We start from the raw sequence: 139,598 nt of genomic DNA, 5'->3' as shown, positions 1-139,598 counted from the left end.
TGAAAATTTTAAAGCCTCCTGTTAGTGCTTCATCTACACGTTATAGCCCTGCATTTTCCAATGCCTATCTCTTTGCAAAAGAGAGATATCGGCAAGGAAAAGCTGTATTGTACCTTTGCATTTTTCTCCCAAACGAAAGACACTAGAATGAAAATTGTAAAGCCTCCTGTTAGTGCTTCATCTACACGTTATAGCCCTGAATTTTCCAATGCCTATCTCTTTGCAAAAGAGAGATATCGGCAAGGAAAAACTGTATTGTACCTTTGCATTTTTCTCCCAAACGAAAGACACTAGAATGAAAATTTTAAAGCCTCCTGTTAGTGCTTCATCTACACGTTATAGCCCTGCATTTTCCAATGCCTATCTCTTTGCAAAAGAGAGATATCGGCAAGGAAAAGCAGCATTGTACCTTTGCATTTTTCTCCCAAACGAAAGACACTAGAATGAAAATTGTAAAGCTTCCTGTTAGTGCTTCATCTACACGTTATAGCCCTGAATTTTCCAATGCCTAGCTCTTTGCAAAAGAGAGATATCGGCAAGGAAAAGCTGTATTGTACCTTTGCATTTTTCTCCCAAACGAAGGACACTAGATTGAAAATTTTAAAGCCTCCTATTAGTGCTTCATCTACACGTTATAGCCCTGAATTTTCCAATGCCTAGCTCTTTGCAAAAGAGAGATATCGGCAAGGAAGAGCGGTATTGTACCTTTGCATTTTTCTCCCAAACGAAAGACACTAGAATGAAAATTTTAAAGCCTCCTGTTAGTGCTTCATCTACACGTTATAGCCCTGAATTTTCCAATGCCTATCTCTTTGCAAAAGAGAGATATCGGCAAGGAAAAGCTGTATTGTACCTTTGCATTTTTCTCCCAAACGAAGGACACTAGAATGAAAATTTTAAAGCCTCCTATTAGTGCTTCATCTACACGTTATAGCCCTTAATTTTCCAATGCCTATCTCTTTGCAAAAGAGAGATATCGGCAAGGAAAAGCTGTATTGTACCTTTGCAGTTTTCTCCCAAACGAAGGACACTAGAATGAAAATTTTAAAGCCTCCTGTTAGTGCTTCATCTACACGTTATAGCCCTGAATTTTCCAATGCCTATCTCTTTGCAAAAGAGAGATATCGGCAAGGAAAAGCTGTATTGTACCTTTGCGTTTTTCTCCCAAACGAAAGACACTAGAATGAAAATTTTAAAGCCTCCTGTTAGTGCTTCATCTACACGTTATAGCCCTGAATTTTCCAATGCCTATCTCTTTGCAAAAGAGAGATATCGGCATGGAAAAGCTGTATTGTACCTTTGCATTTTTCTCCCAAACGAAGGACACTAGAATGAAAATTTAAAAGCCTCCTGTTAGTGCTTCATCTACACGGTATAGCCCTGAATTTTCCAATGCCTAGCTCTTTGCAAAAGAGAGATATTGGCAAGGAAAAGCTGTATTGTACCTTTGCATTTTTCTCCCAAACGAAAGACACTAGAATGAAAATTTTAAAGCCTCCTGTTAGTGCTTCATCTACACGTTATAGCCCTGCATTTTCCAATGCCTATCTCTTTGCAAAAGAGAGATATCGGCAAGGAAAAGCTGTATTGTACCTTTGCATTTTTCTCCCAAACGAAGGACACTAGATTGAAAATTTTAAAGCCTCCTATTAGTGCTTCATCTACACGTTATAGCCCTGAATTTTACAATGCCTATCTCTTTGCAAAAGAGAGATATCGGCAAGGAAAAGCTGTATTGTACCTTTGCATTTTTCTCCCAAACGAAGGACACTAGAATGAAAATTTTAAAGCCTCCTGTTAGTGCTTCATCTACACGTTATAGCCCTGAATTTTCCAATGCCTATCTCTTTGCAAAAGAGAGATATCGGCAAGGAAAAGCTGTATTGTACCTTTGCATTTTTCTCCCAAACGAAAGACACTAGAATGAAAATTTTAAAGCCTCCTGTTAGTGCTTCATCTACACGTTATAGCCCTGAATTTTCCAATGCCTATCTCTGTGCAAAAGAGAGATATCGGCAAGGAAATGCTGTATTGTACCTTTGCATTTTTCTCCCAAACGAAAGACACTAGAATGAAAATTTTAAAGCCTCCTGTTAGTGCTTCATCTACACGTTATAGCCCTGCATTTTCCAATGCCTATCTCTTTGCAAAAGAGAGATATCGGCAAGGAAAAGCTGTATTGTACCTTTGCATTTTTCTCCCAAACGAAAGACACTAGAATGAAAATTTTAAAGCCTCCTGTTAGTGCTTCATCTACACGTTATAGCCCTGCATTTTCCAATGCCTAGCTCTTTGCAAAAGAGAGATATCGGCAAGGAAAAGCAGCATTGTACCTTTGCATTTTTCTCCCAAACGAAAGACACTAGAATGAAAATTGTAAAGCTTCCTGTTAGTGCTTCATCTACACGTTATAGCCCTGAATTTTCCAATGCCTAGCTCTTTGCAAAAGAGAGATATCGGCAAGGAAAAGCTGTATTGTACCTTTGCATTTTTCTCCCAAACGAAGGACACTAGATTGAAAATTTTAAAGCCTCCTATTAGTGCTTCATCTACACGTTATAGCCCTGAATTTTCCAATGCCTAGCTCTTTGCAAAAGAAAGATATCGGCAAGAAAAAGCGGTATTGTACCTTTGCATTTTTCTCCCAAACGAAAGACACTAGAATGAAAATTTTAAAGCCTCCTGTTAGTGCTTCATCTACACGTTATAGCCCTGAATTTTCCAATGCCTATCTCTTTGCAAAAGAGAGATATCGGCAAGGAAAAGCTGTATTGTACCTTTGCATTTTTCTCCCAAACGAAGGACACTAGAATGAAAATTTTAAAGCCTCCTATTAGTGCTTCATCTACACGTTATAGCCCTTAATTTTCCAATGCCTATCTCTTTGCAAAAGAGAGATATCGTCAAGGAAAAGCTGTATTGTACCTTTGCAGTTTTCTCCCAAACGAAGGACACTAGAATGAAAATTTTAAAGCCTCCTGTTAGTGCTTCATCTACACGTTATAGCCCTGAATTTTCCAATGCCTATCTCTTTGCAAAAGAGAGATATCGGCAAGGAAAAGCTGTATTGTACCTTTGCGTTTTTCTCCCAAACGAAAGACACTAGAATGAAAATTTTAAAGCCTCCTGTTAGTGCTTCATCTACACGTTATAGCCCTGAATTTTCCAATGCCTATCTCTTTGCAAAAGAGAGATATCGGCATGGAAAAGCTGTATTGTACCTTTGCATTTTTCTCCCAAACGAAGGACACTAGAATGAAAATTTAAAAGCCTCCTGTTAGTGCTTCATCTACACGGTATAGCCCTGAATTTTCCAATGCCTAGCTCTTTGCAAAAGAGAGATATTGGCAAGGAAAAGCTGTATTGTACCTTTGCATTTTTCTCCCAAACGAAAGACACTAGAATGAAAATTTTAAAGCCTCCTGTTAGTTCTTCATCTACACGTTATAGCCCTGCATTTTCCAATGCCTATCTCTTTGCAAAAGAGAGATATCGGCAAGGAAAAGCAGCATTGTACTTTTGCATTTTTCTCCCAAACGAAAGACACTAGAATGAAAATTTTAAAGCCTCCTGTTAGTGCTTCATCTACACGTTATAGCCCTGAATTTTCCAATGCCTAGCTCTTTGCAAAAGAGAGATATTGGCAAGGAAAAGCTGTATTGTACCTTTGCATTTTTCTCCCAAACGAAGGACACTAGATTGAAAATTTTAAAGCCACCCATTAGTGCTTCATCTACACGTTATAGCCCTGAATTTTCCAATGCCTATCTCTTTGCAAAAGAGAGATATCGGCAAGGAAAAGCTGTATTGTACCTTTGCATTTTTCTCCCAAACGAAGGACACTAGAATGAAAATTTTAAAGCCTCCTGTTATTGCTTCATCTACACATTATAGCCCTGAATTTTCCAATGCCTATCTCTTTGCAAAAGAGAGATATCGGCAAGGAAAAGCTGTATTGTACCTTTGCATTTTTCTCCCAAACGAAAGACACTAGAATGAAAATTTTAAAGCCTCCTGTTAGTGCTTCATCTACACGTTATAGCCCTGAATTTTACAATGCCTATCTCTTTGCAAAAGAGAGATATCGGCAAGGAAAAGCTGTATTGTACCTTTGCATTTTTCTCCCAAACGAAGGACACTAGAATGAAAATTTTAAAGCCTCCTGTTAGTGCTTCATCTACACGTTATAGCCCTGAATTTTCCAATGCCTATCTCTTTGCAAAAGAGAGATATCGGCAAGGAAAAGCTGTATTGTACCTTTGCATTTTTCTCCCAAACGAAAGACACTAGAATGAAAATTTGAAAGCCTCCTGTTAGTGCTTCATCTACACGTTATAGCCCTGAATTTTCCAATGCCTATCTCTTTGCAAAAGAGAGATATCGGCAAGGAAAAGCTGTATTGTACCTTTGCATTTTTCTCCCAAACGAAGGACACTAGAATGAAAATTTAAAAGCCTCCTGTTAGTGCTTCATCTACACGGTATAGCCCTGAATTTTCCAATGCCTAGCTCTTTGCAAAAGAGAGATATTGGCAAGGAAAAGCTGTATTGTACCTTTGCATTTTTCTCTCAAACGAAAGACACTAGAATGAAAATTTTAAAGCCTCCTGTTAGTGCTTCATCTACACGTTATAGCCCTGCATTTTCCAATGCCTATCTCTTTGCAAAAGAGAGATATCGGCAAGGAAAAGCAGCATTGTACTTTTGCATTTTTCTCCCAAACGAAAGACACTAGAATGAAAATTTTAAAGCCTCCTGTTAGTGCTTCATCTACACGTTATAGCCCTGAATTTTCCAATGCCTATCTCTTTGCAAAAGAGAGATATCGGCAAGGAAAAGCTGTATTGTACCTTTGCATTTTTCTCCCAAACGAAGGACACTAGATTGAAAATTTTAAAGCCTCCTATTAGTGCTTCATCTACACGTTATAGCCCTGAATTTTCCAATGCCTATCTCTTTGCAAAAGAGAGATATCGGCAAGGAAAAGCTGTATTGTACCTTTGCATTTTTCTCCCAAACGAAGGACACTAGATTGAAAATTTTAAAGCCTCCTATTAGTGCTTCATCTACACGTTATAGCCCTGAATTTTACAATGCCTATCTCTTTGCAAAAGAGAGATATCGGCAAGGAAAAGCTGTATTGTACCTTTGCATTTTTCTCCCAAACGAAGGACACTAGAATGAAAATTTTAAAGCCTCCTGTTAGTGCTTCATCTACACGTTATAGCCCTGAATTTTCCAATGCCTATCTCTTTGCAAAAGAGAGATATCGGCAAGGAAAAGCTGTATTGTACCTTTGCATTTTTCTCCCAAACGAAAGACACTAGAATGAAAATTTGAAAGCCTCCTGTTAGTGCTTCATCTACACGTTATAGCCCTGAATTTTCCAATGCCTATCTCTTTGCAAAAGAGAGATATCGGCAAGGAAAAGCTGTATTGTACCTTTGCATTTTTCTCCCAAACGAAGGACACTAGAATGAAAATTTAAAAGCCTCCTGTTAGTGCTTCATCTACACGGTATAGCCCTGAATTTTCCAATGCCTAGCTCTTTGCAAAAGAGAGATATTGGCAAGGAAAAGCTGTATTGTACCTTTGCATTTTTCTCTCAAACGAAAGACACTAGAATGAAAGTTTTAAAGCCTCCTGTTAGTGCTTCATCTACACGTTATAGCCCTGCATTTTCCAATGCCTATCTCTTTGCAAAAGAGAGATATCGGCAAGGAAAAGCAGCATTGTACTTTTGCATTTTTCTCCCAAACGAAAGACACTAGAATGAAAATTTTAAAGCCTCCTGTTAGTGCTTCATCTACACGTTATAGCCCTGAATTTTCCAATGCCTATCTCTTTGCAAAAGAGAGATATCGGCAAGGAAAAGCTGTATTGTACCTTTGCATTTTTCTCCCAAACGAAGGACACTAGATTGAAAATTTTAAAGCCTCCTATTAGTGCTTCATCTACACGTTATAGCCCTGAATTTTCCAATGCCTATCTCTTTGCAAAAGAGAGATATCGGCAAGGAAAAGCTGTATTGTACCTTTGCATTTTTCTCCCAAACGAAGGACACTAGAATGAAAATTTTAAAGCCTCCTGTTAGTGCTTCATCTACACGTTATAGCCCTGAATTTTCCAATGCCTATCTCTTTGCAAAAGAGAGATATCGGCAAGGAAAAGCTGTATTGTACCTTTGCATTTTTCTCCCAAACGAAAGACACTAGAATGAAAATTTTAAAGCCTCCTGTTAGTGCTTCATCTACACGTTATAGCCCTGAATTTTCCAATGCCTATCTCTTTGCAAAAGAGAGATATCGGCAAGGAAAAGCTGTATTGTACCTTTGCATTTTTCTCCCAAACGAAGGACACTAGAATGAAAATTTAAAAGCCTCCTGTTAGTGCTTCATCTACACGTTATAGCCCTGAATTTTCCAATGCCTATCTCTTTGCAAAAGAGAGATATCGGCAAGGAAAAGCTGTATTGTACCTTTGCATTTTTCTCCCAAACGAAGGACACTAGAATGAAAATTTTAAAGCCTCCTGTTATTGCTTCATCTACACGTTATAGCCCTGAATTTTCAAAATGCCTATCTCTTTGCAAAAGAGAGATATCGGCAAGGAAAAGCTGTATTGTACCTTTGCATTTTTCTCCCAAACGAAAGACACTAGAATGAAAATTTTAAAGCCTCCTGTTAGTGCTTCATCTACACGTTATAGCCCTGAATTTTACAATGCCTATCTCTTTGCAAAAGAGAGATATCGGCAAGGAAAAGCTGTATTGTACCTTTGCATTTTTCTCCCAAACGAAGGACACTAGAATGAAAATTTTAAAGCCTCCTGTTAGTGCTTCATCTACACGTTATAGCCCTGAATTTTCCAATGCCTATCTCTTTGCAAAAGAGAGATGTCGGCAAGGAAAAGCTGTATTGTACCTTTGCATTTTTCTCCCAAACGAAAGACACTAGAATGAAAATTTTAAAGCCTCCTGTTAGTGCTTCATCTACACGTTATAGCCCTGAATTTTCCAATGCCTATCTCTTTGCAAAAGAGAGATATCGGCAAGGAAAAGCTGTATTGTACCTTTGCATTTTTCTCCCAAACGAAGGACACTAGAATGTAAATTTAAAAGCCTCCTGTTAGTGCTTCATCTACACGTTATAGCCCTGAATTTTCCAATGCCTAGCTCTTTGCAAAAGAGAGATATTGGCAAGGAAAAGCTGTATTGTACCTTTGCATTTTTCTCTCAAACGAAAGACACTAGAATGAAAATTTTAAAGCCTCCTGTTAGTGCTTCATCTACACGTTATAGCCCTGCATTTTCCAATGCCTATCTCTTTGCAAAAGAGAGATATCGGCAAGGAAAAGCAGCATTGTACTTTTGCATTTTTCTCCCAAACGAAAGACACTAGAATGAAAATTTTAAAGCCTCCTGTTAGTGCTTCATCTACACGTTATAGCCCTGAATTTTACAATGCCTATCTCTTTGCAAAAGAGAGATATCGGCAAGGAAAAGCTGTATTGTACCTTTGCATTTTTCTCCCAAACGAAGGACACTAGAATGAAAATTTTAAAGCCTCCTGTTAGTGCTTCATCTACACGTTATAGCCCTGAATTTTCCAATGCCTATCTCTTTGCAAAAGAGAGATATCGGCAAGGAAAAGCTGTATTGTACCTTTGCATTTTTCTCCCAAACGAAAGACACTAGAATGAAAATTTTAAAGCCTCCTGTTAGTGCTTCATCTACACGTTATAGCCCTGAATTTTCCAATGCCTATCTCTTTGCAAAAGAGAGATATCGGCAAGGAAAAGCTGTATTGTACCTTTGCATTTTTCTCCCAAACGAAGGACACTAGAATGTAAATTTAAAAGCCTCCTGTTAGTGCTTCATCTACACGTTATAGCCCTGAATTTTCCAATGCCTAGCTCTTTGCAAAAGAGAGATATTGGCAAGGAAAAGCTGTATTGTACCTTTGCATTTTTCTCTCAAACGAAAGACACTAGAATGAAAATTTTAAAGCCTCCTGTTAGTGCTTCATCTACACGTTATAGCCCTGCATTTTCCAATGCCTATCTCTTTGCAAAAGAGAGATATCGGCAAGGAAAAGCAGCATTGTACTTTTGCATTTTTCTCCCAAACGAAGGACACTAGATTGAAAATTTTAAAGCCTCCTATTAGTGCTTCATCTACACGTTATAGCCCTGAATTTTCCAATGCCTATCTCTTTGCAAAAGAGAGATATCGGCAAGGAAAAGCTGTATTGTACCTTTGCATTTTTCTCCCAAACGAAGGACACTAGAATGAAAATTTTAAAGCCTCCTGTTAGTGCTTCATCTACACGTTATAGCCCTGAATTTTCCAATGCCTATCTCTTTGCAAAAGAGAGATATCGGCAAGGAAAAGCTGTATTGTACCTTTGCATTTTTCTCCCAAACGAAGGACACTAGAATGAAAATTTTAAAGCCTCCTGTTAGTGCTTCATCTACACGTTATAGCCCTGAATTTTCCAATGCCTATCTCTTTGCAAAAGAGAGATATCGGCAAGGAAAAGCTGTATTGTACCTTTGCATTTTTCTCCCAAACGAAAGACACTAGAATGAAAATTTTAAAGCCTCCTGTTAGGGCTTCATCTACACGTTATAGCCCTGAATTTTCCAATGCCTATCTCTTTGCAAAAGAGAGATATCGGCAAGGAAAAGCTGTATTGTACCTTTGCATTTTTCTCCCAAACGAAAGACACTAGAATGAAAATTTTAAAGCCTCCTGTTAGTGCTTCATCTACACGTTATAGCCCTGAATTTTCCAATGCCTATCTCTTTGCAAAAGAGAGATATCGGCAAGGAAAAGCTGTATTGTACCTTTGCATTTTTCTCCCAAACGAAGGACACTAGAATGAAAATTTAAGAGCCTCCTGTTAGTGCTTCATCTGCACGTTATAGCCCTGAATTTTCCAATGCCTATCTCTTTGCAAAAGAGATATATTGGCATGGAAAAACTGTATTGTACCTTTGCATTTTTCTCCCAAACGAAAGACACTAGAATGAAAATTTTAAAGCCTCCTGTTAGTGCTTCATCTACACGTTATAGCCCTGAATTTTCCAATGCCTATCTCTTTGCAAAAGAGAGATATCGGCAAGGAAAAGCTGTATTGTACCTTTGCATTTTTCTCCCAAACGAAGGACACTAGAATGAAAATTTTAAAGCCTCCTGTTAGTGCTTCATCTACACGTTATAGCCCTGAATTTTCCAATGCCTATCTCTTTGCAAAAGAGAGATATCGGCAAGGAAAAGCTGTATTGTACCTTTGCATTTTTCTCCCAAACGAAAGACACTAGAATGAAAATTTTAAAGCCTCCTGTTAGGGCTTCATCTACACGTTATAGCCCTGAATTTTCCAATGCCTATCTCTTTGCAAAAGAGAGATATCGGCAAGGAAAAGCTGTATTGTACCTTTGCATTTTTCTCCCAAACGAAGGACACTAGAATGAAAAATTAAAAGACTCCTGTTAGTGCTTCATCTACACGGTATAGCCCTGAATTTTCCAATGCCTAGCTCTTTGCAAAAGAGAGATATTGGCAAGGAAAAGCTGTATTGTACCTTTGCATTTTTCTCCCAAACGAAGGACACTAGAATGAAAATTTTAAAGCCTCCTGTTAGTGCTTCATCTGCACGTAATAGCCCTGAATTTTCCAATGCCTATCTCTTTGCAAAAGAGATATATTGGCAAGGAAAAACTGTATTGTACCTTTGCATTTTTCTCCTAAACGAAAGACACTAGAATGAAAATTTTAAAGCCTCCTGTTAGTGCTTCATCTACACGTTATAGCCCTGAATTTTCCAATGCCTAGCTCTTTGCAAAAGAGAGATATTGGCAAGGAAAAGCTGTATTGTACCTTTGCATTTTTCTCCCAAACGAAAGACACTAGAATGAAAATTTTAAAGCCTACTGTTAATGCTTCATCTACACGTTATAGCCCTGAATTTTCCAATGCCTAGCTCTTTGCAAAAGAGAGATATCGGCAAGGAAAAGCTGTATTGTACCTTTGCATTTTTCTCCCAAACGAAAGACACTAGAATGAAAATTTTAAAGCCTCCTGTTAGTGCTTCATCTACACGTTATAGCCCTGAATTTTCCAATGCCTATCTCTTTGCAAAAGAGAGATATCGGCAAGGAAAAGCTGTATTGTACCTTTGCATTTTTCTCCCAAACGAAGGACACTAGAATGAAAATTTTAAAGCCTCCTATTAGTGCTTCATCTACACGTTATAGCCCTGAATTTTCCAATGCCTATCTCTTTGCAAAAGAGAGATATCGGCAAGGAAAAGCTGTATTGTACCTTTGCATTTTTCTCCCAAACGAAGGACTCTAGAATGAAAATTAAAAGCCTCCTGTTAGTGCTTCATCTACACGGTATAGCCCTGAATTTTCCAATGCCTAGCTCTTTGCAAAAGAGAGATATTGGCAAGGAAAAGCTGTATGTACCTTTGCATTTTTCTCCCAAACGAAGGACACTAGAATGAAAATTTTAAAGCCTCCTGTTAGTGCTTCACCTGCACGTTATAGCCCTGAATTTTCCAATGCCTATCTCTTTGCAAAAGAGATATATTGGCAAGGAAAAACTGTATTGTACCTTTGCATTTTTCTCCTAAACGAAAGACACTAGAATGAAAATTTTAAAGCCTCCTGTTAGTGCTTCATCTACACGTTATAGCCCTTAATTTTCCAATGCCTAGCTCTTTGCAAAAGAGAGATATTGGCAAGGAAAAGATGTATTGTACCTTTGCATTTTTCTCCCAAACGAAAGACACTAGAATGAAAATTTTAAAGCCTACTGTTAATGCTTCATCTACACGTTATAGCCCTGAATTTTCCAATGCCTAGCTCTTTGCAAAAGAGAGATATCGGCAAGGAAAAGCTGTATTGTACCTTTGCATTTTTCTCCCAAACGAAAGACACTAGAATGAAAATTTTAAAGCCTCCTGTTAGTGCTTCATCTACACGTTATAGCCCTGAATTTTCCAATGCCTATCTCTTTGCAAAAGAGAGATATCGGCAAGGAAAAGCTGTATTGTACCTTTGCATTTTTCTCCCAAACGAAGGACACTAGAATGAAAATTTTAAAGCCTCCTATTAGTGCTTCATCTACACGTTATAGCCCTGAATTTTCCAATGCCTATCTCTTTGCAAAAGAGAGATATCGGCAAGGAAAAGCTGTATTGTACCTTTGCATTTTTCTCCCAAACGAAGGACTCTAGAATTAAAATTTTAAAGCCTCCTGTTAGTGCTTCATCTACACGTTATAGCCCTGAATTTTCCAATGCCTATCTCTTTGCAAAAGAGAGATATCGGCAAGGAAAAGCTGTATTGTACCTTTGCATTTTTCTCCCAAACGAAGGACACTAGAATGAAAATTTTAAAGCCTCCTATTAGTGCTTCATCTACACGTTATAGCCCTTAATTTTCCAATGCCTATCTCTTTGCAAAAGAGAGATATCGGCAAGGAAAAGCTGTATTGTACCTTTGCAGTTTTCTCCCAAACGAAGGACACTAGAATGAAAATTTTAAAGCCTCCTGCTAGTGCTTCATCTACACGTTATAGCCCTGAATTTTCCAATGCCTATCTCTTTGCAAAAGAGAGATATCGGCAAGGAAAAGCTGTATTGTACCTTTGCGTTTTTCTCCCAAACGAAAGACACTAGAATGAAAATTTTAAAGCCTCCTGTTAGTGCTTCATCTACACGTTATAGCCCTGAATTTTCCAATGCCTATCTCTTTGCAAAAGAGAGATATCGGCATGGAAAAGCTGTATTGTACCTTTGCATTTTTCTCCCAAACGAAGGACACTAGAATGAAAATTTAAAAGCCTCCTGCTGGTGCTTCATCTACACGGTATAGCCCTGAATTTTCCAATGCCTAGCTCTTTGCAAAAGAGAGATATTGGCAAGGAAAAGCTGTATTGTACCTTTGCATTTTTCTCCCAAACGAAGGACACTAGATTGAAAATTTTAAAGCCTCCTATTAGTGCTTCATCTACACGTTATAGCCCTGAATTTTCCAATGCCTATCTCTTTGCAAAAGAGAGATATCGGCAAGGAAAAGCTGTATTGTACCTTTGCATTTTTCTCCCAAACGAAGGAAACTAGAATGAAAATTTTAAAGCCTCCTGTTATTGCTTCATCTACACGTTATAGCCCTGAATTTTCCAATGCCTATCTCTTTGCAAAAGAGAGATATCGGCAAGGAAAAGCTGTATTGTACCTTTGCATTTTTCTCCCAAACGAAAGACACTAGAATGAAAATTTTAAAGCCTCCTGTTAGGGCTTCATCTACACGTTATAGCCCTGAATTTTCCAATGCCTATCTCTTTGCAAAAGAGAGATATCGGCAAGGAAAAGCTGTATTGTACCTTTGCATTTTTCTCCCAAACGAAGGACACTAGAATGAAAAATTAAAAGACTCCTGTTAGTGCTTCATCTACACGGTATAGCCCTGAATTTTCCAATGCCTAGCTCTTTGCAAAAGAGAGATATTGGCAAGGAAAAGCTGTATTGTACCTTTGCATTTTTCTCCCAAACGAAGGACACTAGAATGAAAATTTTAAAGCCTCCTGTTAGTGCTTCATCTGCACGTAATAGCCCTGAATTTTCCAATGCCTATCTCTTTGCAAAAGAGATATATTGGCAAGGAAAAACTGTATTGTACCTTTGCATTTTTCTCCTAAACGAAAGACACTAGAATGAAAATTTTAAAGCCTCCTGTTAGTGCTTCATCTACACGTTATAGCCCTGAATTTTCCAATGCCTAGCTCTTTGCAAAAGAGAGATATTGGCAAGGAAAAGCTGTATTGTACCTTTGCATTTTTCTCCCAAACGAAAGACACTAGAATGAAAATTTTAAAGCCTACTGTTAATGCTTCATCTACACGTTATAGCCCTGAATTTTCCAATGCCTAGCTCTTTGCAAAAGAGAGATATCGGCAAGGAAAAGCTGTATTGTACCTTTGCATTTTTCTCCCAAACGAAAGACACTAGAATGAAAATTTTAAAGCCTCCTGTTAGTGCTTCATCTACACGTTATAGCCCTGAATTTTCCAATGCCTATCTCTTTGCAAAAGAGAGATATCGGCAAGGAAAAGCTGTATTGTACCTTTGCATTTTTCTCCCAAACGAAGGACACTAGAATGAAAATTTTAAAGCCTCCTATTAGTGCTTCATCTACACGTTATAGCCCTGAATTTTCCAATGCCTATCTCTTTGCAAAAGAGAGATATCGGCAAGGAAAAGCTGTATTGTACCTTTGCATTTTTCTCCCAAACGAAGGACTCTAGAATGAAAATTAAAAGCCTCCTGTTAGTGCTTCATCTACACGGTATAGCCCTGAATTTTCCAATGCCTAGCTCTTTGCAAAAGAGAGATATTGGCAAGGAAAAGCTGTATGTACCTTTGCATTTTTCTCCCAAACGAAGGACACTAGAATGAAAATTTTAAAGCCTCCTGTTAGTGCTTCACCTGCACGTTATAGCCCTGAATTTTCCAATGCCTATCTCTTTGCAAAAGAGATATATTGGCAAGGAAAAACTGTATTGTACCTTTGCATTTTTCTCCTAAACGAAAGACACTAGAATGAAAATTTTAAAGCCTCCTGTTAGTGCTTCATCTACACGTTATAGCCCTTAATTTTCCAATGCCTAGCTCTTTGCAAAAGAGAGATATTGGCAAGGAAAAGATGTATTGTACCTTTGCATTTTTCTCCCAAACGAAAGACACTAGAATGAAAATTTTAAAGCCTACTGTTAATGCTTCATCTACACGTTATAGCCCTGAATTTTCCAATGCCTAGCTCTTTGCAAAAGAGAGATATCGGCAAGGAAAAGCTGTATTGTACCTTTGCATTTTTCTCCCAAACGAAAGACACTAGAATGAAAATTTTAAAGCCTCCTGTTAGTGCTTCATCTACACGTTATAGCCCTGAATTTTCCAATGCCTATCTCTTTGCAAAAGAGAGATATCGGCAAGGAAAAGCTGTATTGTACCTTTGCATTTTTCTCCCAAACGAAGGACACTAGAATGAAAATTTTAAAGCCTCCTATTAGTGCTTCATCTACACGTTATAGCCCTGAATTTTCCAATGCCTATCTCTTTGCAAAAGAGAGATATCGGCAAGGAAAAGCTGTATTGTACCTTTGCATTTTTCTCCCAAACGAAGGACTCTAGAATTAAAATTTTAAAGCCTCCTGTTAGTGCTTCATCTACACGTTATAGCCCTGAATTTTCCAATGCCTATCTCTTTGCAAAAGAGAGATATCGGCAAGGAAAAGCTGTATTGTACCTTTGCATTTTTCTCCCAAACGAAGGACACTAGAATGAAAATTTTAAAGCCTCCTATTAGTGCTTCATCTACACGTTATAGCCCTTAATTTTCCAATGCCTATCTCTTTGCAAAAGAGAGATATCGGCAAGGAAAAGCTGTATTGTACCTTTGCAGTTTTCTCCCAAACGAAGGACACTAGAATGAAAATTTTAAAGCCTCCTGCTAGTGCTTCATCTACACGTTATAGCCCTGAATTTTCCAATGCCTATCTCTTTGCAAAAGAGAGATATCGGCAAGGAAAAGCTGTATTGTACCTTTGCGTTTTTCTCCCAAACGAAAGACACTAGAATGAAAATTTTAAAGCCTCCTGTTAGTGCTTCATCTACACGTTATAGCCCTGAATTTTCCAATGCCTATCTCTTTGCAAAAGAGAGATATCGGCATGGAAAAGCTGTATTGTACCTTTGCATTTTTCTCCCAAACGAAGGACACTAGAATGAAAATTTAAAAGCCTCCTGCTGGTGCTTCATCTACACGGTATAGCCCTGAATTTTCCAATGCCTAGCTCTTTGCAAAAGAGAGATATTGGCAAGGAAAAGCTGTATTGTACCTTTGCATTTTTCTCCCAAACGAAGGACACTAGATTGAAAATTTTAAAGCCTCCTATTAGTGCTTCATCTACACGTTATAGCCCTGAATTTTCCAATGCCTATCTCTTTGCAAAAGAGAGATATCGGCAAGGAAAAGCTGTATTGTACCTTTGCATTTTTCTCCCAAACGAAGGAAACTAGAATGAAAATTTTAAAGCCTCCTGTTATTGCTTCATCTACACGTTATAGCCCTGAATTTTCCAATGCCTATCTCTTTGCAAAAGAGAGATATCGGCAAGGAAAAGCTGTATTGTACCTTTGCATTTTTCTCCCAAACGAAAGACACTAGAATGAAAATTTTAAAGCCTCCTGTTAGTGCTTCATCTACACGTTATAGCCCTGAATTTTACAATGCCTATCTCTTTGCAAAAGAGAGATATCGGCAAGGAAAAGCTGTATTGTACCTTTGCATTTTTCTCCCAAACGAAGGACACTAGAATGAAAATTTTAAAGCCTCCTGTTAGTGCTTCATCTACACGTTATAGCCCTGAATTTTCCAATGCCTATCTCTTTGCAAAAGAGAGATATCGGCAAGGAAAAGCTGTATTGTACCTTTGCATTTTTCTCCCAAACGAAAGACACTAGAATGAAAATTTTAAAGCCTCCTGTTAGTGCTTCATCTACACGTTATAGCCCTGAATTTTCCAATGCCTATCTCTTTGCAAAAGAGAGATATCGGCAAGGAAAAGCTGTATTGTACCTTTGCATTTTTCTCCCAAACGAAGGACACTAGAATGAAAATTTTAAAGCCTCCTGTTAGTGCTTCATCTACACGGTATAGCCCTGAATTTTCCAATGCCTAGCTCTTTGCAAAACAGAGATATTGGCAAGGAAAAGCTGTATTGTACCTTTGCATTTTTCTCTCAAACGAAAGACACTAGAATGAAAATTTTAAAGCCTCCTGTTAGTGCTTCATCTACACGTTATAGCCCTGCATTTTCCAATGCCTATCTCTTTGCAAAAGAGAGATATCGGCAAGGAAAAGATGTATTGTACCTTTGCATTTTTCTCCCAAACGAAGGACACTAGATTGAAAATTTTAAAGCCTCCTATTAGTGCTTCATCTACACGTTATAGCCCTGAATTTTCCAATGCCTATCTCTTTGCAAAAGAGAGATATCGGCAAGGAAAAGCTGTATTGTACCTTTGCATTTTTCTCCCAAACGAAGGACACTAGAATGAAAATTTTAAAGCCTCCTGTTAGTGCTTCATCTACACGTTATAGCCCTGAATTTTCCAATGCCTATCTCTTTGCAAAAGAGAGATATCGGCAAGGAAAAGCTGTATTGTACCTTTGCATTTTTCTCCCAAACGAAGGACACTAGAATGAAAATTTAAAAGCCTCCTGTTAGTGCTTCATCTACACGTTATAGCCCTGAATTTTCCAATGCCTATCTCTTTGCAAAAGAGAGATATCGGCAAGGAAAAGCTGTATTGTACCTTTGCATTTTTCTCCCAAACGAAGGACACTAGAATGAAAATTTTAAAGCCTCCTGTTATTGCTTCATCTACACGTTATAGCCCTGAATTTTCCAATGCCTATCTCTTTGCAAAAGAGAGATATCGGCAAGGAAAAGCTGTATTGTACCTTTGCATTTTTCTCCCAAACGAAAGACACTAGAATGAAAATTTTAAAGCCTCCTGTTAGTGCTTCATCTACACGTTATAGCCCTGAATTTTACAATGCCTATCTCTTTGCAAAAGAGAGATATCGGCAAGGAAAAGCTGTATTGTACCTTTGCATTTTTCTCCCAAACGAAGGACACTAGAATGAAAATTTTAAAGCCTCCTGTTAGTGCTTCATCTACACGTTATAGCCCTGAATTTTCCAATGCCTATCTCTTTGCAAAAGAGAGATATCGGCAAGGAAAAGCTGTATTGTACCTTTGCATTTTTCTCCCAAACGAAAGACACTAGAATGAAAATTTTAAAGCCTCCTGTTAGTGCTTCATCTACACGTTATAGCCCTGAATTTTCCAATGCCTATCTCTTTGCAAAAGAGAGATATCGGCAAGGAAAAGCTGTATTGTACCTTTGCATTTTTCTCCCAAACGAAGGACACTAGAATGAAAATTTAAAAGCCTCCTGTTAGTGCTTCATCTACACGTTATAGCCCTGAATTTTCCAATGCCTAGCTCTTTGCAAAAGAGAGATATTGGCAAGGAAAAGCTGTATTGTACCTTTGCATTTTTCTCTCAAACGAAAGACACTAGAATGAAAATTTTAAAGCCTCCTGTTAGTGCTTCATCTACACGTTATAGCCCTGCATTTTCCAATGCCTATCTCTTTGCAAAAGAGAGATATCGGCAAGGAAAAGCAGCATTGTACTTTTGCATTTTTCTCCCAAACGAAAGACACTAGAATGAAAATTTTAAAGCCTCCTGTTAGTGCTTCATCTACACGTTATAACCCTGAATTTTCCAATGCCTATCTCTTTGCAAAAGAGAGATATCGGCAAGGAAAAGCTGTATTGTACCTTTGCATTTTTCTCCCAAACGAAGGACACTAGATTGAAAATTTTAAAGCCTCCTATTAGTGCTTCATCTACACGTTATAGCCCTGAATTTTCCAATGCCTATCTCTTTGCAAAAGAGAGATATTGGCAAGGAAAAGCTGTATTGTACCTTTGCATTTTTCTCCCAAACGAAGGACACTAGAATGAAAATTTTAAAGCCTCCTGTTAGTGCTTCATCTACACGTTATAGCCCTGAATTTTCCAATGCCTATCTCTTTGCAAAAGAGAGATATCGGCAAGGAAAAGCTGTATTGTACCTTTGCATTTTTCTCCCAAACGAAAGACACTAGAATGAAAATTTTAAAGCCTCCTGTTAGTGCTTCATCTACACGTTATAGCCCTGAATTTTCCAATGCCTATCTCTTTGCAAAAGAGAGATATCGGCAAGGAAAAGCTGTATTGTACCTTTGCATTTTTCTCCCAAACGAAGGACACTAGAATGAAAATTTAAAAGCCTCCTGTTAGTGCTTCATCTTCACGGTATAGCCCTGAATTTTCCAATGCCTAGCTCTTTGCAAAAGAGAGATATTGGCAAGGAAAAGCTGTATTGTACCTTTGCATTTTTCTCCCAAACGAAGGACACTAGAATGAAAATTTTAAAGCCTCCTGTTAGTGCTTCATCTGCACGTTATAGCCCTGAATTTTCCAATGCCTATCTCTTTGCAAAAGAGATATATTGGCAAGGAAAAACTGTATTGTACCTTTGCATTTTTCTCCCAAACGAAAGACACTAGAATGAAAATTTTAAAGCCTCCTGTTAGTGCTTCATCTACACGTTATAGCCCTGAATTTTCCAATGCCTATCTCTTTGCAAAAGAGAGATATCGGCAAGGAAAAGCTGTATTGTACCTTTGCATTTTTCTCCCAAACGAAGGACACTAGAATGAAAATTTTAAAGCCTCCTGTTAGTGCTTCATCTACACGTTATAGCCCTGAATTTTCCAATGCCTATCTCTTTGCAAAAGAGAGATATCGGCAAGGAAAAGCTGTATTGTACCTTTGCATTTTTCTCCCAAACGAAAGACACTAGAATGAAAATTTTAAAGCCTCCTGTTAGGGCTTCATCTACACGTTATAGCCCTGAATTTTCCAATGCCTATCTCTTTGCAAAAGAGAGATATCGGCAAGGAAAAGCTGTATTGTACCTTTGCATTTTTCTCCCAAACGAAGGACACTAGAATGAAAAATTAAAAGCCTCCTGTTAGTGCTTCATCTACACGGTATAGCCCTGAATTTTCCAATGCCTAGCTCTTTGCAAAAGAGAGATATTGGCAAGGAAAAGCTGTATTGTACCTTTGCATTTTTCTCCCAAACGAAGGACACTAGAATGAAAATTTGAAAGCCTCCTGTTAGTGCTTCATCTGCACGTTATAGCCCTGAATTTTCCAATGCCTATCTCTTTGCAAAAGAGATATATTGGCAAGGAAAAACTGTATTGTACCTTTGCATTTTTCTCCTAAACGAAAGACACTAGAATGAAAATTTTAAAGCCTCCTGTTAGTGCTTCATCTACACGTTATAGCCCTGAATTTTCCAATGCCTAGCTCTTTGCAAAAGAGAGATATTGGCAAGGAAAAGCTGTATTGTACCTTTGCATTTTTCTCCCAAACGAAAGACACTAGAATGAAAATTTTAAAGCCTACTGTTAATGCTTCATCTACACGTTATAGCCCTGAATTTTCCAATGCCTAGCTCTTTGCAAAAGAGAGATATCGGCAAGGAAAAGCTGTATTGTACCTTTGCATTTTTCTCCCAAACGAAAGACACTAGAATGAAAATTTTAAAGCCTCCTGTTAGTGCTTCATCTACACGTTATAGCCCTGAATTTTCCCATGCCTATCTCTTTGCAAAAGAGAGATATCGGCAAGGAAAAGCTGTATTGTACCTTTGCATTTTTCTCCCAAACGAAGGACACTAGAATGAAAATTTTAAAGCCTCCTATTAGTGCTTCATCTACACGTTATAGCCCTGAATTTTCCAATGCCTATCTCTTTGCAAAAGAGAGATATCGGCAAGGAAAAGCTGTATTGTACCTTTGCATTTTTCTCCCAAACGAAGGACTCTAGAATGAAAATTAAAAGCCTCCTGTTAGTGCTTCATCTACACGGTATAGTCCTGAATTTTCCAATGCCTAGCTCTTTGCAAAAGAGAGATATTGGCAAGGAAAAGCTGTATTGTACCTTTGCATTTTTCTCCCAAACGAAGGACACTAGAATGAAAATTTTAAAGCCTCCTGTTAGTGCTTCATCTGCACGTTATAGCCCTGAATTTTCCAATGCCTATCTCTTTGCAAAAGAGATATATTGGCAAGGAAAAACTGTATTGTACCTTTGCATTTTTCTCCTAAACGAAAGACACTAGAATGAAAATTTTAAAGCCTCCTGTTAGTGCTTCATCTACACGTTATAGCCCTGAATTTTCCAATGCCTAGCTCTTTGCAAAAGAGAGATATTGGCAAGGAAAAGCTGTATTGTACCTTTGCATTTTTCTCCCAAACGAAAGACACTAGAATGAAAATTTTAAAGCCTACTGTTAATGCTTCATCTACACGTTATAGCCCTGAATTTTCCAATGCCTAGCTCTTTGCAAAAGAGAGATATCGGCAAGGAAAAGCTGTATTGTACCTTTGCATTTTTCTCCCAAACGAAAGACACTAGAATGAAAATTTTAAAGCCTCCTGTTAGTGCTTCATCTACACGTTATAGCCCTGAATTTTCCAATGCCTATCTCTTTGCAAAAGAGAGATATCGGCAAGGAAAAGCTGTATTGTACCTTTGCATTTTTCTCCCAAACGAAGGACACTAGAATGAAAATTTTAAAGCCTCCTATTAGTGCTTCATCTACACGTTATAGCCCTGAATTTTCCAATGCCTATCTCTTTGCAAAAGAGAGATATCGGCAAGGAAAAGCTGTATTGTACCTTTGCATTTTTCTCCCAAACGAAGGACTCTAGAATTAAAATTTTAAAGCCTCCTGTTAGTGCTTCATCTACACGTTATAGCCCTGAATTTTCCAATGCCTATCTCTTTGCAAAAGAGAGATATCGGCAAGGAAAAGCTGTATTGTACCTTTGCATTTTTCTCCCAAACGAAAGACACTAGAATGAAAATTTTAAAGCCTCCTGTTAGTGCTTCATCTACACGTTATAGCCCTGAATTTTCCAATGCCTATCTCTTTGCAAAAGAGAGATATCGGCAAGGAAATGCTGTATTGTACCTTTGCATTTTTCTCCCAAACGAAAGACACTAGAATGAAAATTTTAAAGCCTCCTGTTAGTGCTTCATCTACACGTTATAGCCCTGCATTTTCCAATGCCTATCTCTTTGCAAAAGAGAGATATCGGCAAGGAAAAGCTGCATTGTACTTTTGCATTTTTCTCCCAAACGAAAGACACTAGAATGAAAATTTTAAAGCCTCCTGTTAGTGCTTCATCTACACGTAATAGCCCTGAATTTTCCAATGCCTATCTCTTTACAAAAGAGAGATATCGGCAAGGAAATGCTGTATTGTACCTTTGCATTTTTCTCCCAAACGAAAGACACTAGAATGAAAATTTTAAAGCCTCCTGTTAGTGCTTCATCTACACGTTATAGCCCTGCATTTTCCAATGCCTATCTCTTTGCAAAAGAGAGATATCGGCAAGGAAAAGCTGTATTGTACCTTTGCATTTTTCTCCCAAACGAAGGACACTAGAATTAAAATTTAAAAGCCTCCTGTTAGTGCTTCATCTACACGGTATAGCCCTGAATTTTCCAATGCCTAGCTCTTTGCAAAAGAGAGATATTGGCAAGGAAAAGCTGTATTGTACCTTTGCATTTTTCTCCCAAACGAAGGAAACTAGAATGAAAATTTTAAAGCCTCCTGTTAGTGCTTCATCTACACGTTATAGCCCTGAATTTTCCAATGCCTATCTCTTTGCAAAAGAGAGATATCGGCAAGGAAAAACTGTATTGTACCTTTGCATTTTTCTCCCAAACGAAAGACACTAGAATGAAAATTTTAAAGCCTACTGTTAGTGCTTCATCTACACGTTATAGCCCTGAATTTTCCAATGCCTAGCTCTTTGCAAAAGAGAGATATTGGCAAGGAAAAGCTGTATTGTACCTTTGCATTTTTCTCCCAAACGAAAGACACTAGAATGAAAATTTTAAAGCCTCCTGTTAGTGCTTCATCTACACGTTATAGCCCTGAATTTTCCAATGCCTATCTCTTTGCAAAAGAGAGATATCGGCAAGGAAAAGCTGTATTGTACCTTTGCATTTTTCTCCCAAACGAAGGACACTAGAATGAAAATTTAAAAGCCTCCTGTTAGTGCTTCATCTACACGGTATAGCCCTGAATTTTCCAATGCCTAGCTCTTTGCAAAAGAGAGATATTGGCAAGGAAAAGCTGTATTGTACCTTTGCATTTTTCTCCCAAACGAAGGACACTAGAATGAAAATTTTAAAGCCTCCTGTTAGTGCTTCATCTACACGTTATAGCCCTGAATTTTCCAATGCCTAGCTCTTTGCAAAAGAGAGATATCGGCAAGGAAAAGCTGTATTGTACCTTTGCAATTTTCTCCCAAACGAAAGACACTAGAATGAAAATTTTAAAGCCTCCTGTTAGTGCTTCATCTACACGTTATAGCCCTGCATTTTCCAATGCCTATCTCTTTGCAAAAGAGAGATATTGGCAAGGAAAAGCTGTATTGTACCTTTGCATTTTTCTCCCAAACGAAAGACACTAGAATGAAAATTTTAAAGCCTACTGTTAGTGCTTCATCTACACGTTATAGCTCTGAATTTTCCAATGCCTAGCTCTTTGCAAAAGAGAGATATCGGCAAGGAAAAGCTGTATTGTACCTTTGCATTTTTCTCCCAAACGAAAGACACTAGAATGAAAATTTTAAAGCCTCCTGTTAGTGCTTCATCTACACGTTATAGCCCTGAATTTTCCAATGCCTATCTCTTTGCAAAAGAGAGATATCGGCAAGGAAAAGCTGTATTGTACCTTTGCATTTTTCTCCCAAACGAAGGACACTAGAATGAAAATTTTAAAGCCTCCTATTAGTGCTTCATCTACACGTTATAGCCCTGAATTTTCCAATGCCTATCTCTTTGCAAAAGAGAGATATCGGCAAGGAAAAGCTGTATTGTACCTTTGCATTTTTCTCCCAAACGAAAGACACTAGAATGAAAATTTTAAAGCCTCCTGTTAGTGCTTCATCTACACGTTATAGCGCTGCATTTTCCAATGCCTATCTCTTTGCAAAAGAGAGATATCGGCAAGGAAATGCTGCATTGTACTTTTGCATTTTTCTCCCAAACGAAAGACACTAGAATGAAAATTTTAAAGCCTCCTGTTAGTGCTTCATCTACACGTAATAGCCCTGAATTTTCCAATGCCTATCTCTTTGCAAAAGAGAGATATCGGCAAGGAAATGCTGTATTGTACCTTTGCATTTTTCTCCCAAACGAAAGACACTAGAATGAAAATTTTAAAGCCTCCTGTTAGTGCTTCATCTACACGTTATAGCCCTGCATTTTCCAATGCCTATCTCTTTGCAAAAGAGAGATATCGGCAAGGAAAAGCTGCATTGTACTTTTGCATTTTTCTCCCAAACGAAAGACACTAGAATGAAAATTTTAAAGCCTCCTGTTAGTGCTTCATCTACACGTTATAGCCCTGAATTTTCCAATGCCTATCTCTTTGCAAAAGAGAGATATCGGCAAGGAAAAGCTGTATTGTACCTTTGCCTTTTTCTCCCAAACGAAGGACACTAGAATGAAAATTTTAAAGCCTCCTATTAGTGCTTCATCTACACGTTATAGCCCTGAATTTTCCAATGCCTATCTCTTTGCAAAAGAGAGATATCGGCAAGGAAAAGCTGTATTGTACCTTTGCATTTTTCTCCCAAACGAAGGACACTAGAATGAAAATTTTAAAGCCTCCTGTTAGTGCTTCATCTACACGTTATAGCGCTGCATTTTCCAATGCCTATCTCTTTGCAAAAGAGAGATATCGGCAAGGAAATGCTGTATTGTACCTTTGCATTTTTCTCCCAAACGAAAGACACTAGAATGAAAATTTTAAAGCCTCCTGTTAGTGCTTCATCTACACGTTATAGCCCTGAATTTTCCAATGCCTATCTCTTTGCAAAAGAGAGATATCGGCAAGGAAAAGCTGTATTGTACCTTTGCCTTTTTCTCCCAAACGAAGGACACTAGAATGAAAATTTTAAAGCCTCCTATTAGTGCTTCATCTACACGTTATAGCCCTGAATTTTCCAATGCCTAGCTCTTTGCAAAAGAGAGATATTGGCAAGGAAAAGCTGTATTGTACCTTTGCATTTTTCTCCCAAACGAAAGACACTAGAATGAAAATTTTAAAGCCTCCTGTTAGTGCTTCATCTACACGTTATAGCCCTGAATTTTCCAATGCCTATCTCTTTGCCAAAGAGAGATATCGGCAAGGAAAAACTGTATTGTACCTTTGCATTTTTCTCCCAAACGAAAGACACTAGAATGAAAATTTTAAAGCCTCCTGTTAGTGCTTCATCTACACGTTATAGCCCTGAATTTTCCAATGCCTATCTCTTTGCAAAAGAGAGATATCGGCAAGGAAAAGCTGTATTGTACCTTTGCATTTTTCTCCCAAACGAAGGACACTAGAATGAAAATTTAAAAGCCTCCTGTTAGTGCTTCATCTACACGGTATAGCCCTGAATTTTCCAATGCCTTGCTCTTTGCAAAAGAGAGATATTGGCAAGGAAAAGCTGTATTGTACCTTTGCATTTTTCTCCCAAACGAAGGAAACTAGAATGAAAATTTTAAAGCCTCCTGTTAGTGCTTCATCTACACGTTATAGCCCTGAATTTTCCAATGCCTATCTCTTTGCAAAAGAGAGATATCGGCAAGGAAAAACTGTATTGTACCTTTGCATTTTTCTCCCAAACGAAAGACACTAGAATGAAAATTTTAAAGCCTACTGTTAGTGCTTCATCTACACGTTATAGCCCTGAATTTTCCAATGCCTAGCTCTTTGCAAAAGAGAGATATCGGCAAGGAAAAGCTGTATTGTACCTTTGCATTTTTCTCCCAAACGAAAGACACTAGAATGAAAATTTTAAAGCCTCCTGTTAGTGCTTCATCTACACGTTATAGCCCTGAATTTTCCAATGCCTATCTCTTTGCAAAAGAGAGATATCGGCAAGGAAAAGCTGTATTGTACCTTTGCATTTTTCTCCCAAACGAAGGACACTAGAATGAAAATTTAAAAGCCTCCTGTTAGTGCTTCATCTACACGGTATAGCCCTGAATTTTCCAATGCCTAGCTCTTTGCAAAAGAGAGATATTGGCAAGGAAAAGCTGTATTGTACCTTTGCATTTTTCTCCCAAACGAAGGACACTAGAATGAAAATTTTAAAGCCTCCTGTTAGTGCTTCATCTACACGTTATAGCCCTGCATTTTCCAATGCCTATCTCTTTGCAAAAGAGAGATATTGGCAAGGAAAAGCTGTATTGTACCTTTGCATTTTTCTCCCAAACGAAAGACACTAGAATGAAAATTTTAAAGCCTACTGTTAGTGCTTCATCTACACGTTATAGCTCTGAATTTTCCAATGCCTAGCTCTTTGCAAAAGAGAGATATCGGCAAGGAAAAGCTGTATTGTACCTTTGCATTTTTCTCCCAAACGAAAGACACTAGAATGAAAATTTTAAAGCCTCCTGTTAGTGCTTCATCTACACGTTATAGCCCTGAATTTTCCAATGCCTATCTCTTTGCAAAAGAGAGATATCGGCAAGGAAAAGCTGTATTGTACCTTTGCATTTTTCTCCCAAACGAAGGACACTAGAATGAAAATTTTAAAGCCTCCTATTAGTGCTTCATCTACACGTTATAGCCCTGAATTTTCCAATGCCTAGCTCTTTGCAAAAGAGAGATATCGGCAAGGAAAAGCTGTATTGTACCTTTGCATTTTTCTCCCAAACGAAAGACACTAGAATGAAAATTTTAAAGCCTCCTGTTAGTGCTTCATCTACACGTTATAGCGCTGCATTTTCCAATGCCTATCTCTTTGCAAAAGAGAGATATCGGCAAGGAAAAGCTGCATTGTACTTTTGCATTTTTCTCCCAAACGAAAGACACTAGAATGAAAATTTTAAAGCCTCCTGTTAGTGCTTCATCTACACGTAATAGCCCTGAATTTTTCAATGCCTATCTCTTTGCAAAAGAGAGATATCGGCAAGGAAATGCTGTATTGTACCTTTGCATTTTTCTCCCAAACGAAAGACACTAGAATGAAAATTTTAAAGCCTCCTGTTAGTGCTTCATCTACACGTTATAGCCCTGCATTTTCCAATGCCTATCTCTTTGCAAAAGAGAGATATCGGCAAGGAAAAGCTGCATTGTACTTTTGCATTTTTCTCCCAAACGAAAGACACTAGAATGAAAATTTTAAAGCCTCCTGTTAGTGCTTCATCTACACGTTATAGCCCTGAATTTTCCAATGCCTATCTCTTTGCAAAAGAGAGATATCGGCAAGGAAAAGCTGTATTGTACCTTTGCCTTTTTCTCCCAAACGAAAGACACTAGAATGAAAATTTTAAAGCCTCCTATTAGTGCTTCATCTACACGTTATAGCCCTGAATTTTCCAATGCCTATCTCTTTGCAAAAGAGAGATATCGGCAAGGAAAAGCTGTATTGTACCTTTGCATTTTTCTCCCAAACGAAGGACACTAGAATGAAAATTTTAAAGCCTCCTGTTAGTGCTTAATCTACACGTTATAGCCCTGAATTTTCCAATGCCTATCTCTTTGCAAAAGAGAGATATCGGCAAGGAAATGCTGTATTGTACCTTTGCATTTTTCTCCCAAACGAAAGACACTAGAATGAAAATTTTAAAGCCTCCTGTTAGTGCTTCATCTACACGTTATAGCCCTGCATTTTCCAATGCCTATCTCTTTGCAAAAGAGAGATATCGGCAAGGAAAAGCTGCATTGTACTTTTGCATTTTTCTCCCAAACGAAAGACACTAGAATGAAAATTTTAAAGCCTCCTGTTAGTGCTTCATCTACATGTTATAGCCCTGCATTTTCCAATGCCTATCTCTTTGCAAAAGAGAGATATCGGCAAGGAAAAGCTGCATTGTACTTTTGCATTTTTCTCCCAAACGAAAGACACTAGAATGAAAATTTTAAAGCCTCCTGTTAGTGCTTAATCTACACGTTATAGCCCTGAATTTTCCAATGCCTATCTCTTTGCAAAAGAGAGATATCGGCAAGGAAATGCTGTATTGTACCTTTGCATTTTTCTCCCAAACGAAAGACACTAGAATGAAAATTTTAAAGCCTCCTGTTAGTGCTTCATCTACACGTTATAGCCCTGCATTTTCCAATGCCTATCTCTTTGCAAAAGAGAGATATCGGCAAGGAAAAGCTGCATTGTACTTTTGCATTTTTCTCCCAAACGAAAGACACTAGAATGAAAATTTTAAAGCCTCCTGTTAGTGCTTCATCTACATGTTATAGCCCTGCATTTTCCAATGCCTATCTCTTTGCAAAAGAGAGATATCGGCAAGGAAAAGCTGCATTGTACTTTTGCATTTTTCTCCCAAACGAAAGACACTAGAATGAAAATTTTAAAGCCTCCTGTTAGTGCTTCATCTACACGTTATAGCCCTGAATTTTCCAATGCCTATCTCTTTGCAAAAGAGAGATATCGGCAAGGAAATGCTGTATTGTACCTTTGCATTTTTCTCCCAAACGAAAGACACTAGAATGAAAATTTTAAAGCCTCCTGTTAGTGCTTCATCTACAAGTTATAACCCTGCATTTTCCAATGCCTATCTCTTTGCAAAAGAGAGATATCGGCAAGGAAAAGCTGCATTGTACTTTTGCATTTTTCTCCCAAACGAAAGACACTAGAATGAAAATTTTAAAGCCTCCTGTTAGTGCTTCATCTACACGTTATAGCCCTGAATTTCCAATGCCTATCTCTTTGCAAAAGAGAGATATCGGCAAGGAAAAGCTGTATTGTACCTTTGCCTTTTTCTCCCAAACGAAGGACACTAGAATGAAAATTTTAAAGCCTCCTATTAGTGCTTCAGCTACACGTTATAGCCCTGAATTTCCAATGCCTAGCTCTTTGCAAAAGAGAGATATCGGCAAGGAAAAGCTGTATTGTACCTTTGCATTTTTCTCCCAAACGAAAGACACTAGAATGAAAATTTTAAAGCCTCCTGTTAGTGCTTCATCTACACGTTATAGCCCTGAATTTTCCCATGCCTATCTCTTTGCAAAAGAGAGATATCGGCAAGGAAAAGCTGTATTGTACCTTTGCATTTTTCTCCCAAACGAAGGACACTAGAATGAAAATTTTAAAGCCTCCTATTAGTGCTTCATCTACACGTTATAGCCCTGAATTTTCCAATGCCTATCTCTTTGCAAAAGAGAGATATCGGCAAGGAAAAGCTGTATTGTACCTTTGCATTTTTCTCCCAAACGAAGGACTCTAGAATGAAAATTAAAAGCCTCCTGTTAGCGCTTCATCTACACGGTATAGTCCTGAATTTTCCAATGCCTAGCTCTTTGCAAAAGAGAGATATTGGCAAGGAAAAGCTGTATTGTACCTTTGCATTTTTCTCCCAAACGAAGGACACTAGAATGAAAATTTTAAAGCCTCCTGTTAGTGCTTCATCTGCACGTTATAGCCCTGAATTTTCCAATGCCTATCTCTTTGCAAAAGAGATATATTGGCAAGGAAAAACTGTATTGTACCTTTGCATTTTTCTCCTAAACGAAAGACACTAGAATGAAAATTTTAAAGCCTCCTGTTAGTGCTTCATCTACACGTTATAGCCCTGAATTTTCCAATGCCTAGCTCTTTGCAAAAGAGAGATATTGGCAAGGAAAAGCTGTATTGTACCTTTGCATTTTTCTCCCAAACGAAAGACACTAGAATGAAAATTTTAAAGCCTACTGTTAATGCTTCATCTACACGTTATAGCCCTGAATTTTCCAATGCCTAGCTCTTTGCAAAAGAGAGATATCGGCAAGGAAAAGCTGTATTGTACCTTTGCATTTTTCTCCCAAACGAAAGACACTAGAATGAAAATTTTAAAGCCTCCTGTTAGTGCTTCATCTACACGTTATAGCCCTGAATTTTCCAATGCCTATCTCTTTGCAAAAGAGAGATATCGGCAAGGAAAAGCTGTATTGTACCTTTGCATTTTTCTCCCAAACGAAGGACACTAGAATGAAAATTTTAAAGCCTCCTATTAGTGCTTCATCTACACGTTATAGCCCTGAATTTTCCAATGCCTATCTCTTTGCAAAAGAGAGATATCGGCAAGGAAAAGCTGTATTGTACCTTTGCATTTTTCTCCCAAACGAAGGACTCTAGAATGAAAATTAAAAGCCTCCTGTTAGTGCTTCATCTACACGGTATAGTCCTGAATTTTCCAATGCCTAGCTCTTTGCAAAAGAGAGATATTGGCAAGGAAAAGCTGTATTGTACCTTTGCATTTTTCTCCCAAACGAAGGACACTAGAATGAAAATTTTAAAGCCTCCTGTTAGTGCTTCATCTGCACGTTATAGCCCTGAATTTTCCAATGCCTATCTCTTTGCAAAAGAGATATATTGGCAAGGAAAAACTGTATTGTACCTTTGCATTTTTCTCCTAAACGAAAGACACTAGAATGAAAATTTTAAAGCCTCCTGTTAGTGCTTCATCTACACGTTATAGCCCTGAATTTTCCAATGCCTAGCTCTTTGCAAAAGAGAGATATTGGCAAGGAAAAGCTGTATTGTACCTTTGCATTTTTCTCCCAAACGAAAGACACTAGAATGAAAATTTTAAAGCCTACTGTTAATGCTTCATCTACACGTTATAGCCCTGAATTTTCCAATGCCTAGCTCTTTGCAAAAGAGAGATATCGGCAAGGAAAAGCTGTATTGTACCTTTGCATTTTTCTCCCAAACGAAAGACACTAGAATGAAAATTTTAAAGCCTCCTGTTAGTGCTTCATCTACACGTTATAGCCCTGAATTTTCCAATGCCTATCTCTTTGCAAAAGAGAGATATCGGCAAGGAAAAGCTGTATTGTACCTTTGCATTTTTCTCCCAAACGAAGGACACTAGAATGAAAATTTTAAAGCCTCCTATTAGTGCTTCATCTACACGTTATAGCCCTGAATTTTCCAATGCCTATCTCTTTGCAAAAGAGAGATATCGGCAAGGAAAAGCTGTATTGTACCTTTGCATTTTTCTCCCAAACGAAGGACTCTAGAATTAAAATTTTAAAGCCTCCTGTTAGTGCTTCATCTACACGTTATAGCCCTGAATTTTCCAATGCCTATCTCTTTGCAAAAGAGAGATATCGGCAAGGAAAAGCTGTATTGTACCTTTGCATTTTTCTCCCAAACGAAAGACACTAGAATGAAAATTTTAAAGCCTCCTGTTAGTGCTTCATCTACACGTTATAGCCCTGAATTTTCCAATGCCTATCTCTTTGCAAAAGAGAGATATCGGCAAGGAAATGCTGTATTGTACCTTTGCATTTTTCTCCCAAACGAAAGACACTAGAATGAAAATTTTAAAGCCTCCTGTTAGTGCTTCATCTACACGTTATAGCCCTGCATTTTCCAATGCCTATCTCTTTGCAAAAGAGAGATATCGGCAAGGAAAAGCTGCATTGTACTTTTGCATTTTTCTCCCAAACGAAAGACACTAGAATGAAAATTTTAAAGCCTCCTGTTAGTGCTTCATCTACACGTAATAGCCCTGAATTTTCCAATGCCTATCTCTTTACAAAAGAGAGATATCGGCAAGGAAATGCTGTATTGTACCTTTGCATTTTTCTCCCAAACGAAAGACACTAGAATGAAAATTTTAAAGCCTCCTGTTAGTGCTTCATCTACACGTTATAGCCCTGCATTTTCCAATGCCTATCTCTTTGCAAAAGAGAGATATCGGCAAGGAAAAGCTGTATTGTACCTTTGCATTTTTCTCCCAAACGAAGGACACTAGAATTAAAATTTAAAAGCCTCCTGTTAGTGCTTCATCTACACGGTATAGCCCTGAATTTTCCAATGCCTAGCTCTTTGCAAAAGAGAGATATTGGCAAGGAAAAGCTGTATTGTACCTTTGCATTTTTCTCCCAAACGAAGGAAACTAGAATGAAAATTTTAAAGCCTCCTGTTAGTGCTTCATCTACACGTTATAGCCCTGAATTTTCCAATGCCTATCTCTTTGCAAAAGAGAGATATCGGCAAGGAAAAACTGTATTGTACCTTTGCATTTTTCTCCCAAACGAAAGACACTAGAATGAAAATTTTAAAGCCTACTGTTAGTGCTTCATCTACACGTTATAGCCCTGAATTTTCCAATGCCTAGCTCTTTGCAAAAGAGAGATATTGGCAAGGAAAAGCTGTATTGTACCTTTGCATTTTTCTCCCAAACGAAAGACACTAGAATGAAAATTTTAAAGCCTCCTGTTAGTGCTTCATCTACACGTTATAGCCCTGAATTTTCCAATGCCTATCTCTTTGCAAAAGAGAGATATCGGCAAGGAAAAGCTGTATTGTACCTTTGCATTTTTCTCCCAAACGAAGGACACTAGAATGAAAATTTAAAAGCCTCCTGTTAGTGCTTCATCTACACGGTATAGCCCTGAATTTTCCAATGCCTAGCTCTTTGCAAAAGAGAGATATTGGCAAGGAAAAGCTGTATTGTACCTTTGCATTTTTCTCCCAAACGAAGGACACTAGAATGAAAATTTTAAAGCCTCCTGTTAGTGCTTCATCTACACGTTATAGCCCTGAATTTTCCAATGCCTAGCTCTTTGCAAAAGAGAGATATCGGCAAGGAAAAGCTGTATTGTACCTTTGCAATTTTCTCCCAAACGAAAGACACTAGAATGAAAATTTTAAAGCCTCCTGTTAGTGCTTCATCTACACGTTATAGCCCTGCATTTTCCAATGCCTATCTCTTTGCAAAAGAGAGATATTGGCAAGGAAAAGCTGTATTGTACCTTTGCATTTTTCTCCCAAACGAAAGACACTAGAATGAAAATTTTAAAGCCTACTGTTAGTGCTTCATCTACACGTTATAGCTCTGAATTTTCCAATGCCTAGCTCTTTGCAAAAGAGAGATATCGGCAAGGAAAAGCTGTATTGTACCTTTGCATTTTTCTCCCAAACGAAAGACACTAGAATGAAAATTTTAAAGCCTCCTGTTAGTGCTTCATCTACACGTTATAGCCCTGAATTTTCCAATGCCTATCTCTTTGCAAAAGAGAGATATCGGCAAGGAAAAGCTGTATTGTACCTTTGCATTTTTCTCCCAAACGAAGGACACTAGAATGAAAATTTTAAAGCCTCCTATTAGTGCTTCATCTACACGTTATAGCCCTGAATTTTCCAATGCCTATCTCTTTGCAAAAGAGAGATATCGGCAAGGAAAAGCTGTATTGTACCTTTGCATTTTTCTCCCAAACGAAAGACACTAGAATGAAAATTTTAAAGCCTCCTGTTAGTGCTTCATCTACACGTTATAGCGCCGCATTTTCCAATGCCTATCTCTTTGCAAAAGAGAGATATCGGCAAGGAAATGCTGCATTGTACTTTTGCATTTTTCTCCCAAACGAAAGACACTAGAATGAAAATTTTAAAGCCTCCTGTTAGTGCTTCATCTACACGTAATAGCCCTGAATTTTCCAATGCCTATCTCTTTGCAAAAGAGAGATATCGGCAAGGAAATGCTGTATTGTACCTTTGCATTTTTCTCCCAAACGAAAGACACTAGAATGAAAATTTTAAAGCCTCCTGTTAGTGCTTCATCTACACGTTATAGCCCTGCATTTTCCAATGCCTATCTCTTTGCAAAAGAGAGATATCGGCAAGGAAAAGCTGCATTGTACTTTTGCATTTTTCTCCCAAACGAAAGACACTAGAATGAAAATTTTAAAGCCTCCTGTTAGTGCTTCATCTACACGTTATAGCCCTGAATTTTCCAATGCCTATCTCTTTGCAAAAGAGAGATATCGGCAAGGAAAAGCTGTATTGTACCTTTGCCTTTTTCTCCCAAACGAAGGACACTAGAATGAAAATTTTAAAGCCTCCTATTAGTGCTTCATCTACACGTTATAGCCCTGAATTTTCCAATGCCTATCTCTTTGCAAAAGAGAGATATCGGCAAGGAAAAGCTGTATTGTACCTTTGCATTTTTCTCCCAAACGAAGGACACTAGAATGAAAATTTTAAAGCCTCCTGTTAGTGCTTCATCTACACGTTATAGCGCTGCATTTTCCAATGCCTATCTCTTTGCAAAAGAGAGATATCGGCAAGGAAATGCTGTATTGTACCTTTGCATTTTTCTCCCAAACGAAAGACACTAGAATGAAAATTTTAAAGCCTCCTGTTAGTGCTTCATCTACACGTTATAGCCCTGAATTTTCCAATGCCTATCTCTTTGCAAAAGAGAGATATCGGCAAGGAAAAGCTGTATTGTACCTTTGCCTTTTTCTCCCTAACGAAGGACACTAGAATGAAAATTTTAAAGCCTCCTATTAGTGCTTCATCTACACGTTATAGCCCTGAATTTTCCAATGCCTAGCTCTTTGCAAAAGAGAGATATTGGCAAGGAAAAGCTGTATTGTACCTTTGCATTTTTCTCCCAAACGAAAGACACTAGAATGAAAATTTTAAAGCCTCCTGTTAGTGCTTCATCTACACGTTATAGCCCTGAATTTTCCAATGCCTATCTCTTTGCCAAAGAGAGATATCGGCAAGGAAAAACTGTATTGTACCTTTGCATTTTTCTCCCAAACGAAAGACACTAGAATGAAAATTTTAAAGCCTCCTGTTAGTGCTTCATCTACACGTTATAGCCCTGAATTTTCCAATGCCTATCTCTTTGCAAAAGAGAGATATCGGCAAGGAAAAGCTGTATTGTACCTTTGCATTTTTCTCCCAAACGAAGGACACTAGAATGAAAATTTAAAAGCCTCCTGTTAGTGCTTCATCTACACGGTATAGCCCTGAATTTTCCAATGCCTTGCTCTTTGCAAAAGAGAGATATTGGCAAGGAAAAGCTGTATTGTACCTTTGCATTTTTCTCCCAAACGAAGGAAACTAGAATGAAAATTTTAAAGCCTCCTGTTAGTGCTTCATCTACACGTTATAGCCCTGAATTTTCCAATGCCTATCTCTTTGCAAAAGAGAGATATCGGCAAGGAAAAACTGTATTGTACCTTTGCATTTTTCTCCCAAACGAAAGACACTAGAATGAAAATTTTAAAGCCTACTGTTAGTGCTTCATCTACACGTTATAGCCCTGAATTTTCCAATGCCTAGCTCTTTGCAAAAGAGAGATATCGGCAAGGAAAAGCTGTATTGTACCTTTGCATTTTTCTCCCAAACGAAAGACACTAGAATGAAAATTTTAAAGCCTCCTGTTAGTGCTTCATCTACACGTTATAGCCCTGAATTTTCCAATGCCTATCTCTTTGCAAAAGAGAGATATCGGCAAGGAAAAGCTGTATTGTACCTTTGCATTTTTCTCCCAAACGAAGGACACTAGAATGAAAATTTAAAAGCCTCCTGTTAGTGCTTCATCTACACGGTATAGCCCTGAATTTTCCAATGCCTAGCTCTTTGCAAAAGAGAGATATTGGCAAGGAAAAGCTGTATTGTACCTTTGCATTTTTCTCCCAAACGAAGGACACTAGAATGAAAATTTTAAAGCCTCCTGTTAGTGCTTCATCTACACGTTATAGCCCTGCATTTTCCAATGCCTATCTCTTTGCAAAAGAGAGATATTGGCAAGGAAAAGCTGTATTGTACCTTTGCATTTTTCTCCCAAACGAAAGACACTAGAATGAAAATTTTAAAGCCTACTGTTAGTGCTTCATCTACACGTTATAGCTCTGAATTTTCCAATGCCTAGCTCTTTGCAAAAGAGAGATATCGGCAAGGAAAAGCTGTATTGTACCTTTGCATTTTTCTCCCAAACGAAAGACACTAGAATGAAAATTTTAAAGCCTCCTGTTAGTGCTTCATCTACACGTTATAGCCCTGAATTTTCCAATGCCTATCTCTTTGCAAAAGAGAGATATCGGCAAGGAAAAGCTGTATTGTACCTTTGCATTTTTCTCCCAAACGAAGGACACTAGAATGAAAATTTTAAAGCCTCCTATTAGTGCTTCATCTACACGTTATAGCCCTGAATTTTCCAATGCCTAGCTCTTTGCAAAAGAGAGATATCGGCAAGGAAAAGCTGTATTGTACCTTTGCATTTTTCTCCCAAACGAAAGACACTAGAATGAAAATTTTAAAGCCTCCTGTTAGTGCTTCATCTACACGTTATAGCGCTGCATTTTCCAATGCCTATCTCTTTGCAAAAGAGAGATATCGGCAAGGAAAAGCTGCATTGTACTTTTGCATTTTTCTCCCAAACGAAAGACACTAGAATGAAAATTTTAAAGCCTCCTGTTAGTGCTTCATCTACACGTAATAGCCCTGAATTTTTCAATGCCTATCTCTTTGCAAAAGAGAGATATCGGCAAGGAAATGCTGTATTGTACCTTTGCATTTTTCTCCCAAACGAAAGACACTAGAATGAAAATTTTAAAGCCTCCTGTTAGTGCTTCATCTACACGTTATAGCCCTGCATTTTCCAATGCCTATCTCTTTGCAAAAGAGAGATATCGGCAAGGAAAAGCTGCATTGTACTTTTGCATTTTTCTCCCAAACGAAAGACACTAGAATGAAAATTTTAAAGCCTCCTGTTAGTGCTTCATCTACACGTTATAGCCCTGAATTTTCCAATGCCTATCTCTTTGCAAAAGAGAGATATCGGCAAGGAAAAGCTGTATTGTACCTTTGCCTTTTTCTCCCAAACGAAAGACACTAGAATGAAAATTTTAAAGCCTCCTATTAGTGCTTCATCTACACGTTATAGCCCTGAATTTTCCAATGCCTATCTCTTTGCAAAAGAGAGATATCGGCAAGGAAAAGCTGTATTGTACCTTTGCATTTTTCTCCCAAACGAAGGACACTAGAATGAAAATTTTAAAGCCTCCTGTTAGTGCTTAATCTACACGTTATAGCCCTGAATTTTCCAATGCCTATCTCTTTGCAAAAGAGAGATATCGGCAAGGAAATGCTGTATTGTACCTTTGCATTTTTCTCCCAAACGAAAGACACTAGAATGAAAATTTTAAAGCCTCCTGTTAGTGCTTCATCTACACGTTATAGCCCTGCATTTTCCAATGCCTATCTCTTTGCAAAAGAGAGATATCGGCAAGGAAAAGCTGCATTGTACTTTTGCATTTTTCTCCCAAACGAAAGACACTAGAATGAAAATTTTAAAGCCTCCTGTTAGTGCTTCATCTACATGTTATAGCCCTGCATTTTCCAATGCCTATCTCTTTGCAAAAGAGAGATATCGGCAAGGAAAAGCTGCATTGTACTTTTGCATTTTTCTCCCAAACGAAAGACACTAGAATGAAAATTTTAAAGCCTCCTGTTAGTGCTTAATCTACACGTTATAGCCCTGAATTTTCCAATGCCTATCTCTTTGCAAAAGAGAGATATCGGCAAGGAAATGCTGTATTGTACCTTTGCATTTTTCTCCCAAACGAAAGACACTAGAATGAAAATTTTAAAGCCTCCTGTTAGTGCTTCATCTACACGTTATAGCCCTGCATTTTCCAATGCCTATCTCTTTGCAAAAGAGAGATATCGGCAAGGAAAAGCTGCATTGTACTTTTGCATTTTTCTCCCAAACGAAAGACACTAGAATGAAAATTTTAAAGCCTCCTGTTAGTGCTTCATCTACATGTTATAGCCCTGCATTTTCCAATGCCTATCTCTTTGCAAAAGAGAGATATCGGCAAGGAAAAGCTGCATTGTACTTTTGCATTTTTCTCCCAAACGAAAGACACTAGAATGAAAATTTTAAAGCCTCCTGTTAGTGCTTCATCTACACGTTATAGCCCTGAATTTTCCAATGCCTATCTCTTTGCAAAAGAGAGATATCGGCAAGGAAAAGCTGTATTGTACCTTTGCATTTTTCTCCCAAACGAAGGACACTAGAATAAAAATGTTAAAGCCTCCTGTTAGTGCTTCATCTACACGTTATAGCCCTGAATTTTCCAATGCCTATCTCTTTGCAAAAGAGAGATATCGGCAAGGAAATGCTGTATTGTACCTTTGCATTTTTCTCCCAAACGAAAGACACTAGAATGAAAATTTTAAAGCCTCCTGTTAGTGCTTCATCTACAAGTTATAACCCTGCATTTTCCAATGCCTATCTCTTTGCAAAAGAGAGATATCGGCAAGGAAAAGCTGCATTGTACTTTTGCATTTTTCTCCCAAACGAAAGACACTAGAATGAAAATTTTAAAGCCTCCTGTTAGTGCTTCATCTACACGTTATAGCCCTGAATTTCCAATGCCTATCTCTTTGCAAAAGAGAGATATCGGCAAGGAAAAGCTGTATTGTACCTTTGCCTTTTTCTCCCAAACGAAGGACACTAGAATGAAAATTTTAAAGCCTCCTATTAGTGCTTCAGCTACACGTTATAGCCCTGAATTTCCAATGCCTAGCTCTTTGCAAAAGAGAGATATCGGCAAGGAAAAGCTGTATTGTACCTTTGCATTTTTCTCCCAAACGAAAGACACTAGAATGAAAATTTTAAAGCCTCCTGTTAGTGCTTCATCTACACGTTATAGCCCTGAATTTTCCCATGCCTATCTCTTTGCAAAAGAGAGATATCGGCAAGGAAAAGCTGTATTGTACCTTTGCATTTTTCTCCCAAACGAAGGACACTAGAATGAAAATTTTAAAGCCTCCTATTAGTGCTTCATCTACACGTTATAGCCCTGAATTTTCCAATGCCTATCTCTTTGCAAAAGAGAGATATCGGCAAGGAAAAGCTGTATTGTACCTTTGCATTTTTCTCCCAAACGAAGGACTCTAGAATGAAAATTAAAAGCCTCCTGTTAGTGCTTCATCTACACGGTATAGTCCTGAATTTTCCAATGCCTAGCTCTTTGCAAAAGAGAGATATTGGCAAGGAAAAGCTGTATTGTACCTTTGCATTTTTCTCCCAAACGAAGGACACTAGAATGAAAATTTTAAAGCCTCCTGTTAGTGCTTCATCTGCACGTTATAGCCCTGAATTTTCCAATGCCTATCTCTTTGCAAAAGAGATATATTGGCAAGGAAAAACTGTATTGTACCTTTGCATTTTTCTCCTAAACGAAAGACACTAGAATGAAAATTTTAAAGCCTCCTGTTAGTGCTTCATCTACACGTTATAGCCCTGAATTTTCCAATGCCTAGCTCTTTGCAAAAGAGAGATATTGGCAAGGAAAAGCTGTATTGTACCTTTGCATTTTTCTCCCAAACGAAAGACACTAGAATGAAAATTTTAAAGCCTACTGTTAATGCTTCATCTACACGTTATAGCCCTGAATTTTCCAATGCCTAGCTCTTTGCAAAAGAGAGATATCGGCAAGGAAAAGCTGTATTGTACCTTTGCATTTTTCTCCCAAACGAAAGACACTAGAATGAAAATTTTAAAGCCTCCTGTTAGTGCTTCATCTACACGTTATAGCCCTGAATTTTCCAATGCCTATCTCTTTGCAAAAGAGAGATATCGGCAAGGAAATGCTGTATTGTACCTTTGCATTTTTCTCCCAAACGAAAGACACTAGAATGAAAATTTTAAAGCCTCCTGTTAGTGCTTCATCTACACGTTATAGCCCTGCATTTTCCAATGCCTATCTCTTTGCAAAAGAGAGATATCGGCAAGGAAAAGCTGCATTGTACTTTTGCATTTTTCTCCCAAACGAAAGACACTAGAATGAAAATTTTAAAGCCTCCTGTTAGTGCTTCATCTACACGTAATAGCCCTGAATTTTCCAATGCCTATCTCTTTACAAAAGAGAGATATCGGCAAGGAAATGCTGTATTGTACCTTTGCATTTTTCTCCCAAACGAAAGACACTAGAATGAAAATTTTAAAGCCTCCTGTTAGTGCTTCATCTACACGTTATAGCCCTGCATTTTCCAATGCCTATCTCTTTGCAAAAGAGAGATATCGGCAAGGAAAAGCTGCATTGTACTTTTGCATTTTTCTCCCAAACGAAAGACACTAGAATGAAAATTTTAAAGCCTCCTGTTAGTGCTTCATCTACACGTTATAGCCCTGAATTTTCCAATTCCTAGCTCTTTGCAAAAGAGAGATATTGGCAAGGAAAAGCTGTATTGTACCTTTGCATTTTTCTCCCAAACGAAAGACACTAGAATGAAAATTTTAAAGCCTCCTGTTAGTGCTTCATCTACACGTTATAGCCCTGAATTTTCCAATGCCTATCTCTTTGCCAAAGAGAGATATCGGCAAGGAAAAACTGTATTGTACCTTTGCATTTTTCTCCCAAACGAAAGACACTAGAATGAAAATTTTAAAGCCTCCTGTTAGTGCTTCATCTACACGTTATAGCCCTGAATTTTCCAATGCCTATCTCTTTGCAAAAGAGAGATATCGGCAAGGAAAAGCTGTATTGTACCTTTGCATTTTTCTCCCAAACGAAGGACACTAGAATTAAAATTTAAAAGCCTCCTGTTAGTGCTTCATCTACACGGTATAGCCCTGAATTTTCCAATGCCTAGCTCTTTGCAAAAGAGAGATATTGGCAAGGAAAAGCTGTATTGTACCTTTGCATTTTTCTCCCAAACGAAGGAAACTAGAATGAAAATTTTAAAGCCTCCTGTTAGTGCTTCATCTACACGTTATAGCCCTGAATTTTCCAATGCCTATCTCTTTGCAAAAGAGAGATATCGGCAAGGAAAAACTGTATTGTACCTTTGCATTTTTCTCCCAAACGAAAGACACTAGAATGAAAATTTTAAAGCCTACTGTTAGTGCTTCATCTACACGTTATAGCCCTGAATTTTCCAATGCCTAGCTCTTTGCAAAAGAGAGATATCGGCAAGGAAAAGCTGTATTGTACCTTTGCATTTTTCTCCCAAACGAAAGACACTAGAATGAAAATTTTAAAGCCTCCTGTTAGTGCTTCATCTACACGTTATAGCCCTGAATTTTCCAATGCCTATCTCTTTGCAAAAGAGAGATATCGGCAAGGAAAAGCTGTATTGTACCTTTGCATTTTTCTCCCAAACGAAGGACACTAGAATGAAAATTTAAAAGCCTCCTGTTAGTGCTTCATCTACACGGTATAGCCCTGAATTTTCCAATGCCTAGCTCTTTGCAAAAGAGAGATATTGGCAAGGAAAAGCTGTATTGTACCTTTGCATTTTTCTCCCAAACGAAGGACACTAGAATGAAAATTTTAAAGCCTCCTGTTAGTGCTTCATCTACACGTTATAGCCCTGAATTTTCCAATGCCTAGCTCTTTGCAAAAGAGAGATATCGGCAAGGAAAAGCTGTATTGTACCTTTGCAATTTTCTCCCAAACGAAAGACACTAGAATGAAAATTTTAAAGCCTCCTGTTAGTGCTTCATCTACACGTTATAGCCCTGCATTTTCCAATGCCTATCTCTTTGCAAAAGAGAGATATTGGCAAGGAAAAGCTGTATTGTACCTTTGCATTTTTCTCCCAAACGAAAGACACTAGAATGAAAATTTTAAAGCCTACTGTTAGTGCTTCATCTACACGTTATAGCTCTGAATTTTCCAATGCCTAGCTCTTTGCAAAAGAGAGATATCGGCAAGGAAAAGCTGTATTGTACCTTTGCATTTTTCTCCCAAACGAAGGACACTAGAATGAAAATTTTAAAGCCTCCTATTAGTGCTTCATCTACACGTTATAGCCCTGAATTTTCCAATGCCTATCTCTTTGCAAAAGAGAGATATCGGCAAGGAAAAGCTGTATTGTACCTTTGCATTTTTCTCCCAAACGAAAGACACTAGAATGAAAATTTTAAAGCCTCCTGTTAGTGCTTCATCTACACGTTATAGCGCTGCATTTTCCAATGCCTATCTCTTTGCAAAAGAGAGATATCGGCAAGGAAATGCTGCATTGTACTTTTGCATTTTTCTCCCAAACGAAAGACACTAGAATGAAAATTTTAAAGCCTCCTGTTAGTGCTTCATCTACACGTAATAGCCCTGAATTTTCCAATGCCTATCTCTTTGCAAAAGAGAGATATCGGCAAGGAAATGCTGTATTGTACCTTTGCATTTTTCTCCCAAACGAAAGACACTAGAATGAAAATTTTAAAGCCTCCTGTTAGTGCTTCATCTACACGTTATAGCCCTGAATTTTCCAATGCCTAGCTCTTTGCAAAAGAGAGATATCGGCAAGGAAAAGCTGTATTGTACCTTTGCATTTTTCTCCCAAACGAAAGACACTAGAATGAAAATTTTAAAGCCTCCTGTTAGTGCTTCATCTACACGTTATAGCCCTGAATTTTCCAATGCCTATCTCTTTGCAAAAGAGAGATATCGGCAAGGAAAAGCTGTATTGTACCTTTGCATTTTTCTCCCAAACGAAGGACACTAGAATGAAAATTTAAAAGCCTCCTGTTAGTGCTTCATCTACACGGTATAGCCCTGAATTTTCCAATGCCTAGCTCTTTGCAAAAGAGAGATATTGGCAAGGAAAAGCTGTATTGTACCTTTGCATTTTTCTCCCAAACGAAGGACACTAGAATGAAAATTTTAAAGCCTCCTGTTAGTGCTTCATCTACACGTTATAGCCCTGAATTTTCCAATGCCTAGCTCTTTGCAAAAGAGAGATATCGGCAAGGAAAAGCTGTATTGTACCTTTGCATTTTTCTCCCAAACGAAAGACACTAGAATGAAAATTTTAAAGCCTCCTGTTAGTGCTTCATCTACACGTTATAGCCCTGCATTTTCCAATGCCTATCTCTTTGCAAAAGAGAGATATTGGCAAGGAAAAGCTGTATTGTACCTTTGCATTTTTCTCCCAAACGAAAGACACTAGAATGAAAATTTTAAAGCCTACTGTTAGTGCTTCATCTACACGTTATAGCTCTGAATTTTCCAATGCCTAGCTCTTTGCAAAAGAGAGATATCGGCAAGGAAAAGCTGTATTGTACCTTTGCATTTTTCTCCCAAACGAAAGACACTAGAATGAAAATTTTAAAGCCTCCTGTTAGTGCTTCATCTACACGTTATAGCCCTGAATTTTCCAATGCCTATCTCTTTGCAAAAGAGAGATATCGGCAAGGAAAAGCTGTATTGTACCTTTGCATTTTTCTCCCAAACGAAGGACACTAGAATGAAAATTTTAAAGCCTCCTATTAGTGCTTCATCTACACGTTATAGCCCTGAATTTTCCAATGCCTAGCTCTTTGCAAAAGAGAGATATCGGCAAGGAAAAGCTGTATTGTACCTTTGCATTTTTCTCCCAAACGAAAGACACTAGAATGAAAATTTTAAAGCCTCCTGTTAGTGCTTCATCTACACGTTATAGCGCTGCATTTTCCAATGCCTATCTCTTTGCAAAAGAGAGATATCGGCAAGGAAAAGCTGCATTGTACTTTTGCATTTTTCTCCCAAACGAAAGACACTAGAATGAAAATTTTAAAGCCTCCTGTTAGTGCTTCATCTACACGTAATAGCCCTGAATTTTTCAATGCCTATCTCTTTGCAAAAGAGAGATATCGGCAAGGAAATGCTGTATTGTACCTTTGCATTTTTCTCCCAAACGAAAGACACTAGAATGAAAATTTTAAAGCCTCCTGTTAGTGCTTCATCTACACGTTATAGCCCTGCATTTTCCAATGCCTATCTCTTTGCAAAAGAGAGATATCGGCAAGGAAAAGCTGCATTGTACTTTTGCATTTTTCTCCCAAACGAAAGACACTAGAATGAAAATTTTAAAGCCTCCTGTTAGTGCTTCATCTACACGTTATAGCCCTGAATTTTCCAATGCCTATCTCTTTGCAAAAGAGAGATATCGGCAAGGAAAAGCTGTATTGTACCTTTGCCTTTTTCTCCCAAACGAAGGACACTAGAATGAAAATTTTAAAGCCTCCTATTAGTGCTTCATCTACACGTTATAGCCCTGAATTTTCCAATGCCTATCTCTTTGCAAAAGAGAGATATCGGCAAGGAAAAGCTGTATTGTACCTTTGCATTTTTCTCCCAAACGAAGGACACTAGAATGAAAATTTTAAAGCCTCCTGTTAGTGCTTCATCTACACGTTATAGCGCTGCATTTTCCAATGCCTATCTCTTTGCAAAAGAGAGATATCGGCAAGGAAATGCTGTATTGTACCTTTGCATTTTTCTCCCAAACGAAAGACACTAGAATGAAAATTTTAAAGCCTCCTGTTAGTGCTTCATCTACACGTTATAGCCCTGAATTTTCCAATGCCTAGCTCTTTGCAAAAGAGAGATATCGGCAAGGAAAAGCTGTATTGTACCTTTGCATTTTTCTCCCAAACGAAAGACACTAGAATGAAAATTTTAAAGCCTCCTGTTAGTGCTTCATCTACACGTTATAGCGCTGCATTTTCCAATGCCTATCTCTTTGCAAAAGAGAGATATCGGCAAGGAAAAGCTGCATTGTACTTTTGCATTTTTCTCCCAAACGAAAGACACTAGAATGAAAATTTTAAAGCCTCCTGTTAGTGCTTCATCTACACGTAATAGCCCTGAATTTTTCAATGCCTATCTCTTTGCAAAAGAGAGATATCGGCAAGGAAATGCTGTATTGTACCTTTGCATTTTTCTCCCAAACGAAAGACACTAGAATGAAAATTTTAAAGCCTCCTGTTAGTGCTTCATCTACACGTTATAGCCCTGCATTTTCCAATGCCTATCTCTTTGCAAAAGAGAGATATCGGCAAGGAAAAGCTGCATTGTACTTTTGCATTTTTCTCCCAAACGAAAGACACTAGAATGAAAATTTTAAAGCCTCCTGTTAGTGCTTCATCTACACGTTATAGCCCTGAATTTTCCAATGCCTATCTCTTTGCAAAAGAGAGATATCGGCAAGGAAAAGCTGTATTGTACCTTTGCCTTTTTCTCCCAAACGAAGGACACTAGAATGAAAATTTTAAAGCCTCCTATTAGTGCTTCATCTACACGTTATAGCCCTGAATTTTCCAATGCCTATCTCTTTGCAAAAGAGAGATATCGGCAAGGAAAAGCTGTATTGTACCTTTGCATTTTTCTCCCAAACGAAGGACACTAGAATGAAAATTTTAAAGCCTCCTGTTAGTGCTTCATCTACACGTTATAGCGCTGCATTTTCCAATGCCTATCTCTTTGCAAAAGAGAGATATCGGCAAGGAAATGCTGTATTGTACCTTTGCATTTTTCTCCCAAACGAAAGACACTAGAATGAAAATTTTAAAGCCTCCTGTTAGTGCTTCATCTACACGTTATAGCCCTGAATTTTCCAATGCCTATCTCTTTGCAAAAGAGAGATATCGGCAAGGAAAAGCTGTATTGTACCTTTGCCTTTTTCTCCCAAACGAAGGACACTAGAATGAAAATTTTAAAGCCTCCTATTAGTGCTTCATCTACACGTTATAGCCCTGAATTTTCCAATGCCTAGCTCTTTGCCAAAGAGAGATATCGGCAAGGAAAAACTGTATTGTACCTTTGCATTTTTCTCCCAAACGAAAGACACTAGAATGAAAATTTTAAAGCCTACTGTTAGTGCTTCATCTACACGTTATAGCTCTGAATTTTCCAATGCCTAGCTCTTTGCAAAAGAGAGATATCGGCAAGGAAAAGCTGTATTGTACCTTTGCATTTTTCTCCCAAACGAAAGACACTAGAATGAAAATTTTAAAGCCTCCTGTTAGTGCTTCATCTACACGTTATAGCCCTGAATTTTCCAATGCCTATCTCTTTGCAAAAGAGAGATATCGGCAAGGAAAAGCTGTATTGTACCTTTGCATTTTTCTCCCAAACGAAGGACACTAGAATGAAAATTTTAAAGCCTCCTATTAGTGCTTCATCTACACGTTATAGCCCTGAATTTTCCAATGCCTAGCTCTTTGCAAAAGAGAGATATCGGCAAGGAAAAGCTGTATTGTACCTTTGCATTTTTCTCCCAAACGAAAGACACTAGAATGAAAATTTTAAAGCCTCCTGTTAGTGCTTCATCTACACGTTATAGCGCTGCATTTTCCAATGCCTATCTCTTTGCAAAAGAGAGATATCGGCAAGGAAAAGCTGCATTGTACTTTTGCATTTTTCTCCCAAACGAAAGACACTAGAATGAAAATTTTAAAGCCTCCTGTTAGTGCTTCATCTACACGTAATAGCCCTGAATTTTTCAATGCCTATCTCTTTGCAAAAGAGAGATATCGGCAAGGAAATGCTGTATTGTACCTTTGCATTTTTCTCCCAAACGAAAGACACTAGAATGAAAATTTTAAAGCCTCCTGTTAGTGCTTCATCTACACGTTATAGCCCTGCATTTTCCAATGCCTATCTCTTTGCAAAAGAGAGATATCGGCAAGGAAAAGCTGCATTGTACTTTTGCATTTTTCTCCCAAACGAAAGACACTAGAATGAAAATTTTAAAGCCTCCTGTTAGTGCTTCATCTACACGTTATAGCCCTGAATTTTCCAATGCCTATCTCTTTGCAAAAGAGAGATATCGGCAAGGAAAAGCTGTATTGTACCTTTGCCTTTTTCTCCCAAACGAAGGACACTAGAATGAAAATTTTAAAGCCTCCTATTAGTGCTTCATCTACACGTTATAGCCCTGAATTTTCCAATGCCTATCTCTTTGCAAAAGAGAGATATCGGCAAGGAAAAGCTGTATTGTACCTTTGCATTTTTCTCCCAAACGAAGGACACTAGAATGAAAATTTTAAAGCCTCCTGTTAGTGCTTCATCTACACGTTATAGCGCTGCATTTTCCAATGCCTATCTCTTTGCAAAAGAGAGATATCGGCAAGGAAATGCTGTATTGTACCTTTGCATTTTTCTCCCAAACGAAAGACACTAGAATGAAAATTTTAAAGCCTCCTGTTAGTGCTTCATCTACACGTTATAGCCCTGAATTTTCCAATGCCTATCTCTTTGCAAAAGAGAGATATCGGCAAGGAAAAGCTGTATTGTACCTTTGCCTTTTTCTCCCAAACGAAGGACACTAGAATGAAAATTTTAAAGCCTCCTATTAGTGCTTCATCTACACGTTATAGCCCTGAATTTTCCAATGCCTAGCTCTTTGCCAAAGAGAGATATCGGCAAGGAAAAACTGTATTGTACCTTTGCATTTTTCTCCCAAACGAAAGACACTAGAATGAAAATTTTAAAGCCTCCTGTTAGTGCTTCATCTACACGTTATAGCCCTGAATTTTCCAATGCCTATCTCTTTGCAAAAGAGAGATATCGGCAAGGAAAAGCTGTATTGTACCTTTGCATTTTTCTCCCAAACGAAGGACACTAGAATGAAAATTTAAAAGCCTCCTGTTAGTGCTTCATCTACACGGTATAGCCCTGAATTTTCCAATGCCTTGCTCTTTGCAAAAGAGAGATATTGGCAAGGAAAAGCTGTATTGTACCTTTGCATTTTTCTCCCAAACGAAGGAAACTAGAATGAAAATTTTAAAGCCTCCTGTTAGTGCTTCATCTACACGTTATAGCCCTGAATTTTCCAATGCCTATCTCTTTGCAAAAGAGAGATATCGGCAAGGAAAAACTGTATTGTACCTTTGCATTTTTCTCCCAAACGAAAGACACTAGAATGAAAATTTTAAAGCCTACTGTTACTGCTTCATCTACACGTTATAGCCCTGAATTTTCCAATGCCTAGCTCTTTGCAAAAGAGAGATATCGGCAAGGAAAAGCTGTATTGTACCTTTGCATTTTTCTCCCAAACGAAAGACACTAGAATGAAAATTTTAAAGCCTCCTGTTAGTGCTTCATCTACACGTTATAGCCCTGAATTTTCCAATGCCTATCTCTTTGCAAAAGAGAGATATCGGCAAGGAAATGCTGTATTGTACCTTTGCATTTTTCTCCCAAACGAAGGACACTAGAATGAAAATTTAAAAGCCTCCTGTTAGTGCTTCATCTACACGGTATAGCCCTGAATTTTCCAATGCCTAGCTCTTTGCAAAAGAGAGATATTGGCAAGGAAAAGCTGTATTGTACCTTTGCATTTTTCTCCCAAACGAAGGACACTAGAATGAAAATTTTAAAGCCTCCTGTTAGTGCTTCATCTACACGTTATAGCCCTGAATTTTCCAATGCCTAGCTCTTTGCAAAAGAGAGATATCGGCAAGGAAAAGCTGTATTGTACCTTTGCATTTTTCTCCCAAACGAAAGACACTAGAATGAAAATTTTAAAGCCTCCTGTTAGTGCTTCATCTACACGTTATAGCCCTGCATTTTCCAATGCCTATCTCTTTGCAAAAGAGAGATATTGGCAAGGAAAAGCTGTATTGTACCTTTGCATTTTTCTCCCAAACGAAAGACACTAGAATGAAAATTTTAAAGCCTACTGTTAGTGCTTCATCTACACGTTATAGCTCTGAATTTTCCAATGCCTAGCTCTTTGCAAAAGAGAGATATCGGCAAGGAAAAGCTGTATTGTACCTTTGCATTTTTCTCCCAAACGAAAGACACTAGAATGAAAATTTTAAAGCCTCCTGTTAGTGCTTCATCTACACGTTATAGCCCTGAATTTTCCAATGCCTATCTCTTTGCAAAAGAGAGATATCGGCAAGGAAAAGCTGTATTGTACCTTTGCATTTTTCTCCCAAACGAAGGACACTAGAATGAAAATTTTAAAGCCTCCTATTAGTGCTTCATCTACACGTTATAGCCCTGAATTTTCCAATGCCTAGCTCTTTGCAAAAGAGAGATATCGGCAAGGAAAAGCTGTATTGTACCTTTGCATTTTTCTCCCAAACGAAAGACACTAGAATGAAAATTTTAAAGCCTCCTGTTAGTGCTTCATCTACACGTTATAGCGCTGCATTTTCCAATGCCTATCTCTTTGCAAAAGAGAGATATCGGCAAGGAAAAGCTGCATTGTACTTTTGCATTTTTCTCCCAAACGAAAGACACTAGAATGAAAATTTTAAAGCCTACTGTTAGTGCTTCATCTACACGTTATAGCTCTGAATTTTCCAATGCCTAGCTCTTTGCAAAAGAGAGATATCGGCAAGGAAAAGCTGTATTGTACCTTTGCATTTTTCTCCCAAACGAAAGACACTAGAATGAAAATTTTAAAGCCTCCTGTTAGTGCTTCATCTACACGTTATAGCCCTGAATTTTCCAATGCCTAGCTCTTTGCAAAAGAGAGATATCGGCAAGGAAAAGCTGTATTGTACCTTTGCATTTTTCTCCCAAACGAAAGACACTAGAATGAAAATTTTAAAGCCTCCTGTTAGTGCTTCATCTACACGTTATAGCCCTGCATTTTCCAATGCCTATCTCTTTGCAAAAGAGAGATATTGGCAAGGAAAAGCTGTATTGTACCTTTGCATTTTTCTCCCAAACGAAAGACACTAGAATGAAAATTTTAAAGCCTACTGTTAGTGCTTCATCTACACGTTATAGCTCTGAATTTTCCAATGCCTAGCTCTTTGCAAAAGAGAGATATCGGCAAGGAAAAGCTGTATTGTACCTTTGCATTTTTCTCCCAAACGAAAGACACTAGAATGAAAATTTTAAAGCCTCCTGTTAGTGCTTCATCTACACGTTATAGCCCTGAATTTTCCAATGCCTATCTCTTTGCAAAAGAGAGATATCGGCAAGGAAAAGCTGTATTGTACCTTTGCATTTTTCTCCCAAACGAAGGACACTAGAATGAAAATTTTAAAGCCTCCTATTAGTGCTTCATCTACACGTTATAGCCCTGAATTTTCCAATGCCTAGCTCTTTGCAAAAGAGAGATATCGGCAAGGAAAAGCTGTATTGTACCTTTGCATTTTTCTCCCAAACGAAAGACACTAGAATGAAAATTTTAAAGCCTCCTGTTAGTGCTTCATCTACACGTTATAGCGCTGCATTTTCCAATGCCTATCTCTTTGCAAAAGAGAGATATCGGCAAGGAAAAGCTGCATTGTACTTTTGCATTTTTCTCCCAAACGAAAGACACTAGAATGAAAATTTTAAAGCCTCCTGTTAGTGCTTCATCTACACGTAATAGCCCTGAATTTTTCAATGCCTATCTCTTTGCAAAAGAGAGATATCGGCAAGGAAATGCTGTATTGTACCTTTGCATTTTTCTCCCAAACGAAAGACACTAGAATGAAAATTTTAAAGCCTCCTGTTAGTGCTTCATCTACACGTTATAGCCCTGCATTTTCCAATGCCTATCTCTTTGCAAAAGAGAGATATCGGCAAGGAAAAGCTGCATTGTACTTTTGCATTTTTCTCCCAAACGAAAGACACTAGAATGAAAATTTTAAAGCCTCCTGTTAGTGCTTCATCTACACGTTATAGCCCTGAATTTTCCAATGCCTATCTCTTTGCAAAAGAGAGATATCGGCAAGGAAAAGCTGTATTGTACCTTTGCCTTTTTCTCCCAAACGAAAGACACTAGAATGAAAATTTTAAAGCCTCCTATTAGTGCTTCATCTACACGTTATAGCCCTGAATTTTCCAATGCCTATCTCTTTGCAAAAGAGAGATATCGGCAAGGAAAAGCTGTATTGTACCTTTGCATTTTTCTCCCAAACGAAGGACACTAGAATGAAAATTTTAAAGCCTCCTGTTAGTGCTTAATCTACACGTTATAGCCCTGAATTTTCCAATGCCTATCTCTTTGCAAAAGAGAGATATCGGCAAGGAAATGCTGTATTGTACCTTTGCATTTTTCTCCCAAACGAAAGACACTAGAATGAAAATTTTAAAGCCTCCTGTTAGTGCTTCATCTACACGTTATAGCCCTGCATTTTCCAATGCCTATCTCTTTGCAAAAGAGAGATATCGGCAAGGAAAAGCTGCATTGTACTTTTGCATTTTTCTCCCAAACGAAAGACACTAGAATGAAAATTTTAAAGCCTACTGTTAGTGCTTCATCTACATGTTATAGCCCTGCATTTTCCAATGCCTATCTCTTTGCAAAAGAGAGATATCGGCAAGGAAAAGCTGCATTGTACTTTTGCATTTTTCTCCCAAACGAAAGACACTAGAATGAAAATTTTAAAGCCTCCTGTTAGTGCTTCATCTACACGTTATAGCCCTGAATTTTCCAATGCCTATCTCTTTGCAAAAGAGAGATATCGGCAAGGAAAAGCTGTATTGTACCTTTGCATTTTTCTCCCAAACGAAGGACACTAGAATAAAAATGTTAAAGCCTCCTGTTAGTGCTTCATCTACACGGTATAGCCCTGAATTTTCCAATGCCTATCTCTTTGCAAAAGAGAGATATCGGCAAGGAAATGCTGTATTGTACCTTTGCATTTTTCTCCCAAACGAAAGACACTAGAATGAAAATTTTAAAGCCTCCTGTTAGTGCTTCATCTACACGTTATAGCCCTGCATTTTCCAATGCCTATCTCTTTGCAAAAGAGAGATATCGGCAAGGAAAAGCTGCATTGTACTTTTGCATTTTTCTCCCAAACGAAAGACACTAGAATGAAAATTTTAAAGCCTCCTGTTAGTGCTTCATCTACACGTTATAGCCCTGAATTTCCAATGCCTATCTCTTTGCAAAAGAGAGATATCGGCAAGGAAAAGCTGTATTGTACCTTTGCCTTTTTCTCCCAAACGAAGGACACTAGAATGAAAATTTTAAAGCCTCCTATTAGTGCTTCATCTACACGTTATAGCCCTGAATTTTCCAATGCCTATCTCTTTGCAAAAGAGAGATATCGGCAAGGAAAAGCTGTATTGTACCTTTGCATTTTTCTCCCAAACGAAAGACACTAGAATGAAAATTTTAAAGCCTCCTGTTAGTGCTTCATCTACACGTTATAGCGCTGCATTTTCCAATGCCTATCTCTTTGCAAAAGAGAGATATCGGCAAGGAAATGCTGTATTGTACCTTTGCATTTTTCTCCCAAACGAAAGACACTAGAATGAAAATTTTAAAGCCTCCTGTTAGTGCTTCATCTACACGTTATAGCCCTGCATTTTCCAATGCCTATCTCTTTGCAAAAGAGAGATATCGGCAAGGAAAAGCTGCATTGTACTTTTGCATTTTTCTCCCAAACGAAAGACACTAGAATGAAAATTTTAAAGCCTCCTGTTAGTGCTTAATCTACACGTTATAGCCCTGAATTTTCCAATGCCTATCTCTTTGCAAAAGAGAGATATCGGCAAGGAAATGCTGTATTGTACCTTTGCATTTTTCTCCCAAACGAAAGACACTAGAATGAAAATTTTAAAGCCTCCTGTTAGTGCTTCATCTACACGTTATAGCCCTGAATTTTCCAATGCCTATCTCTTTGCAAAAGAGAGATATCGGCAAGGAAAAGCTGTATTGTACCTTTGCCTTTTTCTCCCAAACGAAGGACACTAGAATGAAAATTTTAAAGCCTCCTATTAGTGCTTCATCTACACGTTATAGCCCTGAATTTTCCAATGCCTAGCTCTTTGCAAAAGAGAGATATTGGCAAGGAAAAGCTGTATTGTACCTTTGCATTTTTCTCCCAAACGAAAGACACTAGAATGAAAATTTTAAAGCCTCCTGTTAGTGCTTCATCTACACGTTATAGCCCTGAATTTTCCAATGCCTATCTCTTTGCCAAAGAGAGATATCGGCAAGGAAAAGCTGTATTGTACCTTTGCATTTTTCTCCCAAACGAAAGACACTAGAATGAAAATTTTAAAGCCTCCTGTTAGTGCTTCATCTACACGTTATAGCCCTGAATTTTCCAATGCCTATCTCTTTGCAAAAGAGAGATATCGGCAAGGAAAAGCTGTATTGTACCTTTGCATTTTTCTCCCAAACGAAGGACACTAGAATGAAAATTTAAAAGCCTCCTGTTAGTGCTTCATCTACACGGTATAGCCCTGAATTTTCCAATGCCTAGCTCTTTGCAAAAGAGAGATATTGGCAAGGAAAAGCTGTATTGTACCTTTGCATTTTTCTCCCAAACGAAGGACACTAGAATGAAAATTTTAAAGCCTCCTGTTAGTGCTTCATCTACACGTTATAGCCCTGAATTTTCCAATGCCTAGCTCTTTGCAAAAGAGAGATATCGGCAAGGAAAAGCTGTATTGTACCTTTGCATTTTTCTCCCAAACGAAAGACACTAGAATGAAAATTTTAAAGCCTCCTGTTAGTGCTTCATCTACACGTTATAGCCCTGCATTTTCCAATGCCTATCTCTTTGCAAAAGAGAGATATTGGCAAGGAAAAGCTGTATTGTACCTTTGCATTTTTCTCCCAAACGAAAGACACTAGAATGAAAATTTTAAAGCCTACTGTTAGTGCTTCATCTACACGTTATAGCTCTGAATTTTCCAATGCCTAGCTCTTTGCAAAAGAGAGATATCGGCAAGGAAAAGCTGTATTGTACCTTTGCATTTTTCTCCCAAACGAAAGACACTAGAATGAAAATTTTAAAGCCTCCTGTTAGTGCTTCATCTACACGTTATAGCCCTGAATTTTCCAATGCCTATCTCTTTGCAAAAGAGAGATATCGGCAAGGAAAAGCTGTATTGTACCTTTGCATTTTTCTCCCAAACGAAGGACACTAGAATGAAAATTTTAAAGCCTCCTATTAGTGCTTCATCTACACGTTATAGCCCTGAATTTTCCAATGCCTATCTCTTTGCAAGAGAGAGATATCGGCAAGGAAATGCTGTATTGTACCTTTGCATTTTTCTCCCAAACGAAAGACACTAGAATGAAAATTTTAAAGCCTCCTGTTAGTGCTTCATCTACACGTTATAGCCCTGCATTTTCCAATGCCTATCTCTTTGCAAAAGAGAGATATCGGCAAGGAAAAGCTGCATTGTACTTTTGCATTTTTCTCCCAAACGAAAGACACTAGAATGAAAATTTTAAAGCCTCCTGTTAGTGCTTCATCTACACGTTATAGCCCTGAATTTTCCAATGCCTATCTCTTTGCAAAAGAGAGATATCGGCAAGGAAAAGCTGTATTGTACCTTTGCCTTTTTCTCCCAAATGAAGGACACTAGAATGAAAATTTTAAAGCCTCCTATTAGTGCTTCATCTACACGTTATAGCCCTGAATTTTCCAATGCCTATCTCTTTGCAAAAGAGAGATATCGGCAAGGAAAAGCTGTATTGTACCTTTGCATTTTTCTCCCAAACGAAGGACACTAGAATGAAAATTTGAAAGCCTCCTGTTAGTGCTTAATCTACACGTTATAGCCCTGAATTTTCCAATGCCTATCTCTTTGCAAAAGAGAGATATCGGCAAGGAAATGCTGTATTGTACCTTTGCATTTTTCTCCCAAACGAAAGACACTAGAATGAAAATTTTAAAGCCTCCTGTTAGTGCTTCATCTACACGTTATAGCCCTGCATTTTCCAATGCCTATCTCTTTGCAAAAGAGAGATATCGGCAAGGAAAAGCTGCATTGTACTTTTGCATTTTTCTCCCAAACGAAAGACACTAGAATGAAAATTTTAAAGCCTCCTGTTAGTGCTTCATCTACACGTTATAGCCCTGAATTTTCCAATGCCTATCTCTTTGCAAAAGAGAGATATCGGCAAGGAAAAGCTGTATTGTACCTTTGCATTTTTCTACCAAACGAAGGACACTAGAATGAAAATTTTAAAGCCTCCTATTAGTGCTTCATCTACACGTTATAGCCCTGAATTTTCCAATGCCTATCTCTTTGCAAAAGAGAGATATCGGCAAGGAAAAGCTGTATTGTACCTTTGCATTTTTCTCCCAAACGAAAGACACTAGAATGAAAATTGTAAAGCCTCCTGTTAGTGCTTCATCTACACGTTATAGCCCTGAATTTTCCAATGCCTATCTCTTTGTTATCATGCTGTTAACTGGGTTCAGATCACAAGTTGTACGGTGTGATTGGTGTGGCTGGTATGAGTCTTACCCGGGATTCAAAATCCTTCCTTATTGTGTACGCTCGTCCGGGCACAGTATCCTAACTGAGGCTTGGAGGAGGGTCATAGGGGGAGGAGCCAGTGCACACCAGCTAGTCCTAAAGCTTTTACTTTGTGCCCAGTCTCCTGCGGAGCCGCTATTCCCCATGGTCCTTTCGGAGTCCCCAGCATCCACTACGGACTATGAGAAATAGAATTATCGGTAAGTAAATTCTTATTTTCTGGACTGTGTCCAGGATCATCCTTAGGAATAGAAGACGTGTCTTCGGGATCAGCTGCGATTTTGGAATATTAAGAATCCAACCGTGCTGCCGCAACACTACCTGAGATAGTGCTACCCCGACTACCAACTGTTCCCTGGATCTTGCCCTTATCCGGAGATCGTCCAAGTAAGGGATAATTAAAACTCCCTTCCTTCGAAGGAGTATCATCATTTCGGCCATTACTTTGGTAAAGACCCGGGGTGCCGTGGACAAACCAAACGGCAGCGTCTGAAACTGATAGTGACAGTTCTGTACCACAAACCTGAGGTACCCTTGGTGAGAAGGGTAATTTGGGACATGGAGATAAGCATCCTTGATGTCCAGAGACACCATATAATCCCCTTCTTCCCGGTTTGCCATCACCGCTCTGAGTGACTCCATCTTGAATTTGAACCTTTGTATGTAAGTGTTCAAGGATTTCAGATTTAAATTAGGTCTCACCGAGCCGTCCGGCTTCGGTACCACAAACAGCGTGGAATAATACCCCTTTCCCTGTTGTAGGAGGGGTACCTTGATTATCACCTGCTGGGAATACAGCTTGTGAATGGCTTCCCATACCGCCTCCCTGTCGGAGGGAGACGTCGGTAAAGCAGACTTTAGGAAAACGGCGAAGGGGAGACGTCTCGAATTCCAATTTGTACCCCTGAGATACCACCTGAAGGATCCAGGGGTCCACCTGTGAGTGAGCCCACTGCACGCTGAAATTTATGAGACGGGCCCACACCGTTTCTGTTCCTGGGAACTGGCTGTTTGCTGCAGCCTTTTTCCTCTCCCTCTGCCTCGGGGCAGAAATGAGGAGCCTTTTGCCCGCTTGCCCTTATGGGGCCCAAAGGACTGCGCCTGATAATACGGCGTCTTCTTATGTTGAGAGGCTACCTGGGGTAAAAATGTGGATTTCCCAGCTGTTGCCGTGGCCACCAGGTCTGTTAGACCTACCCCAAATAACTCCTCCCTTTTATAAGGCGATACTTCCATAGTGTGCTGAGGAGATAGGCTCCGCCCCCTTCTCGGCGGCCTTTTCTCCCGTTTTTCTGTGGAATCTGGCAGGGGTTAAAATTCATCCATATAGCCCTGGGGGCTATATGTGATGTATTTTCGCCAGCCAAGGTGTTTCTATTGCTGCTCAGGGCGCCCCCCCCTAGCGCCCTGCACCCTCAGTGACCGAAGTGTGAAGTGTGTTGAGGAGCAATGGCGCACAGCTGCAGTGCTGTGCGCTACCTTGGTGAAGACAGGATGTCTTCTGCCGCCGATTTTCCGGACCTCTTCTTGCTTCTGGCTCTGTAAGGGGGCCGGCGGCGCGGCTCTGGGACCGAGCTCCGAGGCTGGGCCTGTGTTCGGTCCCTCTGGAGCTAATGGTGTCCAGTAGCCTAAGAAGCCCAATCCACTCTGCACGCAGGTGAGTTCGCTTCTTCTCCCCTTAGTCCCTCGATGCAGTGAGCCTGTTGCCAGCAGGTCTCACTGAAAATAAAAAACCTAAAACTAAACTTTCACTAAGAAGCTCAGGAGAGCCCCTAGTGTGCACCCTTCTCGACCGGGCACAAAAATCTAACTGAGGCTTGGAGGATTGTCATAGGGGGAGGAGCCAGTGCACACCAGGTAGTCCTAAAGCTTTACTTTTGTGCCCAGTCTCCAGCGGAGCCGCTAATCCCCATGGTCCTTACGGAGTTCCCAGCATCCACTAGGACGTCAGAGAAACACTGATAGAGTACATTATATTTATGAATTAATTGCTTCCAGATTCTGCAGCAGCATCATCAGCACCACCAGTGTTACTCACAGTCACTTCACACTGACTGCTGCACAACACATCACTTAATTTCCGGGCCGCCCGCCACCTGGTGAAGAGACATGGGAGATGAAGGACCAGCAGTGCCACGTTGAGCGGAAGTATTGTGAATTAGTTACCCACACACTCCTTGTGACACCTGCTCCCCGTCTGCCCTCCCACCCGCCGCCTGCCGTCCGGAACCCGCACTGACAAGTAAGTCTCAGCAGAATGTGTCTGCCAGCAGCTCCCAGTCCCTCCTAGAGGAACACTGCCAGTGGTGTGGCGGCCGCGGCACACTAGGACTGAGAGACCGCAGCAGGAGGAAAGCACAGGTGGGCGGGAGGAGAGCATGGGCGGACATCACCATGTCACATTGCATTGCAAGGTGACGCCAGTCCCCCCAGTGAGGCCGCCGACGAATGCACTCAGCATAGTATTAGCAGCAGGCAGAGGGGGGTCGGGTGCAGCGGTGGTGGGAGGTACGGAAATGAGCTGCAGGCTAGGCTCCACTGATCACACACTCAGCGATCACTGTGCTACAGCAAGCGTGGCGTGCAGCGGTGCTGGACTTGAGGGAGTGCCTGTGCGCACCAGGCACCCCCTGTACGCACGCCTATGCGCTACCACCACCCATATGCCACACTACATCACTATGCTACAGCCCTCCCATATGCTGCACTTCATAATTACACTATACCCCCCATACAACATACTACATCACCACACTACACTACTCACAATAAAATTAAAACATCCCAGTTCCTCATTCTTAATGAGCTCACGTGAGTTCTCTCCCCAACGGAGCTCCAGACCAAGTAACAATGAAGACACCAGCAGCGTGTAGGGGGCAGGCCTGGTCCACTTGTCAGGAGAGAGCAGTCACAGGAGGGTAAGAAGGGGGCGGGGCCTAGTCCTACAGACGGGAGAGAGCACAGACAGGAGAGAGCAAGGTACAGGGGTAGAAGGGGACGGAGCCTATTCTTACAGGCTTTCAAAATTCGACTTTAAAATTCGACATTTGACAAATTCGACTTTTCTGCAATGGTACAAATGCGGCAATTCGACAAAAGTATATTCAATTGAAGTTTGTAAATTCGACAACAGTGCTTTTAAACAGTAAATTCGTCATTTTCAATCCGCCACACTTTGCTGGCGGAATCTAATAAAAAAAATTTAAAAACATGTTTTTTTTTGCAGTTTTTTTTTTTTGGTAATAGCATATCTATTTATATTAGAAGGGATTAGGTACTTGGTTTGTCTTTTTTGGAGGCACAAGTATTATTTATATATTTTTTAAAATATTATTTATTTTTTAAATGGAATGTGAAAAACCCGAAAAAAAAATTGCGTGGGTCCCCCCTCCAAAGCATAACCAGCCTCGGGCTCTTCGAGCCGGTCCTGGTTCTAAAAATCTGGGGGGAAAACGGACAGGGGATCCCCCGTATTTTTAAAACCAGCACCGGGCTCTGTGCCTGGTGCTGGTGCAAAAAATACGGGGAACAAAAAGAGTAGGGGTCCCCCGTATTTTTTACACCAGCATCGGGCTCCACTAGCTGGACAGATAATGCCACAGCCGGGGGTCACTTTTATACAGTGCCCTGCGGCCGTGGCATTAAATATCCAACTAGTCACCCCTGGCCGGGGTACCCTTGGGGAGTGGGGACCCCCAGCCACCCAAGGGCCAGGGGTGAAGCCCGAGGCTGTCCCCCCCATCCAAGGGCTGCGGATGGGAGGCTGATAGCCTTGAGAAAATTTAAATAATATTGTTTTTTCTAGTAGTACTACAAGTCCCAGCAAGCCTCCCCCGCAAGCTGGTACTTGGAGAACCACAAGTACCAGCATGCAGGAGAAAAACGGGCCCGCTGGTACCTGTAGTTCTACTGGGGAAAAAATACCCAAATAAAAACAGGACACAGACACCGTAAAAATATAACTTTATTTCCCACCTGCCGACACACCCATACTTACCTATGTTGACATGAAGCAGTCGGTCCTCTTCTCCAAGTAGAATCCACGGGTACCTGAAAATAAAAGATAATTATACTCACCTGATCCAGGTTCCAGATTAAATCCACATACTTGGCAAAACAACAAACCGAACACCCGGACCAGACGGACTGAAAGGGGTCCCATGTTTACACATGGGATCCCTTTCCACGAATGCAGACATCCGAATCTCGCGAGAATCCGACAGCGGGATGATGACGTTCGTGCGCGCTCGGGCTAGCCGAGCAAGGCGGGAAGGTTCGAACCTGCCTCGGACCCGTGTAAAATGGGTGAAGTTCGGGGGGTTCGGATTCCGACGAACCGAACCCACTCATCACTAGTATGTACGTGAGTGTCAGGTGCCGTGCCCGTACATACGTGTCAGTGCCGTGCGTGTACGTATGTGTGTGTCAAGTGTCGTGCGTGTACGTGTGTGTGTGTGTCAGGTGGCGCGTACCTACATGTGTGTATGTCAGGTGCTGTGCATGTGTGTACGTACAGGCGTGTGTCAGGTGCCGCGCGTGTACGTACGTGTGTGTGTGTGCCAGGAGCCGCGCGTGTACATGCGTGTGGGTGTCAGGAGCCGTGTGTATACGTACATACGTGTAGGTGTCAGGTGCCGTGCGTATACGTACATACGTGTGTGTGTCAGGAGCCGCGCGTGTTCGTACATGTGTGTGTGTGTGTCAGGAGCCACGCGTGTGTGTGTGTGTGTGTGTGTCAGGAGCCGCGCGTGTTCGTACATGTGTGTCAGGTGCCGCACGTGTATGTGTGTGTGTGTGTGTTAAATTCCGCGTGTGTACGTACGTATGTGTGTGCCTGGAGCCGCGCGTGTACATACATGTGTGTGTGTGTCAGGTGCTGTACGTGTATGTGTGTGTCTCAGGTGCTGCACGTGTATATGTGTGTATCTCAGGTGCTGCATTTGTATGCGTCAGCTGCCACGTGGGTGTCAGGTGTTGAGCGTGTATGTGTTTGTGTCGCATCTGTATGTGTGTGACTGTCAGGTGCTGCACGTGTATGTGTGTGTCAGGTGCTGCATGTATATATGTGTGTGTTAGGTGCTGTTCATGTATGTGGGAGTGGCAGGTGCTACATGTGTATATATGTGTGAGTGGCAGGTGCTGCGTGTGTATACGAGTGTGTGTGAGGTGCTGCGAGTGTATGTGTGTGTTAGGTGCTCTGAGTGTATATGATTGTGTGTCAGGTGCTGTGCGTGTGTGCGTTAAATGCCACATGTATGTATGTATGTGTGTCAGGTGCTGCGTGTGTGTGTGGGTGTGTCAGGTGCTGCATGCCTGTGTGTGTGGGTGTGTCAGGTGCTGCATGTGTGTGTGTGTGTCTGTCAGGTGCTGCATGTGTGTGTCAGGTGCTGCATGTCTGCGTGTGTGTCAGGCGCTGCATGTCTGTGTCAGGTGCTGCGTGTGTGTGTGTGTGTGTGTGTCAGGTGCTGTGTGTGTGTGTGTGTGTCAGGTGCTGCGTATGTGTGTGTGTGTCAGGTGCTGCGTGTCTGTGTCAGGTGCTGCATGTCTGCGTGTGTGTGTCAGGTGCTGCGTGTCTGCGTGTGTGTGTCAGGTGCTGCGTGTCTGCGTGTGTGTGTCAGGTGCTGCGTGTCTGCGTGTGTGTGTCAGGTGCTGCGTGTGTGTGTGTGTGTGTGTGTGTCAGGTGCTGCGTGTCTGCGTGTGTGTGTCAGGCGCTGCATGTCTGTGTGTCAGGTGCTGCGTGTGTGTGTGTCAGGTGCTGTGTGTGTGTGTCAGGTGCTGCGTGCCGTGTGCGTGTGTCAGGTGCGTGAGTGTGCGTGTGTCAGGTGCGTGAGTGTGTGTGTGTCAGGTGCGTGAGTGTGTGTGTGTGTGTGTGTGTCAGGTGCGTGAGTGTGTGTGTCAGGTGCGTGAGTGTGTGTGTGTCAGGCGTTGCGTGTCTGTGTGTGTCAGGCGCTGCGTGTCTGTGTGTGTAAGGCGCTGCGTGTGAGTGTGTGCGTGTGTGTCAGGTCCGTGTGAGTGTCAGGTGCTGCGTCTGTGTGTGTGTGTCAGGTGCTGCGTGTGTGCGTGTGTGTCAGGCGCTGCGTGTGCGTGTGTCAGGCGCTGCAGGGAGGGCGGGGGGGACGGACAGCAGGGAGGGCGGGGGGGGGACGGACACACAGCAGGGAGGGCGGGGGGAGAACGGACACACAGCAGAGAGGAGGAGGGGGGGTGGCCGGACACAGCGGGAGGAGGGGGGGTGGCCGGACACAGCGGGAGGAGGGGGGTGGCCGGACACAGCGGGAGGAGGGGGGGTGGCCGGACACAGCGGGAGGAGGGGGGGTGGCCGGACACAGCGGGAGGGGGGGGTGGCCGGACACAGCGGGAGGGGGGGTGGACGGACACAGCGAGAGGGGGGGGTGGCCGGACACAGCGGGAGGGGGGGGGGCGGACACAGCGGGAGGAGGGGAGGGTGGCCGGACACAGCGGGAGGAGGGGAGGGTGGCCGGACACAGCGGGAGGAGGGGAGGGTGGCCGGACACACAGCAGGGAGGGCGCGGGGGGGAACACACTGCAGGGAGGAGGGGGGGGGACACACAGCAGGGAGGGCAAGGGGGGGGGGGGCGATGGACACACAGCAGGGGGGGAGGGAGACGGACACACAGCAGGGAGGGCAAGAGGGGGAGGGGGGGGTGACTGGTGACCATAGAGACCTTGATAAATACCGCATACTGCAGGGAGGGAGGGCCGGACACAGCGGGAGGAGGAGGAGGGAGGAGTGGCCGGACACAGCTGCCCGAGGCGCCTCCTACTGCCAGCCGCACCACAGACGCGGGGAGGAGACGCAGGCAGCCACCAGGGAAGGTCCGGCGGGCGGCCGGGCACACAGCGGGCGAGCGGGCGGGCGAGCGAGCGGGCGGGCGGGCGGGAGGGGAGGGTGGCCGGGCGGGCGGGAGGGGAGGGTGGCCGGACACGCGGGGGAGAAGTGGAAGCTGGGTACACAGCGGTGGGCTGCCTGACAGAACTCACCCAGTGCTACGATCTCCTCCCGCTTCATGGACCTCAATGAACTCACACGCCGGGAACCGCTGGCTGTCCTCCTGCAGCTCCACGTGACTCCTTCCCGCTCTGTCTCCTCGTGCCCAACTGCCAGAGCTACTCTCTGTACACCCCCTGCTGGCGGTCACTGCGCAGGCGCAACAAATTGAAATGCCCTATCTCTATAATGGGGCATATTTCTCTTAATTAAAAAAACCCTATAACTTTCTGAAAAACCACAACCCCAAAAGGCACTACACTGGGGCATACTCTATCTAGTAAAACAAACCCCAAGTCTTAATTCGTCCTCTATCCTGAGTTATGCCTTCCCAAAAAAATCTTCATTCACTCTATGGGAAAACGTTGTCAAAAAGCCACAGAGGGAGTGGCAGAAAAAAACTGACAGTTGGAACTTTAGCTTACTCCCAATTCCTCATTTTTTATTATTTTGCCCTGAAATTTGTCCTGCAGCAGCGGGTGACGATTCTACGCGTCCATGCCAAATTTCAGCTCAGTACGTCCAATCAGTTTTGAGGTGTAGCCCCTCAAACACCATGCCCCCATCTCAGAAGTTCCCTATGGGAGAATTCCGTTTGTTCGATTCAGCCTTAATATAAGGGCACGACCGTGCCCTTATAATTGACAGTATTGTTTTCTTTCAAAAATCCACTTAATTTTCTTTACCCGATTATTAAAATGGTAATTGACAAAAACAAACTACATTGTCACCAGAAGAGCAATACAAAATGTACAAGTGATATATTAAAATCATCTTTCCAGCTTGAATTTCAATGATGCATTGGGGCAACGATTTTGTGAGAAACATCTTCACCCTTAAATAAAGATTTTCTTAATTCCTTACCTGTGTGCTAATTAGATATCACCTTGTTTTCACATTAAACAGACTTCCACATGAGAAAACAGCAAAGATGCAGTGGCGTTAATGTTTCCTGGTGTCAACCTGTATTATTTCCGTAGATATTGAAATGAGGATGCATCTTGCTGCCTTTCCAATGAAGCAAGTTTAATTTAGTAATAGGTGAAAAACCATCCCTACAAAGATGTTAATCAGATACTTGGCTTTGTGGACACTTTTCAGAGAACAAATTTGTTATCATAAAAATAAAGCCAGAAAATGAAGAGCTGTTTAATCACTCAATTGGATTTTTCTGCCAGCATTTTTCTTTTTCTCTGCAACCCACTGCTAAATTGTGCTTCCTAGCTGTTTTTTTATAAAATCACTTAATCAAATCTAACTCTGATTACATCAGAGAAGGCCAGGTACCCTACACCATAAGAGGGGGTTTGCAATTTTGACTTGTCTACTTAAATATCACCAAAATCTGATCACAAGGTCAATTACGTCCCTGGGTGGGATTGAACCACCAACCTTTTGATTAATAGCTGAACACACTAACCGATTGCGCCACAGAGACACTTTGCAAAAACTATATACTGACAAAGACTAATAAGCATTCATCTAGAACGTTTCCTAGAAAAACTTTAAAAAGTCAATAATCTGGAGAGTTTTTGTAAGATGTTTCTTCCAGCAACCAATGAAGAAACACATTGGTACTTTCGCATGATGAGTGAGTGCTTCAGGATCTCTTGCACTTACATGTGCAGCAGAGTACTGCAATGGAAGCATGCTGGGCCCATAACCCAGAGGTAGGCAGATTGAAACTATCCTTTGCTATATGCATTTTTTTTTTGTTCATTAAAGTAATCCAAAACTGGGATTGATATTTTAGCTTTTATTTTTACTTAAAGTACAATAACTTTTACCATTTTAATTTGTTTTAATAGTATATTGACAGTATTGTTTTCTTTCAAAAATCAACTTACTTTTCTTTACCCTATTATTAAAATGGTAATTGACAAAAACAAACTACATTGTCACCAGAAGAGCAATACAAAATGTACAAGTGATATATTAAAATCATCTTTCCAGCTTGAATTTCAATGATGCATTGGGGCAACAATTTTGTGAGAAACATCTTCACCCTTAAATAAAGATTTTCTTAATTCCTTACCTGTGTGCTAATTAGATATCACCTTGTTTTCACATTAAACAGACTTCCACATGAGAAAGCAGCAAGGATGCAGTGGCGTTAATGTTTCCTGGTGTCAACCTGTATTATTTCAGTAGATATTGAAATGAGGATGCATCTTGCTGCCTTTCCAATGAAGCAAGTTTAATTTAGTAATAGGTGAAAAACCATCCCTACAAATATGTTAATCAGATACTTGGCTTTGTGGACACTTTTCAGAGAACAAATTAGTTAGCATAAAAATAAAGCCAGAAAATGAAGAGCTGTTTAATCACTCAATTGGATTTTTCTGCCAGCATATTTCTTTTTCTCTGCAACCCACTGCTAAATTGTGCTTCCTAGCTGTTTTTATAAAATCACTGAATCAAATCTAACTCTGATTACATCAGAGAAGGCCAGGTACCCTACACCATAACAGGGGGTTTGAAATTTTGACTTGTCTACTTAAAGATCACCAAAATCTGATAACAAGGTCAATTAAGTCCCTGGGTGGAATTGAACCACCAACCTTTTGGTTAATAGCCTTACACACTAACTGATTGCGCCACAGCGACACTTTGCAAAAGTAGTTACTGACAAAGGCTAATAAGCATTCATCTAGAACGATTCCTAGAAACATTTTAAAAAGTCAATAATGTGGAGAGTTTTTGTAAGATGTTTCTTCCATCAACCAATGAAGAAACACATTGGTACTTTCCCATGATGAGTGAGTGCTTCAGGATCTCTTGCACTTACATGTGCAGCAGAGTACTGTAATGGAAGCATGCTGGGTCCATAACCCAGAGGTAGGCAGATTGAAACTATCCTCTGCTATATGCATTTTTTTTGTTAATTAAAGTAATCCAAAACTGGGATTGATATTTTTGCTCTTTTATTTTTACTTAAAGTACAATAACTTTTACCATTTTAATTTGTTTTAATAGTATATTGACAGTATTGTTTTCTTTCAAAAATCCAATTAATTTTCTTTACCCGATTATTAAAATGGTAATTGACAAAAGCAAACTACATTGTCACCAGAAGAGCAATACAAAATGTACAAGTGATATATTAAAATCATCTTTCCAGCTTGAATTTCAATGATGCATTGGGGCAACGATTTTGTGAGAAACATCTTCACCCTTAAATAAAGATTTTCTTAATTCCTTACCTGTGTGCTAATTAGATATCTCCTTGATTTCACATTAAACAGACTTCCACATGAGAAAGCAGCAAGGATGCAGTGGCGTTGATGTTTCCTGGTGTCAACCTGTATTATTTCAGTAGATATTGAAATGAGGATGCATCTTGCTGCCTTTCCAATTAAGCAAGTTTAATTTAGTAATAGGTGAAAAACCATCCCTACAAAGATGTTAATCAGATACTTGGCTTTGTGGACACTTTTCAGAGAACAAATTTGTTAGCATAAAAATAAAGCCAGAAAATGAAGAGCTGTTTAATCACTCAATTGGATTTTTTTGCCAGCATATTTCTTTTTCTCTGCAACCCACTGCTAAATTGTGCTTCCTAGCTATTTTTATAAAATCACTGAATCAAATCTAACTCTGATTACATCAGAGAAGGCCAGGTACCCTACACCATAACAGGGGTTTTTGAAATTTTGACTTGTCTACTTAAAGATCAACAAAATCTGATAACAAGGTCAATTACGTCCCTGGGTGGGATTGAACCACCAACCTTTTGGTTAATTGCCGTACACACTAACTGATTGCGCCACAGCGATACTTTTCAAAAGTACATACTGACAAAGGCTAATAAGCATTCATCTAGAACGTTTCCTATAAAAACTTTAAATAGTCAATAATCTGGAGAGTTTTTGTAAGATGTTTCTTCCATCAACCAATGAAGAAACACATTGGTACTTTCCCATGATGAGTGAGTGCTTCAGGATCTCTTGCACTTACATGTGCAGCAGAGTACTGTAATGGAAGCATGCTGGGTCCATAACCCAGAGGTAGGCAGATTGAAACTATCCTCTGCTATATGCATTTTTTTTGTTAATTAAAGTAATCCAAAACTGGGATTGACATTTTTGCTCTTTTATTTTTACTTAAAGTACAATAACTTTTACCATTTTAATTTGTTTTAATAGTATATTGACAGTATTGTTTTCTTTCAAAAATCCAATTAATTTTCTTTACCCGATTATTAAAATGGTAATTGACAAAAACAAACTACATTGTCACCAGAAGAGCAATACAAAATGTACAAGTGATATATTAAAATCATCTTTCCAGCTTGAATTTCAATGACGCATTGGGGCAACGATTTTGTGAGAAACATCTTCACCCTTAAATAAAGATTTTCTTAATTCCTTACCTGTGTGCTAATTAGATATCACCTTGTTTTCACATTAAACAGACTTCCATATGAGAAAACAGCAAAGATGCAGTGGCTTGGATTTTTGAAAGAAAACAATACTGTCAATATACTATTAAAACAAATTAAAATGGTAAAAGTTATTGTACTTTAAGTAAAAATAAAAGCTAAAATATCAATCCCAGTTTTGGATTACTTTAATGAACAAAAAAATAATGCATATAGCAAAGGATAGTTTCAATCTGCCTACCTCTGGGTTATGGGCCCAGCATGCTTCCATTGCAGTACTCTGCTGCACATGTAAGTGCAAGAGATCCTGAAGCACTCACTCATCATGCGAAAGTACCAATGTGTTTCTTCATTGGTTGCTGGAAGAAACATCTTACAAAAACTCTCCAGATTATTGACTTTTTAAAGTTTTTCTAGGAAACGTTCTAGATGAATGCTTATTAGTCTTTGTCAGTATGTACTTTTTGCAAAGTGTCTCTGTGGCGCAATCGGTTAGTGTGTTCAGCTATTTATCAAAAGGTTGGTGGTTCAATCCCACCCAGGGACGTAATTGACCTTGTGATCAGATTTTGGTGATATTTAAGTAGACAAGTCAAAATTGCAAACCCCCTCTTATGGTGTAGGGTACCTGGCCTTCTCTGATGTAATCAGAGTTAGATTTGATTAAGTGATTTTATAAAAAAAAACAGCTAGGAAGCACAATTTAGCAGTGGGTTGCAGAGAAAAAGAAAAATGCTGGCAGAAAAATCCAATTGAGTGATTAAACAGCTCTTCATTTTCTGGCTTTATTTTTATGATAACAAATTTGTTATCTGAAAAGTGTCCACAAAGCCAAGTATCTGATTAACATCTTTGTAGGGATGGTTTTTCACCTATTACTAAATTAAACTTGCTTCATTGGAAAGGCAGCAAGATGCATCCTCATTTCAATATCTACGGAAATAATACAGGTTGACACCAGGAAACATTAACGCCACTGCATCTTTGCTGTTTTCTCATGTGGAAGTCTGTTTAATGTGAAAACAAGGTGATATCTAATTAGCACACAGGTAAGGAATTAAGAAAATCTTTATTTAAGGGTGAAGATGTTTCTCACAAAATCGTTGCCCCAATGCATCATTGAAATTCAAGCTGGAAAGATGATTTTAATATATCACTTGTACATTTTGTATTGCTCTTCTGGTGACAATGTAGTTTGTTTTTGTCAATTACCATTTTAATAATCGGGTAAAGAAAATTAATTGGATTTTTGAAAGAAAACAATACTGTCAATATACTATTAAAACAAATTAAAATGGTAAAAGTTATTGTACTTTAAGTAAAAATAAAAGAGCAAAAATATCAATCCCAGTTTTGGATTACTTTAATTAACAAAGAAAAATGCATATAGCAGAGGATAGTTTCAATCTGCCTACCTCTGGGTTATGGATTATGGACCCAGCACTTCCATTACAGTACTCTGCTGCACATGTAAGTGCAAAAGATCCTGAAGCACTCACTCATCATGGGAAAGTACCAATGTGTTTCTTCATTGGTTGATGGAAGAAACATCTTACAAAAACTCTCCACATTATTGACTTTTTAAAATGTTTCTAGGAATCGTTCTAGATGAATGCTTATTAGCCTTTGTCATTATGGACTTTTGCAAAGTGTTGCTGTGGCGCAATCAGTAAGGCTATTAACCAAAAGGTTGGTGGTTCAATCCCACCCAGGGACTTAATTGACCTTGTTATCAGATTTTGGTGATCTTTAAGTAGACAAGTCAAAATTTCAAACCCCCTGTTATGGTGTAGGGTACCTGGCCTTCTCTGATGTAATCAGAGTTAGATTTGATTCAGTGAATTTATAAAAACAGCTAGGAAGCACAATTTAGCAGTGGGTTGCAGAGAAAAAGAAATATGCTGGCAGAAAAATCCAATTGAGTGATTAAACAGCTCTTCATTTTCTGGCTTTATTTTATGCTAACAAATTTGTGCTCTGAAAAGTGTCCACAAAGCCAAGTATCTGATTAACACCTTTGTAGGGATGGTTTTTCACCTATTATTAAATTAAACTTGCTTCATTGGAAAGGCAGCAAGTGATGTCATCCAAGCAGTGGGTCAAAGTTGGCTTCAAACCTCGTCTGCTTATGAAAAGAGAAAAGGGGTATGCAGGGCATGGCGGCCTTTTGCGGTGCTTGGATGACCCCTAGTTCGCATTAAATAATGCAGTCGAGTTTCCCACATTTGGGGAAATCACAGGGGTCAGCATACCCAGAATGCAATGAATGAACCGCTCCCTGGGAGAACAGTCTTCATGACCATGGTATCTCCTATGCAAAATAAGTATGATTTGGGATAGGGCTGGGGAGGGCCTCTGCTCAGGCACATCTCTGTCAAGTAAAGGAGATTCAACTGAGGCAGCACAAGGGAACTCTCATCTGGGGACAACAACTGCAGGGAGAACACATATTTTCAGATGAACATGGGAGGGCAGAAGGCTGCCTAATACTGAAGCACCCCCAAACAACAAACCAAATGCAACAACTAGTGCAAGCATTCCTGGGGGAAGGCCTGCAGCAGATGGATTTGCATATGGCGATGTCATCCAAGCAGTGGGTCAAAGTTGGCTTCAACCCTCGTCTGCATATGAAAAGAGAAAAGGGGCGTGCAGGGCATGGCGGCCTTTTGCGGCACTTGGATGACCCCTAGTTCACATTTCTTGCAGCAGCTGGGCACTGTAACAGCTCCAGAGCTGCTCTGTATGGCAAGTAAAAGGGTGTGGGCCCTGCAGCACTACCTGTAGTTCGCATTGTGCGAGACCCCTAGTTCGCATTAAACACCCCCACCCTCCTTCGGTGTGGGGCTCATGTTGGCCATGCCCCAGCCCCTGAAGCATTCACGCTGATTTCTTGCAGCAGCTGGGCACTGTAACAGCTCAAGAGCTGCTCTGTAAGGCAAGTAAAAGGGTGTGGGCCCTGCAGCACTACCTGTAGTTTGCATTGTGCTTTGGAAGGCACAAAGTAAGCAGACGGGAGGAGAAGTCAGGATAGTGCACAAGGGTATAGACGGGAGGGGCTCAAGAAAAAAGAAGTGGAAACAGACAGCAAACTAGGCTTCCAATGCACAATGCAAACTACAGGTAGTGCTGCAGGGCCCACACCCTTTTACTTGCCTTACAGAGCAGCTCTGGAGCTGTTTAATCACTCAATTGGATTTTTCTGCCAGCATAATTTTTCTCTTACGTCCTAGAGGATGCTGGGGACTCCGTAAGGACCATGGGGGATAGACGGGCTCCGCAGGAGACATGGGCACTTTAAGAAAGACTTTAGATCTGGGTGTGCACTGGCTCCTCCCTCTATGCCCCTCCTCCAGACCTCAGTTTACTACTGTGCCCAGAGGAGACTGGGTGCTTTTCAGGGAGCTCTCCTGAGTTTCCTGACAGAAAGTATATTTGTTAGATTTTTTTATTTTCAGGGAGCCTGCTGGCAACAGACTCTCTGCATCGAGGGGCGGAGGGGAGAGATGCACACCTACTTCTGTGAGTTGATAGGCTCTGCTTCTTAGGCTACTGTACAGCATTAGCTCCAGAGGGATCGGTACGCAGGTCTCACCCTCGCCGTCCGTCCCAGCGCCGCGCCGCCGTCCCCCTCGCAGAGCCGGAAGATAGAAGCCGGGTGAGTATGAGAAGAAAAGAAGACTTCAGAGGCGGCGGAAGACTTCATGATCTTCACTGAGGTAACGCACAGCAGTAAAGCTGTGCTCCATTGCTCCCATACACCTCTCACACGGCAGTCAGTGTAAGGGTGAAGGGCGCAGGGGGGACGCCCTGGGCAGCAATATAGACCTCTCTTTGGCAAATTAAATATATATGCAGCTAGGCACTGTATATATATATATAAGAGCCCCCGCCATTTTTTTACTATATTTGAGCGGGACAGAAGCCCGTCGCTGAGGGGGTGGGGCTTCTCCCTCAGCACTCACCAGCGCCATTTTCTCCACGGCACCGCTGAGGGGAAGCTCCACGGACTCTCCCCTGCTTATACCACGGTAGAAAGAGGGTCTTAAAGAAGAGGGGGGCACATAATTAGGCGCATATATATATGGAAATACAGCGCTACTGGGTAAACATAAAATTATTGTGTTTTTTTCCTGGGTCATATAGCGCTGGGGTGTGTGCTGGCATACTCTCTCTCTCTGTCTCTCCAAAGGGCCTTGTTGGGGAACTGTCCTCAGATAAGAGGATTCCCTGAGTGTATGGTGTGTCGGTACACGTGTGTCGACATGTCTGAGGTAGAAGGCTCTCCTAGAGAGGAGCAGGAGCAAATTAATGTGGTGTCTCCATCGACAACGCCGACACCTGACTGGATGGATATGTGGAATGTTTTAAGTGCTAATGTAAACTTATTACACAAGAGATTAGACAAAGCTGAAGCTAGGGAACAGTCAGGGAGTCAACCCATGCCTGTCCCTATGTCGCAGGGACCTTCGGGTCTCAAAAGCGCCCACTATCCCAAATAGTTGACACAGATACCGACACGGATTCTGACTCCAGTGTCGACTACTATGATGCAAAGTTACAGCCAAAATTGGCTAAATGTATTCGATATATGATTATTGCACTAAAAGATGTTTTGCACATCACAGAGTCCCCTGTCCCTGACACGAGGGTACACATGTATAAGGGAAAGAAACCTGAGATAACCTTTCCCCCCTCACATGAGTTGAACGAATTATGTGAAAAAGCTTGGGAATCTCCAGACAAAAAGCTGCAGATTCCCAAAAGGATTCTTATGGCGTATCCTTTCCCGCCAATGGACAGGATACGGTGGGAATCCTCCCCTAGGGTGGATAAAGCATTGACACGCTTATCCAAAAAGGTAGCGCTGCCATCCCAGGATACGGCTACCATCAGGGACCCTGCTGACCGCAAGCAGGAGGTTACCCTAAAGTCCATTTACACACATTCTGGTACCTTACTCAGACCGGCAATTGCGTCGGCCGGGGTTGTAGCGCGGTGGCAGCATGGACAGATACCTTATCAGCAGAGATTGAGACCCTAGATAAGGATGCTATGTTATTGACCATAGGGCATATAAAAGATGCTGTCCTATATATGAGAGATGCTCAAAGTGACATTAGTCTACTGGGTTCTAGAATAAACGCTATGTCGATTTCTGCTAGATGAGTCCTATGGACCCGGCAATGGACAGGTGATGCCGACTCAAAAAGGCATATGGAGGTTTTACCTTACAGGGGTGAGGAATTGTTTGGGGAAGGTCTCTCGGACCTAGTCTCCACAGCTACAGCTGGTAAATCAAATTTTTTGCCTTATATTCCCTCACAGCCTAAGAAAGCACCACATTATCAAATGCAGTCCTTTTGATCACAGAGAAACAAGAAAGTACGAGGTGCGTCGTTTCTTGCCAGAGGTAAGGGCAGAGGGAAGAAGCTGCACAACACAGCTAGTTCCCAGGAACAGAAGTCCTCCCCGGCCTCTACAAAATCCACTGCATGACGCTGGGGCTCCGCTAAAGGAGTCCGCCCAGTTGGGGGCACGTCTTCGAGTTTTCAGCCACATCTGGGTTCATTCGCAGGTGGATCCCTAGGCAATAGAAATTGTTTCTCAGGGTTACAAGCTGAAATTCGAAGAGGTGCCTCCTCGCCGGTTTTTCAAATCGGCCCTACCATCTTCTCCCCAGGAAAGGGAGATAGTGTTAAATGCAATTCACAAATTGTATCTTCAACAGGTGGTGGTCAAGGTTCCCCTGCTTCAACAAGGAAAGGGAAATTATTCGACCCTGTTTGTAGTCCCAAAACCGGACGGTTTGGTCAGACCCATATTAAATTTAAAATCCCTGAACCTATACTTGAAAAGGTTCAAGTTCAAGATGGAATCGCTAAGAGCGGTCATCGCCAGCCTAGAAGGGGGGGATTTTATGATATCTCTGGACATAAAGGATGCATACCTTCATGTACTCATTTATCCACCTCATCAGGCGTACCTAAGATTTGCGGTACAGTATTGTCATTACCAATTTCAGACGTTGCCGTTTGGTCTCTCCAGAATTTTCTCCAAGAATTTTCACCAAGGTAATGACGGAAATTATGGTGCTCCTGCGAAAGCAAGGTGTCACAATTATCCCGTACTTGAACGATCTCCTCATAAAAGCGAGATCAAGAGAGCAGTTGCTGAACAGCGTATAACTTTCACTGAAGGTGTTACAGCAACACGGCTGGATTCTCAATATCCCGAAGTCGCAGTTGGTTCCTACGACTCGTCTGACTTTGCTTGGGCATTATTCTGGATACGGACCAGAAAAGGGTTTATCTTCCGATAGAAAAGGCCCAGGAACTCATGACTCTGGTCAGGAACCTATTGAAACCAAAACAGGTGTCAGTGCATCACTGCACTCGAGTCCTGGGAATGATGGTGGCATCATACGAGGCCATTCCCTTCGGCAGGTTCTATGCGAGGATCTTGCAATGGGACCTACTGGACAAGTGGTCCGGGTCACATCTACAGATTCATCAGTTGATCACCCTGTCCCCCAGGGCCAGGGTATCTCTCCTGTGGTGGCTGCAGAGTGCTCACCTTCTAGAGGGCCGCAGGTTCGGCATTCAGGACTGGATCCTGGTGACCACGAACGCGAGCCTCCGAGGTTGGGGAGCAGCCACACAGGGAAGAAATTTCCAAGGTCTTTGGTCAAGTCAGGAGACTTGTCTTCACATCAACATCCTGGAGCTAAGGGCCATATACAACGCCCTATGTCAAGCGGAGACCTTACTTCGCGACCAACCAGTTCTGATCCAGTCAGACAACGTCACCGCAGTAGTTCATGTAAACCGCCAAGGCGGCACAAGGAGCAGAGTGGCGATGGCGGAAGCCACCAGAATTCTTCGCTGGACGGAGAATCATGTAAGCGCACTGTCAGCAGTGTTCATTCCGGGAGTGGACAACTGGGAAGCAGACTTCCTCAGCAGACACAACCTACATCCAGGAGAGTGGGGACTCCATCAGGAAGTCTTCGCACAGATTGCAAGTCGGTGGGGACTGTTCCAGATAGACATGATGGCGTCCCGCCTCAACAAAAAGCTACAGAGGTATTGCACCAGGTCAAGAGACCCTCAGGCAGTAGCTGTAGACGCCCTAGTGACACCGTGGGTGTTCCGGTCGGTCTATGTATTTCCTCCTCTACCTCTCATACCCAAGGTGTTGATAATAGTAAGAAAAAGAGGAGTAAGAACAATTCTCATTGTTTCAGATTGGCCGCGAAGGACCTGGTATCCAGATCTGCAGGAAATGCTCACAGAAGATCCGTGGCCACTTCCTCTAAGACAGGACCTGTTGCAACAGGGGCCCTGTCTGTTCCAAGACTTACCGCGGCTGCGTTTGACGGCATGGCGGTTGAACGCCGGATCCTAGCGGAAAAGGGTATTCCAGATGAGGTCATTCCTACGCTAATAAAGGCTAGGAAGGACGTGACATCTAAACATTATCACTGTATATGGCGAAAATATGTTTCTTGGTGTGAGGCCAGGAATGCTCATACGGAAGAATTCCACCTGGGCCACTTCCTTCACTTCCTACAAACTGGAGTGAATTTGGGCCTAAAATTAGGCTCTATTAAGGTTCAGATTTTGGCCTTATCCATTTTCTTTCAAAAGGAATTGGCCTCTCTTCCTGAAGTAAGTACAAACTTTTGTGAAGGGAGTACTGCATATTCAGCCTCCTTTTGTACCTCCGGTGGTCCCTTGGGACCTTAACGTGGTGTTAAGGTTATGGTTTGAACCACTTAAAATGGTGGAGTTTAAATATCTCACTTGGAAGGTGGTCATGTTATTAGCCTTGGCTTCCGCTAGGCGAGTGTCGGAATTAGCAGCTTTATCACATAAAATCCCCTATCTGGTTTTCCATATGGATAGAGCGGAATTGCAGACCCGTCCTCAATTCCTGCTAAAAGTGGACTCATCCTTTCATATGAACCAACCTATCGTGATGCCTGTGGCTACGCGTGACTTGGAGGATTCCGAGTCCCTTGATGTGGTCAGGGCTTTGAAAATTTACGTGGCCAGAACGGCTAGAGTCAGAAAAACAGAAGCACTGTTTGTCCTGTATGCAGCCAACAAGATTGGCACCCCTGCTTCAAAGCAGACTATTGCTCTCTGGATCTGTAACACGATTCAGCAGGCGCATTCTATGGCGGGATTGCCGTTGCCTAATTCAGTCAAGGCCCATTCCACTAGGAAGGTGGGCTCTTCTTGGGCAGCTGCCCGAGGGGTCTCGGCACTACAGCTGTGCCGAGCTGCTACTTGGTCGGGTTCAAACACCTTTGCAAAGTTCTATAAGTTTGATACCCTGGCTGAGGAGGACCTCCTGTTTGCTCAATCGGTGCTGCAGAGTCATCCGCAGGAGCCCGTTTGGGAGCTTTGGTATAATCCCCATGGTCCTTACGGAGTCCCCAGCATCCTCTAGGACGTAAGAGAAAATAAGATTTTAAACCTACCGGTAAATCTTTTTCTCGTAGTCCGTAGAGGATGCTGGGTGCCCGTCCCAAGTGCGGACTACTTCTGCAAGACTTGTATATAGTTATTGCTTACATAAGGGTTATATGTTAGTTTTCATCGGTCTTGGACTGATGCTATGTTGTTTTCATACTGTTAACTGGGTAGTATATCACAAGTTATACGGTGTGATTGGTGTGGCTGGTATGAATCTTGACCTTGGATTAACAAAAATCCTTTCCTCGTACTGTCCGTCTCCTCTGGGCACAGTTTCTCTAACTGAGGTATGGAGGAGGGGCATAGAGGGAGGAGCCAGTGCACACCCAGATCTAAAGTCTTTCTTAAAGTGCCCATGTCTGCTGCGGAGCCCGTCTATCCCCCATGGTCCTTACGGAGTCCCCATCATCCTCTACGGACTACGAGAAAAATTTTTTACCGGTAGGTTTAAAATGTTATTTTTTTCTCTGCAACCCACTGCTAAATTGTGCTTCCTAGCTGTTTTTTATAAAATCACTTAATTAAATCTAACTCTGATTATGTCAGAGAAGGCCAGGTACCCTACACCATAAGAGGGGGTTTGAAATTTTGACTTGTCTACTTAAAGATCACCAAAATCTGATCACAAGGTCAATTACATCCCTGGGTGGGATTGAACCACCAACCTTTTGGTTAATAGCCCATGTAAGTGAAAGAGATCCTGAAGCACTCACTCATCATGGGAAAGTACCAATGTGTTTCTTACAAAAATTCTCCAGATTATTGACTTTTTAAAGTTTTTCTAGGAAACGTTCTAGATGAATGCTTATTAGCCTTTGTCAGTATCTACTTTTGCAAGGTGTCTATGTGGCGCAATCGGTTAGCATGTTTGGCTTTTAACCAAAAGGTTGGTGGTTCAATCCCACCCAGGGATGTATTTGACCTTGTAATCAGATTTTGGTGATCTTTAAGTAGACAAGTCAAAATTTCAAACCCCCTCTTATGGTGTAGGGTACCTGGCCTTCTCTGATGTAATCAGAGTTAGATTTGATTAAGTGATTTTATAAAAAAACAGCTAGGAAGCACAATTTAGCAGTGGGTTGCAGAGAAAAAAAATTATGCTGGCAGAAAAGTCCAATTGAGTGACGAAACAGCTCTTCATTTTCTGATTTTATGTTTATGCTAACAAATTTGCTCTATGAAAAGTGTCCACAAAGCCAAGTCTCTGATTAACACCTTTGTAGGAATGGTTTTTCACCTATTACTGAATTAAACTTGCTTCATTGGAAAGGCAGCAAGATGCATCCTCATTTCAATGTCTACTGAAATAATACAGGTTGACACCAGGAAACATAAACGTCACTGCATCCTTGCTGCTTCCTCATGGGGAAGTCTGTTTAATGTGAAAACAAGGTGATATCTAATCAGCACACAGGTAAGGAATTAAGAAAATCTTTCTTTATGGGTGAAGATGTTTCTCACAAAATTGTTGTACCAAAGCATCATTGAATTTCAAGCTGGAAAGATGATTTTAATATATCACTTGTACATTTTGTACTGCTCTTCTGGTGACAATGTAGTTTGTTTTTGTCAATTACCATTTTAATAATAGGGTAAAGAAAATTAAGTGGATTTTTGAAAGAAAACAATACTGTCAATATACTATTAAAACAAATTAAAATGGTAAAAGTTATTGTACTTTAAGTAAAAATAAAAGAGCCAAAATATCAATCCCAGTTTTGGATTACTTTAATTAACAAAAAACAATGCATATAGCAGAGGATAGTTTCAATCTGCCTATCTCTGGGTTATGGGCCCAGCATGCTTCCGTTGCAGTACTTTGCTGCTCATGTAAGTGCAAGAGATCCTGAAGCACTCACTCATCATGGGAAAGTACCAATGTGTTTCTTACAAAAACTCTCCAGATTATTGACTTTTTAAAGTTTTTCTGGGAAACGTTCTAGATGAATGCTTATTAGCCTTTGTCAGTATATACTTTTACGAGGTGTCTCTGTGGTGCAATCGGTTAGCATGTTTGGCTATTAACCAAAAGGTTGGTGGTTCAATCCCACCCATGGATGTAATTGACCTTGTGATTAGATTTTGGTAATCTTTAAGTAGACAAGTCAAAATGTCAAACTCCCTCTTATGGTGTAGGGTACCTGGCCTTCTCTGATGTAATCAGAGTTAGATTTGATTAAGTGATTTTATAAAAAACAGCTAGGAAGCACAATTTAGCAGTGGGTTGCAGAGAAAAAAAATTATGCTGGCAGAAAAGTCCAATTGAGTGATTAAACAGCTCTTCATTTTCTGATTTTATGTTTATGCTAACAAATTTGCTCTCTGAAAAGTGTCCACAAAGCCAAGTCTCTGATTAACACCTTTGTAGGAATGGTTTTTCACCTATTACTGAATTAAACTTGCTTCATTGGAAAGGCAGCAAGATGCATCCTCATTTCAATGTCTACTGAAATAATACAGGTTGACACCAGGAAACATAAACGTCACTGCATCCTTGCTGCTTCCTCATGGGGAAGTCTGTTTAATGTGAAAACAAGGTGATATCTAATCAGCACACAGGTAAGGAATTAAGAAAATCTTTCTTTATGGGTGAAGATGTTTCTCAAAAAATTGTTGCACCAAAGCATCATTGAAATTCAAGTGGAAAGATGATTTTAATATATCACTTGTACATTTTGTACTGCTCTTCTGGTGACAATGTAGTTTGTTTTTGTCAATTACCATTTTAATAATAGGGTAAAGAAAATTAAGTGGATTTTTGAAAGAAAACAATACTGTCAATATACTATTAAAACAAATTAAAATGGTAAAAGTTATTGTACTTTAAGTAAAAATAAAAGAGCCAAAATATCAATCCCAGTTTTGGATTACTTTAATTAACAAAAAACAATGCATATAGCAGAAGATAGTTTCAATCTGCCTACCTCTGGGTTATGGGCCCAGCATGCTTCCGTTGCAGTACTCTGCTGCTTATGTAAGTGCAAGAGATCCTGAAGCACTCACTCATCATGGGAAAGTAGCAATGTGTTTCTTACAAAAACTCTCCAGATTATTGACTTTTTAAAGTTTTTCTAGGAAACGTTCTAGATTGATGCTTATTAGCCTTTGTCAGAATAAACTTTTACGAGGTGTCTCTGTGGTGCAATCGGTTAGCATGTTTGGCTATTAACCAAAAGGTTGGTGGTTCAATCCCACCCAGGGATGTAATTGACCTTGTGATCAGATTTTGGTGATCTTTAAGTAGACAAGTCAAAATTTCAAACCCCCTCTTATGATGTAGGGTACCTGGCCTTCTCTGATGTAATCAGAGTTAGATTTGATTAAGTGATTTTATAAAAAACAGCTAGGAAGCACAATTTAGCAGTGGGTTGCAGAGAAAAAAAAATTATGCTGGCAGAAAAGTCCAATTGAGTGATTAAACAGCTCTTCATTTTCTGACTTTATTTTTATGCTAACAAATTTGCTCTCTGAAAAGTGTCCACAAAGCCAAGTCTCTGATTAACACCTTTGTAGGAATGTTTTTTCACCTATTACTGAATTAAACTTGCTACATTGGAAAGGCAGCAAGATGCATCCTCATTTCAATGTCTACTGAAATAATACAGGTTGACACCAGGAAACATAAACGTTACTGCATCCTTGCTGCTTTCTCATGTGGAAGTCTGTTTAATGTGAAAACAAGGTAATATCTAATCAGCACACAGGTAAGGAATTAAGAAAATCTTTCTTTATGGGTGAAGATGTTTCTCACAAAATTGTTGTCCCAATGCATCATTGAAATTCAAGATGGAAGATGATTTTAATATATCACTTGTACATTTTGCATTGCTCTTCTGGTGACAATGTAGTTTGTTTTTGTCAATTACCATTTCAGTAATAGGGTAAAGAAAATTAAGTGCATTTTTTAAAGAAAACAATGCTGTCAATATACTATTAAAACAAATTAAAATGATAAAAGTTATTGTACTTTAAGTAAAAATAAAAGAGCCAAAATATCAATCCCAGTTTTTGATTACTTTAATTATAAAAAAAAAATGCACATAGCAGAGGATAGTTTCGATCAATCGACCTCTGGGTTATGGGCCTAGCATCCTTCCATTGCACTACTCTGCTGCTCATGGAAGTCCGAGAGATCCTGAAGACTAAATTGATTAAAGGCCTAAAAGTACTGGACTATAAGGAAAGACTTACTAGGCTGAATATGTATACACTAGAAAAGAGGTGCCTAAGAGGAGATATTATTAATATCTTCAAATATGTAAAGATACATAACAAAGAGTTATCAGAGGAATTATTTATTAAAAGAACACGTGGTCACTCGCTGCGACTGGAGGAAAGTTCAGAACGCAATGGAGGAAAGGGTTCTTAACTGTTAGGGCAATCAGGATGTGGAATTCCCTGCCAGGGAAGGTGGTAATGGCGGACTCTGTAATTGGATTTAAAAAAGGAATGGATACATTTCTGAATGAAAAAGCTATCCAAGGTTATAATACTTAAAATATCAACAAGGTTAATCCGGGGGTAACATGAGTTATAGTAGCTAACTAGTCATAAAACATTATTCAGCAAGTATGTAGAATCATCACAACTTAAAACAGGTTGAACACGATGGGCAATTTGCCTCTATTCAACCTCAAAAACTATGTTACTATATTACTGTAGTATACAGAACACCACAATGCAATGAGCAGTGATAGTGAGCACTGATGAGGATACTAGAACTGACACTGAGCAGCAAGATGCAGCACTGGACTATTAGTAATGTACTGTAGTATGCTGAGCACCACAATGCAGCACAAGACAATGAGCAGTGATACTGAGCACTGATGAGGATACTACTGAGAACTGACACTGAGCAGGAGAGACACACTACTAGTATTACTGAGCAGCAATAAGTAACCACTGATACTGAGCACTGATATTGAGATTTCCACTGAGAGAACATAGCCACGTCCTCTCCGCTCTCTCTTCAATGCACGAGTAAAAATGGCGGCAACGCGCAGCTCTATATATAATATCCGAATCTCGCGAGAATCCGACAGCGGGATGATGACATTTTCCCTTGTTCAGGTTTTCCGAGTCAGGCGGGAACAACCGAGCCTGCCTCAGACCAGTGTAAACAACGTGGAGTTCGTGGGGAATTCGGTTCTCGGAGAACCGAACCCGCTCCTCTCTACCTTATACCCATCAATTTTTTTTATTTTCAATCTAAGCCCCTGCAGTTTTCTGTAAGCATCTGCTTCGCTATCATGATCAACAAGTCACAAGGGCAAACACTCAGGGCTTGAGGCATAGATCTTTGGACCAGCTGCTACAAGCATGGCAGAGGTGTCACTATCACTGGTGACACCCAGAGAGGTGGCGAGGGAGATTGTAATGCAGTGCGTGCAAATAAGCAGCGCAATGGTAAAAAGGAGGCATGATTTCATAGGTAGGGGCGTGGCCTGGTGGCCTGAATCTACATTTTGTTGCTCCGGGTGTCCCGGGGGTTGGGGGCTGCACCCGGGGACTAGTGTGTAAGCGGTGCTGGCTCCTGCACAGTGACAGGGCATGGCCACCCAGTATGACACCTCCCTTCTTGACCATGCTGTAATTGCAGTCGCACTGCAGTTCAGCGTGATCATAAACAATGGTGTAGCCTCCTGCTGGTGCAGACTGTATGTGCGCGCAGGAAGCCGCCACCATTTTTGTGATCACAGCGGCTGAATGTGATGTCATACAGCCGCTGTGACCACGCCCCCTGTGTCTCCTCCATTGCAGACCCCATTTTGAAGCCTTGCCCCCGCACTGCTCCATCCCTGACTTGGAAATGGAGTGTTGCTGACCCCACTCTCCCCCCCTGCCCCGATTGACAGGCAGAGGCGATCGCATGCAGGCACATGCATATGCTCTTAGCAATTTTTGCAGTTGGATCGCTTATTGTGATTGCAATCCAACCTGAATCAGGCCCTATTACCTATCACAATGCGCTGCGGGCAGTACAAAATTGGGTTAATATAGGAGAAAAACCCCCAGACCTGTGCTCCTTAACTGTACCTGGTGGCTAGTGGAGCGGCTGCCCAGTAATCAGTGTCCACCCCAGTGCGCACACGGCCCACCCCCTACGGCCACGCTCCCCTTTATCAGCGGCCTCGTGATCCGGAAGGGCGGTGTGTGTGTGTGACTGACCTTAGGAAGAAACCGGAGCCTCCGCTGCAGTGACCCAGCAACCAGGGCACGGGAGTATACAGCGCCGCTGGGAGTGATGAAGCTGCAGTAAAGATGTCTATTAGACCTAGCCTGCTGCAGCCCTTGTAGATTATCATAAAACAAGTTCTTCTTTTCTTGTCAAAATTAATAGCTAAGAATAGGCTGCCTGAGGCAGGCCCCTGTTAAGTGGCCTGCTACTGAAGGCACCAACTACAAACTGAGCTCCCTGTTCATGGAAGCGGGGTTATAGAGGAGGATGCGCTGAGCATCTTGGGAACAGTCAAAAGCTTTGAGCCGGTTGGTGCCTCAGATCAAGATCCTACTCTACACCCCAATGTGAATCCTTGTGGAGTCCAGTGTACCCCACAGAAGAAATTAATGTGTCACACCCATTGGCAGCAACCTAAGAATAGCTGCTGACGGGCACAATTGAGAAAGGAAGGGGGGGGGGGGCATTTGAATCCAGCACATAGATGCGATTCAAATATGTAATTTGTACCTTCCTATTTTAAAATATAATGGATGAACCTCACCCTGTGAGAACAATCTTCATGATCAAGAGATCTAATATGTAAAATAAGTATGAGTTGGGATAGGGCTGGGGAGGGTGGCAGCTCGGGCAGCCCCTCCCCCGTCAAGTTAAGGAGATTCAACTGAGGAAGCACAAGGGAACTCTCGTCTGGGGACAACAACTGCAGGGAGACCACATCTTTTCAGATGAACATGGGAGGGCGGAAGGCTGCCTAATACTTAAGCACCATCAAATATCAAACCATATCCAACAACTAGTACAAGCATTCCTGGGGGAAGGTCTGCAGCAGACGGATTTGCATACGGTGATGTCATCCAAGCAGTCGGCCAAAGTTGGCTGGAACCCTCATCTGCATATAAAAAGAGAAAAGGGGCATGCAGGGCATGGCGGCCTTTTGCAGTGCTTGGATGACCCCTAGTTCGCATTAAACACCCCCACCCTCCTTTGGTGTGGGGCTCATGTTGGCCATGCCCCATCCCCTGAAGCATTCATGCTGATTTCTTGCAACAGCTGGGCACTGTAACAGCTCCAGAGCTGCTCTGTAAGGCAAGTAAAAGGGTGTGGGCCCTGCAGCACCACCTGTAGTTCGCATTGTGCGTTGGAAGGCACAAAGTAAGCAGACGGGAGGAGAAGTCAGGATAGTACACAAGGGCATCCTTTTTTCTTAGTCCATAGAGGATGCTGGGGTCACATTAAGAACCATGGGGTATAGACGGGATCCGCAAGAGACATGGGCACTTTAAGACTTTCAAAGGGTGTGAACTGGCTCCTCCCTCTTTGCCCCTCCTCCAGAATCCAGTTATAGGAACTGTGCCCAGGGAGACGGACATTTCGAGGAAAGGATTTATTGTTAAACTAAGGTGAGCATCTTACCAGCTCACACCTTAAGCATGCCGCAGAACGTGGCATTCAACAGAACACAAGCCAACGGCATGAACAATTGCAGCAAAAAGCTGACCAGAACCGTAACACAACATGTGTATAACCACAAGTAATAACTGCAGACACAGTATGGACTGGGACGGGTGCCCAGCATCCTCTACGTACTAAGAGAAAAGGATTTACCGGTAGGTATTAAAATCCTATTTTCTCATACGACCTAGAGGATGCTGGGGTCACATTAAGAACCATGGGGTTATACCAAAGCTCTTGAACGGGTGGGAGAGTGCGTACGACTCTGCAGCACCGAATGACCCAACTTGAGGTTATCATCAGCCAAGGTATCAAACTTGTAAAACTTAGCAAAAGTGTTTACTAAATAGCTGCTCTGCAAAGTTGCAATGCCGAGACTCCCCGACCAGCAGCCCAGGATGAACCCACCTTTCTAGTAGAATGGGTCTTCACCTAATTCAGTAACGGCAATCCTGCCGTGGAATGAGCATGCTGAATCTTACCACAGATCCAGCGCATAATGGTCTGCATGGAAGCAGGACACCCAATCCTGTTGGGAGCATACAGGACAAACAGAGCCTCTGTTTTCCTAATCTGAACCGTTCTGGTGACATAAATTTTCAAAGTTCTGACCACAGCCAGAGACTTTGACTCAACGAAGGTGTCAGTGGCCAAAGACACCATGTGGAAAGATGAACCACCTTTGGCAGAAATTGTTGACGTGTCCTCAATTCTGCTCTATCTTCATGAAAGATCAAATAAAGGCTCTTGTGATACTGCATGGTTTGTACTGTTTTCCATGTGCTCCCAGATCTTTCAAGCAAGTAGCATGGTCATGAAAGTTCTGTTTGAAAAGAAACAAACATTTACTGTCATTGTTATGCAAATAAACTTACATTAAAGCTAACAAGAAAGCACACTCGTTCTGTCTTTAAACTGATAAAAGAAACCCCAATAATATGGGGCATGCAAAAATTGAGATAAAACTCAGTTTTGCTCCTCTCCACGGAAATCTTTAATAAAAGGCGAAATATTTGTTAGTTCTGAAGAGAAACCAGAGCATGACCAAGATTCCACCTGTCGCCTGAGTGCCATGCCAGCAGTTCTCATTCAGCTCAAAGTGAGCACCCAATTTGAATGAAAGAAAGCAGATTTCTCACCAGGCTTCCCCTTGCTATAAACATGGTTTGTACTCTTTTCCATGTGCTCCCAGATCTTTCAAACAATTAGTGTGGTCAAGAAAGTTCTGTTTGAAAAGAAACAAACATTTACTGTCATTTCTATGCAAATGAGCTTACATTAAAGCACACTCGTTCTATCTTTAAACCGATAAAATAAAACCCCAATAAGATGGGGCATGCAAAAATTGAGATAAAACTCAGTTTTGCTCCTCTCCACGGAAATCTTTAGTAAAAGGCGAAAGATTTGTTCGTTCTGAAGAGAAACCAGAGCATGACCAAGATTCTACCTGTCGCCTGAGTGCCATGCCAGCAGTCCTCATTCAGCTCAAAGTGAGCACCCAATTTGAAAGAAAGAAAGCAGATTTCTCACCAGGCTTCCCCTTGCTATAAACATGGTTTGTACTCTTTTCCATGTGCTCCCAGATCTTTCAAGCAATTAGTATGGTCAAGAAAGTTCTGCTTGAAAAGAAACAGACATTTATTGTCATTGTTATGCAAATAAACTTACATTAAAGCTAACAAGAAAGCACACTCGTTCTGTCTTTAATCTGATAAAAGAAACCCCAATAATATGGGGCATGCAAAAATTGAGATAAAGCTCAGTTTTGCTCCTCTCCACAGAAATCTTTAGTAAAAGGCGAAAGATTTGTTCGTTCTGAAGAGAAACCAGAGCATGACCAAGATTCCACCTGTCGCCTGAGTGCCGTGCCAGCAGTCCTCATTCAGATCAAAGTGAGCGCCCAATTTGAAAGAAAGCAGATTTCTCACCTGTCTTCTCCTTGCTATAAGCATGGTTTGTACTGTATTCCATGTGCTCCCAGATCTTTCAATCAAGTAGCATGGTCAAGAAAGTTCTGTTTGAAAAGAAACAAACATTTACTGTCATTTCTATGCAAATGAGCTTACATTAAAGCACACTCATTCTATCTTTAAACCGATAAAAGAAACCCCAAAAAGATGGGGCATGCAAAAATTGAGATAAAACTCGGTTTTGCTCCTCTCCACGGAAATCTTTAGTAAAAGGCGAAAGATTTGTTCGTTCTGAAGAGAAACCAGAGCATGACCAAGATTTTTATCTGAAAATATGTGTTCTCCCTGCAGTTGTTGTCCCCAGATGAGAGTTCCTTTGTGCTGACTCAGTTGAATCTCCTTTACTTGACAGGGGGATGCTCGAGCAGCGACCCTCCCCAGCTCTAGCCCAACTCCTACTTACCTGCCAGGTGAGATACTATGATCATGAAGGTGCTTCTCCCAAGGCAACCCATTGCACTCTGGGTGTGCTGCTTCTGCGATTTCCCCAAATGTGGGAAACTTGACTGCATAATTTGTGTTTCCCCTGGTCGGCTCTCGTATAATTCAGATCTCTTTGTCTCAGGTCTCTCTCCAGCCTAGTTTGCTGTCTGTTTCCACTTCTCTTTTCTTGAGCCGCTCCCTTCTATGCCCTTGCGCACTATCCTGACTTCTCCCGTCTGCTTACTTCGTGCCTTCCAACGCACAATGCAAACTACAGGTAGTGCTGCAGGGCCCACACCCTTTTACTTGCCTTACAGAGCGTCTCTGGAGCAGTTACAGTGCCCAGCTGCTGCAAGAAATCAGCTTGAATGCTTCAGGGGCTGGGGCATAGCCAACATGAGCCCCACACCGAAGGAGGGTGGAGGTGTGTAATGCGAACTAGGGGTCATCCAAGTGCCGCAAAAGGCCGCCATGCCCTGCACGCCCCTTGTCTCTTTTCATATGCAGACGAGGGTTGAAGCCAACTTTGACCCACTGTTTGGATGACATCACCATATGCAAATCCATCTGCTGCAGGCCTTCCCCCAGGAATGCTTGCACTAGTTGTTGCATTTGGTTTGTTGTTTGGGGGTGCTTCAGTATTAGGCAGCCTTCTGCCCTCCCATGTTCATCTGAAAATATGTGTTCTCCCTGCAGTTGTTGTCCCCAGATGAGAGTTCCCTTGTGCTGCCTCAGTTGAATCTCCTTTACTTGACAGAGATGTGCCTGAGCAGCGGCCCTCCCCAGCCCTATCCCAAATCATACTTATTTTGCATAGGCGATACCATGGTCATGAAGATTGTTCTCCCAGTGTGAGGTTCATTCATTGCATTCTGGGTATGCTGACCCCTGTGATTTCCCCAAATGTGGGAAACTCGACTGCATTATTTGTGGTAGTGGGGGACTGTGTTTGTGCTTTCCTCTGGTCAGCTCTGGTAAAAATCAGATTTCTTTATCTCAGATCTTCCTCTAGCCTTGTTCTTCTTTCGAGAGTTCCCTTGTGCTGCCTCAGTTGGATCTCTTTCACTTGACAGGGGGGTACCCGAGCAGCGACCCTCCCCAGCTCTAGCCCAACTCCTACTTACCTGCCAGGTGAGATACTATGATCATGAAGGTGCTTCTCCCAGGGCAAGGCTCACCCATTGCACTCTGGTTGTGCTGCCCCTGCGATTTCCCCAAATGTGGGAAACTTGACTGCATAATTTGTGTTTCCCTTGGTCGGCTCTCGTATAATTCAGATCTCTTTGTCTCAGGTCTCTCTCCAGCCTAGTTTGCTGTCTGTTTCCACTTCTCTTTTCTTGAGCCGCTCCCTTCTATGCCCTTGCGCACTATCCTGACTTCTCCCGTCTGCTTACTTCGTGCCTTCCAACGCACAATGCAAACTACAGGTAGTGCTGCAGGGCCCACACCCTTTTACTTGCCGTACAGAGCAGCTCTGGAGCAGTTACAGTGCCCAGCTGCTGCAAGAAATCTGCTTGAATGCTTCAGGGGCTGGGGCATAGCCAACATGAGCCCCACACCGAAGGAGGGTGGAGGTGTGTAATGCGAACTAGGGGTCAGCCAAGCGCCGCAAAAGGCCGCCATGCCCTGCACGCCCCTTTTCTCTTTTCATATGCAGACGAGGGTTGAAGCCAACTTTGACCCACTGCTTGGATGGCATCACCATATGCAAATCCATCTGCTGCAGGCCTTCCCCCAGGAATGCTTGCACTAGTTGTTGCATTTGGTTTGTTGTTTGGGGGTGCTTCAGTATTAGGCAGCCTTCTGCCCTCCCATGTTCATCTGAAAATATGTGTTCTCCCTGCAGTTGTTGTCCCCAGATGAGAGTTCCCTTGTGCTGCCTCAGTTGAATCTCCTTTACTTGACAGAGATGCGCCTGAGCAGCGGCCCTCCCCAGCCCTATCCCAAATCATACTTATTTTGCATAGGAGAGACCATGGTCTTGAAGATTGTTCTCCCAGGGTAAGGTTCATTCATTGCATTCTGGGTATGCTGACCCCTGTGATTTCCCCAAATGTGGGAAACTCAACTGCATTATTTGTGGTAGTGGGGGACTGTGTTTGTGCTTTCCTCTGGTCAGCTCTGGTAAAAGTCAGATTTATTTGTTTCAGATCTTCCTCTAGCCTTGTTCTTCTTTCGAGAGTTCCCTTGTGCTGCCTCAGTTGGATCTCCTTCACTTGACAGGGGTGTGCCCGAGCAGCGACCCTCCCCAGCTCTAGCCCAACTTCTACTTACCTGCCAGGTGAGATACTATAATCATGAAGGTGCTTCTCCCAGGGCAAGGCTCACCCATTGCACTCTGGATGTGCTGCCCCTGCGATTTCCCCAAATGTGGGAAACTTGACTGCATAATTTGTGTTTCCCCTGGTCGGCTCTCGTATAATTCAGATCTCTTTGTCTCAGGTCTCTCTCCAGCCTAGTTTGCTGTCTGTTTCCACTTCTCTTTTCTTAAGCCGCTCCATTCTATGGCCTTGCGCACTATCCTGACTTCTCCCGTCTGCTTACTTTGTGCCTTCCAATACACAATGCAAACTACAGGTAGTGCTGCAGGGCCCACACCCTTTTACTTGCCGTACAGAGCAGCTCTGGAGCTGTTACAGTGCCCAGCTACTGCAAGAAATCAGCTTGAATGCTTCAGGGGCTGGGACATAGCCAACATGAGCCCCACACCGAAGGAGAATGGAGGTGTTTAATGCGAACTAGGGGTCATCCAAGCGCCGCAAAAGGCCGCCATGCCCTGCACGCCCCTTTTCTCTTTTCATATGCAGACGAGGGTTGAAGCCAACTTTGACCCACTGCTTGGATGACATCACCATATGCAAATCCATCTGCTGCAGGCCTTCCCCCAGGAATGCTTGCACTAGTTGTTGCATTTGGTTTGTTGTTTGGGGGTGCTTCAGTATTAGGCAGCCTTCTGCCCTCCCATGTTCATCTGAAAATATGTGTTCTCCCTGCAGTTGTTGTCCCCAGATGAGAGTTCCCTTATGCTGCCTCAGTTGAATCTCCTTTACTTGACAGAGATGTGCCTGAGCAGCGGCCCTCCCCAGCCCTATCCCAAATCATACTTATTTTGCATAGGAGATACCATGGTCATGAAGATTATTCTCCCAGTGTGAGGTTCATTCATTGCATTCTGGGTATGCTGACCCCTGTGATTTCCCCAAATGTGGGAAACTCGACAGCATTATTTGTGGTAGTGGGGGACTGTGTTTGTGTTTTCCTCTGGTCAGCTCTGGTAAAAGTCAGATTTCTTTGTCTCAGATCTTCCTCTAGCCTTGTTCTCCTTTCGAGAATTCCCTTGTGCTGCCTCAGTTGGATCTCCTTCACTTGACAGGGGGGTACCCGAGCAGCGACCCTCCCCAGCTCTAGCCCAACTCCTACTTACCTGCCAGGTGAGATACTATGATCACGTAGGTGCTTCTCCCAGGGCAAGGCTCACCCATTGAACTCTGGGTGTGCTGCTCCTGCGATTTCCCCAAATGTGGGAAACTTGACTGCATAATTTGTGTTTCCCCTGGTCGGCTCTCGTATAATTCAGATCTCTTTGTCTCATGTCTCTCTCCAGCCTAGTTTGCTGTCTGTTTCCACTTCTCTTTTCTTAAGCCGCTCCATTCTATGGCCTTGCGCACTATCCTTACTTCTCCCGTCTGCTTACTTTGTGCCTTCCAATGCACAATGCAAACTACAGGTAGTGCTGCAGGGCCCACACCCTTTTACTTGCCGTACAGAGCAGCTCTGGAGCTGTTACAGTGCCCAGCTACTGCAAGAAATCAGCTTGAATGCTTCAGGGGCTGGGGCATAGCCAACATGAGCCCCACACCGAAGGAGGGTGGAGGTGTTTAATGCGAACTAGGGGTCATCCAAGCGCCGCAAAAGGCCGCCATGCCCTGCACGCCCCTTTTCTCTTTTCATATGCAGACAAGGGTTGAAGCCAACTTTGACCCACTGCTTGGATGACATCACCATATGCAAATCCATCTGCTGCAGGCCTTCCCCCAGGAATGCTTGCACTAGTTGTTGCATTTGGTTTGTTGTTTGGGGGTGCTTCAGTATTAGGCAGCCTTCTGCCCTCCCATGTTCATCTGAAAATATGTGTTCTCCCTGCAGTTGTTGTCCCCAGTGAGAGTTCCCTTATGCTGCCTCAGTTGAATCTCCTTTAATTGACAGAGATGTGCCTGAGCAGCGGCCCTCCCCAGCCCTATCCCAAATCATACTTATTTTGCATAGGAGATACCATGGTCATGAAGATTATTCTCCCAGTGTGAGGTTCATTCATTGCATTCTGGGTATGCTGACCCCTGTGATTTCCCCAAATGTGGGAAACTCGACAGCATTATTTGTGGTAGTGGGGGACTGTGTTTGTGTTTTCCTCTGGTCAGCTCTGGTAAAAGTCAGATTTCTTTGTCTCAGATCTTCCTCTAGCCTTGTTCTTCTTTCGAGAATTCCCTTGTGCTGCCTCAGTTGGATCTCCTTCACTTGACAGGGGGGTACCCGAGCAGCGACCCTCCCCAGTTCTAGCCCAACTCCTACTTACCTGCCAGGTGAGATACTATGATCACGTAGGTGCTTCTCCCAGGGCAAGGCTCACCCATTGCACTCTGGGTGTGCTGCTCCTGCGATTTCCCCAAATGTGGGAAACTTGACTGCATAATTTGTGTTTCCCCTGGTCGGCTCTCGTATACTTCAGATCTCTTTGTCTCAGGTCTCTCTCCAGCCTAGTTTGCCGTCTGTTTCCACTTCTCTTTTCTTAAGTGCCTTCCAATGCACAATGCAAACTACAGGTAGTGCTGCAGGGCCCACACCCTTTTACTTGCCGTACAGAGCAGCTCTGGAGCTGTTACAGTGCCAAGCTGCTGCAAGAAATCAGCTTGAATGCTTCAGGGGCTGGGGCATAGCCAACATGAGCCCCACACCGAAGGAGGGTGGGGGTGTTTAATGCGAACTAAGGGTCATCCAACGCCGCAAAAGGCCGCCATGCCCTGCATACCCCTTTTCTCTTTTCATATGCAGATGAGGGTTCCAGCCAACTTTGGCCCACTGCTTGGATGACATCACCGTATGCAAATCCGTCTTCTGCAGAACTTCCCCCAGGAATGCTTGTACTAGTTGTTGCATTTGGTTTGTTGTTTGGGGGTGCTTCAGTATTAGGCAGCCTTCTGCCCTCCCATGTTCATCTGAAAATATGTGTTCTCCCTGCAGTTGTTGTCCCCAGATGGGAGTTCCCTTGTGCTGCCTCAGTTGAATCTCCTTTACTTGACAGAGATGTGCCTGAGCAGCGGCCCTCCCCAGCCCTATCCCAAATCATACTTATTTTGCATAGGAGATACCATGGTCATGAAGATTGTTCTCCGAGGGTGAGGTTCATTCATTGCATTTTGGGTATGCTGACCCCTGTGATTTCCCCAAATGTGGGAAACTCGACTGCATTATTTGTGGAGGTGGGGGACTGTGTTTGTGCTTTCCTCTGGTCAGCTCTGGTAAAAGTCAGATTTCTTTGTCTCAGATTTTCCTCTAGCCTTGTTCTTCTTTCGAGAGTTCCCTTGTGCTGCCTCAGTTGGATCTCCTTCACTTGACAGGGGGGTACCCGAGCAGCAACCCTCCCCAGCTCTAGCCCAACTCCTACTTACCTGCCAGGTGAGATACTATGATCATGAAGGTGCTTCTCCCAGGGCAAGGCTCACCCATTGCACTCTGGGTGTGCTGCTCCTGCGATTTCCCCAAATGTGGGACACTTGACTGCATAATTTGTGTTTCCCCTGGTCGGCTCTCATATAATTTAGATCTCTTTGTCTCAGGTCCCTCTCCAGCCTAGTTTGCTGCCTGTTTCCACTTCTCTTTTCTTGAGCCGCTCCCTTCTATGCCCTTGTGCACTATCCTGACTTCCCCGTCTGCTTACTTTGTGCCTTCCAACGCACAATGCAAAATACAGGTAGTGCTGCAGGGCCCACACCCTTTTACTTGCTTTACAGAGCAGCTCTGGAGCTGTTACAGTGCCCAGCTGCTGCAAGAAATCAGCTTGAATGCTTCAGGGGCTTGGGCATAGCCAACATGAGCCCCACACGGAAGGAGGGTGGAGGTGTTTAATGCGAACTAGGGGTCATCCAAGCGCCGCAAAAGGCCGCCATGCCCTGCACACCCCTTTTTTATTTTCATATGCAGACGAGGGTTGAAGCCAACTTTGACCCACTGCTTGGATGACATCACCATATGCAAATCCATCTGCTGCAGGCCTTCCCCAAGGAATGCTTGCACTAGTAGTTGCATTTGGTTTGTTTTTTGGGGGTGCTTCAGTATTAGGCAGCCTTCTGCCCTCCCATGTTCATCTGAAAATATGTGTTCTCCCTGCAGTTGTTGTCCCCAGATGAGAGTTCCCTTGTGCTGCCTCAGTTGAATCTCCTTTACTTGACAGAGATGTGCCTGAGCAGCGGCCCTCCCCAGCCCTATCCCAAATCATACTTATTTTGCATAGGAGATACCATGGTCATGAAGATTGTTCTCCCAGGGTGAGGTTCATTCATTGCATTCTGGGTATGCTGACCCCTGTGATTTCCCCAAATGTGGGAAACTCGACTGCATTATTTGTGGTAGTGGGGGACTGTGTTTGTGCTTTCCTCTGGTCAGCTCTGGTAAAGGTCAGATTTCTTTGTCTCAGATCTTCCTCTAGCCTTGTTCTTCTTTCGAGAGTTCCCTTGTGCTGCCTCAGTTGGATCTCCTTCACTTGACAGGGGGTGCCCGAGCAGCAATCCTCCACAGCTCTAGCCCAACTCCTACTTACCTGCCAGGTGAGATACTATGATCTTCACTGTTAGGGCAATCAGGATGTGGAATTCCCTGCCAGGGAAGGTGGTAATGGCGGACTCTGTAATTGGATTTAAAAAAGGAATGGATACATTTCTGAATGAAAAAGCTATCCAAGGTTATAATACTTAAAATATCAACATGGTTAATCCGGGGGTAACATGAGTTATAGTAGCTAACTAGTCATAAAACATTATTCAGCAAGTATGTAGAATCATCACAACTTAAAACAGGTTGAACACGATGGGCAATTTGCCTCTATTCAACCTCAAAAACTATGTTACTATATGTTACTATATTACTATGTTACTGTAGTATACAGAACACCACAATGTAATGAGCAGTGATAGTGAGCACTGATGAGGATACTAAAACTGACACTGAGCAGCAAGATGCAGCACTGGACTATTAGTAATGTACTGTAGTATGCTGAGCACCACAATGCAGCACAAGACAATGAGCAGTGATACTGAGCACTGATGAGGATACTACTGAGAACTGACACTGAGCAGGAGAGACACACTACTAGTATTACTGAGCAGCAATAAGTAACCACTGATACTGAGCACTGATATGGAGATTTCCACTGAGAGAACATAGCCACGTCCTCTCCGCTCTCTCTTCAATGCACGAGTAAAAATGGCGGCAACGCGCAGCTCTTTATATGGAATCCGAATCTCGCGAGAATCCGACAGCGGGATGATGACATTTTCCCTTGTTCAGGTTTTCCGAGTCAGGCGGGAACAACCGAGCCTGCCTCGGACCAGTGTAAACCACGTGGAGTTCGTCGGGAATTCGGTTCTCGGAGAACCGAACCCGCTCCTCTATATATACTATATTACTATGTTACTGTAGTATACAGAACACCACAATGCAATGAGCAGTGATAGTGAGCACTGATGAGGATACTAGAACTGACACTGAGCAGCAAGATGCAGCACTGGACTATTAGTAATGTACTGTAGTATGCTGAGCACCACAATGCAGCACAAGACAATGAGCAGTGATACTGAGCACTGATGAGGATACTACTGAGAACTGACACTGAGCAGGAGAGACACACTACTAGTATTACTGAGCAGCAATAAGTAACCACTGATACTGAGCACTGATATTGAGATTTCCACTGAGAGAACATAGCCACGTCCTCTCCGCTCTCTCTTCAATGCACGAGTAAAAATGGCAGCAACGCGCAGCTCTTTATATGGAATCCGAATCTCGCGAGAATCCGACAGCGGGATGATGACATTTTCCCTTGTTCAGGTTTTCCGAGTCAGGCGGGAACAACCGAGCCTGCCTCGGACCAGTGTTAACCACGTGGAGTTCGTGGGGAATTCGGTTCTCGGAGAACCGAACCCGCTCCTCTCTACCTTATACCCATCAATTTTTTTATTTTCAGTCTAAGCCCCTGCAGTTTTCTGTAAGCATCTGCTTCGCTATGATGATCAACAAGTCACAAGGGCAAACACTCAGGGCTTGAGGCGTAGATCTTAGGACCAGCTGCTACAAGCATGGCAGAGGTGTCACTATCACTGGTGAGACCCAGAGAGGTGGCGAGGGAGATTGTAATGCAGTGCGCGCAGATAAACAGCGCAATGGTAAAAAGGAGGCATGGTTTCATAGGTAGGGGCGTGGCCTGGTGGCCTGAATCTACATTTTGTTGCTCCGGGAGTCCCGGGGGTTGGGGGCTGCACCCGGGGACTAGTGTGTGAGCGGTGCTGGCTCCTGCACAGTGACAGGGCATGGCCACCCAGCATGACGCCTCCCTTCTTGACCATGCTGTAATTGCAGTCGCACTGCAGTTCAGCGTGATCATAAAAAATGGTGTAGGCTCCTGCTGGTGCAGACTGTAGAGAAAAGCTGCTGTGACCACGCCCCCTGTGTCTCCTCCGTTGCAGACCCCATTTTGAAGCCTTGCCCCCTGACTAAGAGAAAAGAATGCCCTTGCGCACTATCCTGACTTCTCCTCCCGTCTGCTTAATTTGTGCCTTCCAACGCACAATGCGAACAACAGGTGGTGCTGCAGGGCCCACACTCTTTTACTTGCCTTACAGAACAGCTCTGGAGCTGTTACAGTGCCCAGCTGCTGCAAGAAATCAGCTTGAATGCTTCAGGGGATGGGGCATGGCCAACATGAGCCCCACACCAAAGGAGGGTGGGGGTGTTTAATGCGAACTAGGGGTCATCCAAGCACTGCAAAAGGCCGCCATGCCCTGCATGCCCCTTTTCTCTTTTCATATGCAGATGAGGGTTCCAGTCAACTTTGGCCCACTGCTTGGATAACATCACCATATGCAAATCCGTCTGCTGCAGACCTTCCCCCAAGAGTGCTTGTACTAGTTGTTGCATATGGTTTGATATTTGATGGTGCTTCAGTATTAGGCAGCCTTCCGCCCTCCCATGTTCATCTGAAAAGATGTGGTCTCCCTGCAGTTGTTGTCCCCAGATGAGAGTTCCCTTGTGCTGCCTCAGTTGAATCTCCTTTACTTGACAGAGATGTGCCTGAGCAGTGGCCCTCACCAGCCCTATCCCAAATCATACTTATTTTGCATAGGAGATACCATGGTCATGAAGATTGTTCTCCCAGGGTGAGGTTCATTCATTGCATTCTGGGTATGCTGACCCCTGTGATTTTCCCAAATGTGGGAAACTCGACTGCATTATTTGTGGTAGTGGGGGACTGTGTTTGTGCTTTCCTCTGGTCAGCTCTGGTAAAAGTCAGATTTCTTTGTCTCAGATCTTCCTCTAGCCTTGTTCTTCTTTCGAGAGTTCCCTGGTGCTGCCTCAGTTGGATCTCCTTCACTTCACAGGGGGGAACCCGAGCAGCGACCCTCCCCAGCTCTAGCCCAACTCCTACTTACCTGCCAGGTGAGATACTATGATCATGAAGGTGTTTCTCCCAGGGCAAGGCTCACCCATTGCACTCTGGGTGTGCTGCCCCTGCGATTTCCCCAAAAGTGGGAAACTTGACTGCATAATTTGTGTTTCCCCTGGTCGGCTCTCGTATAATTCAGATCTCTTTGTCTCAGGTCTATCTCCAGCCTAGTTTGCTGTCTGTTTCCACTTCTCTTTTCTTCAGCTGCTCCCTTCTATACCCTTGTGCACTATCCTGACTTCTCCTCCAGTCTGCTTACTTTGTGCCTTCCAATGCACAATGCAAACTACAGGAAGTGATGCAGGGCCCACACCCTTTTACTTGCCTTACAGAGCAGCTCTGGAGCTGTTACAGTGCCCAGCTGCTGCAAGAAATCAGCTTGAATGCTTCAGGGGATGGGGCATGGCCAACATGAGCCCCACACCAAAGGAGGGTGGAGGTGTTTAATGCGAACTAGGGGTCATCCAAGCACCGCAAAAGGCCGCCATGCCCTGCACGCCCATTTTCTCTTTTCATATGCAGATGAGGGTTGAAGCCAACTTTGACCCACTGCTTGGATGACATCACCGTATGCAAATCCGTCTTCTGCAGAACTTCCCCCAGGAATGCTTGCACTAGTTGTTGCATTTGGTTTGTTGTTTGGGGGTGCTTCAGTATTAGGCAGCCTTCTGCCCTCCCATGTTCATCTGAAAATATGTGTTCTCCCTGCAGTTGTTGTCCCCAGATGAGAGTTCCCTTGTGCTGCCTCAGTTGAATCTCCTTTACTTGACAGAGATGTGCATGAGCAGCGGCCCTCCCCAGCCCTATTCCAAATCATACTTATTTTGCATAGGAGATACCATGGTCATGAAGATTGTTCTCCCAGGGTGAGGTTCATTCATTGCATTTTGGGTATGCTGACCCCTGTGATTTCCCCAAATGTGGGAAACTTGACTGCATTATTTGTGGTAGTGGGGGACTGTGTTTGTGCTTTCCTCTGGTCAGCTCTGGTAAAAGTCAGATTTCTTTGTCTCAGATTTTCCTCTATTTCTTTCGAGAGTTCCCTTGTGCTGCCTCAGTTGGATCTCCTTCACTTTACAGGGGGGTACCCGAGCAGCGACCCTCCCCAGCTCTAGCCCAACTCCTACTTACCTGCCAGGTGAGATACTATGATCATGAAGGTGCTTCTCCCAGGGAAAGGCTCACCCATTGCACTCTGGGTGTGCTGCCCCTGCGATTTCCCCAAATGTGGGACACTTGACTGCATAATTTGTGTTTCCCTTGGTCGGCTCTCGTATAATTCAGATCTCTTTGTCTCAGGTCTCTCTCCAGCCTAGTTTGCTGTCTGTTTCCACTTCTCTTTTCTTCAGCCGCTCCCTTCTATACCCTTGTGCACTATCCTGACTTCTCCTCCCGTCTGCTTACTTTGTGCCTTCCAATGCACAATGCAAACTACAGGTAGTGCTTCAGGGCCCACACCCTTTTACTTGCCTTACAGAGCAGCTCTGGAGCTGTTACAGTGCCCAGCTGCTGCAAGAAATCAGCTTGAATGCTTCAGGGGATGGGGCATGGCCAACATGAGCCCCACACCAAAGGAGGGTGGGGGTGTTTAATGCGAACTAGGGGTCATCCAAGCACTGCAAAAGGCCGCCATGCCCTGCATGCTCCTTTTCTCTTTTCATATGCAGATGAGGGTTCCAGTCAACTTTGGCCCACTGCTTGGATAACATCACCATATGCAAATCCGTCTGCTGCAGACCTTCCCCCAGGAGTGCTTGTACTAGTTGTTGCATATGGTTTGATATTTGATGGTGCTTCAGTATTAGGCAGCCTTCCGCCCTCCCATGTTCATCTGAAAAGATGTGGTCTCCCTGCAGTTGTTGTCCCCAGATGAGAGTTCCCTTGTGCTGCCTCAGTTGAATCTCCTTTGCTTGACAGAGATGTGCCTGAGCAGCGGCCCTCACCAGCCCTATCCCAAATCATACTTATTTTGCATAGGAGATACCATGGTCATGAAGATTGTTCTCCCAGGGTGAGGTTCATTCATTGCATTCTGGGTATGCTGACCCCTGTGATTTTCCCAAATGTGGGAAACTCGACTGCATTATTTGTGGTAGTGGGGGACTGTGTTTGTGCTTTCCTCTGGTCAGCTCTGGTAAAAGTCAGATTTCTTTGTCTCAGATCTTCCTCTAGCCTTGTTCTTCTTTCGAGAGTTCCCTGGTGCTGCCTCAGTTGGATCTCCTTCACTTCACAGGGGGGAACCCGAGCAGCGACCCTCCCCAGCTCTAGCCCAACTCCTACTTACCTGCCAGGTGAGATACTATGATCATGAAGGTGCTTCTCCCAGGGCAAGGCTCACCCATTGCACTCTGGGTGTGCTGCCCCTGCGATTTCCCCAAATGTGGGAAACTTGACTGCATAATTTGTGTTTCCCCTGGTCGGCTCTCGTATAATTCAGATCTCTTTGTCTCAGGTCTCTCTCCAGCCTAGTTTGCTGTCTGTTTCCACTTCTCTTTTCTTCAGCCGCTCCCTTCTATACCCTTGTGCACTATCCTGACTTCTCCTCCCGTCTGCTTACTTTGTGCCTTCCAATGCACAATGCGAACTACAGGTAGTGCTGCAGGGCCCACACCCTTTTACTTGCCTTACAGAGCAGCTCTGGAGCTGTTACAGTGCCCAGCTGCTGCAAGAAATCAGCTTGAATGCTTCAGGGGCTGGGGCATAGCCAACATGAGCCCCACACCAAAGGAGGGTGGAGGTGTTTAATGCAAACTAGGGGTCAGCCAAGCGCCGCAAAATGCCACCATGCCCTGCACGCCCCTTTTCTCTTTTCATATGCAGACGAGGGTTGAAGCCAACTTTGACCCACTGCTTGGATGACATCACCATATGCAAATCCATCTGCGGCAGGCCTTCCCCCAGGAATGCTTGCACTAGTTGTTGCATTTGGTTTGTTGTTTGGGGGTGCTTCAGTATTAGGCAGCCTTCTGCCCTCCCATGTTCATCTGAAAATATATGTTCTCCCTGCAGTTGTTGTCCCAAGATGAGAGTTCCCTTGTGCTGCCTCAGTTGAATCTCCTTTACTTGACAGAGATGTGCATGAGCAGCGGCCCTCCCCAGCCCTATTCCAAATCATACTTATTTTGCATAGGAGATACCATGGTCATGAAGATTTTTCTCCCAGGGTGAGGTTCATTCATTGCATTTTGGGTATGCTGACCCCTGTGATTTCCCCAAATGTCGGAAACTTGACTGCATTATTTGTGGTAGTGGGAGACTGTGTTTGTGCTTTCCTCTGGTCAGCTCTGGTAAAAGTCAGATTTCTTTGTCTCAGATTTTCCTTTAGCCTTGTTCTTCTTTCGAGAGTTCCCTTGTGCTGCCTCAGTTGGATCTCCTTCACTTTACAGGGGGGTACCCGAGCAGCGACCCTCCCCAGCTCTAGCCCAACTCCTACTTACCTGCCAGGTGAGATACTATGATCATGAAGGTGCTTCTCCCAGGGCAAGGCTCACCCATTGTACTCTGGGTGTGATGCTCCTGCGATTTCCCCAAATGTGGGAATCTTGACTGCATAATTTGTGTTTCCCCTGGTCGGCTCACGTATAATTCAGATCTCTTTGTCTCAGGTCTCTCTCCAGCCTAGTTTTCTGTCTGTTTCCACTTCTCTTTTCTTCAGCCGCTCCCTTCTATACCCTTGTGCACTATCCTGACTTCTCCTCCCATCTGCTTACTTTGTGCCTTCCAATGCACAATGCAAACTACAGGTAGTGCTGCAGGGCCCACACCCTTTTACTTGCCTTACAGAGCAGCTCTGGAGCTGTTACAGTGCCCAGCTGCTGCAAGAAATCAGCTTGAATGCTTCAGGGGCTGGGGCATAGCCAACATGAGCCCCACACCGAAGGAGGGTGGGGGTGTTTAATGCGAACTAAGGGTCATCCAAGCGCCGCAAAAGGCCGCCATGCCCTGCACGCCCCTTTTCTCTTTTCATATGCAGATGAGGGTTGAAGCCAACTTTGACCCACTGCTTGGATGACATCACCGTATGCAAATCCATCTTCTGCAGAACTTCCCCCAGGAATGCTTGCACTAGTTGTTGCATTTGGTTTGTTGTTTGGGGGTGCTTCAGTATTAGGCAGCCTTCTGCCCTCCCATGTTCATCTGAAAATATGTGTTCTCCCTGCAGTTGTTGTCCCCAGATGAGAGTTCCCTTGTGCTGCCTCAGTTGAATCTCCTTTACTTGACAGAGATGTGCATGAGCAGCGGCCCTTCCCAGCCCTATTCCAAATCATACTTATTTTGCATAGGAGATACCATGGTCATGAAGATTGTTCTCCCAGGGTGAGGTTCATTCATTGCATTTTGGGTATGCTGACCTCTGTGATTTCCCCAAATGTGGGAAACTTGACTGCATTATTTGTGGTAGTGGGGGACTGTGTTTGTGCTTTCCTCTGGTCAGCTCTGGTAAAAGTCAGATTTCTTTGTCTCAGATTTTCCTCTAGCCTTGTTCTTCTTTCGAGAGTTCCCTTGTGCTGCCTCAGTTGGATCTCCTTCACTTTACAGGGGGGTACCCGAGCAGCGACCCTCCCCAGCTCTAGCCCAACTCCTACTTACCTGCCAGGTGAGATACTATGATCATGAAGGTGCTTCTCCCAGGGCAAGGCTCACCCATTGCACTCTGGGTGTGCTGCTCCTGCGATTTCCCCAAATGTGGGAAACTTGACTGCATAATTTGTGTTTCCCCTGGTCGGCTCTCGTATAATTCAGATCTCTTTGTCTCAGGTCTCTCTCCAGCCTAGTTTGCTGTCTGTTTCCACTTCTCTTTTCTTGAGCCGCTCCCTTCTATGCCCTTGCGCACTATCCTGACTTCTCCTCCTGTCTGCTTACTTTGTGCCTTCCAACGCACAATGCGAACTACAGGTAGTGCTGCAGGGCCCACACCCTTTTACTTGCCTTACAGAGCAGCTCTGGAGCTGTTACAGTGCCCAGCTGCTGCAAGAATTCAGCTTGAATGCTTCAGGGGCTGGGGCATAGCCAACATGAGCCCCACACCAAAGGAGGGTGGAGGTGTTTAATGCAAACTAGGGGTCAGCCAAGCGCCGCAAAAGGCCACCATGCCCTGCACGCCCCTTTTCTCTTTTCATATGCAGACGAGGGTTGAAGCCAACTTTGACCAACTGCTTGGATGACATCACCATATGCAAATCCATCTGCGGCAGGCCTTCCCCCAGGAATGCTTGCACTAGTTGTTGCATTTGGTTTGTTGTTTGGGGGTGCTTCAGTATTAGGCAGCCTTCTGCCCTCCCATGTTCATCTGAAAATATATGTTCTCCCTGCAGTTGTTGTCCCAAGATGAGAGTTCCCTTGTGCTGCCTCAGTTGAATCTCCTTTACTTGACAGAGATGTGCATGAGCAGCGGCCCTCCCCAGCCCTCTTCCAAATCATACTTATTTTGCATAGGAGATACCATGGTCATGAAGATTTTTCTCCCAGGGTGAGGTTCATTCATTGCATTTTGGGTATGCTGACCCCTGTGATTTCCCCAAATGTGGGAAACTCGACTGCATTATTTGTGGTAGTGGGAGGCTGTGTTTGTGATTTCTTCTGGTCAGCTCTGGTAAAAGTCAGATTTCTTTGTTTCAGATTTTCCTTTAGCCTTGTTCTTCTTTCGAGAGTTCCCTTGTGCTGCCTCAGTTGGATCTCCTTCACTTAACAGGGGGGTGCCCGAGCAGCGACCCTCCCTAGCTCTAGCCCAACTCCTACTTACCTGCCAGGTGAGATACTATGATCATGAAGGTGCTTCTCCCAGGGCAAGGCTCACCCATTGCACTCTGGGTGTGCTGCCCCTGCGATTTCCCCAAATGTGGGAAACTTGACTGCATAATTTGTGTTTCCCCTGGTCGGCTCTCGTATAATTCAGATCTCTTTGTCTCAGATCTCTCTCCAGCCTAGTTTGCTGTCTGTTTCCACTTCTCTTTTCTTCAGCCGCTCCCTTCTATACCCTTGTGCACTATCCTGACTTCTCCTCCCGTCTGCTTACTTTGTGCCTTCCAATGCACAATGCAAACTACAGGTAGTGCTGCAGGGCCCACACCCTTTTACTTGCCTTACAGAGCGTCTCTGGAGCTGTTACAGTGCCCAGCTGCTGCAAGAAATCTGCTTGAATGCTTCAGGGGATGGGACATGGCCAACATGAGCCCCACACCAAAGGAGGGTGGAGCAGAAGGCTGCCTAATACTGAAGCACCCCCAAACAACAAACCAAATGCAACAACTAGTGCAAGCATTCCTGGGGGAAGGCCTGCCGCAGATGGATTTGCATATGGTGATGTCATCCAAGCAGTGGGTCAAAGGTGGCTTCAACCCTCGTCTGCATATAAAAACAGAAAAGGGGCGTGCAGGGCATGGTGGCCTTTTGCGGCGCTTGACTGACCCCTAGTTTGCATTAAACACCTCCACCCTCCTTCGGTGTGGGGCTCATGTTGGCTATGCCCCAGCCCCTGAAGCATTCAAGCTGATTTCTTGCAGCAGCTGGCCACTGTAACAGCTCCAGAGCTGCTCTGTAAGGCAAGTAAAAGGGTGTGGGCCCTGCAGCACTACCTGTAGTTTGCATTGTGCATTGGAAGGCACAAAGTAAGCAGACGGGAGGAGAAGTCAGGATAGTGCACAAGGGTATAGAAGGGAGCGGCTGAAGAAAAGAGAAGTGGAAACAGACAGCAAACTAGGCTGGAGAGAGACCTGAGACAAAGAGATCTGAATTATACGAGAGCCGACCAGGGGAAACACAAATTATGCAGTCAAGTTTCCCACATTTGGGGAAATCGCAGGAGCAGCACACCCAGAGTACAATGGGTGAGCCTTGCCCTGGGAGAAGCACCTTCATGATCATAGTATCTCACCTGGCAGGTAAGTAGGAGTTGGGCTAGAGCTGGGGAGGGTCGCTGCTCGGGTACCCCCCTGTAAAGTGAAGGAGATCCAACTGAGGCAGCACAAGGGAACTCTCGAAAGAAGAACAAGGCTAGAGGAAGATCTGAAACAAAGAAATCTGACTTTTACCAGAGCTGACCAGAAGAAATCACAAACACAGCCTCCCACTACCACAAATAATGCAGTCAAGTTTCCCACATTTGGGGAAATCACAGGGGTCAGTATACCCAAAATGCAATGAATAAACCTCACCCTGGGAGAAAAATCTTCATGACCATGGTATCTCCTATGCAAAATAAGTATGATTTGGAATAGGGCTGGGGAGGGCCGCTGCTCATGCACATCTCTGTCAAGTAAAGGAGATTTAACTGAGGCAACACAAGGGAACTCTCATCTGGGGACAACAACTGCAGGGAGAACATATATTTTCAGATGAACATGGGAGGGCAGAAGGCTGCCTAATACTGAAGCACCCCCAAACAACAAACCAAATGCAACAACTAGTGCAAGCATTCCTGGGGGAAGGCCTGCCGCAGATGGATTTGCATATGGTGATGTCATCCAAGCAGTGGGTCAAAGTTGGCTTCAACCCTCGTCTGCATATGAAAAGAGAAAAGGGGCGTGCAGGGCATGGCGGCCTTTTGCGGTGCTTGGATGACCCCTAGTTCGCATTAAACACCTCCACCCTCTTTTGGTGTGGGGCTCATGTTGGCCATGCCCCATCCCCTGAAGCATTCAAGCAGATTTCTTGCAGCAGCTGGGCACTGTAACAGCTCCAGAGCTGCTCTGTAAGGCAAGTAAAAGGGTGTGGGCCCTGCAGCACTACCTGTAGTTTGCATTGTGCATTGGAAGGCACAAAGTAAGCAGACGGGAGGAGAAGTCAGGATAGTGCACAAGGTTATAGAAGGGAGCGGCTGAAGAAAAGAGAAGTGGAAACAGACAGCAAACTAGGCTGGAGAGAGACCTGAGACAAAGAGATCTGAATTATACGAGAGCCGACCAGGGGAAACACAAATTATGCAGTCAAGTTTCCCACATTTGGGGAAATCGCAGGGGCAGCACACCCAGAGTGCAATGGGTGAGCCTTGCCCTGGGAGAAGCACCATCATGATCATAGTATCTCACCTGGCAGGTAAGTAGGAGTTGGGCTAGAGCTGGGGAGGGTCTCTGCTCGGGCACCCCCCTGTCAAGTGAAGGAGATCCAACTGAGGCAGCACAAGGGAACTCTCAAAAGAAGAACAAGGCTAGAGGAAGATCTGAAACAAAGAAATCTGACTTTTACCAGAGCTGACCAGAGGAAAACACAAACACAGTCCCCCACTACCACAAATAAAGCAGTCGAGTTTCCCACATTTGGGGAAATCACAGGGGTCAGCATACCCAGAATGCAATGAATGAACCTCACCCTGGGAGAATAATCTTCATGACCATGGTATGTCCTATGCAAAATAAGTATGATTTGGGATAGAGCTGGGGTGGGCCGCTGCTCAGGCACATCTCTGTCAAGTTAAGGAGATTCAACTGAGGCAGCACAAGGGAACTCTCATCTGGGGACAACAACTGCAGGGAGAACACATATTTTCAGATGAACATGGGAGGGCAGAAGGCTGCCTAATACTGAAGCACCCCCAAACAACAAACCAAATGCAACAACTAGTGCAAGCATTCCTGGGGGAAGTTCTGCAGAAGACGGATTTGCATACGGTGATGTCATCCAAGCAGTGGGTCAAAGTTGGCTTCAACCCTCATCTGCATATGAAAAGAGAAAAGGGGCGTGCAGGGCATGGCGGCTTTTTGCGGTGCTTGTGACAATACTAAATACTTTTGTCGTATAAACAACCCTTTATGAGGTCTAAGAACACTGTACGCTGTTTACTTAAGAAGTACCGTAAGGGTACACTAGTTGCGTAACGATCGCTCAGCCGTAGGCGAGACGCTCAAGCGTCACGTTCGCTCACGGCCCAGAGATCACAGGACACGTTATTGGCTGTTGACTAACGTAATGATTCGCTATGGCGTAGCAGACGCTCGAGACCACGAGGAGATCACCAGCAGCGCAGACGCTCACAACGCTATACCTTTATGTCTAAACCTTTTAACAATGAAATACACAGAATACCTTAATGTGGATACAGGGTGTAAGTGCAACCTTGTGTAACCTGACTAACTACAAAGCTGCTTGAGCGTCACCGACGCTCAAGTGAACACTTAACACTATAGAAAATACACAGATACTGGTTTAGGGTCCAAAGCCTATTAACTGTATTATATCTAATATACTGGTAAAAAGGGGATAACAGTACAAATGATACACTACAATATAACAAAGACTTCCTAACCAAAATAGCTACACTAGAAATACAATACAATACAATTACTATTTATGGGAAAATGGAAGGGGAAGAGAAGAAGAGAGAGATAGAGAGAAATGGCTCATGATAACATTAAATAAGAGACAACATGGTTGCAGATAAAACTACACATGTGAGAGACAATCGCTGCGCAGTTAGTCAATGCTGAATACAGCATGGGATGGAAGCTAGACTCCATTTTGAGAAACCTCCACTTGATTCCAAAGACAACACCACATGGCTGAAAGGGGGAGGGGAAGACATCCAGCAGCAGCCATTTTAGATTTGCAGGTCCAAACACATGGCACTTTATTCCAAAATGTCCAAGCCTCAAAACAATGCATATGTTCTGATTTTACAATTCCAAACCATCTAAATCACCTTTCACAATGTAATCCAACTTCCTAGAACCATCTCATAATTTCACATCCCAAACAACTTCAGTATCTCAATAACCAGAGCATATTCATCACAAGACCAGATCACAATGTAATTAACACAAACGTAACTGCATGGTGGTATTTATGATTAACAGGATATATATTATAACTAACCAGCACAATCTATTTTAAATCTCCATAGGCAAACAAATACCACAAATACTATGCTACAGATTGTATACTGTTCCAATTCATCACGGACTTCACAGAGTATCCACAAACACCCAACAATCACACAACCAAGTTACAATATCCTATTTAAAACCAGAAAGCAATCTGTCTGTTTCCTTATCTAGCCATGTGAAGTTCAATACTTAGCCTTTAGTTTGGAAGATGTCCTGGGGATTCAGCCGCCATGCTGCTTGGTGCCAGGTAGCTGTGTGTGTGTCTGTGAGTGTAGCTACATTACATCTGTTCTCTGAGGCCACACCTGACCACTACCTTCCTGTTTGACCAGTACCTGGGGGAGGGGTCTTTCTTTCTCCTTTGTATATGCTAATCAGGTTCAGCCCTGAAAACTTAGTAAAAGGTTGTCTTGAGCATCCATTGTTCTAACAATATGATCTTAGCTTTTATACATATAATCATATCTATCCGCTGCAATGTCCCACAACAACACAACAGGCCTCAAACTAACCCACACCTCATTCTGCTTGCTTCAATACCAAACATGATGTGTTTATCTGGTTCGGTTCGAATGATACACATCCATGACATTAATTCATTAGCCAATTCTAAATCTCCATGATGTCTGGTGCTGTTCATTATTATAACCATGTACTGTATGAAACAAGTGCCGAATCCATCTCTGTGCCATGTCCGAGCAAATGCGTGTGTTTCCATATATTGCTGTGCTCGCTGCGCATATTTGCAAGTATAGCGACTTATATGTGTGCAGTTTATATGGTCTCTCTATGTAATATTTTTGACTTTGACAGTCCACCCTTTGGCAGTCACCAATAACTGCCACTTCCTAAAACATTTCAAAAAGAGAAAAATATATGTCAGGGGTTAATACATTTCCATGGTTGGGTAAGGGAGGAGAGAGGAGAAGGTGTGAAGAGGGTATGACCTAGTGAGATAGCAGAAGCATGTGTGTATGAATCCATGTTTGGGGGGTCATGTATCATCGTGCCGTACGTGTTGTACATCAAGCTTCGAGGTATTGCGAAGTATACATTTGAATTCCTTCTTATCCCGTACTAAGGGTCTGTGGATGGGCTGTCAAACTTTACCGAGCTCATTTCGGCTGTGGTTGTAACAAAATGGGGGAGCACATTTTAGTTGATGATACATGAATGGGGGAGGTATGTGGTTGCTGATATCTGTGCCTGTATTCCCTATCGACTATGTGTGTCATTACCTGAGGGTTGTAGAGATGAAGATAAAGAACACTTATGGAAAATGCAATGATATTCTATGTCAGGGAAATGTACATCTGTTGTTGAAGTTTTGTTCGGTATCTGTTGAGAGTCGTCTTCTTTGCGCTGTATTGCTCTTTGGGCATGAGCAAATAGCTTTGTCAGTGCCATCAGATTTACAAAAAATGTTGGGCTAGCGTGAGTTTAAAATACTAGGGAAACTGGGGATCCATGGCAAAGTTCATCAAGTGTCCATATCATAGGTCGTCAAAACTTCATCTTTGGTTCTTGTCTGTTGTCTGTATAGCGTCTCGTTAACTTCCTCGTCCAAGGGGTCTTTGTATCTTGGAGAAAAGCAGAAAAACAGGTGAAAGAAACGGACCGTATAATCGCATTTTCATCACATCATGGTTTCTATCATTGGGTCATATACCAAATCCAGGTTAATTACAGTTTCCTCACTCCTTAGACTCATTACCTCAGGTAGTACTTTTCCAATACAACACAATCCTTCAGAGTTTGGGGCAAGCCGCTCATACGCCTTTCTCCCGCATATGAAATATGCATCATCGGGGAGAACATATGGGACGGAATATGTCATTACCATGTTACACATTTTCCATGTGAACTCTCCTAACCCTAACTCTCCCATCTGTTTAGTACACGTATCAGTTTGTACGATATGTGCACAGTATCCTGGTGATACTTCTCCAACTCTCGTAATCCTATTTCCTAAGGTATACCTATACCGGAAAGATTTTCCTCTACTGGCTATGTGGCGTACAAGCTCTGTATCTGTAGGCATTCTATCTGCTCTATGCGAAAAGGTCATGGTTTGGTTGCTCCATGACACTTCCCAATTTCCCGGCTTTCGGGGATTGGAGATGTTAAAACATAATAGGGACCTATCCACATGGTATTGGTGGAGCTTCAAACTAGGAGGGCTGGAGATATTAAACCTCCTGTCCACCGGTCTCCCACCCTTTAGCTCAAGTACCTCCCCTACCGTTAAAGGAAATGGTACTAGCCCTGATTTACTATGACCCTGAGGTACTTGAGAGCATACCCAACAATCTGTTTTATTTAACACACTACCCACTAAGGAGTGATAGTCACTCAATGGATGCCGGTCCATATGGATATTAAAACTGGATTGGCATTTCTTTATGCATCCATCCTCAACCATTGTCACAGAGCCTACAGATACAGTTTTCTTTTTGAACTAACAATCCTTCACAATTGTTTACAAATAACATGGTTGTTAGATCGTGCCCGGTACTCGCCTTTGCTTGGTGATTGGGTTGCTATTGGAAATTTACACCTCCGTCTCAGTCATCAGGACCTTTCTGGATCCTTTCTCGACCTCACTGGTACTCTCACCGAAACAGACTGCTCTGGTCAACATCATGGTCAACAGGAAAATCCATATCACAGTCTCTTGGGGCAAGTCCATCTTACAGGAGGAGAAAAGAAGAAATTTGTAAAGGGGGTATAAGAAATCAGTTTGAGGGGGAGAGAACTTGTTACGATAATAAGTTCTCTCGTCTTGTTGTTCTTCTTGTTCTGCTGTCCTCTCAAAGGTGCTATCTCTCAGTCTTCCAAACGAACATTCTGGTGATGCAATATTCCTTCCTAACCGGCGATCTTTCTGTAAGGAGAAAAAATCTGGCATTACCATTGGTCCAACTGAGGGGTGACATACCATCTTTAAACCATGAAAACATGAGTGAGAAGAGAGAGGAAAAAAAAAAAAAAAAAAACAAGAGATAGAGAACAATTCATATGCATATATATATTACATAACTCGACATTAACCATCAATAGGAAAAGAGAAACAAAGCATTTTTAAAACATTGTCAACATTAAGAAAACATTGTTAGCATTAGAAAAACATTGTCAGATTATCAGGCTGTCATATCTACGTGTCTAATGGTCTCCTTGAGCAGTCCCTCCCCACCAGCACCTGCATTACTCCACTGTCTGTATCTGGCCAGAAATACATTGTGGCGGAGGTCATGCTGGGGTTTGGTAGACTTCTGCAAGGACCAAGTGGATATGCAATGTGTGAATTCTTACCAATACTCGTCAGAGATGGGGATAGAGAGAGAGAAAAAAAAAAACATTTCACAGATACATTTACAACGTTTCACCTGGTCATTCCTGTGTCTTCAGTGAATGACCTCCCAATTTATTAACCGTTACCTCAGGCTTACCATCAGTCGTATGATCACCTTTCTTGACTACCTATCATGGGTGTGGCTCAAAATTCTTCCTATGTGATCCCTGCTTGTAATTTGGTGTGTCATAACTTTTGCTCATTTTCATGTCTAGGGGGTCTGATTTTATGTGGGCTGTTGCAGTTACTGGCATAATGCCCTTCTCTTTTGCACAGATCACAAATCCTTAAGTTCCTCCATGTGCCAATGGCCTGGGGTTTTGGTTGATTTGATGCCTCCTCAAACGCTTGGATGCTCATCACCATCAACCGCTTTCCCTGTACCTACCTGATTCCTTGGATACCATGATTATGTCGTTGTCTAGGGAGTTGGTATGCCTTCTGTGAATCTTTGATCATACAGTTAGATCTTTCCTAGGATCTGGGTAATCAGACATGATTGATCTCAATTCTGTCCGGGACCAGGGATGGCGCATTGCACTGTCCTTGACGGGAATGGTTCCCTGATCATCAGTCTTCCCATTGGGGACTGTGATCACCCTGACAGGACTAAACTCAATCACATCACCTTGTTTTGGTCTTACAATATGGGGTACATTTGTTTGTGCGTGATATAAAACATTGTACGTACCTGTGGACACGACCTCACCTGACCCTCCGTTAGGGGGTTTGATTATTGCCTTTACCAATTTGGTCGCGTCCACCTGGATGTCTTGTAGGATGGCTTCTTTAAGAGGTGCCGACATCGTTCTGGGCTCACTTTCTTGTTGGTAATCCTGAGGGAAGTTTAACATGGGGTGCGACTTGCACAGGTTAACATTTGTAATTTTTACACTTTAATTTTCATAAACATTATTACATTTAACACTTTCATTCTTAATACAGTTACTAAGTGCATTTTTATCGTACAACATTGTGCCATTTCTCTGCAACCATAATCCTCTTCAATGCCATGTCTCTCCTCTCAAGATGAAAGTTAGATATGTAAGTTACATTTCTTTGCATTTCACTTTCCTGTTGCCATAACTGCAAACAATCATCATGTTTAACTCGTTGTTTCCAGGATTTTATGAGACTGATCCTTTGCCTTAAATTATGCAACACCTCTAAGTCAAAACTACCTATCCCGGGAAATGGTGCCTTATCCCCCGCAGTCATTCGTGTCCATTCATCACAAAAGGTCTCAGTGTGGGGACCATATTTCCCCCACATTACTAACCGAGCAGACCCTCGGGGTCTGCAAGCCTCTGGAGTCTGAATCCTGACCTCCGACCGTCTCTGTGTTGTGCACTTGGCTGCCATTGTGGACCTTTTTAAACACAGAAAAACTTCCTAAAATGCACCAAACACAGAACTTCGTTGGAAATCCTTAAAGCTCTTCCACTGAACTTCTTCTGCTCCGGGTATCCCCGTTCCGCCTTCTAGCAGACACGTGTAGCCGTTGCAGGCCCTATCTCTAGAGATTTTCCTGAGAAAATTCCCTTCCTTTTTCTTTACACAAATCACGCTTGCATGTGCTCCCTACAACACGTATGAGGGCAAGATTTACGCATGGATATACGACCTCATATCACGTTGCGTTATTGGTCACACATACAACCGTGCGGTCCAATCGTACCACTTATAGACACTTGTTGCCCATAAATGGTAGGATCATTGGAGTCTCCCTACTGTGCTCCAAAACAGCCAGAGCGTAATACAACGAAAACTTTATCACACTCTGTTGCACGTTTTCACTCAGATCGTGCTCATCACGTTCCACATAGATCACACAGATCACAAAGTCCACAAAGCGGAATTCAATACCGTTTTATCACATAGATCACAAAGTCCACAAAGCGGGATTCAATACACTCATACCGTTTTCAACCCACTATCATTCTTATAGTTTTCTGATCAGAAAAATCATTTCCCGTAGTCTGATAGCTCTCCCCAGAGGCGTTACAGTAAAGTAAGGTATTTAAACTAAATTTTGGAAACTGAACAAATGTGTGCTATTGTCTTGTGGCTTCTGTATCGCCTTACTATAAGCGATATTTCACTATATAAACGCTTACCAAACACCACACAGTATCTTCTATGCTGTGTGCTTGTTTTTTCTCAGCACGTTATCAATGCAAATGGCAAACAGGAAGGTGAGATGTGAAACTTACACAGATGAAAATGCAATTCTAAATTTAATCTAATAACACACATTGATGTAAGCACACGCATATAGATATTACATATAAGTACCAATCACTATTACCTATGATTGACTATGATATAGATTAAATAAATGCATTAAAAAAAAACTCATTAAATGATGATTTCTTTTTGACAGTGGATGGCTGATTGTTTCCTGAGTCAACTGAAAACCAGCCGCTCAGGAAAAAAAAAAAAATTTGACCTTCCCAAAATGGCCGCTGCTCCTCCCCCTTCCACCTCCATGAGGGTCACACAAAATGGTGGACAGACCATGCGGCCTCTTGTCACAAAGAAAGTCATCATTCAAAACTCCTAAAGTTATTCTAGGCCTGAGTGTGTAGTTGGCACCAAATTGAAATAAAAACCAGATTTTCAAAGACAATAGCGTACTGTTCTTACCTCCGGTCCCGGATTCCCTCAGCACCCTTTACTAAGCGAAACAGACGCTTATCCAATCAGCACTGCAAGGAATATGATCCCGCCCTTTGCTGATGGATAATGTCTGCTGATCTACCTAGTGCAGATATGTGAAGGACTGGACGGCCCCCAATTGACAATACTAAATACTTTTGTCGTATAAACAACCCTTTATGAGGTCTAAGAACACTGTACGCTGTTTACTTAAGAAGTACCGTAAGGGTACACTAGTTGCGTAACGATCGCTCAGCCGTAGGCGAGACGCTCAAGCGTCACGTTCGCTCACGGCCCAGAGATCACAGGACACGTTATTGGCTGTTGACTAACGTAATGATTCGCTATGGCGTAGCAGACGCTCGAGACCACGAGGAGATCACCAGCAGCGTAGACGCTCACAACGCTATACCTTTATGTCTAAACCTTTTAACAATGAAATACACAGAATACCTTAATGTGGATACAGGGTGTAAGTGCAACCTTGTGTAACCTGACTAACTACAAAGCTGCTTGAGCGTCACCGACGCTCAAGTGAACACTTAACACTATAGAAAATACACAGATACTGGTTTAGGGTCCAAAGCCTATTAACTGTATTATATCTAATATACTGGTAAAAAGGGGATAACAGTACAAATGATACACTACAATATAACAAAGACTTCCTAACCAAAATAGCTACACTAGAAATACAATACAATACAATTACTATTTATGGGAAAATGGAAGGGGAAGAGAAGAAGAGAGAGATAGAGAGAAATGGCTCATGATAACATTAAATAAGAGACAACATGGTTGCAGATAAAACTACACATGTGAGAGACAATCGCTGCGCAGTTAGTCAATGCTGAATACAGCATGGGATGGAAGCTAGACTCCATTTTGAGAAACCTCCACTTGATTCCAAAGACCACACCACATGGCTGAAAGGGGGAGGGGAAGACATCCAGCAGCAGCCATTTTAGATTTGCAGGTCCAAACACATGGCACTTTATTCCAAAATGTCCAAGCCTCAAAACAATGCATATGTTCTGATTTTACAATTCCAAACCATCTAAATCACCTTTCACAATGTAATCCAACTTCCTAGAACCATCTCATAATTTCACATCCCAAACAACTTCAGTATCTCAATAACCAGAGCATATTCATCACAAGACCAGATCACAATGTAATTAACACAAACGTAACTGCATGGTGGTATTTATGATTAACAGGATATATATTATAACTAACCAGCACAATCTATTTTAAATCTCCATAGGCAAACAAATACCACAAATACTATGCTACAGATTGTATACTGTTCCAATTCATCACGGACTTCACAGAGTATCCACAAACACCCAACAATCACACAACCAAGTTACAATAACCTATTTAAAACCAGAAAGCAATCTGTCTGTTTCCTTATCTAGCCATGTGAAGTTCAATACTTAGCCTTTAGTTTGGAAGATGTCCTGGGGATTCAGCCGCCATGCTGCTTGGTGCCAGGTAGCTGTGTGTGTGTCTGTGAGTGTAGCTACATTACATCTGTTCTCTGAGGCCACACCTGACCACTACCTTCCTGTTTGACCAGTACCTGGGGGTGGGGTCTTTCTTTCTCCTTTGTATATGCTAATCAGGTTCAGCCCTGAAAACTTAGTAAAAGGTTGTCTTGAGCATCCATTGTTCTAACAATATGATCTTAGCTTTTATACATATAATCATATCTATCCGCTGCAATGTCCCACAACAACACAACAGGCCTCAAACTAACCCACACCTCATTCTGCTTGCTTCAATACCAAACATGATGTGTTTATCTGGTTCGGTTCGAATGATACACATCCATGACATTAATTCATTAGCCAATTCTAAATCTCCATGATGTCTGGTGCTGTTCATTATTATAACCATGTACTGTATGAAACAAGTGCCGAATCCATCTCTGTGCCATGTCCGAGCAAATGCGTGTGTTTCCATATATTGCTGTGCTCGCTGCGCATATTTGCAAGTATAGCGACTTATATGTGTGCAGTTTATATGGTCTCTCTATGTAATATTTTTGACTTTGACACTTGGATGACCCCTAGTTCGCATTAAACACCTCCACCTTCCTTTGGTGTGGGGCTCATGTTGGCCATGCCCCATCCCCTGAAGCATTCAAGCTGATTTCTTGCAGCAGCTGGGCACTGTAACAGCTCCAGAGCTGCTCTGTAAGGCAAGTAAAAGGGTGTGGGCCCTGCAGCACTACCTGTAGTTTGCATTGTGCATTGGAAGGCACAAAGTAAGCAGACGGGAGGAGAAGTCAGGATAGTGCACAAGGGTATAGAAGGGAGCGGCTGAAGAAAAGAGAAGTGGAAACAGACAGCAAACTAGGCTGGAGAGAGACCTGAGACAAAGAGATCTGAATTATACGAGAGCCGACCAGGGGAAACACAAATTATGCAGTCAAGTTTCCCACATTTGGGGAAATCGCAGGAGCAGCACACCCAGAGTACAATGGGTGAGCCTTGCCCTGGGAGAAGCACCTTCATGATCATAGAAGGCAGGTAAGTAGGAGTTGGGCTAGAGCTGGGGAGGGTCGCTGCTCGGGTACCCCCCTGTAAAGTGAAGGAGATCCAACTGAGGCAGCACAAGGGAACTCTCGAAAGAAGAACAAGGCTAAAGGAAAATCTGAGACAAAGAAATTTGACTTTTACCAGAGCTGACCAGAGGAAAGCACAAACACAGTCTCCCACTACCACAAATAATGCAGTCAAGTTTCCCACATTTGGGGAAATCACAGGGGTCAGCATACCCAAAATGCAATGAATGAACCTCACCCTGGGAGAAAAATCTTCATGACCATGGTATCTCCTATGCAAAATAAGTATGATTTGGAATAGGGCTGGGGAGGGCCGCTGCTCATGCACATCTCTGTCAAGTAAAGGAGATTCAACTGAGGCAGCACAAGGGAACTCTCATCTTGGGACAACAACTGCAGGGAGAACACATATTTTCAGATGAACATGGGAGGGCAGAAGGCTGCCTAATACTGAAGCACCCCCAAACAACAAACCAAATGCAACAACTAGTGCAAGCATTCCTGGGGGAAGTTCTGCAGAAGACGGATTTGCATACGGTGATGTCATCCAAGCAGTGGGTCAAAGTTGGCTTCAACCCTCATCTGCATATGAAAAGAGAAAAGGGGCGTGCAGGGCATGGCGGCCTTTTGCGGTGCTTGGATGACCCCTAGTTCGCATTAAACACCTCCACCCTCCTTTGGTGTGGGGCTCATGTTGGCCATGCCCCATCCCCTGAAGCATTCAAGCTGATTTCTTGCAGCAGCTGGGCACTGTAACAGCTCCAGAGCTGCTCTGTAAGGCAAGTAAAAGGGTGTGGGCCCTGCAGCACTACCTGTAGTTTGCATTGTGCATTGGAAGGCACAAAGTAAGCAGACGGGAGGAGAAGTCAGGATAGTGCACAAGGGTATAGAAGGGAGTGGCTGAAGAAAAGAGAAGTGGAAACAGACAGCAAACTAGGCTGGAGAGAGACCTGAGACAAAGAGATCTGAATTATACGAGAGCCGACCAGGGGAAACACAAATTATGCAGTCAAGTTTCCCACATTTGGGGAAATCGCAGGAGCAGCACACCCAGAGTACAATGGGTGAGCCTTGCCCTGGGAGAAGCACCTTCATGATCATAGTATCTCACCTGGCAGGTAAGTAGGAGTTGGGCTAGAGCTGGGGAGGGTCGCTGCTCGGGTACCCCCCTGTAAAGTGAAGGAGATCCAACTGAGGCAGCACAAGGGAACTCTCGAAAGAAGAACAAGGCTAAAGGAAAATCTGAGACAAAGAAATCTGACTTTTACCAGAGCTGACCAGAGGAAAGCACAAACACAGTCTCCCACTACCACAAATAATGCAGTCAAGTTTCCCACATTTGGGGAAATCACAGGGGTCAGCATACCCAAAATGCAATGAATGAACCTCACCCTGGGAGAAAAATCTTCATGACCATGGTATCTCCTATGCAAAATAAGTATGATTTGGAATAGGGCTGGGGAGGGCCGCTGCTCATGCACATCTCTGTCAAGTAAAGGAGATTCAACTGAGGCAGCACAAGGGAACTCTCATCTTGGGACAACAACTGCAGGGAGAACACATATTTTCAGATGAACATAGGAGGGCAGAAGGCTGCCTAATACTGAAGCACCTCCAAACAACAAACCAAATGCAACAACTAGTGCAAGCATTCCTGGGGGAAGGCCTGCCGCAGATGGATTTGCATATGGTGATGTCATCCAAGCAGTGGGTCAAAGTTGGCTTCAACCCTCGTCTGCATATGAAAACAGAAAAGGGGCGTGCAGGGCATGGTGGCCTTTTGCGGCGCTTGTCTGACCCCTAGTTTGCATTAAACACCTCCACCCTCCTTCGGTGTGGGGCTCATGTTGGCTATGCCCCAGCCCCTGAAGCATTCAAGCTGATTTCTTGCAGCAGCTGGGCACTGTAACAGCTCCAGAGCTGCTCTGTAAGGCAAGTAAAAGGGTGTGGGCCCTGCAGCACTACCTGTAGTTTGCATTGTGCATTGGAAGGCACAAAGTAAGCAGACGGGAGGAGAAGTCAGGATAGTGCACAAGGGTATAGAAGGGAGCGGCTGAAGAAAAGAGAAGTGGAAACAGACAGCAAACTAGGCTGGAGAGAGACCTGAGACAAAGAGATCTGAATTATACGAGAGCCGACCAGGGGAAACACAAATTATGCAGTCAAGTTTCCCACATTTGGGGAAATCGCAGGAGCAGCACACCCAGAGTACAATGGGTGAGCCTTGCCCTGGGAGAAGCACCTTCATGATCATAGTATCTCACCTGGCAGGTAAGTAGGAGTTGGGCTAGAGCTGGGGAGGGTCGCTGCTCGGGTACCCCCCTGTAAAGTGAAGGAGATCCAACTGAGGCAGCACAAGGGAACTCTCGAAAGAAGAACAAGGCTAAAGGAAAATCTGAGACAAAGAAATCTGACTTTTACCAGAGCTGACCAGAGGAAAGCACAAACACAGTCTCCCACTACCACAAATAATGCAGTCAAGTTTCCCACATTTGGGGAAATCACAGGGGTCAGCATACCCAAAATGCAATGAATGAACCTCACCCTGGGAGAAAAATCTTCATGACCATGGTATCTCCTATGCAAAATAAGTATGATTTGGAATAGGGCTGGGGAGGGCCGCTGCTCATGCACATCTCTGTCAAGTAAAGGAGATTCAACTGAGGCAGCACAAGGGAACTCTCATCTTGGGACAACAACTGCAGGGAGAACACATATTTTCAGATGAACATGGGAGGGCAAAAGGCTGCCTAATACTGAAGCACCCCCAAACAACAAACCAAATGCAACAACTAGTGCAAGCATTCCTGGGGGAAGTTCTGCAGAAGACGGATTTGCATACGGTGATGTCATCCAAGCAGTGGGTCAAAGTTGGCTTCAACCCTCATCTGCATATGAAAAGAGAAAAGGGGCGTGCAGGGCATGGCGGCCTTTTGCGGTGCTTGGATGACCCCTAGTTCGCATTAAACACCTCCACCCTCCTTTGGTGTGGGGCTCATGTTGGCCATGCCCCATCCCCTGAAGCATTCAAGCTGATTTCTTGCAGCAGCTGGGCACTGTAACAGCTCCAGAGCTGCTCTGTAAGGCAAGTAAAAGGGTGTGGGCCCTGCAGCACTACCTGTAGTTTGCATTGTGCATTGGAAGGCACAAAGTAAGCAGACGGGAGGAGAAGTCAGGATAGTGCACAAGGGTATAGAAGGGAGCGGCTGAAGAAAAGAGAAGTGGAAACAGACAGCAAACTAGGCTGGAGAGAGACCTGAGACAAAGAGATCTGAATTATACGAGAGCCGACCAGGGGAAACACAAATTATGCAGTCAAGTTTCCCACCTTTGGGGAAATCGCAGGGGCAGCACACCCAGAGTGCAATGGGTGAGCCTTGCCCTGGGAGAAGCACCTTCATGATCATAGTATCTCACCTGGCAGGTAAGTAGGAGTTGGGCTAGAGCTGGGGAAAGTCGCTGTTCGGGCACCCCCCTGTCAAGTGAAAGAGATCAAACTGAGGCAGCACAAGGGAACTCTCGAAAGAAGAACAAGGCTAGAGGAAGATCTGAGACAAAGAAATCTGACTTTTTCCAGAGCTGACCAGAGGAAAGCACAAACACAGTCCCCACTACCACAAATAATGCAGTCGAGTTTCCCACATTTGGGGAAATCACAGGGGTCAGCATACCCAAAATGCAATGAATGAACCTCACCCTGGGAGAACAATCTTCATGACCATGGTATCTCCTATGCAAAATAAGTATGATTTGGGATAGGGCTGGGGAGGGCCGCTGCTCATGCACATCTCTGTCAAGTAAAGGAGATTCAACTGAGGCAGCACAAGGAAACTCTCATCTGGGGACAACAACTGCAGGGAGAACACATATTTTCAGATGAACATGGGAGGGCAGAAGGCTGCCTAATACTGAAGCACCCCCAAACAACAAACCAAATGCAACAACTAGTACAAGCATTCCTGGGGGAAGTTCTGCAGAAGACGGAATTGCATACGGTGATGTCATCCAAGCAGTGGGCCAAAGTTGGCTGGAACCCTCATCTGCATATGAAAAGAGAAAAGGGGTATGCAGGGCATGGCGGCCTTTTGCGGCGCTTGGATGACCCTTAGTTCGCATTAAACACCTCCACCCTCCTTCGGTGTGGGGCTCATGTTGGCCATGCCCCATCCCCTGAAGCATTCAAGCTGATTTCTTGCAGCAGCTTGGCACTGTAACAGCTCCAGAGCTGTTCAGTAAGGCAAGTAAAAGGGTGTGGGCCCTGCAGCACTACCTGTAGTTTGCATTGCGCATTGGAAGGCACAAAGTAAGCAGACAGGAGGAGAAGTCAGGATAGTGCACAAGGGTATAAAAGGGAGCGGCTCAAGAAAAGAGAAGTTGAAACAGACAGCAAACTAGGCTGGAGAGAGACCTGAGACAAAGAGATCTGAATTATACGAGACCTGACCAGGGGAAACACAAATTATGCAGTCAAGTTTCCCACATTTGGGGAAATCGCAGGGGCAGCACACCCAGAGTGCAATGGGTGAGCCTTGCCCTGGGAGAAGCACCTTCATGATCATAGTATCTCACCTGGCAGGTAAGTAGGAGTTGGGCTAGAGCTGGGGAGGGTCGCTGCTCGGGCACCCCCCTGTCAAGTGAAGGAGATCCAACTGAGGCAGCACAAGGAAACTCTCGAAAGAAGAACAAGGCTAGAGGAAGATCTGAAACAAAGAAATTTGACTTTTACCAGAGCTGACCAGAGGAAAACACAAACACAGTCCCCCACTACCAACAAATAAAGCAGTCGCGTTTCCCACATTTGGGGAAATCACAGGGGTCAGCATACCCAGAATGCAATGAATGAACCTTACCCTGGGAGAGTAATCTTCATGACCATGGTATCTCCTATGCAAAATAAGTATGATTTGGGATAGGGCTGGGGAGGGCCGCTGCTCATGCACATCTCTGTCAAGTAAAGGAGATTCAACTGAGGCAGCACAAGGGAACTCTCATCTGGGGACAACAACTGCAGGGAGAACACATATTTTCAGATGAACATGGGAGGGCAGAAGGCTGCCTAATACTGAAGCACCCCCAAACAACAAACCAAATGCAACAACTAGTGCAAGCATTCCTGGGGGAAGTTCTGCAGAAGACGGATTTGCATACGGTGATGTCATCCAAGCAGTGGGTCAAAGTTGGCTTCAACCCTCATCTGCATATGAAAAGAGAAAAGGGGCGTGCAGGGCATGGCGGCCTTTTGCGGTGCTTGGATGACCCCTAGTTCGCATTAAACACGCCCACCCTCCTTTGGTGTGGGGCTCATGTTGGCCATGCCCCATCCCCTGAAGCATTCAAGCTGATTTATTGCAGCAGCTGGGCACTGTAACAGCTCCAGAGCTGCTCTGAACGGCAAGTAAAAGGGTGTGGGCCCTGCAGCACTACCTGTAGTTTGCATTGTGCATTGGAAGGCACAAAGTAAGCAGACGGGAGAAGTCAGGATAGTGCGCAAGGGCATAGAAGGGAGCGGCTCAAGAAAAGAGAAGTTGAAACAGACAGCAAACTAGGCTGGAGAGAGACCTGAGACAAAGAGATCTGAATTATACGAGAGCCGACCAGGGGAAACACAAATTATGCAGTCAAGTTTCCCACATTTGGGGAAATCGCAGGAGCAGCACACCCAGAGTGCAATGGGTGAGCCTTGCCCTGGGAGAAGCACCTTCCTGATTATAGTATCTCACCTGGCAGGTAAGTAGGAGTTGGGCTAGAGCTTGGGAGGGTCGCTGCTCGGGCACCCCCCTGTCAAGTGAAGGAGATCCAACTGAGGCAGCACAAGGAAACTCTCGAAAGAAGAACAAGGCTAGAGGAAGATCTGAGACAAAGAAATCTGACTTTTACCAGAGCTGACCAGAGGAAAGCACAAACACAGTCCCCCACTACCACAAATAATGCAGTCGAGTTTCCCAAATTTGGGAAAATCACAGGGGTCAGCATACCCAGAATGCAATGAATGAACCTCACCCTGGGAGAACAATCTTCATGACCATGGTATCTCCTATGCAAAATAAGTATGATTTGGGATAGGGCTGGGGAGGGCCGCTGCTCAGGCACATCTCTGTCAAGTAAAGGAGATTCAACTGAGGCAGCACAAGGGAACTCTCATCTGGGGACAACAACTGCAGGGAGAACACATATTTTCAGATGAACATGGGAGGGCAGAAGGCTGCCTAATACTGAAGCACCCCCAAACAACAAACCAAATGCAACAACTAGTGCAAGCATTCCTGGGGAAAGGCCTGCAGCAGATGGATTTGCATACGGTGATGTCATCCAAGCAGTGGGTCAAAGTTGGCTTCAACCCTCGTCTGCATATGAAAAGAGAAAAGGGGCGTGCAGGGCATGGCGGCCTTTTGCGGCGCTTGGATGACCCCTAGTTCGCATTAAACACCTCCACCCTCCTTCGGTGTGGGGCTCATGTTGGCTATGCCCCAGCCCCTGAAGCATTCAAGCTGATTTCTTGCAGCAGCTGGGCACTGTAACAGCTCCAGAGCTGCTCTGTACGGCAAGTAAAAGGGTGTGGGCCCTGCAGCACTACCTGTAGTTTGCATTGTGCATTGGAAGGCACAAAGTAAGCAGACAGGAGGAGAAGTCAGGATAGTGCACAAGGGTATAAAAGGGAGGGGCTCATGAAAAAAGAAGTGGAAACAGACAGCAAACTAGGCTGGAGAGAGACCTGAGACAAAGAGATCTGAATTATACGAGAGCCGACCAGGGGAAACACAAATTATGCAGTCAAGCTTCCCACATTTGGGGAAATCAGAGTGCAATGGGTGAGCCTTGCCCTGGGAGAAGCACCTTCATGATCATAGTATCTCACCTGGCAGGTAAGTAGGAGTTGGGCTAGAGCTGGGGAGGGTCGCTGCTCTGGCACCCCCCTGTCAAGTGAAAGAGATCCAACTGAGGCAGCACAAGGGAACTCTCGAAAGAAGAACAAGGCTAGAGGAAGATCTGAGACAAATAAATCTGACTTTTACCAGAGCTGTCCAGAGGAAAGCACAAACACAGTCCCCCACTACCACAAATAATGCAGTCGTGTTTCCCACATTTGGGGAAATCACAGGGGTCAGCATACCCAGAATGCAATGAATGAACCTCACCCTGGGAGAACAATCTTCATGACCATGGTATCGCCTATGCAAAATAAGTATGATTTGGGATAGGGCTGGGGAGGGCCGCTGCTCAGGCACATCTCTGTCAAGTTAAGGAGATTCAACTGAGGCAGCACAAGGGAACTCTCATCTGGGGACAACAACTGCAGGGAGAACACATATTTCCAGATAAACATGGGAGGGCAGAAGGCTGCCTAATACTGAAGCACCCCCAAACAACAAACCAAATGCAACAACTAGTACAAGCATTCCTGGGGGAAGGCCAGCAGCAGATGGATTTGCATATGGTGATGTCATCCAAGCAGTGGGTCAAAGTTGGCTTCAACCCTCGTCTGCATATGAAAAGAGAAAAGGGGCGTGCAGGGCATGGCGGCCTTTTGCGGCGCTTGGATGACCCCTAGTTCGCATTAAACACCTCCACCCTCCTTCGGTGTGGGGCTCATGTTGGCTATGCCCCAGCCCCTGAAGCATTCAAGCTGATTTCTTGCAGCAGCTGGGCACTGTAACAGCTCCAGAGCTGCTCTGAACGGCAAGCAAAAGGGTGTGGGCCCTGCAGCACTACCTGTAGTTTGCATTGTGCATTGGAAGGCACAAAGTAAGCAGACGGGAGAAGTCAGGATAGTGCGCAAGGGCATAGAAGGGAGCGGCTCAAGAAAAGAGAAGTTGAAACAGACAGCAAACTAGGCTGGAGAGAGACCTGAGACAAAGAGATCTGAATTATATGAGAGCCGACCAGGGGAAACACAAATTATGCAGTCAAGTTTCCCACATTTGGGGAAATCGCAGGAGCAGCACACCCAGAGTGCAATGGGTGAGCCTTGCCCTGGGAGAAGCACCTACATGATCATAGTATCTCACCTGCCAGGTAAGTAGAATTTGGGCTAGAGCTGGGGAGGGTCGCTGCTCGGGTACCCCCCTGTCAAGTGAAGGAGATCCAACTGAGGCAGCACAAGGGAACTCTCGAAAGAAGAACAAGGCTAGAGGAAGATCTGAGACAAATAAATCTGACTTTTACCAGAGCTGACCAGAGGAAAGCACAAACACAGTCCCCCACTACCACAAATAATGCAGTCGAGTTTCCCACATTTGGGGAAATCACAGGGGTCAGCATACCCAGAATGCAATGAATGAACCTCACCCTGGGAGAACAATCTTCATGACCATGGTATCTCCTATGCAAAATAAGTATGATTTGGGATAGGGCTGGGGAGGGCCGCTGCTCAGGCACATCTCTGTCAAGTAAAGGAGATTCAACTGAGGCAGCACAAGGGAACTCTCATCTGGGGACAACAACTGCAGGGAGAACACAAATTTTCAGATGAACATGGGAGGGCAGAAGGCTGCCTAATAATGAAGCACCCCCAGACAACAAACCAAATGCAACAACTAGTGCAAGCATTCCTGGGGGAAGGCCTGCAGCAGATGGATTTGCATACGGTGATGTCATCCAAGCAGTGGGTCAAAGTTGGCTTCAACCCTCGTCTGCATATGAAAAGAGAAAAGGGGCGTGCAGGGCATGGCGGCCTTTTGCGGCGCTTGGATGACCCCTAGTTCGCATTAAACACCTCCACCCTCCTTCGGTGTGGGGCTCATGTTGGCTATGCCCCAGCCCCTGAAGCATTCAAGCTGATTTCTTGCAGCAGCTGGGCACTGTAACAGCTCCAGAGCTGCTCTGTACGGCAAGTAAAAGGGTGTGGGCCCTGCAGCACTACCTGTAGTTTGCATTGTGCATTGGAAGGCACAAAGTAAGCAGGCAAGGTCCAGAGAACAGTTAGAGGTCGGAGTAGCACTATCTCAAGTAGTACTACGACAGCACGGATGGATTCTAAATATTCCAAAATCGCAGCTGATTCCGACGACACGTCTGCTGTTCCTAGGGATGATTCTGGACACAGTACAGAAAAAGGTGTTTCTCCCGGAGGAGAAAGCCAAGGAGTTATCCGACATAGTCAGGAACCTCCTAAGACCAGGCCAAGTGTCAGTACATCAATGCACAATGGTCCTGGGAAAGATGGTGGCTTCTTACGAAGCGATTCCATTCGGCAGATTCCACGCAAGAACTTTTCAGTGGGATCTGCTGGACAAATGGTCCGGATCGCATCTTCAAATGCATCAGCGGATAACCCTGTCTCCAAGGACAAGGGTGTCTCTCCTGTGGTGGTTACAGAGTGCTCATCTCCTAGAGGGCCGCAGATTCGGCATTCAGGATTGGGTCCTGGTGACCACGGATGCCAGCCTGAGAGGCTGGGGAGCAGTCACACAGGGAAGAAATTTCCAGGGCTTGTGGTCAAGCATGGAAACGTCACTTCACATAAATATCCTGGAACTAAGGGCCATTTACAATGCCCTAAGTCAGGCAAGACCTCTGCTTCAGGGTCAGCCGGTGTTGATCCAGTCGGACAACATCACGGCAGTCGCCCACGTAAACAGACAGGGCGGCACAAGAAGCAGGAGGGCAATGATGGAAGTGGCAAGGATTCTTCGCTGGGCGGAGAATCATGTGATAGCACTGTCAGCAGTGTTCATTCCGGGAGTGGACAACTGGGAAGCAGACTTCCTCAGCAGACACGATCTTCACCCGGGGGAGTGGGGACTTCACCCAGAAGTCTTCCACATGATTGTGAACCGTTGGGAAAAACCAAAGGGTGGACATGATGGCGTCCCGCCTCAACAAAAAACTGGACAGATATTGCGCCAGGTCAAGGGACCCTCAGGCAATAGCTGTGGACTCTCTGGTAACACCGTGGGTGTACCAGTCAGTGTATGTGTTCCCTCCTCTTCCTCTCATACCAAAAGTACTGAGAATCATAAGAAGGAGAGGAGTAAAGACTATACTCGTGGCTCCGGATTGGCCAAGAAGGACTTGGTACCCGGAAATTCAAGAGATGCTCACGGAAGACCCGTGGCCTCTACCTCTAAGAAAGGACCTGCTCCAGCAGGGACCATGTCTGTTCCAAGACTTACCGCGGCTGCGTTTGACGGCATGGCGGTTGAACGCCGGATCCTGAAGGAAAAAGGCATTCCGGATGAAGTCATCCCTACCCTGATCAAAGCCAGGAAGGATGTAACCATACAACATTATCACCGTATTTGGCGTAAATATGTTGCGTGGTGCGAGGCCAGGAAGGCCCCTACAGAGGAATTTCAACTGGGTCGTTTCCCGCATTTCCTGCAAACAGGACTGTCTATGGGCTTCAAATTAGGGTCCATTAAGGTTCAAATTTCGGCCCTGTCAATATTCTTCCAAAAAGAACTGGCTTCTGTTCCTGAAGTTCAGACGTTTGTCAAGGGAGTACTGCATATACAGCCTCCTTTTGTGCCTCCAGTGGCACCTTGGGATCTCAATGTAGTTTTGGGATTCCTAAAATCACATTGGTTTGAACCACTCACCACTGTGGACTTAAAATATCTCACATGGAAAGTGGTAATGCTGTTAGCCCTGGCAGGCTAGCCAGGCGTGTCTCAGAATTGACCAAAACAAAAAACTGCAACAAACGAGTGCCTAATCATCAAAATAAAAAGTGAAAACCAATACGTGTTTCATAGAATTAAATAATCACAATTTTATGTTCCTGATAGTCTGCGCTTGCCGGAATACTATGTGTAGTATTGTGGTGATAGCATAGAAAAAGAACAAACGGCTGCGCTGAATATCAGGAACGAAACATGATGTACAGAGAGCCAACGTAAAAAATAACAATGTTTATTAATAAAACATATAAAAAGATTAATTGTCAAATAACCGGTGAAAAATATATACAAATATATATAAGAACAGTCACTAGACGTGAACTAGTGGTATATTGTAATGACTCAGCTTATTGGGGTGAAAAGTTCCGTGATTCACTTGTTAGATAGTTGATAAATACCAGGTGTGTTGGTAGGATCCTAATGAATAAAAAAGTCCCTCAGTTGAAATTGATATTCAATACCTTTCCAAAATGGGCTGGTAAGAGCCGAGCGTCCTCGGCTTCAATGTCCTGCAATGCCCATATACGCTGTGCAGCGGAAAGGAATGGATCGTCTCTCTCACAACCCGGTCGTGGCGGCGTGTGCGCTGAAGCCGCTGATGTCGGATGCTGTAGAAGGAGGGTGCAGCGGGGACCAAGGAACACCTGGAAGATTTCACCTGAGCTGAGTGTGGATAGGGGCGGGTCCTGACGCGTTTCGTCACGTTCACGTGACTTTCTCAAAGGTAGAATGTTCTTATATATATTTATATATATTTTTCACCGGTTATTTGACAATTAATCTTTTTATATGTTTTATTAATAAACATTGTTATTTTTTACGTTGGCTCTCTGTACATCGTGTCTCAGAATTGGCGGCTTTATCCTATAAAAGCCCTTACCTAATTTTTCATATGTGGTGCCTGCGGCTACTAGGGACTTGGAGGATTCCAAGTTGCTGGACGTAGTCAGGGCCCTGAAAATATATGTTTCCAGGACGGCTGGAGTCAGAAAATCTGATTCGCTGTTTATCCTGTATGCACCCAGCAAGCTGGGTGCTCCTGCTTCTAAGCAGACGATTGCTCGTTGGATTTGTAGTACAATTCAGCTTGCACATTCTGTGGCAGGCCTGCCACAGCCAAAATCTGTAAAAGCCCATTCCACACGGAAAGTGGGCTCATCTTGGGCGGCTGCCCGAGGGGTCTCGGCTTTACAACTTTGCCGAGCAGCTACTTGGTCAGGGGAAAACATGTTTGCTAAATTCTACAAATTTGATACCCTGGCTGAGGAGGACCTGGAGTTCTCTCATTCGGTGCTGCAGAGTCATCCGCACTCTCCCACCCGGTTGGGAGCTTTGGTATAATCCCCATGGTCCTTTCGGAGTCCCCAGCATCCACTAGGACGTTAGAGAAAATAAGAATTTACTTACCGATAATTCTATTTCTCATAGTCTGTAGTGGATGCTGGGCGCCCATCCCAAGTGCGGATTGTCTGCATTACTTGTACATAGTTATTGTTACAAAAATCGGGTTATTGTTGTTGTGAGCCATCTTTTCAGAGGCTCCTTCTGTTATCATGCTGTTAACTGGGTTCAGATCACAAGTTGTACGGTGTGATTGGTGTGGCTGGTATGAGTCTTACCCGGGATTCAAAATCCTTCCTTATTGTGTACGCTCGTCCGGGCACAGTATCCTAACTGAGGCTTGGAGGAGGGTCATAGGGGGAGGAGCCAGTGCACACCAGCTAGTCCTAAAGCTTTTACTTTGTGCCCAGTCTCCTGCGGAGCCGCTATTCCCCATGGTCCTTTCGGAGTCCCCAGCATCCACTACGGACTATGAGAAATAGAATTATCGGTAAGTAAATTCTTATTTTCTGGACTGTGTCCAGGATCATCCTTAGGAATAGAAGACGTGTCGTCGGAATCAGCTGCGATTTTGGAATATTAAGAATCCAACCGTGCTGCCGCAACACTACCTGAGATAGTGCTACCCCGACTACCAACTGTTCCCTGGATCTTGCCCTTATCCGGAGATCGTCCAAGTAAGGGATAATTAAAACTCCCTTCCTTCGAAGGAGTATCATCATTTCGGCCATTACTTTGGTAAAGACCCGGGGTGCCGTGGACAAACCAAACGGCAGCGTCTGAAACTGATAGTGACAGTTCTGTACCACAAACCTGAGGTACCCTTGGTGAGAAGGGTAATTTGGGACATGGAGATAAGCATCCTTGATGTCCAGAGACACCATATAATCCCCTTCTTCCCGGTTTGCCATCACCGCTCTGAGTGACTCCATCTTGAATTTGAACCTTTGTATGTAAGTGTTCAAGGATTTCAGATTTAAATTAGGTCTCACCGAGCCGTCCGGCTTCGGTACCACAAACAGCGTGGAATAATACCCCTTTCCCTGTTGTAGGAGGGGTACCTTGATTATCACCTGCTGGGAATACAGCTTGTGAATGGCTTCCCATACCGCCTCCCTGTCGGAGGGAGACGTCGGTAAAGCAGACTTTAGGAAAACGGCGAAGGGGAGACGTCTCAAATTCCAATTTGTACCCCTGAGATACCACCTGAAGGATCCAGGGGTCCACCTGTGAGTGAGCCCACTGCACGCTGAAATTTATGAGACGGGCCCCCACCGTTTCTGTTCCTGGGAACTGGCTGTTTGCTGCAGCCTTTTTCCTCTCCCTCTGCCACGGGGCAGAAATGAGGAGCCTTTTGCCCGCTTGCCCTTATGGGGCCCAAAGGACTGCGCCTGATAATACGGCGTCTTCTTATGTTGAGAGGCTACCTGGGGTAAAAATGTGGATTTCCCAGCCGTTGCCGTGGCCACCAGGTCTGTTAGACCTACCCCAAATAACTCCTCCCTTTTATAAGGCGATACTTCCATATGCCTTTTGGAATCAGCATCACCTGACCACTGTCTTGTCCATAACCCTCTTCTGGCAGAAATGGACAGCGCACTTACTCTTGATGCCAGTCGGCAAATATCCCTCTGTGCACAACGCATATATAGAAAGCATCTTTTAAATGCTCTATAGTCAGTAATATACTGTCCCTATCTAGGGTATCAATATTGTCAGTCAGGGAATCCGACCAAGCCACCCCAGCACTGCACATCCAGGCTGAGGCGATTGCTGGTCGCAGTATCACACCCGTGTGAGTGTATATACATTTTAGGATATTTTACTGCTTTCTGTCAGCAGGTTCCTTAAGGGCGGCCGTATCCGGGGACGGTAGTGCCACCTGTTTAGACAAGCGTGTGAGCGCTTTATTCACCCTAGGGGGTGTTTCCCAATGTGCCCTATCCTCTGGCGGGAAGGGGTATGATGCTAATAACTTTTTAGGAATTAACAGTTTTTATCGGGGGAAACCCACGCATCATCACACACTTCATTTAATTCCTCAGATGCAGGAAAAACTACAGGCAGTTTTTTCTCACCCAACATAATACCCTTTTTAGTGGTACTGGTATTATCAGAAATGTGTAAAAACATTTTCCATAGCCTCAATCATGTAACGTGTGGCCCTACTGGAAGTCACATTCGTCTCTTAATCGTCGACACTGGAATCAGTATCCGTGTCGGCGTCTGTATCTGCCATCTGCGGTAACGGGCGTTTTAGAGCCCCTGATGGCTTTTGAGACACCTGGACAGGCACAGGCTGAGTAGCCGGCTGTCTCATGTCATCAATCTTTTGTAAAGAGCTGACACTGTCACGTAATTCCTTCCATAAGCTCAGCCACTCAGGTGTCGACTCCCTAGGGGGTGACAACTCCATTACAGGCAATTGCTCCGCCTCCACACCATTTTCCTCCTCATACATGTCGACACAATCGTACCGACACACAGCACACACACAGGGAATGCTCTGATAGTGGACAGGACCCCACTAGCCCTTTGGGGAGACAGAGGGAGAGTATGCCAGCACACACCAGAGCGCTATATATATATATATATATATATACAGGGATAACCTTATATAAGTGTTTTTCCCCTTATAGCTGCTGTATTGTTATACTACGCCTAATTAGTGCCCCCCTCTCTTTTTTAACCCCTTTCTGTAGTGTAGTAACTGCAGGGGAGAGCCAGGGAGTTTCCCTCCAACGGCGCTGTGAGAGAAAATGGCGCCAGTGTGCTGAGGAGATAGGCTCCGCCCCCTTCTCGGCGGCCTTTTCTCACGTTTTTCTGTGGAATCTGCCAGGGGTTAAAATTCATCCATATAGCCCTGGGGGCTATATGTGATGTATTTTCGCCAGCCAAGGTGTTTCTATTGCTGCTCAGGGCGCCCCCCCCTAGCGCCCTGCACCCTCAGTGACCGAAGTGTGAAGTGTGCTGAGGAGCAATGGCGCACAGCTGCAGTGCTGTGCGCTACCTTGGTGAAGACAGGATGTCTTCTGCCGCCGATTTTCCGGACCTCTTCTTGCTTCTGGCTCTGTAAGGGGGCCGGCGGCGCGGCTCTGGGACCGAGCTCCGAGGCTGGGCCTGTGTTCGGTCCCTCTGGAGCTAATGGTGTCCAGTAGCCTAAGAAGCCCAATCCACTCTGCACGCAGGTGAGTTCGCTTCTTCTCCCCTTAGTCCCTCGATGCAGTGAGCCTATTGCCAGCAGGTCTCACTGAAAATAAAAAACCTAAAACAAAACTTTCACTAAGAAGCTCAGGAGAGCCCCTAGTGTGCACCCTTCTCGGCCGGGCACAAAAATCTAACTGAGGCTTGGAGGATTGTCATAGGGGGAGGAGCCAGTGCACACCAGGTAGTCCTAAAGCTTTACTTTTGTGCCCAGTATCCTGCGGAGCCGCTAATCCCCATGGTCCTTACGGAGTTCCCAGCATCCACTAGGACGTCAGAGAAACACTGATAGAGTATATTATATTTATGAATTAATTGCTTCCAGATTCTGCAGCAGCATCATCAGCACCACCAGTGTTACTCACAGTCACTTCACACTGACTGCTGCACAACACATCACTTAATTTCCGGGCCGCCCGCCACCTGGTGAAGAGACATGGGAGATGAAGGACCAGCAGTGCCACGTTGAGCGGAAGTATTGTTAATTAGTTACCCACACACTCCTTGTGACACCTGCTCCCCGTCTGCCCTCCCACCCGCCGCCTGCCGTCCGGAACCCGCACTGACAAGTAAGTCTCAGCAGAATGTGTCTGCCAGCAGCTCCCAGTCCCTCCTAGAGGAACACTGCCAGTGGTGTGGCGGCCGCGGCACACTAGGACTGAGAGACCGCAGCAGGAGGAAAGCACAGGTGGGCGGGAGGAGAGCATGGGCGGACATCACCACGTCACATTGCAAGGTGACGCCAGTCCCCCCAGTGAGGCCGCCGACGAATGCACTCAGCATAGTATTAGCAGCAGGCAGAGGGGGGTCGGGTGCAGCGGTGGTGGGAGGTACGGAAATGAGCTGCAGGCTAGGCTCCACCGATCACACACTCAGCGATCACTGTGCTACTCAAGCGTGGCGTGCAGCGGTGCTGGACATTAGGGAGTGCCTGTGCGCACCAGGCACCCCCTGTACGCACGCCTATGCGCTACCACCCCCCATATGCCACACTACATCACTATGCTACAGCCCTCCCATATGCTGCACTTCATAATTACACTATACCCCCCATACAACATACTACATCACCACACTACACTACTCACAATAAAATTAAAACATCCCAGTTCCTCATTCTTAATGAGCTCACGTGAGTTCTCTCCCCAACGGAGCTCCAGACCAAGTAACAATGAAGACACCAGCAGCGTGTAGGGGGCAGGCCTGGTCCACTTGTCAGGAGAGAGCAGTCACAGGAGGGTAAGAAGGGGGCGGGGCCTAGTCCTACAGACGGGAGAGAGCACAGACAGGAGAGAGCAAGGTACAGGGGTAGAAGGGGACGGAGCCTATTCTTACAGGCTTTCAAAATTCGACTTTAAAATTCGACATTTGACAAATTCGACTTTTCTGCAATGGTACAAATGCGGCAATTCGACAAAAGTATATTCAATTGAAGTTTGTAAATTCGACAACAGTGCTTTTAAACAGTAAATTCGTCATTTTCAATCCGCCACACTTTGCTGGCGGAATCTAATAAAAAAATTTTAAAAACATGTTTTTTTTTATGCAGTTTTTTTTTTTTGGTAATAGCATATCTATTTATATTAGAAGGGATTAGGTACTTGGTTTGTCTTTTTTGGAGGCACAAGTATTATTTATATATTTTTTAAAATATTATTTATTTTTTAAATGGAATGTGAAAAACCCGAAAAAAAAATTGCGTGGGTCCCCCCTCCAAAGCATAACCAGCCTCGGGCTCTTCGAGCCGGTCCTGGTTCTAAAAATCCGGGGGAAAAACGGACAGGGGATCCCCCGTATTTTTAAAACCAGCACCGGGCTCTGCGCCTGGTGCTGGTGCAAAAAATACGGGGGACAAAAAGAGTAGGGGTCCCCCGTATTTTTTACACCAGCATCGGGCTCCACTAGCTGGACAGATAATGCCACAGCCGGGGGTCACTTTTATACAGTGCCCTGCGGCCGTGGCATTAAATATCCAACTAGTCACCCCTGGCCGGGGTACCCTGGGGGAGTGGGGACCCCTTCAATCAAGGGGTCCCCCCCCCAGCCACCTAAGGGCCAGGGGTGAAGCCCGAGGCTGTCCCCCCCATCCAAGGGCTGCGGATGGGAGGCTGATAGCCTTGAGAAAATTTAAAGAATATTGTTTTTTCTAGTAGTACTACAAGTCCCAGCAAGCCTCCCCCGCAAGCTGGTACTTGGAGAACCACAAGTACCAGCATGCAGGAGAAAAACGGGCCCGCTGGTACCTGTAGTTCTACTGGGGGAAAAATACCCAAATAAAAACAGGACACAGACACCGTGAAAGTATAACTTTATTTCCCACCTGCCGACACACACATACTTACCTATGTTGACATGAAGCAGTCGGTCCTCTTCTCCAAGTAGAATCCACGGGTACCTGAAAATAAAAGATAATTATACTCACCTGATCCAGGTTCCAGATTAAATCCACGTACTTGGCAAAACAACAAACCGAACACCCGGACCAGACGGACTGAAAGGGGTCCCATGTTTACACATGGGATCCCTTTCCACGAATGCAGACATCCGAATCTCGCGAGAATCCGACAGCGGTATGATGACGTTCGTGCGCGCTCGGGCTAGCCGAGCAAGGCGGGAAGGTTCGAACCTGCCTCGGACCCGTGTAAAATGGGTGAAGTTCGGGGGGTTCGGATTCCGACGAACCGAACCCACTCATCACTAGTATGTACGTGAGTGTCAGGTGCCGTGCGCGTACATACGTGTCAGTGCCGTGCGTGTACGTACGTGTGTGTCAAGTGTCGTGCGTGTACGTGTGTGTGTGTGTGTGTGTCAGGTGGCGCATACCTACATGTGTGTATGTCAGGTGCTGTGCATGTGTGTACGTACAGGCGTGTGTCAGGTGCCGCGCGTGTACGTACGTGTGTGTGTGTGTGTGTGCCAGGAGCCGCGCGTGTACATGCGTGTGGGTGTCAGGAGCCGTGCGTATACGTACATACGTGTAGGTGTCAGGTGCCGTGCGTATACGTATATACGTGTGTGTGTCAGGAGCCGAGCGTGTTCGTACATGTGTGTGTGTGTGTGTGTGTGTGTGTCAGGAGCCACGCGTGTGTGTGTGTCAGGAGCCACGCGTGTTCGTACATGTGTGTCAGGTGCCGCACGTGTAAGTGTGTGTGTGTTTTAAATTCCGCGTGTGTACGTACGTATGTGTGTGCCTGGAGCCGCGCGTGTACATACATGTGTGTGTGTGTCAGGTGCTGTACGTGTATGTGTGTGTCTCAGGTGCTGCACGTGTATATGTGTGTATCTCAGGTGCTGCATTTGTATGTGTCAGCTGCCACGTGGGTGTCAGGTGTTGAGCGTGTATGTGTTTGTGTCGCATCTGTATGTGTGTGACTGTCAGGTGCTGCACGTGTATGTGTGTGTCAGGTGCTGCATGTATATATGTGTGTGTTAGGTGCTGTTCATGTATGTGGGAGTGGCAGGTGCTACATGTGTATATATGTGTGAGTGGCAGGTGCTGCGTGTGTATACGAGTGTGTGTGAGGTGCTGCGAGTGTATGTGTGTGTTAGGTGCTCTGAGTGTATATGATTGTGTGTCAGGTGCTGTGCGTGTGTGCGTTAAATGCCACATGTATGTATGTGTGTCAGGTGCTGCGTGTGTGTGTGGGTGTGTCAGGTGCTGCATGTCTGTGTGTGTGGGTGTGTCAGGTGCTGCATGTGTGTGTGTGTGTGTGTGTGTGTGTGTGTGTCTGTCAGGTGCTGCATGTGTGTGTCAGGTGCTGCATGTCTGCGTGTGTGTGTCAGGCGCTGCATGTCTGTGTCAGGTGCTGCGTGTGTGTGTGTCAGGTGCTGTGTGTGTGTGTCAGGTGCTGCGTATGTGTGTGTGTGTCAGGTGCTGCGTGTCTGTGTCAGGTGCTGCGTGTCTGCGTGTGTGTGTCAGGTGCTGCGTGTCTGCGTGTGTGTGTCAGGTGCTGCATGTCTGCGTGTGTGTGTCAGGTGCTGCGTGTGTGTGTGTGTGTCAGGTGCTGCGTGTCTGCGTGTGTGTGTCAGGTGCTGCGTGTCTGCGTGTGTGTGTCAGGCGCTGCATGTCTGTGTGTCAGGTGCTGCGTGTGTGTGTGTGTGTCAGGTGCTGTGTGTGTGTCAGGTGCTGCGTGCCGTGTGCGTGTGTCAGGTGCGTGAGTGTGCGTGTGTCAGGTGCGTGAGTGTGTGTGTGTCAGGTGCGTGAGTGTGTGTGTGTGTGTCAGGTGCATGAGTGTGTGTGTCAGGTGCGTGAGTGTGTGTGTGTCAGGCGCTGCGTGTCTGTGTGTGTCAGGCGCTGCGTGTCTGTGTGTGTCAGGCGCTGCGTGTGAGTGTGTGCGTGTGTGTCAGGTCCGTGTGAGTGTCAGGTGCTGCGTCTGTGTGTGTGTGTCAGGTGCTGCATGTGTGCGTGTGTGTCAGGCGCTGCGTGTGCGTGTGTCAGGCGCTGCAGGGAGGGCGGGGACGGACGGACACACAGCAGGGAGGGCGGGGGGAGAACGGACACACAGCAGAGAGGAGGAGGGGGGGTGGACGGACACAGCGGGAGGAGGGGGGGTGGCCGGACACAGCGGGAGGAGGGGGGGTGGCCGGACACAGCGGGAGGAGGGGGGGTGGCCGGACACAGCGGGAGGGGGGGGAGTGGCCGGACACAGCGGGAGGGGGGGGTGGACGGACACAGCGGGAGGGGGGGGTGGCCGGACACAGCGGGAGGGGGGGGGGTGGCCGGACACAGCGGAAGGAGGGGAGGGTGGCCGGACACAGCGGGAGGAGGGGAGGGTGGCCGGACACAGCGGGAGGGGGGGGGTGGCCAGACACAGCGGGAGTGGGGGGGGGTGGCCGGTCACAGCGGGAGGGGGGGGTGGCCGGACACAGCGGGAGGTAGGGGGTGGACGGACACAGCGAGAGGGGGGGGTGGCCGGACACAGCGGGAGGGGGGGTGGCCGGACACAGCGGGAGGAGGGGAGGGTGGCCGGACACAGCGGGAGGAGGGGAGGGTGGCCGGACACACAGCAGGGAGGGCGCGGGGGGGAACACACTGCAGGGAGGAGGGGGGGGACACACAGCAGGGAGGGCAAGGGGGGGGGCGACGGACACACAGCAGGGGGGGGAGACGGACACACAGCAGGGAGGGCGAGAGGGGGAAGGGGGGGTGACTGGTGACCATAGAGACCTTGATAAATACCGCATACTGCAATGAGGGAGGGCCGGACACAGCGGGAGGAGGAGGAGGGAGGAGTGGCCGGACACAGCTGCCCGAGACGCCTCCTACTGCCAGCCGCACCACAGACGCGGGGAGGAGACGCAGGCAGCCACCAGGGAAGGTCCGGCGGGCGGCCGGGCACACAGCGGGCAAGCGGGCGGCGAGGCGAGGGGCGAGGCGGAGCGGGCGGAGCGGGCGGGAGGGGGAGGGTGGCCGGCGGGGCGAGAGGGGAGGGTGGCCGGACACGCGGGGGAGAAGTGGAAGCTGGGTACACAGCGGTGGGCTGCCTGACAGAACTCACCCAGTGCTACGCAGCTCCGGCGATCTCCTCCCGCTTCATGGACCTCAATGAACTCACACGCCGGGAACCGCTGGCTGTCCTCCTGCAGCTCCACGTGACTCCTTCCCGCTCTGTCTCCTCGTGCCCAACTGCCAGAGCTACTCTCTGTACACCCCCTGCTGGCGGTCACTGCGCAGGCGCAATAAATTGAAATGCCCTATCTCTATAATGGGGCATATTTCTCTTAATTAAAAAAACCCTATAACTTTCTGAAAAACCACAACCCCAAAAGGCACTACACTGGGGCATACTCTATCTAGTAAAACAAACCCCAAGTCTTAATTCGTCCTCTATCCTGAGTTATGCCTTCCCAAAAAAATCTTCATTCACTCTATAGGAAAACGTTGTCAAAAAGCCACAGAGGGAGTGGCAGAAAAAAACTGACAGTTGGAACTTTAGCTTACTCCCAATTCCTCATTTTTTATTATTTTGCCCTGAAATTTGGCCTGCAGCAGCGGGTGACGATTCTACGCGTCCATGCCAAATTTCAGCTCAGAACGTCCTATCAGTTTTGAGGTGTAGCCCCTCAAACACCATGCCCCCATCTCAGAAGTTCCCTATGGGAGAATTCCGTTTGTTCGATTCAGCCTTAATATAAGGGCACGACCGTGCCCTTATAATTGACAGTATTGTTTTCTTTCAAAAATCCACTTAATTTTCTTTACCCGATTATTAAAATGGTAATTGACAAAAAACAAACTACATTGTCACCAGAAGAGCAATACAAAATGTACAAGTGATATATTAAAATCATCTTTCCAGCTTGAATTTCAATGATGCATTGGGGCAACGATTTTGTGAGAAACATCTTCACCCTTAAATAAAGATTTTCTTAATTCCTTACCTGTGTGCTAATTAGATATCACCTTGTTTTCACATTAAACAGACTTCCACATGAGAAAACAGCAAAGATGCAGTGGCGTTAATGTTTCCTGGTGTCAACCTGTATTATTTCCGTAGACATTGAAATGAGGATGCATCTTGCTGCCTTTCCAATGAAGCAAGTTTAATTTAGTAATAGGTGAAAAACCATCCCTACAAAGATGTTAATCAGATACTTGGCTTTGTGGACACTTTTCAGAGAACAAATTTGTTAGCATAAAAATAAAGCCAGAAAATGAAGAGCTGTTTAATCACTCAATTGGATTTTTCTGCCAGCATATTTCTTTTTCTCTGCAACCCACTGCTAAATTGTGCTTCCTAGCTGTTTTTATAAAATCACTGAATCAAATCTAACTCTGATTACATCAGAGAAGGCCAGGTACCCTACACCATAACAGGGGTTTTCGAAATTTTGACTTGTCTACTTAAAGATCAAAAAAATCTGATAACAAGGTCAATTACGTCCCTGGATGGGATTGAACCACCAACCTTTTGGTTAATAGCCGTACACACTAAGTGATTGCGCCACAGCGACACTTTGCAAAAGTACATACTGACAAAGGCTAATAAGCATTCATCTAGAACGTTTCCTATAAAAACTTTAAATAGTCAATAATCTGGAGAGTTTTTGTAAGATGTTTCTTCCATCAACCAATGAAGAAACACATTGGTACTTTCCCATGATGAGTGAGTGCTTCAGGATCTCTTGCACTTACATGTGCAGCAGAGTACTGTAATGGAAGCATGCTGGGTCCATAACCCAGAGGTAGGCAGATTGAAACTATCCTCTGCTATATGCATATTTTTTTTGTTAATTAAAGTAATCCAAAACTGGGATTGATATTTTTGCTCTTTTATTTTTACTTAAAGTACAATAACTTTTACCATTTTAATTTGTTTTAATAGTATATTGACAGTATTGTTTTCTTTCAAAAATCCAATTAATTTTCTTTACCCGATTATTAAAATGATAATTGACAAAAACAAACTACATTGTCACCAGAAGAGCAATACAAAATGTACAAGTGATATATTAAAATCATCTTTCCAGCTTAAATTTCAATGATGCATTGGGGCAACGATTTTGTGAGAAACATCTTCACCCTTAAATAAAGATTTTCTTAATTCCTTACCTGTGTGCTAATTAGATATCACCTTGTTTTCACATTAAACAGACTTCCACATGAGAAAACAGCAAAGATGCAGTGGCGTTAATGTTTCCTGGTGTCAACCTGTATTATTTCCGTAGATATTGAAATGAGGATGCATCTTGCTGCCTTTCCAATGAAGCAAGTTTAATTTAGTAATAGGTGAAAAACCATCCCTACAAAGATGTTAATCAGATACTTGGCTTTGTGGACACTTTTCAGAGAACAAATTTGTTATCATAAAAATAAAGCCAGAAAATGAAGAGCTGTTTAATCACTCAATTGGATTTTTCTGCCAGCATTTTTCTTTTTCTCTGCAACCCACTGCTAAATTGTGCTTCCTAGCTGTTTTTTTTATAAAATCACTTAATCAAATCTAACTCTGATTACATCAGAGAAGGCCAGGTACCCTACACCATAAGAGGGGGTTTGCAATTTTGACTTGTCTACTTAAATATCACCAAAATCTGATCACAAGGTCAATTACGTCCCTGGGTGGGATTGAACCACCAACCTTTTGATTAATAGCTGAACACACTAACCGATTGCGCCACAGAGACACTTTGCAAAAAGTATATACTGACAAAGACTAATAAGCATTCATCTAGAACGTTTCCTAGAAAAACTTTAAAAAGTCAATAATCTGGAGAGTGTTTGTAAGATGTTTCTTCCAGCAACCAATGAAGAAACACATTGGTACTTTCGCATGATGAGTGAGTGCTTCAGGATCTCTTGCACTTACATGTGCAGCAGAGTACTGTAATGGAAGCATGCTGGGTCCATAACCCAGAGGTAGGCAGATTGAAACTATCCTCTGCTATATGCATTTTTTTTTGTTAATTAAAGTAATCCAAAACTGGGATTGATATTTTTGCTCTTTTATTTTTACTTAAAGTACAATAACTTTTACCATTTTAATTTGTTTTAATAGTATATTGACAGTATTGTTTTCTTTCAAAAATCCAATTAATTTTCTTTACCCGATTATTAAAATGGTAATTGACAAAAACAAACTACATTGTCACCAGAAGAGCAATACAAAATGTACAAGTGATATATTAAAATCATCTTTCCAGCTTGAATTTCAATGATGCATTGGGGCAACGATTTTGTGAGAAACATCTTCACCCTTAAATAAAGATTTTCTTAATTCCTTACCTGTGTGCTAATTAGATATCACCTTGTTTTCACATTAAACAGACTTCCACATGAGAAAGCAGCAAGGATGCAGTGGCGTTAATGTTTCCTGGTGTCAACCTGTATTATTTCAGTAGATATTGAAATGAGGATGCATCTTGCTGCCTTTCCAATGAAGCAAGTTTAATTTAGTAATAGGTGAAAAACCATCCCTACAAATATGTTAATCAGATACTTGGCTTTGTGGACACTTTTCAGAGAACAAATTAGTTAGCATAAAAATAAAGCCAGAAAATGAAGAGCTGTTTAATCACTCAATTGGATTTTTCTGCCAGCATATTTCTTTTTCTCTGCAACCCACTGCTAAATTGTGCTTCCTAGCTGTTTTTATAAAATCACTGAATCAAATCTAACTCTGATTACATCAGAGAAGGCCAGGTACCCTACACCATAACAGGGGGTTTGAAATTTTGACTTGTCTACTTAAAGATCACCAAAATCTGATAACAAGGTCAATTAAGTCCCTGGGTGGGATTGAACCACCAACCTTTTGGTTAATAGCCTTACACACTAACTGATTGCGCCACAGCGACACTTTGCAAAAGTACATACTGACAAAGGCTAATAAGCATTCATCTAGAACGATTCCTAGAAACATTTTAAAAAGTCAATAATGTGGAGAGTTTTTGTATGATGTTTCTTCCATCAACCAATGAAGAAACACATTGGTACTTTCCCATGATGAGTGAGTGCTTCAGGATCTCTTGCACTTACATGTGCAGCAGAGTACTGTAATGGAAGCATGCTGGGTCCATAACCCAGAGGTAGGCAGATTGAAACTATCCTCTGCTATATGCATTTTTTTTTGTTCATTAAAGTAATCCAAAACTGGGATTGATATTTTAGCTTTTATTTTTACTTAAAGTACAATAACTTTTACCATTTTAATTTGTTTTAATAGTATATTGACAGTATTGTTTTCTTTCAAAAATCCAATTAATTTTCTTTACCCGATTATTAAAATGGTAATTGACAAAAGCAAACTACATTGTCACCAGAAGAGCAATACAAAATGTACAAGTGATATATTAAAATCATCTTTCCAGCTTGAATTTCAATGATGCATTGGGGCAACGATTTTGTGAGAAACATCTTCACCCTTAAATAAAGATTTTCTTAATTCCTTACCTGTGTGCTAATTAGATATCACCTTGTTTTCACATTAAACAGACTTCCACATGAGAAAGCAGCAAGGATGCAGTGGCGTTAATGTTTCCTGGTGTCAACCTGTATTATTTCAGTAGATATTGAAATGAGGATGCATCTTGCTGCCTTTCCAATGAAGCAAGTTTAATTTAGTAATAGGTGAAAAACCATCCCTACAAAGATGTTAATCAGATACTTGGCTTTGTGGACACTTTTCAGAGAACAAATTAGTTAGCATAAAAATAAAGCCAGAAAATGAAGAGCTGTTTAATCACTCAATTGGATTTTTCTGCCAGCATATTTCTTTTTCTCTGCAACCCACTGCTAAATTGTGCTTCCTAGCTGTTTTTATAAAATCACTGAATCAAATCTAACTCTGATTACATCAGAGAAGGCCAGGTACCCTACACCATAACAGGGGGTTTGAAATTTTGACTTGTCTACTTAAAGATCACCAAAATCTGATAACAAGGTCAATTAAGTCCCTGGGTGGGATTGAACCACCAACCTTTTGGTTAATAGCCTTACACACTAACTGATTGCGCCACAGCGACACTTTGCAAAAGTACATACTGACAAAGGCTAATAAGCATTCATCTAGAACGATTCCTAGAAACATTTTAAAAAGTCAATAATGTGGAGAGTTTTTGTATGATGTTTCTTCCATCAACCAATGAAGAAACACATTGGTACTTTCCCATGATGAGTGAGTGCTTCAGGATCTCTTGCACTTACATGTGCAGCAGAGTACTGTAATGGAAGCATGCTGGGTCCATAACCCAGAGGTAGGCAGATTGAAACTATCCTCTGCTATATGCATTTTTTTTTGTTAATTAAAGTAATCCAAAACTGGGATTGATATTTTTGCTCTTTTATTTTTACTTAAAGTACAATAACTTTTACCATTTTAATTTGTTTTAATAGTATATTGACAGTATTGTTTTCTTTCAAAAATCCAATTAATTTTCTTTACCCGATTATTAAAATGGTAATTGACAAAAGCAAACTACATTGTCACCAGAAGAGCAATACAAAATGTACAAGTGATATATTAAAATCATCTTTCCAGCTTGAATTTCAATGATGCATTGGGGCAACGATTTTGTGAGAAACATCTTCACCCTTAAATAAAGATTTTCTTAATTCCTTACCTGTGTGCTAATTAGATATCACCTTGTTTTCACATTAAACAGACTTCCACATGAGAAAGCAGCAAGGATGCAGTGGCGTTAATGTTTCCTGGTGTCAACCTGTATTATTTCAGTAGATATTGAAATGAGGATGCATCTTGCTGCCTTTCCAATGAAGCAAGTTTAATTTAGTAATAGGTGAAAAACCATCCCTACAAAGATGTTAATCAGATACTTGGCTTTGTGGACACTTTTCAGAGAACAAATTAGTTAGCATAAAAATAAAGCCAGAAAATGAAGAGCTGTTTAATCACTCAATTGGATTTTTCTGCCAGCATATTTCTTTTTCTCTGCAACCCACTGCTAAATTGTGCTTCCTAGCTGTTTTTATAAAATTACTGAATCAAATCTAACTCTGATTACATCAGAGAAGGCCAGGTACCCTACACCATAACAGGGGGTTTGAAATTTTGACTTGTCTACTTAAAGATCACCAAAATCTGATAACAAGGTCAATTAAGTCCCTGGGTGGGATTGAACCACCAACCTTTTGGTTAATAGCCTTACACACTAACTGATTGCGCCACAGCGACACTTTGCAAAAGTACATACTGACAAAGGCTAATAAGCATTCATCTAGAACGATTCCTAAAAACATTTTAAAAAGTCAATAATGTGGAGAGTTTTTGTAAGATGTTTCTTCCATCAACCAATGAAGAAACACATTGGTACTTTCCCATGATGAGTGAGTGCTTCAGGATCTCTTGCACTTACATGTGCAGCAGAGTACTGTAATGGAAGCATGCTGGGTCCATAACCCAGAGGTAGGCAGATTGAAACTATCCTCTGCTATATGCAATTTTTTTTGTTAATTAAAGTAATCCAAAACTGGGATTGATATTTTTGCTCTTTTATTTTTACTTAAAGTACAATAACTTTTACCATTTTAATTTGTTTTAATAGTATATTGACAGTATTGTTTTCTTTCAAAAATCCAATTAATTTTCTTTACCCGATTATTAAAATGGTAATTGACAAAAACAAACTACATTGTCACCAGAAGAGCAATACAAAATGTACAAGTGATATATTAAAATCATCTTTCCAGCTTGAATTTCAATGATGCATTGGGGCAACGATTTTGTGAGAAACATCTTCACCCTTAAATAAAGATTTTCTTAATTCCTTACCTGTGTGCTAATTAGATATCACCTTGTTTTCACATTAAACAGACTTCCACATGAGAAAACAGCAAAGATGCAGTGGCGTTAATGTTTCCTGGTGTCAACCTGTATTATTTCCGTAGATATTGAAATGAGGATGCATCTTGCTGCCTTTCCAATGAAGCAAGTTTAATTTAGTAATAGGTGAAAAACCATCCCTACAAAGATGTTAATCAGATACTTGGCTTTGTGGACACTTTTCAGAGAACAAATTTGTTATCATAAAAATAAAGCCAGAAAATGAAGAGCTGTTTAATCACTCAATTGGATTTTTCTGCCAGCATTTTTCTTTTTCTCTGCAACCCACTGCTAAATTGTGCTTCCTAGCTGATTTTTTATAAAATCACTTAAACAAATCTAACTCTGATTACATCAGAGAAGGCCAGGTACCCTACACCATAAGAGGGGGTTTGCAATTTTGACTTGTCTACTTAAATATCACCAAAATCTGATCACAAGGTCAATTACGTCCCTGGGTGGGATTGAACCACCAACCTTTTGATTAATAGCTGAACACACTAACCGATTGCGCCACAGAGACACTTTGCCAAAAGTACATACTGACAAAGACTAATAAGCATTCATCTAGAACGTTTCCTAGAAAAACTTTAAAAAGTCAATAATCTGGAGAGTTTTTGTAAGATGTTTCTTCCAGCAACCAATGAAGAAACACATTGGTACTTTCGCATGATGAGTGAGTGCTTCAGGATCTCTTGCACTTACATGTGCAGCAGAGT

At 43.2% G+C, this 139,598-nt stretch overlaps 44 non-coding genes and 4 pseudogenes across 44 annotated transcripts; 25 read left to right on the top strand and 23 right to left on the bottom strand.

Moving 5' to 3' along the window:
- Positions 1-66,965: 66,965 nt before the first annotated feature.
- Positions 66,966-67,144, bottom strand: LOC135049654 (U1 spliceosomal RNA; annotated as a pseudogene).
- Positions 67,145-76,426: 9,282 nt separating this feature from the next.
- Positions 76,427-76,500, top strand: TRNAN-AUU (transfer RNA asparagine (anticodon AUU)). Its single transcript has one exon. It is a non-coding gene; the product is annotated as a tRNA-Asn (tRNA).
- A 5,355-nt stretch (positions 76,501-81,855) lies between these two features.
- On the bottom strand, positions 81,856-81,971 carry LOC135049144 (U5 spliceosomal RNA). Its single transcript, XR_010240911.1, has one exon. It is a non-coding gene; the product is annotated as a U5 spliceosomal RNA (small nuclear RNA).
- A 275-nt stretch (positions 81,972-82,246) lies between these two features.
- Positions 82,247-82,362, bottom strand: LOC135049045 (U5 spliceosomal RNA). The gene has a single exon (XR_010240814.1). It is a non-coding gene; the product is annotated as a U5 spliceosomal RNA (small nuclear RNA).
- A 286-nt stretch (positions 82,363-82,648) lies between these two features.
- Positions 82,649-82,764, bottom strand: LOC135049065 (U5 spliceosomal RNA). Its single transcript, XR_010240834.1, has one exon. It is a non-coding gene; the product is annotated as a U5 spliceosomal RNA (small nuclear RNA).
- A 270-nt stretch (positions 82,765-83,034) lies between these two features.
- On the bottom strand, positions 83,035-83,150 carry LOC135049055 (U5 spliceosomal RNA). Its single transcript, XR_010240824.1, has one exon. It is a non-coding gene; the product is annotated as a U5 spliceosomal RNA (small nuclear RNA).
- Positions 83,151-83,294: 144 nt separating this feature from the next.
- LOC135049664 (U1 spliceosomal RNA) lies at positions 83,295-83,451 on the top strand. The gene has a single exon (XR_010241373.1). It is a non-coding gene; the product is annotated as a U1 spliceosomal RNA (small nuclear RNA).
- Positions 83,452-84,122: 671 nt separating this feature from the next.
- LOC135049294 (U1 spliceosomal RNA) lies at positions 84,123-84,286 on the top strand. The gene has a single exon (XR_010241056.1). It is a non-coding gene; the product is annotated as a U1 spliceosomal RNA (small nuclear RNA).
- A 152-nt stretch (positions 84,287-84,438) lies between these two features.
- On the top strand, positions 84,439-84,601 carry LOC135049527 (U1 spliceosomal RNA). The gene has a single exon (XR_010241273.1). It is a non-coding gene; the product is annotated as a U1 spliceosomal RNA (small nuclear RNA).
- A 671-nt stretch (positions 84,602-85,272) lies between these two features.
- On the top strand, positions 85,273-85,436 carry LOC135049231 (U1 spliceosomal RNA). Its single transcript, XR_010240997.1, has one exon. It is a non-coding gene; the product is annotated as a U1 spliceosomal RNA (small nuclear RNA).
- A 152-nt stretch (positions 85,437-85,588) lies between these two features.
- LOC135049578 (U1 spliceosomal RNA) lies at positions 85,589-85,751 on the top strand. Its single transcript, XR_010241315.1, has one exon. It is a non-coding gene; the product is annotated as a U1 spliceosomal RNA (small nuclear RNA).
- A 671-nt stretch (positions 85,752-86,422) lies between these two features.
- Positions 86,423-86,586, top strand: LOC135049362 (U1 spliceosomal RNA). Its single transcript, XR_010241121.1, has one exon. It is a non-coding gene; the product is annotated as a U1 spliceosomal RNA (small nuclear RNA).
- Positions 86,587-86,738: 152 nt separating this feature from the next.
- On the top strand, positions 86,739-86,901 carry LOC135049592 (U1 spliceosomal RNA). Its single transcript, XR_010241327.1, has one exon. It is a non-coding gene; the product is annotated as a U1 spliceosomal RNA (small nuclear RNA).
- Positions 86,902-87,571: 670 nt separating this feature from the next.
- On the top strand, positions 87,572-87,735 carry LOC135049361 (U1 spliceosomal RNA). Its single transcript, XR_010241120.1, has one exon. It is a non-coding gene; the product is annotated as a U1 spliceosomal RNA (small nuclear RNA).
- A 152-nt stretch (positions 87,736-87,887) lies between these two features.
- Positions 87,888-88,050, top strand: LOC135049517 (U1 spliceosomal RNA). The gene has a single exon (XR_010241264.1). It is a non-coding gene; the product is annotated as a U1 spliceosomal RNA (small nuclear RNA).
- A 614-nt stretch (positions 88,051-88,664) lies between these two features.
- Positions 88,665-88,828, top strand: LOC135049249 (U1 spliceosomal RNA). The gene has a single exon (XR_010241014.1). It is a non-coding gene; the product is annotated as a U1 spliceosomal RNA (small nuclear RNA).
- Positions 88,829-88,980: 152 nt separating this feature from the next.
- On the top strand, positions 88,981-89,122 carry LOC135049543 (U1 spliceosomal RNA; annotated as a pseudogene).
- Positions 89,123-89,813: 691 nt separating this feature from the next.
- On the top strand, positions 89,814-89,977 carry LOC135049348 (U1 spliceosomal RNA). The gene has a single exon (XR_010241108.1). It is a non-coding gene; the product is annotated as a U1 spliceosomal RNA (small nuclear RNA).
- Positions 89,978-92,696: 2,719 nt separating this feature from the next.
- LOC135049475 (U1 spliceosomal RNA) lies at positions 92,697-92,860 on the top strand. Its single transcript, XR_010241228.1, has one exon. It is a non-coding gene; the product is annotated as a U1 spliceosomal RNA (small nuclear RNA).
- A 152-nt stretch (positions 92,861-93,012) lies between these two features.
- LOC135049386 (U1 spliceosomal RNA) lies at positions 93,013-93,175 on the top strand. The gene has a single exon (XR_010241143.1). It is a non-coding gene; the product is annotated as a U1 spliceosomal RNA (small nuclear RNA).
- Positions 93,176-93,849: 674 nt separating this feature from the next.
- On the top strand, positions 93,850-94,013 carry LOC135049177 (U1 spliceosomal RNA). Its single transcript, XR_010240944.1, has one exon. It is a non-coding gene; the product is annotated as a U1 spliceosomal RNA (small nuclear RNA).
- Positions 94,014-94,157: 144 nt separating this feature from the next.
- LOC135049508 (U1 spliceosomal RNA) lies at positions 94,158-94,320 on the top strand. Its single transcript, XR_010241255.1, has one exon. It is a non-coding gene; the product is annotated as a U1 spliceosomal RNA (small nuclear RNA).
- A 674-nt stretch (positions 94,321-94,994) lies between these two features.
- Positions 94,995-95,158, top strand: LOC135049464 (U1 spliceosomal RNA). Its single transcript, XR_010241217.1, has one exon. It is a non-coding gene; the product is annotated as a U1 spliceosomal RNA (small nuclear RNA).
- Positions 95,159-95,310: 152 nt separating this feature from the next.
- Positions 95,311-95,473, top strand: LOC135049423 (U1 spliceosomal RNA). Its single transcript, XR_010241178.1, has one exon. It is a non-coding gene; the product is annotated as a U1 spliceosomal RNA (small nuclear RNA).
- A 674-nt stretch (positions 95,474-96,147) lies between these two features.
- Positions 96,148-96,311, top strand: LOC135049366 (U1 spliceosomal RNA). The gene has a single exon (XR_010241126.1). It is a non-coding gene; the product is annotated as a U1 spliceosomal RNA (small nuclear RNA).
- Positions 96,312-96,463: 152 nt separating this feature from the next.
- Positions 96,464-96,615, top strand: LOC135049634 (U1 spliceosomal RNA; annotated as a pseudogene).
- Positions 96,616-97,300: 685 nt separating this feature from the next.
- On the top strand, positions 97,301-97,464 carry LOC135049232 (U1 spliceosomal RNA). Its single transcript, XR_010240998.1, has one exon. It is a non-coding gene; the product is annotated as a U1 spliceosomal RNA (small nuclear RNA).
- A 152-nt stretch (positions 97,465-97,616) lies between these two features.
- LOC135049449 (U1 spliceosomal RNA) lies at positions 97,617-97,779 on the top strand. The gene has a single exon (XR_010241202.1). It is a non-coding gene; the product is annotated as a U1 spliceosomal RNA (small nuclear RNA).
- Positions 97,780-98,453: 674 nt separating this feature from the next.
- LOC135049326 (U1 spliceosomal RNA) lies at positions 98,454-98,617 on the top strand. Its single transcript, XR_010241087.1, has one exon. It is a non-coding gene; the product is annotated as a U1 spliceosomal RNA (small nuclear RNA).
- A 152-nt stretch (positions 98,618-98,769) lies between these two features.
- On the top strand, positions 98,770-98,932 carry LOC135049422 (U1 spliceosomal RNA). Its single transcript, XR_010241177.1, has one exon. It is a non-coding gene; the product is annotated as a U1 spliceosomal RNA (small nuclear RNA).
- Positions 98,933-99,760: 828 nt separating this feature from the next.
- Positions 99,761-99,923, bottom strand: LOC135049492 (U1 spliceosomal RNA). The gene has a single exon (XR_010241240.1). It is a non-coding gene; the product is annotated as a U1 spliceosomal RNA (small nuclear RNA).
- A 152-nt stretch (positions 99,924-100,075) lies between these two features.
- LOC135049314 (U1 spliceosomal RNA) lies at positions 100,076-100,239 on the bottom strand. Its single transcript, XR_010241075.1, has one exon. It is a non-coding gene; the product is annotated as a U1 spliceosomal RNA (small nuclear RNA).
- Positions 100,240-100,913: 674 nt separating this feature from the next.
- LOC135049478 (U1 spliceosomal RNA) lies at positions 100,914-101,076 on the bottom strand. The gene has a single exon (XR_010241231.1). It is a non-coding gene; the product is annotated as a U1 spliceosomal RNA (small nuclear RNA).
- Positions 101,077-101,228: 152 nt separating this feature from the next.
- On the bottom strand, positions 101,229-101,392 carry LOC135049346 (U1 spliceosomal RNA). Its single transcript, XR_010241106.1, has one exon. It is a non-coding gene; the product is annotated as a U1 spliceosomal RNA (small nuclear RNA).
- A 10,167-nt stretch (positions 101,393-111,559) lies between these two features.
- On the bottom strand, positions 111,560-111,723 carry LOC135049306 (U1 spliceosomal RNA). Its single transcript, XR_010241068.1, has one exon. It is a non-coding gene; the product is annotated as a U1 spliceosomal RNA (small nuclear RNA).
- Positions 111,724-112,397: 674 nt separating this feature from the next.
- LOC135049491 (U1 spliceosomal RNA) lies at positions 112,398-112,560 on the bottom strand. The gene has a single exon (XR_010241239.1). It is a non-coding gene; the product is annotated as a U1 spliceosomal RNA (small nuclear RNA).
- A 152-nt stretch (positions 112,561-112,712) lies between these two features.
- LOC135049305 (U1 spliceosomal RNA) lies at positions 112,713-112,876 on the bottom strand. The gene has a single exon (XR_010241067.1). It is a non-coding gene; the product is annotated as a U1 spliceosomal RNA (small nuclear RNA).
- A 674-nt stretch (positions 112,877-113,550) lies between these two features.
- On the bottom strand, positions 113,551-113,713 carry LOC135049490 (U1 spliceosomal RNA). Its single transcript, XR_010241238.1, has one exon. It is a non-coding gene; the product is annotated as a U1 spliceosomal RNA (small nuclear RNA).
- Positions 113,714-113,865: 152 nt separating this feature from the next.
- On the bottom strand, positions 113,866-114,029 carry LOC135049304 (U1 spliceosomal RNA). The gene has a single exon (XR_010241066.1). It is a non-coding gene; the product is annotated as a U1 spliceosomal RNA (small nuclear RNA).
- Positions 114,030-114,703: 674 nt separating this feature from the next.
- LOC135049414 (U1 spliceosomal RNA) lies at positions 114,704-114,866 on the bottom strand. The gene has a single exon (XR_010241169.1). It is a non-coding gene; the product is annotated as a U1 spliceosomal RNA (small nuclear RNA).
- A 153-nt stretch (positions 114,867-115,019) lies between these two features.
- On the bottom strand, positions 115,020-115,181 carry LOC135049179 (U1 spliceosomal RNA). Its single transcript, XR_010240946.1, has one exon. It is a non-coding gene; the product is annotated as a U1 spliceosomal RNA (small nuclear RNA).
- A 674-nt stretch (positions 115,182-115,855) lies between these two features.
- Positions 115,856-116,018, bottom strand: LOC135049441 (U1 spliceosomal RNA). The gene has a single exon (XR_010241194.1). It is a non-coding gene; the product is annotated as a U1 spliceosomal RNA (small nuclear RNA).
- A 152-nt stretch (positions 116,019-116,170) lies between these two features.
- On the bottom strand, positions 116,171-116,335 carry LOC135049532 (U1 spliceosomal RNA). The gene has a single exon (XR_010241278.1). It is a non-coding gene; the product is annotated as a U1 spliceosomal RNA (small nuclear RNA).
- Positions 116,336-117,006: 671 nt separating this feature from the next.
- LOC135049529 (U1 spliceosomal RNA) lies at positions 117,007-117,169 on the bottom strand. The gene has a single exon (XR_010241275.1). It is a non-coding gene; the product is annotated as a U1 spliceosomal RNA (small nuclear RNA).
- Positions 117,170-117,321: 152 nt separating this feature from the next.
- Positions 117,322-117,485, bottom strand: LOC135049170 (U1 spliceosomal RNA). Its single transcript, XR_010240937.1, has one exon. It is a non-coding gene; the product is annotated as a U1 spliceosomal RNA (small nuclear RNA).
- Positions 117,486-118,457: 972 nt separating this feature from the next.
- Positions 118,458-118,621, bottom strand: LOC135049284 (U1 spliceosomal RNA). Its single transcript, XR_010241046.1, has one exon. It is a non-coding gene; the product is annotated as a U1 spliceosomal RNA (small nuclear RNA).
- A 692-nt stretch (positions 118,622-119,313) lies between these two features.
- LOC135049381 (U1 spliceosomal RNA) lies at positions 119,314-119,455 on the bottom strand (annotated as a pseudogene).
- Positions 119,456-119,607: 152 nt separating this feature from the next.
- Positions 119,608-119,771, bottom strand: LOC135049336 (U1 spliceosomal RNA). Its single transcript, XR_010241096.1, has one exon. It is a non-coding gene; the product is annotated as a U1 spliceosomal RNA (small nuclear RNA).
- Between the last annotated feature and the right edge of the window lie 19,827 nt (positions 119,772-139,598).

This window comes from Pseudophryne corroboree, unplaced genomic scaffold (assembly GCF_028390025.1).
Source record: "Pseudophryne corroboree isolate aPseCor3 unplaced genomic scaffold, aPseCor3.hap2 scaffold_99, whole genome shotgun sequence".
Taxonomy (NCBI): domain Eukaryota; kingdom Metazoa; phylum Chordata; class Amphibia; order Anura; family Myobatrachidae; genus Pseudophryne; species Pseudophryne corroboree.
The sequence above is the reverse complement of the archived record's forward strand: the minus strand, read 5'-3'. Positions and strand labels throughout refer to the sequence as shown.